Source organism: Thamnophis elegans, chromosome Z (assembly GCF_009769535.1).
Source record: "Thamnophis elegans isolate rThaEle1 chromosome Z, rThaEle1.pri, whole genome shotgun sequence".
Taxonomy (NCBI): Eukaryota; Metazoa; Chordata; class Lepidosauria; order Squamata; family Colubridae; genus Thamnophis; species Thamnophis elegans.
The window spans coordinates 131,607,375-131,751,553 of NC_045558.1; the positions used below are offsets into that span (position 1 = coordinate 131,607,375).

The following is a 144,179-nucleotide window of genomic DNA, read 5'->3' on the forward strand; positions in this document are numbered from 1 at the left end:
ACTTAAAACTGGCCACTTGCTCCACTTGGTCTCCATTGATAATCAAGGGCTGGATGTCAGATCTATTCCTTCTGTAGTCCACTATAAGCTCCTTGGTTTTATTGGTGTTAAGGACCAAATTATTGCCTGCACACCATGAAAGCAACCGGTCCACCACATCTCGATAGGCAGACTCATCCCACTACTGTATAATCTGCAGATTTAATAATAGTATTGCTTGCATGAGTGGGAATGCAGTCATGCACATAAAAACTATAGAGTAAGTAAGGTGACCAGATTTTCAGATTGGTAAAGAGGGATACGATTGACCGGGGGGGGGGGGGGGAACTTGATTAAAAATTTTATATTTTGTCAAAAGGTCATAAAAGGTAATTACATGACCCCAGGACACTGAAACCATCATAAATACGAATCTGTTTTCAGACATCAAAATTTTGATCATGTGACCATGAGGATGCTGCAACAGTCGCTTAGTGTGAAAAATGGTCATCAGTCACTTTTGTCAATGGTTTATTTCAATTTATTTTGAATAGAATCTTTTTTAAATAGTCTAAGACAATTTAAAAAAGAATCCACACAGAATAAATTAAAATAAAACATTTCAAACTATTCCACACAGAATTAATTGAAGTAAAACTATTTTTAAAAATTCTATGCACAATACATTTCAAAGTATTGTGCATAGAATTCTTAAAAATGTAAGTCACAGTCATATATCCACAAGATTCTGCAAATGGCTATAAATGTGGGTCAGTTATGGAGTGACTGCAGGGGAGACATGAGGCATCAGAACTTCGAACCAGATTGTACCTTTTGAGAGGGAGGGAGGAGTCTGTCATAACTTTTAACAGTCACTCAGTTACCAGGCATAAGTCGAGGTCTACCTAAGCAATCCTGCCTTCCAAATGCCAGGTAGCTCCATCAACAATCCTTTTCATCTTTTTGTAAGAAAAATATGATGGAAAAAGAAACAATAACTATTGTACATTTATTCCGAGGTGGCGCAGTGGTTAGGGTGCAGTACTGCAGGCCACTTCAGCTGACTGTTATCTGCAGTTCAGCGGTTCTAATCTCACCAGCTCAAGGTTGACTCAGCCTTCCATCCTTCCGAGGTGGGTGAAATGAGGACCCAGACTGTGGGGGCGATATGCTGACTCTGTAAACCGCTTAGAGAGGGCTGAAAGCCCTATGAAGTGGTATATAAGTCTAACTGCTATTGCTATTGCTATTCCAGGACATACACAAAGTCATAGGAATGGATCATGAATGAGAGCACATTTCCACCAATTAATCCAGAAAATAAAGCAGGAAGGATCCCACTATCCCACCACCTCCTCTTTCTCCCTCTCATTCTCTTTTGGGAGGGGGAAGGAGGAGAAAGGACAAAAAGGAGAAAGAGGGAGAAAGAGGAGGTGGTGGGATAGTGGGATCCTTGCTTCACCAAGCTCAGAAAGCAGGAAGGATCCCACTATCCCACCACCTCTTCTTTCTCCCTCTCATTCTCTTTTGGGGGGGAAGGAGGAGAAAGGACAAAAAGGAGAAAGAGACACAAATGGCTGCAGGAAGAGCGGTGCTCAAGAGAAGCTGGCAAAAAAAAAACCTTCTGATGGCTGAGCCGCTTGGCCCGGGACCGAGCCTCCTCCTCGCCGCGCTGCTGCCGCCGGAAAGCTGTCGCTCTCCCTGCAGAAAAACGTCACATGTTGGCACGCGCAGTAGGGGATGGAGACTTGCCCCTCGTCGGGCCTGTGAGCGAGCTGAGTGGAGAGAGGGAAACCACTGCCTTCTAAAGGCCACATTGGAAACGACACTTCAGAAAAATAAAAACTTTTTTTTTAATGGCGTCCTTTTTAAAATTGTTTTTCTTTCTTTTGGAAAATCGGGACTTTTTAAAAACTTGCCGGGAAATGGGACAAATTGTTATAAAGCGTGATTGTCACGCTGAAATCGGGACGTCTGGTCACCTTAAGAGTAAGGGACTCAACAGCCCTGTCGTGTACCAGAATAAGGACAGAGGAGGTATGTTACCTAATCTGACCCTCTGAGACCTACCAGACAGGAAATCAGTAATCCAAATGCAGATTTAATTAAGTATAGGCACTAGTCTATGTGGAAGGATTGTGCTAAATGCAGAATTAAAATCTACAAAAAGCATCCTCACCTTGCCAGCCCTCCCTCCCCTGTTGTTGTTCCAAATGTCAGAACAGGGTGAAAAGTGATGGCTATAGCATCCTCTGCAGATCTATTTGTTCCGTATGCAAACTGGTATTGATCAAATGTATACGGAAATCCAGAAGTGATGTGCAACAGACCAGATTCTTAAAGCACTTTATGATGATAGAAGTGAGTGGCACTAGTCTGTAATCATTAAGGGAAATTCTATGTCAGTGGAACAATGGTGGAAGCCTTCAAGGAAGGTGGAATGATGGAAAGCGATAAAGACTAATTGAAGATCCTGGTAAAGACTCCAGCCAACTGATCAGCACAGTCTCCAAGCACTAGGCCAGGGATACAGTCAGGACTGGCAGCCTTACTGGGGTCCACAGCCCTCAAAATGCTCATCTCCTACTGTTCCTCCCCAATGAGGTGGGGACTACAAGGGTATGGTAGCTGAATTTTATCTGTCTCTGATGTCTCTACATCAAGCAAATAAATGATTCAGCTCCTCTGCCAACGAAGCATCCCCATCAATAATAAGCAAATTCATCCCCCTCAAAGGAATAGCAAATTTGTCAATGAATCACATGTACAAAAATTTAAATTTAATTTGGGTTCCCCCCCCCAAAAAAAAAGGTAACATCTGAAACAGTTGAAACTTACAGTACCCATGTATGGCATTAAAAGCCAACTTGTCCTAGATGTCTCTGTCTCACTGAGTTATATCTTTCTTATACTTTATGCCACAAAACTTAAGTCACAATTTCTAAAATAGTCAAAGCAAAGTGATTTCTCACATCCATCCCTTTCTTGATTTTCTGCTCCAATGCTCATCTGATAATTTTTCATCTGACAATAGAAAATGCATTGAATAAAAGCATATTTCTTTTCCAAGTTGAAATTGTGTAGACTGAGGTGTAGACTGAGCTTATGTAGCATTAAGCCTAGGCCAAATTGAAAGAAACAAATTGAAATCTTCAAACCCACTTCTAACATTCCTGATACCTTTCCTGGTTTTCTCTATCTTTTTTTTTGTCCACGTCCTTTAGCTCCACCATTTTTTGCAACAAGTCTCCTTTAACAACAGTGCTGGAGAACAGGTTTCTTTTAGCCCCAACGGGGAATTAGAAACTGGATTTGATATTTTCAGTTGGGCCACATTTCCAAACAAGTCCTTTCTGAAAGTCCAAATTGGAAAGACCGACCCCCTGGCTCCCCCAGAAAAGCTATTCACCATTTCTGACAAGGAAGCTGTTTGGCCTCTCATATTTAACCAGGTATGCCTTTTCAAAGACCATAGTAGATTTGATTTGACACACACACACACACACACACACACACAGAGAGAGAGAGAGAGAGAGAGAGAGAGAGAGAGAGAGAGAGAGAGAGAGAGAGAGAGAGAAAGGGAGCTCAAGAAAGGCATACTCAGAGGGATACAGAGTTAAATATTTTCCAACATTGTTCCAAATTGCTCTTTAGAATACAATTATTAGGAATGATCAATTGATTCATGTAATATGTATGAAATGGGAAGCAATTGAAGATTCAGTCCTGAATTTACACCTGGAAAATGCAACAGCAATGTTTGGATTATAGGTATAGGATGAATGTATATGTATAATTGATGAAAAGAACAATCCACCCAAAATAATTTATTTCTGTGGAATTCTGATTTATTTACGGACAGGCATTACCTCTTTCCATCTGTAACAAGAAGTGTCCTCTCGGCCATAGCAAGATAAAAATAGAAGGAAAATTATCCTGTTGCTATGACTGTAAAATATGTCCAGAAGGGAAGATAGCTGACAAATTGGGTAAGCAAATGATTATATTAAATATATTAATGATATAATAAATACAAATTGGGGCTTATTTTTAATAAATAAATATTTTAATAAATATTATGGGATTGAAAATCTTGAGCTTCACATCATATTAATGTGAAGTAATGAACATTTGAATTATTTTCATACTTCATAATTTTGCATTGGTAATTTTTTGCATAGTTTTAACTTGCTTTTACTTCCTATTCTATCCATATGATTGATTGATCTAGAGGTGGGCTTTGGGGGGTTTGCATGGGTTCATGCAATCCTCTAGCTAGGATTCTGCCCAGTTCAGCGAACTCCCAAATGCCACCCCTGGCCATGGCCACCCTGCCCCTCCCTCCCAGGAGTCTCCACGTAGTCCATTCATCATGCCAGGTAAGTGCAGGGCCCACAGGGAGGCTCAGGCAGGGGGAAAAATGGGCCTTCCGGAGGTTCCAGAAGTCCAGAAATGTGCCTGTTTCCAGCCTCCAGGGGGCCTCTGGAGCCCAGGGGAAGCAGTTTTTGCCCTCCCCGGGCTCAAGAAAAGCCCCCAGAGCTTGGGGAGGGTAACACATACACACACACCCTGTGTGCTGCAGGAGGCTGACAAGGCTATGCCCACCATGGAAAACCTACCCAGCAATGGAGCAGTGAACCTGTTGCTGAAATTTTTGAAGCCCACCCTTGTATTGATTGATTGATTCTGAAGTGTATATGGCTTCTTATCATATATAATGCCCCAAGTGGCTTACCAGAGTCTTTAGAAACACAAATGATTATAATAATAATAATAAAAACCACCCTTGCCCCAAGTTAATAGACAAATTGGGCTCCTGAGTCAATCTCCATTCCAGCCTAATTCTTTAAGGGAACAATAAGAGTTTCAAAGCCTGCTGCAAGGATAAAAGGATAGAGAACATTCATAATCCAGATGGAAGAGGGTTAGAAAAGGTTGGATGCTATAGACCAGATACAACTCTAAACTCCCTGATGTCAACATTTAACACAAATGACCTGGAACATCCCTATATAGCAGACTTATCGAGAAAGACAGATACCATTGAGAAAATGTGATCGCCACTACTATTTGGTCCAGTGATATCTAGGGATTGAATGGTGATAACCAAAAACTTGAATTGCATAGAGTAAGCAACTTGGAGCCAGTCACAGAAAATCAGATGGTCAAGATCTTGTGTGATTTCTGTATACAAACCGACAAAATACTGGTGCATAATACACCAGACATCACACTGGTTGAGAAAAATAAGGTCACAATCATAGACATCGCAATACCAGGTGATAGCAGGGTCGCCGAGAAGGAACATGAAAAAAATTGCAAAATTTCAGGACTTAAAAATTGAAATTCAATTACTATGGCACAAACCAGCAGTGGTAATTCCAGTGGTAATTGGCACACTGGGTGCTATTCCAAAAGCACTGGAATTACATTTAAAACAGTTAAAAATTGACAAATCACCATCAATCAAATGCAAATGCATTTGCACCCAACTGCTTGGATCTGCACGCATATTATGAAAATACGTTACGACGTCCTAGGCCCCTGGGTGGGGCCCGACTAGTAACCAATGCCAAATCCGGCGAAACAACTGGCCGCTGTGATACAATTGTATAATAATAATAATAATAAAAACCACCCTTGCCTCCAGTTAATAGACAAATTGGGCTCCTGACTCAATCTCCATTCTAGGCTAATTCTTTAAGGGAACAATAAGGGTTTCAAAGCCTGCTGCAAAGATAAAACGGTAGGGAACATTCATAATCCAGATGGAAGAGGGTTGGAAAAGGCTGGATGCTATAGACCAGATAGAACTCTAAACTCCCTGATGTCAACATTTAACACAAATGATCTGGAACATCCCTATTTAGCAGACTTATTGAGAAAGACAGATACCATTGAGAAAATGTGATCTCCACTATTGTTTGGTCTAGTGACATCCAGGGATTGAATGGTGATAACCAAAAACTTGAATTGGCTAGAGTAAGCAACTTGGAGCGAGTATAGCTCATGTAGAAATAATAAAGCTAGGTGAAATAATTGCAGGTCCATAGCATTGCAGACCAGTTATGCTTTTTGAAATGGTCTTCGAGGGCAGCAACATATAAAAGGCATTCCAGTTATCAAACTGGGATCTTATTAAGTCTGTACTGTAAAATTGGAGCACACTGAAAATGAAATGAAGATTCTTCAAAACAATAATGCTTCTATGAATGGTTTCTTTTTCAGATTTAGATGACTGTTTCCCATGTCCAGAGGATCAATATCCAAACAAGGGTCAAAAAAACTGCCTTCAAAAAGCTATAACGTATTTAACTTTCCAAGAGCCATTGGGGATTTCTTTGGCAGTGATTGCAGTCTCCTTTTCTGTCATCTCAGCTGTGGTGCTTGGGATATTCATGAAGTATCAGGACACACCTATTGTTAAAGCCAATAATAGGAACCTCACTTATAGCCTTCTTGCTGCTCTCCTGCTCTCTTTCCTTTGCAGTTTGCTCTTCATTGGGCAACCTGACCAAGTGAAATGTCTCTTGAGACAAACCGCTTTTGGCATCATCTTCTCTGTAGCCCTTTCTTGTATATTGGGAAAAACAATCATAGTGGTCCTTGCTTTCATGGCTACCAAGCCGGGATCTAAAATGAAAAAATGGGTGGGAAATAGATTGGCTATCTCTATTGTCCTATCTTGCTCCCTGACACAATTCTGCATTTGTGTGGTGTGGCTCACAATTTCTGCTCCCTTCCCAGATTCTGACATGCATTCCCTGGCTAAAGAAATTGTTTTTCAATGTAACGAAGGCTCAACCACTATGTTTTATACAGTGCTTGCCTTTCTGGGGTTCTTGACTGCTGTCAGTTTCATTGTAGCCTTCCTAGCCAGGAATTTGCCTGACAGCTTTAATGAAGCCAAATTTATCACTTTCAGCATGTTGGTCTTTTGCAGTGTCTGGGTGTCATTTGTTCCCACCTATTTGAGTGCCAAGGGAAAATACATGGTGGCTGTTGAGATCTTCTCCATTTTGGCTTCAGCAGCTGGATTACTGGGGTGCATATTTTCCCCCAAATGCTATATCATTATTCTGAGACCTAATCTGAATAAGAAGGAGCAACTAATGAAAAAATGAAACTGATTTTAACACCATACTCTTTGAATGTAATGACATTGGATACTTTCAGCATATAGTCATCCCCTCCGTAATTTGAGGATCTGCCTTCTTCCTTCCATCACCATCAATAGGACATATAAAGCAATCGTTCTCTGAAGTTCATTTCAGAACCTAGAAATTTTTCCTTAATCTTTTCCTTGAAATGTTAGATAATGATAGCCCTAATCAGTATAGTAGGCAAAAGCTAATAAAGAAGAAGATATGGTTTTGATCAGCATAATATTTTTAAAAAGTCCAGATTCCAGAAAGAAATACAGAGAATGGCCACAAAGATGACTAGGGGACTGACGGCTAAAACAAGGCAATGAAGTCTCGCTCAGGCAGCCAGTTAACTCCATGGGTACGAATCTCTTTAGATCAAGTTTATTATCAGGCACTCTTAATAGCAAAACTTACAGTTCTGTGTTAAGATACTTCTGACTTCTTTAACCTGGTTCCATCACGTGGTGTAAAAAGACATTAATAGTCTCTAACCAATGCTGTGATGCAAGGCTGCTGTCTGGTAGAGAAAGAGAGTGACCAGTAATAAATCACTTTTCCTGGGCAGAGTACCCTGCTGCCCAATCAGGGAACACAGATGTGGTCACATGTTATGGAACTACATTTCCCACAAGGCAGTTCTGCCTACATTTCCCATGAGGTAGTTTCTTCAAGGAGACAGTTCTTAATTCCTACATTTATTCCTCAAAAATATTTTAGTGATACAATGTGCATTATGGTAAACATGAATGAGTTTAAATCCTGTATTCTATGAGCTTGGCAAAAACTACCCTTCTTGCAAAAAAAGAGAGTTTATTTTACATAACATTAAAGCATCTCTGGTACATGTGAAGCCAAAAGTTTATCATTTTTTGTATGTTTTGAGATGTCAATAATAATAAAAAAAACCTGAAGTATCACATGATGGATTTATTTTCCCCTTAAAGATATTCCAATATCTTTCAATATGATGAATAAAAATATATTGGTGGTAATAAGTGTGTTTGTGTGTATACGTACACTTGCATGCCTTGACCTCCCACTGATAGCCTTGAACGTGGTGGCCCACACCAGAGCCAACCCTATCCTTTCCCAGGTCGTGGTATGGGGTTTGAGGGTCTGGCCTATGGGCAGGGTCTCAGAGGAGTTCCGCCCCTTCAAGACCCGACAGTTGGAACTATCCATCCACAGCGGGTGCCTTCTTTGGGGGGGATAGGGTCATCATTCCCCCACCCCTCCGCCATCAGGTGCTTATCTGCCTCCATGGGGACCACCTGGGCATAGCCTGCATGAAGGCATTAGCTCGCAGCTATGTCTGGTGGCCCCACATGGATGATGAGATAGCGGCCTGGGTGGCCTGGTGTTTCTCGTGCCAGATGTCCCACCCTGCACTGTCCACGGTGCCACCCCGGGACTGGGAGGTTCCTAGGGGACCCTGGTCGAGACTCCACCTGGACTTTGCGGGTCCCTTTCACAGCCAGATGTTCCTGGTGGTCGTGGATGCATACGCCTGCTGGGTGGAACTCATTCTCATGTTGTCCACCACCATGGAAAGCACCTTGCGGGCTTTGCGGTGCCTCTTCACCACCGACTGTTTGACAATGTTCGACAATGGGCCTTGGTTTGCATCCACGGCTTTCCAGGAGTTCCTGGCCGTGCAAAGCATCACCACGTGCCCACTGCCCCTTACCATCCAGCTAGCAATGGCCAGGCGGAATGAGCTGTCCACTCGGACAAAGAGGCATTGGGCAGGATGCATCGGAGCGACTGGCCAGCAAGGGTGGCTGCTTACCTCCTGGGTCAGCACTCCACCCTTTGCCGTATCTCAAACAAGAGCCCTGCCGAGCCGAGCTGCCTATGGGCCGGTGCCTGCAAACTACCCTGGACAGACTGCATCTGCTCTACTCTGGGGAACAGCCTGGCAACCTGGGGACTCCTTCCCATGCTTTCAGGGATGGGGGCTAAATAATTAAAAGATAAGACCAATGAAACCCATTTTCTTTTGTAGGACAAGGGGTTTTCCCAAGAAAGGTACAAGAAAGAGAGCGAGGGAGTGAATGAAAGAAGGGGGAGAGGGAGAGGGGAGACAATATATATATATATATAAAAGAAGAACAGGGTAGAATTGTAATCACAAAGCAATGTGTAAGTATTACACATTGTGGTGTACTTAAAGCATGGCACTAAATATACAGTAAGAGATCATCATTGAATTAATGTCCTTAATTAGCTCCTATATTAACTCTTAATCCCAGTACATTGGTATTTGTAGAAATTGACCATGATATTTTGTTTTTCCAGATGCAGTTGATTATTTCCAATGTTCAGAAGATCATTATCCAAACAAGACTCAAAATCTCTGTATTCTAAAAACTACAACCTTCCTGTCTTACAATGAGCCACTGGGAATCACTTTGGCCACTATTAGTCTCTTATTTTCTTTCCTGACAACTTTGGTGTTGGGAATCTTCATTAAAGAGCAGGACACACCCATAGTCAAAGCCAACAATAGGAATCTCACCTACATTCTTTTGATCACTCTCCTTCTTTCCTTCCTCTGCAGTTTACTCTTCATTGGGAAACCTGGCCAAATGAAATCTCTATTGTGACAAATGGCTTTTGGCATCATCTTTTCCGTTGCCCTTTCTTGCATTTCGGGGGAAACAACCATTGTTGCTATTGCTTTCATGGCCACTAAGCCAGGCTCCAAAATGAGGAGATGGGTGGAGAACAGATTGGCCAAAAATATTATCCTATCTTGCTCCATAGCACAATTCACCATTTGTACAATATGGTTGGCAATTTCTCTTCCCTTCCCAGATTCAGACATTCACTCCATGGCTGAAGAAATTGTCCTAGAATGTAATGAAGGTTCAGCCAGCATGTTTTACCTTGTCCTTGGCTTTATGGGGTTCTTGGCTTCTACTAGCTTCATGGTGGCCTTTCTAGCCAGGAAGTTACCTGACAGTTTTAATGAAGCCAAATTTATCACCTTCAGCATGTTGTCTTTTGTACTGTCTGGATATCATTTGTACCAACCTATTTGAGTACAAAGGTGGTCGTGGAGATCGTCTCCATTTTGGCTTCATCAGCTGGATTACTAGGCTGCATCTTTTTGCCCAAATGGTATATTATTATTTTTAGGCCTCATTTGAATACGAAGGGACAGTTAATAATGAAATGATTCACAGTTTGCTTATTGGTGTGATGCATTAAGTATTCCCCTAATTCCAACAGTAAATGCGGGACTCATTTCATGCCAGAATTGTTGACTCACTGCCATAAATGTAATCATATAATCTCAATACTAATTCTTATTAAAGATCTCTTACAAATAGTGAAGATGCTATCAGGGCTCCAAGGAACACTCCAGATGAAATCAAAATTCCAAGGCCAGAAATTTCCTCAAAGTATAGATTTATTAGGCATGTCATATTGGCACAGCTGGTGAAAACCCGGCTTTGAAGCTCCTTGAGTTTTCCCCAACCAATTCAAAATCCAAAGTTTATCCCCCCCTCTACACCCAACCATCACATGCCCCAATTAGGCCACAGTTCCCAGACCTGAATGACTCCCATCCACACCCCATCAAATGCTGCTAAGAGTGTCCTTGGTTCCCAGGAAAAATAATGTTTCTTTGGTTACATGTTTTCCCAGCTAGCTCTATTCCCTGCTCCCTTATCCACAGCTCTATCCAGCCTAACTTTAGCAACCTGAAGATGTTTCAAGATGTCTCCAGGGTTGACAGAAAAAAACATTTATATTCAGAACCCTATAATCAGAAAGAGATTACAAAATTCTATCAAGTAACACTAATTCTCCTTTCATTGAGAACAATTAACAATTCCTGAATGCAGGAATACTGCTTTCAGTTTTGCTCGCCACATCTCAACATGGTGACCAAAAGATGTTGAGACTCTAGAAAGAGTTCAGAGAAGAGCAACAAAGTTGATTAGGGGACTGGAGGCTAAAACATGTGAAGAATGGTTGCAGGAACTGGATATGTCTAGTTTGATGAAGAGAAGGACTAGAGGAGACATGATAGCAGTGTTCCAATATCTCAGGGGTTGCCACAAAGAAGAGGGATTTAAACTATTCTCCAAAGCACCTGAAGGTGGACAAGAAACAATGGGTGGAAATTAATCAAGGAGAGAAGCAACTTAGAACTAAGGAGAAATTTCCTGACAGAACAATTAATAGGTGGAACAACTTGCCTCCAGGAGGTGCGAATGCTCCAACACTGGAAGTTTTAAAGAAGAAATTGGATAGCTACTTTACTAAAGTGGTGGAGAATTTCTGTCTAAGCAGGGAGTTGGATGAGAAAAACTCCAAGGTCCCTCCCAACACTATTATTCTATTAATTACTAGTAATGGGAACGAATATTGAAGTACAAGTATCTCAGATTTTGAAAATATAAGTTTCCCTGAAATTCCCCCAAAAAATGGAGGACATGATTTTGGAAATAAAATTTGACAATGTTTTCATTATTCTTCTACTGCATGAGTTGGAGAAAAGTTCTGATTGGTGAACTGTATATCAGGCTTAAATTTAATGTTAGTAAATCCACTGCAATTCCCAAAGATCTCAGTAGTTTATAGAGGTTGGCTAATTAAGCTTTTTGTTAGCACAAGATTATTTGCTAGACTGCTAAAAAGGAGAATGGTAATTATTATTGGAAAAGTATGTTGGAAACCAAGGAAATGGGAAAAAACTCATGTCCTTGCAGCTAAGTAGCAGAATGAATGAATGAATGAATATCCCTGAAGATTAAGAGAATAGGACTGAATGCCATGAGATCCACAAACATACAGTAGTTTATGTTTAACTGGGTTCAAATATTTTATCAATATACAGTATGCCAATCTGAATCATAACTTTATATTGGTTGTCTAAAAGTATACTTTTCTACTTTCCACTTGACACATATCTTCCTTTGTATGGAAATGATAATGGCAATAAGCAATCACATAATCCTTGCTGTGGCATTCTAAAATATCAATAATGGTAGACATGGTGATTGGCAAATTGGTAGTTCATGCTGGTTCTCTTAGCCATTTTACTTCAACGTTTCCAAGAAAAATCCATGATTTAATGGCCTTCTTAAAAACCACCAAATTATGAACAGTCCAATTTCAACAGCTATTGTATTAGAAAAGTAAATTTTTGTAAGTTCAGAACTGATAAAATAATTCTTGTTCTGCATCTGTCCTTTTGAATATTCTTTTTTAAAATAAAATTTTCATTTTCAAACAAACACAAACGCACAAAACATATAACATAAAAACCTCTTCAACTACATACAGTGTGTCGATTGGTTACAAGATCTTTCTGTGTCCTTTCCATAGTCATCACTTGAGCTTTATCAAAAATCACATATTGTCAATCAAACATCTTTGTATACATTATTATTATACTTCATTTGTATGATTATCACTATTGTTTCTCCATTTTAAACAAGGTATTCTAAATATGTATCCATTTATATTATAATGATTCATTATATCATCTTCAATATATCCAATAATAAAGATTTTTTATATCCTATTCTAAGTCATTCCATTATTTTAGCATTGATAACATTCTCTAATAATTTTCAATTCCATGTTTTTCCATTATTAGTATCATCAATCTAATTTACATGTATACAAATTGTTATAATTGTTAAACATCTATTAAGCAGAGCTATTATTACATCCTTTTTATACGAATCATATTAAATTTGAAGTAAATTTATATTATGGCATTTCATTACATCATTCAATGATATTACATCTTTATATTCTATTCTATATAGAATTATTTAGCTTTTATAAAAAGGTTTTTCAACATCATCTCCATCATCCCCACTTACAGTTTGTATAAAATTTCATATTATCAATCTAGTATATATAAATGATTTATTATCATTATTGATTATTTATTTGACTATAGCTATTCTTACTTTGTTTTATACATAGTACTCAAAATTTAACTAAATTTTATTTTGACATTTCACATTATCATCCTGTATCCTTCCAGAAATAGTGCAGTCCAATATCTCTTGCCATTAGTAGAATTCTAAGTGTTTTCTTGATAAGTCTTCTGTGGACTTATTGATAACTTGTTATTGCATATCTTATAAAAATTTGAAACCCTTTATCTGTTCCTTTCATCAGCTTGACTTTTGTTATCGCTGGTGCTTCTGTCGAAATTACTCTCATTGTTTCTGCCAAATTTTCTCCCTTTTCTTCATCTATATTTTGACATCTGAGATAGAGTTCCAGTTCATCGATCTCTCCTTTCCGTATTTTGCACTTATCATTTCCCTCCACTCTCGATTTGCTCTCAGTGTCAACAATTTTCTCATCACTTTCATATATCTCTGTGGTTTTTTGAACTCTGTCCTCAAATTTCATTGTTGTTTTATAGGTTTTCTCAACTCTTCCATCCATACTTTCTGTATATTGATCTATAATTTCAAGTCTCTTTTCAATTCTCTCTGTGATTATTAAGAATTTTTGAATTTCTAGCATAATTCTTTACAATGTTAGCCCCTTTTCTTCTTCATATTGGGCCATTTTTCCAGGTTATAGACACTAGCACTAAAGCATCCAAGGCTTTTACTAGGTTTCAAACAAATTCAGTAAAGTTTTTCAGGTCAAAGCTTTCTCTTTCCTTCAAAAAAACATCTGTATAGCCGCTGACCCTTTCAGTAAACAAAGCCAATAACTTTGTATTATCAGATGTTGCCAAACCTCTAGCCTCTAGATGGCAGTGTTACATTCTTTCCCTCTGTTTTTGCCTCTCTTTCTAAGCTCCTACTCTGGAACAAAAGAAAAAAAATGTTTAAAGATTACGAACCGTCCGAGCCTTACGAGGAAAGAGTTTTCCCTCCAGAGCATATGCTGTTTTAGTTAGAAGTATATACATTTTCATTATTGCACAGATATGATCCATTTTTAAGCCAAAGTTTGTAGAATTTATCTAAGGATCAGCTTATTTCTCCTATCATTATCCCAAGATTCCTTAACTTCTTTTCAAATTCTTGAAAAGTTCCAAGGAACAGAAGAAACCAAGGATTTAAGAAATGTTAATAGTATCTTTTAATTCTATTAATTCCTTTACTGGAATCAATGATCTGGCTATAATTACTTCATTCTTTAAAAAGGGATATAGCACTTATATACCGCTTCATAGGGCTTTCAGCCCTCTCTAAGCGGTTTACAGAGTCAGCATATCGCCCCCAACAACAATCCGGGTCCTCATTTCACCCACCTCGGAAGGATGGAAGGCTGAGTCAACCCTGAGCCGGTGAGATTTGAACAGCCGAACTGCAGAACTGCAGTCAGCTGAAGTAGCCTGCAGTGCTGCATTTAACCACTGCGCCACCTCGGCTCCTTTGTATGTATGCTCTATAGGATAGATATGTATGCTCTATAGGATAGTTTAAAAAGATATATTCCAATAAGATTACTGTTATTATTATTGTGCAGAACAAATTGGTGCCCATATTGTCAGGGTAATGATTTATGACCTGACCAGCTGCTACAATGATGTAATTCTGAGATTGAGTCAGCAACGTTTTTCGGCTGATATCACTTTAAGACCCGGAGATAAGAAGAGGCCCTGTTGGGCAATTTTTCTCTCCATATGTGTTACCATGCTGCAAATTGCTGATTGCTGTTTGTTTGAGGCCTGGCTAAAGAATGTAAGTATACATTCTTTATAGATAAACCACTATTTAAATACAAACTTCTGTTTACTGTGTTTACTCCTGGGTTGTTTCACAGAGTGTGCACTCTGTGTACACTCTGACATGTATGGAAACATATTTTCTTGAACAGGATCCCATTGTTCAAGGCCTTGATAATAAAGTTACTGCCACATATTGTACAATAGCTCTCAATTTATGATCACAATTGGGCCCAAAATTACTGTTACTAAAGAAAGCGGTTGTTAGGTGACTTAGATCAAATTTTCTGACCATTTTGACATGGTTGTTAAGTGAAACACTGCAGTTGTTGAATGAATCACATGATTGTTGAGAAAATCATCTGCTGACTTGGTTGTTGAAAGCTGGCTGGGTAGGAAGAAATAGTGATCACATGACCCCAGGGTGCTCATCCTGAATAAATATACAGCCATTTGCTAAATGCCCAAATTTTGATCATGTGACCATAGTGACGCTGAGACAGTCATAAGTGTGAACATTGGATGAATGATAATTTTTTTGTTATATTGCATGTGATGTGAGCAACCTTTTTGTTACTAAACATAAATCGTTTCCCTCAGGAAATCACACCATTGCTGGCATTCTTTCTCAGTCCCACATGGTATCTAATATTCTGGATTTGAGAAGTCATCCCCCTCTGAAAAAAGTATTGACTGTGTCATGTAAATATTGTTTAATCTGAACCATCTCACATATCAAAATTCATCAAAACTTTTCTTCTACAATGCTTCGGCTAAAGCTAATATTTAATGGGCAAGGGAAGTTCAAAGTTTAATAATAAATAACATGCCCTTACACAGTGCATTCATCCCAAAGGACTCTGAGCAGCTTACAGACTTATTCCAATTAAATCTGTTAACAAAAAAAATATAATGATAAATTACAAATATACCCTCAAAAACTCTGACAAGTTTCACTGAACATCCATTAATTTCCCCTATAATTACTTAGGGAGTCTTGGTTGTATAGTTTGTTCTCAATTCCTTGGGGATGTCCAAGTGATAAGCCCAAAAGAACAGGTCAAGATTGAAAGGTGTCATTAATTGTGGGACCAGAGAGCTAGAAGTGTAACAAGCTGCTCTTCGAGAAAGAATATACACGGAGGATAATCTAATTAGTGAGAGGGATCACTTATTCTTATGTTTCCTTGCTGCAGACAGAACTTGTTCATGTGTGATGACACAGGTTTTCTTGAAGAAGATGATATTTTCCTTTGCAACAATGGCAGTGCTATTGCCAGGGTTTATATGCCTTACTCCTCAGATTAATGCATATGCTGTGGGGAAATCTCCCCTTATGAAGCACAAGTATTTTTTGACAGGGGATTTCATAATGGCTGGGATACTATCTCAATTCTACATGATATCCGATCCAGTGCTTTTCAGAAGACATCCGTCTGAAGAACTGGTTGATGAGCTCATGTAAAGACTTTCTCTTAACTGTAGCATATCTCAGACCAGATATCCTTCTATAATAGGATGCTTGGGCTGAGGTAATTAGTATTATTGCTTGCAGAAGAAATTTATTTCACCTATTACCTGCAAGTTAGTTCTTTCTTCCAACATAAATTGTTACCATACTTACAGTATGAAAGATCTCAGTTCAGTGATTTATTAAAATTTTATATGAAACTTTTCTCATTTAATTACTTTGAATCAAATAATTACTTAATATGATGGAGTCACTTTATGTTGCCAATTAAATGGCATCATTTTGTGACTTAATGTTTGCTCTGAATATTAGGGAAAATGGTGATATTAGCACTTTGAACTTGATTTCTAAATAGCAAAAATATAACCTCTGTCTACCCTAACTAGGATAAAATAACACTATAAGTCTATTATGGGCAAAGAAAAAATATTTATATACAACATTTACGTTCAAGCATTTTTTTTTCATATACACACAAACCCCCTGAAGCAAATAGAAAGGGATGATGCTAGTATGTATGTATGTATGTATGTATGTATGTATGTATGTATGTATGTATGTGTGTGTGTGTGTATATATATATATATACATACACATACACACATATCATAATAAACTAATATATAAACCTAGAAGTATGTCTAAGAATTATATGTAGATAATAATATGATTATTAAAGTCCATTCAAGCAATTTATCTCTCAGTGGAAATTGTTCATAATGAATTGAAGAGCTGTAACAGTCAGTGTTCATTGACTAAAGAAATGTGCTTTTATGTTTTTCCCAAAGAGCATTTCCCCCTGCATCAAAAATCATTTATATAACACTCAGAAATATTTTTGCAGACTATTTGAAATATTATCCAAGTATTTAACTAGATTTCATACTGTTATATTAGAACATTGTACAGCTTCCAAGCCTTTAGGCATTTAGATGATTAATTTAAGTGCATGTGGAATGTTTAGTTGAAATATTTAAAAAGTATGCATAATGTCAATTCTTTGATAAATGAAATATGTTTTGGTATATATCTCTTATTGCAGATTTTTCCTACAGAACTATCAACATATTCTGGCATTGGCTTTAGCTGTGAAAGAGGTCAATGAAAACAATCACATTTTACCCAACGTAACTCTGGGTATACACCTCTCCAATAGTTATTTCATGGCGAGATGGACATACTTGGCTTCAATGGAGCTTCTCTCGACACGGGGCAGATTCATCCCCAATTATAAGTGTGATGCCAAGGATAGGGCAATATCTGTTATTGCAGGACCTAACTATCACATCTATTCCTACATGGCAAACATCTTGAATGTCTACAAGATGCCCCAGGTAAGATTTGCTATTGAACAAAGTGTAATAGGCTGTGAGAAGAGGCTTGAGAGCCAGGTGGAAGAGCCACAGTCTAGAGACAATAATCTAATCAAAAGCATCTGAGCCCAAACCAGAAAAGAAATTTGAGAAAGCAACTCAGAATGGACTCTTCATTGTTGTTTCAAATGTAAAGGGAGAGGGGGGGGAGTAATTCTTGTGGACTTGCAAGATCAGAAAACCAGAATCATGAATACTAAACATTATTTTAGGGTTACAGTAACAGAATCCCACAAGTTTGAAAACTGTTATCCCACTCTTGTTATATTTACAAAGTTAATGTTTACAAAGCAAAATAATAATAATGATGATGATATAGATTTTATATTACAGTTTATTATTTGAAAATAAATAATTGGCAATTCAAAGAGAAATGAAAACAAAAATATGGTGGCCAGATGAGATATTTTAGATACTGTACTTGATTAATTTCTCAGTCTTAATCCAAGCCCATTAATAATTGTTGGTTCTTTGACTGAGTTATAAGTACCCTTTGCTGAAGTGTATTTGCCAATGGTGTTCAGACAGTGCTCTAGCTGTTTTGGGATTGCACCCAATACATTTTATGAATAAATTTCCTTACCATGTTTTAGTAACCACATTAACAATTCGTGATTTTAAAAAAATCAATATATTATTATTTGGGAATAGTTACTTTGTTCTTTAAATTCATTTCCTGAATTAATGCATTTCTCATGTCTCTGGCTTTGTACTTATAGTACAACAAACAAATGAAAAAATATTCTGAACATCAGTTGTTTCAGAACATGATTAGATCTTGATTGTTACAGAAAACCATACATTAAGAACAGATTTTTTTTTAAAAAAAACAATGAATGTTTCAATTTCAAAAAACATGCTTCTTCTTCTTTTCCCTATGTTTAGCTGACATATGGGTCTTCTCCAACAATATATGACAAGATACAAACTGTTTTCTTTCATCGCTTTTTCCCAAATAGTGATCAACAGATTATGGGTATTCTCCAGTTGTTGCTGTATTTTAGATGGACGTGGATTGGGTTGATTACCCAACCTAGTGTGATTGGAGAGAGTTTCATACAAAATGCTGTTCCTTTGCTTTACCAGAATGGTGTCTGCTTTGACTTCATAGAAGAGTTGGTCAGGGAAACATTTTCTAATAATGTTTTAAATGTCCTTGCACGTTTTCGCAAAACACACCTGATTATCATGAAGAGCACTGTCAATGCTATTATCGTATATAGTGAAAATCAAAACACTATCTTTTTTAGAATGTTGCCCTATATTGAACAATTGGTAGAGACCCCCATTGAGAGCAAAGATAAAGTTTGGATAATGCCAGCCCAGATGGAGTTTACCTCACTTGCATTTCAAAGGATGATGGATATGAATGCCTTCAATGGTGTTATATCTTTCATAGTTTCTTCCAAGGAGATTCCTGGATTCAATAAATTCCTTCAGATGAGAAATCCAATTTCAGAAGCAGAAGACCATTTAATGAGAGAGTTCTGGGAGCAGGCTTTTCAATGTTCATTTCCTAAAGATACGTTGGATGAAGATAGAATATTGTGCACTGGAGAAGAGAAGTTGGAGAAGCTACCTAAGTCTGTCTTTGATACCACCATAAGTGGACAGAGTTACAGCATCTATAATGCAGTCTATGGTGTGGCACATGCTTTACAAGCCATGCTTACATCTAAGTCCAAATACAGGAGAAGGGCAGAAGTTGGGAGAGAAATATTGTTGGCTCAAAAACCATGGCAGGTAATAAAAGAATAAATGAATATTTCCCTTTGCTGTTCTGTCTAATGCAATAAGCTGTGCTACAAAGGTTATGGCCAATGAGAATGCTGAAGTGATGATTTTTAAGTCTCTTGCCACTCTATTTTTCTCTTGTTTTGAGAAACATTTGTAATTGTGAAGATATAACAATGCTACAAAAAATGGAAGAAAGAATTATGATGCAGTATCATCTCAGTATTTGGCAGAGATTCAATATATCTGAAGAAATATTGATGGGGGTTGAACAAACAATTATTCTATTAATGTGTCCAATCATATTAAATGAATAACCTTCAACTTAATACTACTGATTCTTCTTTCTTTCCGTTCCTTCCTTTTTTCCCATTAATTGTCTACCTCTGTTTTTGTTTAGCTCCATCACTATTTGAGAACTATCTCATTTAATAACACGGCAGGACAGAAAATTTCCTTCAATGAAAATGGGGATTTAGAGACTGGATTTGACATTATCAACTGGGTCACCTTCCCAAACAACAGTTTTGTTAAAGTCAAAGTTGGAAAGATCGACCCATCAGCTTCTGCAGATAAGCTGTTCACCATTTCTGCACAAGACATCATCTGGCCCGCCATGTTTCACCAGGTATAGCCTGCTCAGATTACAAATTGTTTGTTCTTCCCCATCCCTTCTTGCTTCCAGAATTATTGATTTGAATGGATCTAATCCTTCAAATTGTCAAGTTGAAAACTCAAAACATGAAGAAATAGAGGTAGTCCTTCAATTATAACCACAATTGAGGCCAAAAATTTACATTGCTAAGTGAGACACTGATTAGGTTTTGCTCAATTTTATGAATTTTCATGGTATAGTTGTTAAGTGAATCACTGCTATTTTAAAGTTAGTAACATACTTGTTAAATTATCTGGCTTCCTTTTGACTTTGCTTGTTAAGAAGTTCCAAAAGATGATCACATGATCCCAGGACATTGCAAGACACACACACACACACACACACACACACACACACACACATGTCCAAGTCCACGTGCACACATGCGCACACACACACACATGCCAGTTGCCAAGCATGTGGATACTTCAATAGTCATAAGTGTGAAAACCAATCATAAGTCACTTTTTTCAGTGCTTTTGCAACTTTAAAGTGTTGAAGTGAATGGTTGCATTTCATTACCTGAAATGATCAGAAAACCTAAAATATAAAGATAGAAATCTTTGTATAGTAAGGCTTAAAATAACTTCCTGATAACTTCTTGCCATATTTTTATGCTTTTAGTAGAAGTTAATCCAATACTTAGAATCTTTCTTTGTTGGCATTTCAAGGTTGCCTAATTATAATAGCTCTAGATCTCGACCATCTAGATTATCTAGATTTTGATATGCATTAAAGAAACAAAAGCTTCATATGACGGAATTCGTAACATTTTTATACGAATGGTGTAAAAAGTTAATGCCTATTGTGTGTTGGGAGATTTCCCTAAGAAGGATATTTGGAAAATCCATGTTTGTTCCCCAATAGTGACTCTGGATATTATTTGAATGTACACAACTTGAAGTGCCTTTTAATTTAAACAGGGGACTAACATGATATTAATGCTATTGAAAAAATATATGAAAAAAATAGGAAGAAAGCTGTCATCTCTTTGTGTGAGGACATATTCTAGTTGATGGTTATTATATGCTTTTGAATTGGATTCTCTCCTAGTAACTATATGAATAAATGATATTTTATTTTATTTTATTATTATTAAATTTACTGTGTATTACTGCCTATTCACCCCTGGGGACTCAAGGTGGCTTACAGAATATAAAAACCACATCTAAAAACAGTAAAACTAATAAAAAATAAATTAATGTAATACAATCAATGTAATAAAATCACCCCTTTCCCCAACCTCCTAACCCAGTGACAGCTGATTTCACAAGCCATTTAATGGGTTCCATCCTCCTCTGGGTTCCCCAGGTCCACTGCAGAACTAGGTCTTCAGTGCCTTCAGTAGAGAATACTCTACTGGAGTGGGGGCCATTCTAATCTCCAGGGATTGTCCAGGGATGTTCCAAAGATAAAGAGCCACCACAGAGAAGGCGCTTCTTCTGGGTCCCACCAGGTGTATCTCCCTCGGGGATGGGACCCACAGTATTCCCCGCCTCCCAGCTCTTATGGGTCGGGTAGATGTGACTGGCAAGAGACAGTCCCTCACATCACCTGGTACCAAGCCATGAAGGGCTTTAAAGGTGACAACCAGCACCTTGAATTGCACCCAGAAGAAAATCGGCAGGCAATGCAACAATGCAATGCAACACCTGCAGGAGAGGTGATACATGTGCACATCAGGGTCTGCACAAAACCATGTAGGCCGTTACATTTTACACCAGCTGGAGCATCCAGATGCTCTTCAAGGGAAGCCCCATGTAGAGTATGTTGCAATAGTCAAGACAGGAAGTGACTAAGGCATGAGTGACTGTGAGTAGGGATTGCTGGTCCAGAAAAGGGCATAACTGGCACCCAACTTACAGTGCCCAAAGGCCCTCCTGGCACTACCATCACCTGCTCTTCAAGCAGGAGTCATGAGTCCAGGAGAACCCTCAGATTATGCACAAGATCTGTTTGGGGTAGTGCCACCCCATCCAAGACCAAAAATGACAATTCTCCCTGAGACAACAAACCCCAAACCCAGAGACACACAATCTTGACAGGGTTTAGTTTCAAACCTGAAACAGGGATGACATAATAAGTCATCCCTGTTTCACAGATATTCAAGCAATTGTTTTGATCCCATCTGTTCACAAATCCATTATCTTCCTATTTGCCTTTTGCCTTATAATTCATGGTACTTTTTTCCCTAGCTTTCCCTTTGCTTGAATGGCATATCCTGATTTTCAAATTTTCCATTTGCTAATCGTATCTGGGAAGTTACATAGGCTACAGGTTGACCAAATAGCTCAATCTCTGTTTGATTCATGAGTAATTGGTTAGTTCTTTTTACATCTATTTTTTTTCTTTTCATTCTTGCTTCTCAGTGTCATTCATTGGACCTGGTAAGAATTAATTGAGTAGCTTATTAAAATTGTCACTGAATTGAAATTAATAAAATAACAGAGTTGGGAGATATCGTGGAGGTCTTCTAGTCCAACTCTCTCTCGGGCAGGAAACCCTGAGCAGAAGGTTGTCCAATCTCTTCTTTAAAAGCTTTCAACTACAACTTCTGGAGGAAAATCTTTCCATTGATTAATTGTTGTGGCCGATAGGAAAGTTCTAGATTGCTTCTCTCCTTTATCAGATTCCATTCATTGTTTCTTGTGCTGCCTTCAGGTGCTTTGGAAAATAGGTTGACTGCCTCTTCTTTGTGGCAACCTCTTAGATATTGGAACACTCCTCATCCTTTTTATATCTCCTGAAGCAAAGTATAGAAAAAAAGTTAAGGATTCCTTTATATAAAGGCCAATTCTCAGAATACAGTATAAAGGAATTGAGAGGAATTTGGAGGTCTTCTAGTCCAACCCCTGCCCATGCAGGAGACCCTATACCATTCCAAACAAATGGCTGTCTGATCTCTTCTAAAATTCCCACGGTGTTGGGGCACCCACAACTTCTGAAGGCAAGCTGTCAAAACACAAGGTCAAAAGCAAACAGCCTAATAATAGATCAGCAACTTGATGCCATCCACAACATATGGGCAGTAGAAGCCGTCAGATAGTAAAACTTGATTTTATAGTACACAGATTTTTCATTCATTATATGGCAATCACAGAAGTTCTGTACCCCAATAACTGCATCAGTCTTTTCTAGAATGAATCTGCTTAGTGCAGCTTTGGATCCTTGAATATTTTCTTGGCCCAACATCCAATATAGAATTGTTGAGACACACTTGAGTGCTTACCAGGAACTACCATCACCTTATTGAACCATCCACTTTTTAAAAAGAACACACAAATACAGAGAGACACACATGCAGAGAGTTGCCTGCTTGTACAGATGTACACAGCAGGTGCCACAGCTCCATGAAAAGTGATTTTTGGTGTTGTGAGTTGTACTGAAAATCACATTCACAGTTCATTATGTGCAGATCATTTAAACAGTATACCCAATCTTTACCACCAGTCTCCTAATTCTATATTAAACAGAATGAATAAATATTTACAAATCCAGATACACACAATGCACACAGAGACAGACATAGACACAGAGAGACACAGACACATAGAGAGACAGACAGACAGAGGCAGAAAGATGATGTATCAATTACCTTTCCATAAGAAAAAGTGGAGTGGAAAACGTATATTTACTTGCCATTTCAAAGTTAATTACTGATCCCCAATTTTCCTGTGAGAAAAAATAATTATCTCCCACTTTAGCTGTAGTCTTAGCATTGAAAGGTCTATGTCAACTTAAACATTCCCCAAGAAGATGGTTTGAAGGCAATCAATTTATAAAGGACAATACAGGAAGACATGATCTGAATACCGAGAACAGTAGGATGGATGGATGGATGGATGGATGGATGGATGGATGGATGGATGGATGGATGGGTAATACCCCAATAGATAAACAGGCAGACAGATAGACAGACAGATAGATAGATAGACAGACAGACAGGTGGATAGGTGGGTAAATGAATGGATGGATGGCTTGCCAAATTCAAATTTATCCTCCAAATGACAAGAAGAATGATAAAACTATGGCTCTTAGATTGCTTTTTTTCCCACCAATCCTTGATGTGCCAGTGACTGAATCCAAATCACATGGCTACAAAGGCTTCTGTTGGTCGCTGGTTGAATTTCCAACTTAAGTAGCCTTTCTGGATAAATTTGTTCTTGTGAAAAGTTGCTAAATTGAATGGTCATACCTGCAGGCTTGCCTGTGTTTAGATGTAAAATTCACCCTGAAAGAGAATTTTCTGATAGAAAATTGTGACTTTTAATATATCCTGCTTTCACTTCTTGATAGGTTCAACCTCTGTCTGTATGCAATGATCATTGCTATTCAGGGACCAGGAAGAGAAAAATAGAAGGGAAACCATTTTGCTGTTATGACTGTATTCCATGTGCAAAGGGGAAAATTTCAAACCAGATGGGTAAGATTTGCTTTTGGAAAAAAAAAAAAACATTCAGACTCATTAACTGTGATTCAAAATGCTAATATTTAACCTCCCAAGGGGACTATTTATGTCATGACTGAAGGAATGACATTGCTCCATAAATTTTAAAAATAAAAGGATATTTCAGAGAATCCAAAAATAAATGACCTATTCCAGTTGTTCCACATTATTGCTTCTGATCAATGCAGAACAAAACTATGAAAAGATAAGCCTAATGAAAACCCTTTTCTGTTGTAGGATGAGGGATTTCCCCAAGAAAGATCGAAGAGAGAGAGGGAATGAAGGGAGGGAGGGGGAGAGGGAGAGAGAGGAGAATGTGCATAAAAGAGGAACAGAGTAGAATTTTAATCACAAAACATTAATTAACTCTTCTATTTATTAACTATTTGCTCCCCTATATTACTATTTCCAGAAATAGATTTTAATGCTTTCTTGTTTCAGATGCAGTTGATTGTTTCCAATGTTCAGAAGATCGATATCCAAACAAGGCTCAAAATCTCTGTATTCTAAAAACTACAACCTTCCTGTCTTACAATGAGCCAATGGGAATCACTTTGGCAACTGTTAGTCTCGTCTTTTTTTTGCTGACAGTTTTGGTGTTGGGAATCTTCATTAAAAAGCAGGACACACCCATTGTCAAAGCCAACAACAGGAATCTCACTTATGTTCTTCTCGTTGCTCTCCTCCTTTCCTTTCTTTGCAGCTTGCTCTTCATTGGGAAACCTGACCAAATGAAATGTCTATTACGACAAACTGCTTTTGGCATCATCTTCTCCATGGCCCTTTCTTGCATTTTGGGGAAAACAACCATTGTTGTTATTGCTTTCATGGCCACTAAGCCAGGCTCCAAAATGAGGAAATGGTTGGGAAACAGGTTGGCCAAAGGTATTATCTTATTTTGCTCCATAGCACAATTCACCATTTGTTCAATGTGGTTGGCAATTTCTCCCCCATTCCCATATTTAGATATGCACTCCATGGCTGAAGAAATTGTCCTGGAATGTAATGAAGGTTCAGCCACCATGTTTTACCTTGTCCTTGGCTTTATGGGGTTCTTGGCTTCTACCAGCTTCACGGTGGCCTTTCTAGCCAGAAAGTTACCTGACAGTTTTAATGAAGCCAAATTTATCACTTTCAGCATGTTGGTCTTTTGTACTGTCTGGATATCATTTGTTCCAACCTATCTGAGTACAAAGGGAAAATATATGGTAGCTGTGGAGATCTTCTCGATTTTGGCTTCGGCAGCTGGGTTACTGGGCTGCATCTTTTTCCCCAAATGCTATGTTATTATTTTTAGACCTGATTTGAATACAAAGGGACAGTTAATAAAGAAATGATTCAAATTTTGTTCATTGGTGTGGTGCACTGTTTCCTTGATTCCAACAACAATGTGAGATTCATTACATGCCAGAATTGTTGATTCAGTACCATACAGTTACACATATAATTATCATCTTGACACAAATTTCTAACAAAAAACTCACACATATTGAAGAGAAAAATTCATATGAAGAAATCTATAACCAGGACTACAAAATTGTATCAAGTAACACTAACTCTGGTTCCCTTGGGAAGAATTGGGAAGAATGAGCCGAGGTGGCGCAGTGGTTAAATGCAGCACTGCAGGCTACTTCAGCTGACTGCAGTTCAGTAGTTCGGCTGTTCAAATCTCACCGGCTCAGGGTTGACTCAGCTTTCCATCCTTCCGAGGTTGGTAAAATGAGGACCCGGATTGTTGGGGGCAATATGCTGACTCTGTAAACCACTTAGAGAGGGCTGACAGCCCTATGAAGCAGTATATAAGTCTAACTGCTATTGCTAATTATCTAAGTGGAAACAAATACTGCATCTCAGATTTTTAAAATATTAAAATTTTCAGCAATTATAGCATTTATGGGGCTTGGCATTGGAAATAATATTAGAGAAATTTTTCATTATTCCTCTACTAAGTGGGTTGGAGAAAATTTCTCATCAATGAAAAATATTTCAGGCTCCAATCCAAATAATCCATTTCAGTTCCCGAAGATCTCAGTAATTTTGAAGGAACTTACTAATGGATGCTTCTCAGTGGTGAAATTCAACATTTTTTACTACCACTTAGATATGGTGAAATATTGAATGCAAAGGGTGAAATAAAATCTATGCAAGAACTGCAAGGTATAAAGATGAACTGGTTTTCATATGTGCAAATACATTCTAGATATGATAAAGGTCTTAAAATGGAAGATTTCCATGATAAAATGACCGAGTTAGATTAAATTTTGACAGGGACTGATGAAAAGGTAATCAAAGAACTATATGGATAGAGGTTAGAGATTTAGCTAGAAGAAGAACAAGTTAAAGAATCTATGATTGGTTGGAGAAAATTTTGGGGATATGGGATTGATTTAGAGAATTTGCAGAAATTGTGGTCTCAATATTATAAAATGACTATCTCAAAAGCATACAAAGAAAATTTGTATAAGGTTTTTTACAGGTGGCACAAGAATAGCAAGAATGTTCAAGAACAAATCAGAAAAGTGTTGGAAATGCCATCAGATACCGGGATCATATTACCATATGTGGTGGACTTGCACAGGTCGCGCCCTCCCCTCTCAAAAGGATTCCACTTGGCCACCACTTCCTCCTCTTCTTCTTCTTCTTCCTCCTCCTTCTCCCCGTCCAAGGCCCTCAGCAGCAGCAGCAGCAGCAGCCACCACCACCGCTGCCATCGCACGGCAGTCCTTGGGACCACGCCGCCACTTCTTCTTCTTCCCCGCCCTTCCCAGTTAGCTTGCTTGAAACTGCGAGGAGGCTGGAGGAGGGTCACGGGGGTGGAATTGGGGGAGGGCTGAGAGGTTGCCAGCCCCTTTCACAGGAAAGTTAACTTTTCTTGGTGAAATCCTGCCTCCCCCCCCCACGTGGGTGAATGGTTGGCTGTCCTCTTCACGGCCATCGCCGAGGCTGGGAGCCTCCCTTCCCCTCTGCTGTCTCCACTCAAGGTTGGGTTTGAACTTTGAAGTGAGATGATCGATTGTGTGAATGCTGCATGTTTGGTGTGCCTGGGAAATCACACCGCATCCCCGTAAAGGAGGCAGCAACACAATAGGCGGCAGGCAGGCAGGCAACCCTCCCAGCTTCATGCTAGATCAGCAGCTCATCCTCTGACCTCTTTGTTTGGCTGGTGAAGAAAGTGTGAGGCTCAAGAGCTAACATAAAAAAAAAAACAGGACCATATTTTCCTGGCAAGATTCTTGCAAAATTTATTTGCAAAATTTTAGAAAGGCTCCTTATGTGAAGATTTTAAAAACGTGAACTGGACCTCTATTAGGGAGGGGAGTAGAAGATCAGAGGTAACCATTTGGATCCCTTTTCAAAAGGGAATAAATATTATCAGCAGTTTGGTTAGTAAATTGTAGTTAACAGCATGTTGGCTTGAAAAGTGGTCTTTAGATTAGATATTGCAGCTTGCATAGAATAAAGTTAGCATACTTGAAGTGAAATAGGCTTTGGTTATGTTTAGGTTGCATTAGCTAAAATGTGCCAATACCATCCTTGTTGGTAAGAATTGTTGTCATGTTAGAAGAATGACTCAGGCTGACAGCCTAATCTACTCTGTGTTAAATAAATAAAATGGATGGATGGAAATGAAAGAATACAGAAAAGGTTGGTGAGGCATTTAATGGCCTATGGATGAGAATGGTAGCTGTTTAGTAAGAAAATCTGTTTGGAATGTGCATATACATTCATATGTGGCCATAGGAAAATAATTAATAGAAATAAAAAAGCATGATTGATTTTTACTGTTTTTGATGAAAGTTTCGGAAAGAGGAGGTGTGGGGCAGATCATGGGATTGCTGGTTTCTGAGCTTGGTGCAGCAAGGATCCCACTATCTTACTATTTTATTTTTCTTTATGTACACTGAGAGCATATTCACCAAAGACAAATTCCTTGTGTGTCCAATCACACTTGGCTAATAAACTATTCTATTCTATTTTACTCTACTCTATTCATTTCTATTTCAATTCTAACAAGGAGTTTAGCTTCTCTCTCTTGCAAATGTAAGCTACCACAAGGCATTATAATGCAAGCTAGCCTTAACTTTCAAACAGTTCATTTAGTGACCAAGTTACAATGGCATTGAAAAAAGTGTCTGATGACCATTATCACACTTAGCGACCATTTTCACACTTAGCGACCGTTGCAGCATCCTCATGGTCACGTGATCAAAATTTTGATGTTTGGCAACAGATTCGTATTTATGATGGTTTCAGTGTCCTGGGGTCATGCTTGACAAAATATATTTTTTTTTAATCAAGCCCCCCCCCCCCGGTCAATGGTGTCCCTCTTTACCAATCTGAAAATCTGGTCATCTTACCCTAGACCCTCTCTTTATTGGATTACACATACCCAATTCTTGCAACCATTCTTCATATGTTTAAGCCTCTAGTCTCCTAATCATCTTTGTTTTTCTTCCCTGCACTCTCAACATCTTTTTGCTACTGTGAAAAGAGACTTCTATTCTTTGGAAAGTTGCAGGTAATAAGATCTAGGAGTGGGGTTGCAGGCCTCACTGAACCAAAGTTTTAAGCTAACAAAATTGCAAAATGTACCAGACATATTTCTAATGTGCTGACTTGTGTGCTGCATTTTCTACAAAGTAGGTAATTGTATGGATATATTTAGAGCAGGAAATATGGAACTGAAAGTAATACATGGTGAGAGTTCCAAATGTACATGGGTGTTTACAGAAAGGGATGGTCAGAAAGTAGGAAAGAACAAGGAAGTGAAACTATGGAATGCATATGTCAGTTAAAAAGAAAGAAAGTATAAGAAATGTGTCTTGAGATAAGAATGGTGTCCTTTGCCCAATAGCAGTCCTCATAGGATCTGCTATCTTTATTGGAACCCATTGCAATGGTTTGATTATGTAAGTTTTGTTGTGGAATTGCATTGCTAAGTTGGCTATTCATGTTCCAAATTGCTCATGAAATAAACCTCTCAATCTTAAAGTAAGATTTATTGCTTGTGGTTTTTCTGTGTTCCTCTTTAGTGGGATATTTTGACGAAAATTTTAAAGAGCGAGATCCAAATTTAATTCAATTATTTTGATTAATTTGTTTAATTAATGATGAATGAAATTTTGATTTGAATTTATCTATTTTAATAAAAGAGGAACTCATGATGACATGATAGCAGCGTTCCAATATCTAAGGGACTGCCACAAAGAAGAGGTAATAAATCTATTCTGAAGGTGGAACAAGAAACAATGAATGTAAACTAATAATTTTTAAAAAAGTGACCCGACAAATGCGCGCTCGACTAAAGTGCGCTGACAAAACCGCAGTGACAAAACTGCAACGTCATCAACGTGCTGACAACAGTGCACCGACAACAGTGCGCCGACAGAAGCACGATTTAAGTTAAGGTAAGGGTTAGGGTCAGGGTTAGGGTTAGGGTTAGGGTTAGGGTTAGGGTTAGGTTTAGAGTTAGGTTTAGGGTTAGGGTTAGGGTTAGGTTTAAGTTTAGGGTTAGGTTTAGAGCACGCTTCTGTCGGCATGCTGTTGTTGGCACGCTTCAGCGTTCATTCATCGGCGTGGTTTAGAACTCACGGTTTTGTCACCGCGGTTTAGTCAGGCATGCTTTTGTCAGTCGACCTTTTGTCGGTGAACCAAAAAAACCAACCTAGAACCAAGGAGAAATTTCTGGACAGTTTGAACATTTAATCAGTTGAACAATTTTCCTCCAGAAATTGTAGGTGCTCCAAAAATGAAGGTTTTTAAGAAGAGAATGGACAACCATTTGTCTGAAAAGGTATACGGTATCCTGCTTGAAGATTGATGGAAACTAATAAAGGAGAGAGCAACCTAGAACTAAGGAGAAATTTCCTGGTGGTTAGAACAATTAATCAATGGAAGGACTTCCCTCCAGAAGTTGTAGATACTCCAACACTGAATGTTGTTAACAAGAAATTAGACAACCCCCTGCTCAGGGTTTCCTGCCTGAATAAGGAGTTGGACTAGAAGACCTCTAAGAACCCTTCCAACTTTGTTATTCTGTTAATCTGTTTTATCACATGGAAAACCAACTATTAGATATTGTAGGTTTTTAAAAACTTTTCCAATGTGTTTCCTTTTACCTGCCACTATTAATTTTCCTTAACTCCAGGTTACAAGTCCCTGTAAAATTATGATATACAATTATGTATGTTATAATTGTGGCATCAACGCAAGCATGTATGGAGCTATATAATAATGATCAATTACCCATTGTTATTTTCAGTCTCTAAAGAGTTACAGAAAACATTAAAGAGAAATGTATTTCAACAGCAACAAAATATAATATTCTTTATTTTCCAGGGGTATCACAGGAGGACAAAGAACTTTCCTGCTGATGTTTAAACAACTCACAACTGACTTAAAAGCAACCTCATGGCATACACACACACACACACACACACACACACACACACACACAAATACAGTACATACATACTTTACATACATATCAGGTTGTCATATTTCAAATGCCTAATTCTAATAGATTTGAACAGGTGGCTTAAAGACACATTAGTCTGCAAGATGATATTATTCTTTGCCTTTTTATCAAAATTGTTCTTGAATGCACAATGTGATAATCCTCTTGGTAAATGTTCTGTAGGAAACCCGCCTCTTATTAAGCACAAACAATATCGTTCAGAAGATTTGGTCATTGCTGGCATTTCTTCTCAAGTTTACATGATGTCTGAAAAAGTGACCTTCACCACAAATCCCTCAAATGAACTGGTTGATGATTTCATGTAATTCATTGTTTTAAGTAATGCAAATACAGAAATAGTTAAAATTTGTGGAATGATTGAATTGGCTGTAAGATATTTGTGAGATGCTGTATTATTATTTCTCTATGCTGCATTATTATTTTTCTCTCTTTCTGCATAATAAGACTGTTATTACTGTAATTATTATATTGTTTCGAGAATGCAATTTGTTTTCCAATATGGTTTTTTTAAATATAGTTTCTAATACCCTTCTTGATACCATTATATTAGAAATTGTAGTACATTTCTTTATCATGTGGCTGGCTAGGTGAAGTACAAAAGAAATAAATGTATGCATTGACATCTCATTGGCTTCATAACATTGACCATCTCTAGAAGGTGTGGGCAGGACTGCAGTTAGTCTTACATGCAGATATTGTATTAAATGCCACTCAGAAATTTCTATTGCCTTAAAGTGATATTTCCTTTTCCAAATGTCAATGAGAAACAAGTTTTTGGAAAGAAGAACAATGTAAAGAAAGAGGAGGTAGAATTAATGGAGTAGAATATTAGGGTAGAAGATAAACTTAAATCAGGATCTCTACATTAAGGTAAAATTCTGTAATTATTATTATGATTATTCCATTTTGCAATTAGGCATCATCACATCTCCAATGGGTAGTAGATGTAGAGTATTTTAGCCCAAAATTCTAAGGTGTTTTTTTTTTTTTTCAAAAGGCACCTGGACTTTCCTTACTTGTGCTTGAAGACGTTTTGCTTCTCATCGAAGAAACGTCTTCAGAAGTGAAATGTCTCCAAGTAAAAACAAAGAAAGTTCAGTTGCCTTTTGGAAAAAACCAACAACTTTGGGATAGCCATGGCTTGGATGACTGAGAATCGCTATAGACATTTTATACCTATTATTACACAACTTTGCTCTGTGTTTTCAGCCTAATTGTCTTAGATAGATAGTCAAAGAAATGCTTTCTTCAAATGCTAATTTACCCATTTGTTTCAGTGATCATGGGCTGAATAATCTAATATTGTGTGATACTGTTAGAAAACATAAATTGAAGCCAATTCCAAATTTGGAAATATATGTTCTCACACTCATTTCAGATTCCATATGCAAAACTACCAGCATATCTTGGCTTTGGAATTTGCAGTCAAAGAAATCAATGAGAATTCCAGGATATTACCAAATATCACTCTCGGCATCCATATCTCCAATAGCTATGTCCTCGCAAGGTGGATCTATCTGGCTACCTTGGAGCTTCTCTCTACAAAGGGACGGTTCACCCCAAACTACAAGTGTGATGTCAAGGACAATGTAATATCTGTCATCGCAGGACATAATGCTTACATTGGTCAGTTCATGTCAAATATTCTGAGCATTTACAAGATCCTACAGGTGAGAGCTATCCCGGAAAGAAAAAGAGTCAAGTCCAACAATACGTTTATGTGATTGGACAATATTCTAACTACATTTCACCTAGGGAGACAGGAATGATTAAAAATGCTAGAAATCAGAATTCTCATAATCTTATGGATAATTATTTCATTTAACCAAATGTCTAAATATAGTATAAAGCAGTAGTCCGTATTCAACTTTGCAGTTCATATAATTCTAAAGCTTTGAAATACACTGTCAAGCTTTGAAGCATGCTTCTGCTGTTGCAACCATTATCAACTCTCAGTTTGCCAATCAACTAAGGGGGAAGGGAGGGGGAATTGAAATGGAGGCTCCTCCAGACATCAGGAGATCAACCCGTGGGAACCAAGGACACTTCAATAGGTGGCTAAGATCCTCAGAAGTATTTTCTCATAATAATTTAACTGCTTTGAATGGGACAATGTGTTCTGCACCAAAATGGGGAAGGAGAATTCTATACTTTTATTATACTGGATTATACAGGAAATAGCCAGAGCTGGTTTTTGCCCCAATCTGTGCCAAAATGTTGAACTCAATAAAGCTTTACCTAAAGAGATTGGATCGTCTGTATTGTGCTTGCTCCGTTGGGTTCATTAGTTGGAACCTTGACAGGCACCCTGTTAAAAGATAAACTAACAATTTCCATAGAAATCATATTGGAATATGCAAACTCTCCTGTTCTTTGGAGAACAATATTAATAGTTTTATTAGAACCTATCCTTAAAGATAGATACTGTAGAAGTATTTTGATGTAGAAATATTGTATTACACTCCAGTTCCTACATTTTTCTTAGCTCATATATGGTTCTGCTGCAGAGATGGATGACAACATACCAGCTGCTTTGATCTATCAGTTATTTCCCAATGAAGACTTTCAAATTATGGGGATCATCCAATTGTTGCTTCACTTCCAGTGGAAATGGATTGGGCTTATTGTCTCAAATCCTGAAAAGGGAAAGAGCTTTATACAGAATAAGCTTGATATTTTTTCTAAGAAAGGCATCTGCTTTGACTTTGTGGAAGAAATGCCAAAAGAATCTGTTGCCACTGATCTTGAGGTTCAATTTCATGGCTATGTTACGCTGTGCAAGGTTATCATGAGAAGTACTGCCAATGTGGTGATCATATATTGTGAAAATGAGGACATACCTGTTTTTAGAATGTTTCCCTATATTTCAGCATATGAGGGCATGCCAATGGAGAGAAAAGATAAAGTTTGGGTAATGCCAGCACAGATGGAATTCACATCAATCCCCTTTCAAAGAGATACAGGTCTGGACTTCATCCATGGTGCACTATCATTGGCAGTTTCCTCAAAGGAAATATTAGGATTTAAGAAATTTATTCAGATGAGAAAACCTTTTTCTGAAGAAGACAGTTTGACAAGACTGTTTTGGGAAAATGCATTTGAATGTTCTTTCCCAAATATTATGTTGGATGAGGATAGAGGCAATGAATGCACTGGCGAGGAGGCATTGGAGACCCTTCCTGGATCTGTTTTTGAAACAAGTATGACTGGGCAAAGTTATAGCATTTACAATGCTGTCTATGCTGTGGCCCATGCTCTGCATGCCATGCTTTCCTCCAAACCTAAACCCAGAGAAAGAGGAAAAGCTTGGGAACTCCGGACTCTAAATCAAGAGTCGTGGCAGGTAAAATGAAATGAATGTAAATATTCCTTTATTGAAATGACAATTATATAAGTGTGTTCAATTAGTATTTTGGAGTTGTATAGTTCATAAGATCAATGTGAGAACTTCAAAATGAAATGGATTTTTGCCTTTATTGTTTAGAGTAATTTGCATATACCTAAACTTGGTATGCAACAATGATGATAAGGATGTCAGTGTTTCAAGTATCATGTAGAATTAAATCAGAGTCCAAGGCAAAACGATCCTTAAAGTTCCAATTTAATAAAGCAGACATCTTAGCACATCTGTGTTAATCCCAATTCTGGAAATTACATCAGAATCCCACCCCGCTAAAAGTTCATGATCTTGTCCCCACACCCACAATCCATCACATGGTCCAATCTTCTTCTTCCAGGCTGGCACCCACGCCTAGCTGCTTCCGGCCAGGTGCAAAGGTGCAGAGACAAAAGATGACCTTGGTCTTCCAGAAAAGAATGACAACAACACATTCCACAATCCTACTCCTTTCTATTCCCCCTCCCATCAACTATACTAATGAAACAGCATAATGAAATAAGAGAAAGTGTGGCAGGCCAAAATTCTAAAAGGAATATAATTGCAGTCCTGACAAAGGAAGCAATATAAATAACAATAGCAATAAGCACTTAGACTTATATACCACTTCACAGTGCTTTTACAGCAGGTTACAAAGTCAGCATATTGCCCCCAACAATCTGGGTCCTCATTTTATCCACCTGGGAAAGGTGGAAGGGTGAGTCAACCTTGAGCCTGGTGAGATTTGAACTGCCAAATTGCAGGCAGTCAACGGTCAGCAGAAGTAGCCTGCAGTACTGTACTCAACCACTGTGCCACCACAGCTGATGTTAATTCAAGAGGAAAATGACTTTAGAGGAAGCCAAGGTGGATGGCAGAGGGCAATGAGGAGTATGAGATGTGTAAGAAAAAAACAGTATCCACAGGTAGATAACAACAAGGCAGAAATGACATTTTTAGTACACCACTGTTCCAGAGCAGTAGAATTTAACAAGAATCTCATGAAAGATTAAGTTAACATGTCAATTCAGCTGACATTGATGTTAATATTGCTTCCTGCATGCATGGGAATGCTAAAAGAACTCTTAAAATAATGTAGGGGGGCATAGAGATAGCTTCAGAAGGACTTTTCAGAGAAACTAAATGCTAATATTGTCCTGAGAAAGAAGGGACTGCTTGAAACAGACTCCAAATAATCCTACCTTAGAAGGAAACTCTAGCAGGATTTCAATTTTTTTTAACACCCTGTAGTAGTAATGGTGAACCTATGGCATGTGAGACATCACCCCAGCTCAGCTCCATCACGCATGGCCTGCAATGTGGCAATATAAATTTTCTAAATAAATAATATGGCTTATGAAAGATCCTTCCTTCATATTTGCATACACACGCTTTATTTCCAATCTCTAAAAAATCTTATCAATTATTTCCATATAGTTCCCTTGGTATCTGAAAGCTGTTTCATTTAACAACAGTGCTGGAGAAATGGTTTCCTTTGATGAAAGAGGAGAACTAGCAACTGGATTTGATGTTATCAACTGGGTCACCTTCCCCAACCAATCGTTTCATCAAATCAAAATTGGAAGCATAGCTCTAATGGCTCCCCGAAACAAACTTCTCACTGTTTCTGCAGAGAAAATAATCTGGCCAACCATGTTTAACCAGGTAGTTGTGGCACCAACATCAAACCATGGACTAATTTATTTTTACTTATAGTTTTAAAGTTCAGACAAGTCCTTCAGAAATTATTATTTTTTACCAGAGTGACTCATGAACATAATTGCCATAAAGTTAAATGATCCATATAAAAAGTGACCTAAACTGAATTTCTCAAGGTCAATAAGACAATTCTTATTCCATGACAACATTATGCAACCTTCCTCCTCCTCCTCTCCTTCTTCTCCTTCCCCTTTCTCTTCCTCTTTCTCTTCTTCCTAGCATATTCCCGCAAGTGCAGGGTCCACTTTTCAGATCACTTTACCCCATCAGTTGTGTCTCCAAGGCCAAGGCCCACAGCTTACATAGCTTTATTGATGGTATCTTGCCATCTCTGTTTTGGACACCCGTGAGGTTGCTGGTCATTGATTTCTTGGTAGGTAGTCTTGGCCACGATGGAAGGTGCTGTTCTCAGGACATGTCAATACCAGCAGAACTGGCCTTCTCTCATCTTCTCTATAACTGATGCCACATCAAAATGTTATCAAATTGTGTCATTTGTGATGTGGTCAGGAAGGGAGATGTCCAATATTCAATGGAGCATTCACATTTTCATGGCATGGAGATAGCTTTTGGTCCATGTTGTTGCTGCCCAGCATTCAGTGCCATACAGTGCAATGGGGCAGATAGTTGTCTTGTGAACCTCAGATTTAAGGCAGGTTGGCATTCATCTGGCACACCAATGCATCCTTGCTTGTATCTCACCATTGACGTCACCATTGCCTTGGAAGTGGGATCCCAGATATTGTGTGTGTGTGTGTGTGTGTGTGTGTGTGTGTTTGTCTGTCTCTCTGTGTCTGTGTTTGTCTGTCTAATGTATATGTATATGCATATGCATACTATACTAGACTAAACTGTACAATACTGTACTGTACTGTCTATGTACACATTTAATTACTGTATAAAAACTATACACCTAAAAAGAAAGTGCCTAACCTGTACTAACTCTAACCCTAACTTGTAGTGGTTGTTCCTACAAGGGACATGATCCTTATCAGCTTTAAAATCATAACACAGCAGTGAATTCTCACCACGCATCCTTGCTCATATCTCACCATTGATGTAGCAATGGAAGTGGGATCACAGATATTATGTATATAATACATAATATGCATATACACATATACATATACACATATACGTATACGTATACGTATACGTATACATACAGTATACAGTATACAATATACAATATACATACACAAACACACACACACAGACACACACACACAGACACACACAAACATATATATATTTTCCTAGATTTTCACGGGTGTAGGTATACTGGTCTTATTTTATTCGGGTCTTTTCTTATGTAAGATTGAGATTGCCTTGGCAACATTTCAGCAACGTCTCACTCGCCATCTTGAGGCTGGTGTTTTGGGCTTAAAGCATGAACTGAGCTGCCATCCCACTACAAACCTTAGTGGAGTGTGTGTGGAGTGCTGGCCCTGTTTCAGCAAGCGGATTGATTGGATGGATGTGTGGCTGTATCATGACTGGTAGCACTCACCAACCTTTGGACTGGCTTTCTGAGATCTCAGAAATCTGGTCACGGCTGCAGTTTGATGGCTGGCTCCCCAAACTCTTGGAAGGCTTTGAGGGAGTTTGGGGAGCCAGCCATCAACTGCAGCCACGGCCAGATTTCAGAGATCTCGGAAAGCCAGTCCAAAGGTTGGTGAGTGCTACCAATTATGATACAGTCACACATCCAATCAATCCACTTGCTGAAACTGGGCCAGCAGTCCACACACACCCCACCAAGGTTTGTAGAGGGATGGCAGCTCAGATCACGCTTTAAGCTCAAAACACCAGCCTGGGGATGCTGAAATGTTGGCAAGACAATCTAATCTTAATGGGAAAAGACCTGAATACAACAAAACCAGCATAGATAGATAGATAGATAGATAGATAGATAGATAGATAGATAGATAGATAGATAGATAGATAGATACATATGCATATACATAGATACATAGATACATAGATACATAGATACATAGATACATAGATACATAGATACATAGATACATAGATACATAGATACATAGATACATAGATACATAGATACATAGATACATAGATACATAGATACATAGATACATAGATACATAGATACATAGATACATAGATACATAGATATATGCATATGTATACTATACTATACTATACTATACTATACTATTCTATACTATACTATACTACACTACACTACACTACACTACACTACACTACACTACACTACACTACACTATCTATGTACACATTTATTTACTGTATAAAAACTATACACCTAAAAAGAAAGTGCCTAGCTTGTACTAACTCTGACCCTAACATGTACTGGGACAGGATTTTTATCAGCTTTAAAATTACAGTTATACTTAATTTAATGTGGCAGGGCTTTATTTCCCCAAAATTCCTAAATATATCGAAAAAGTCATGACATAGTCAGTTTTCAATTTTCATCATGTTATATTATAGTCCTAATTGTTAGGATTAATACCTTGACTTCACACCTACAAAGATATATTACCTTTCTAATTTATGCTTACTAATATATCAATTTCTGTAGAATGTCCTTACATTCAAACTTTGAAAATGTAAGCAAGTCAAAATTAGAAGAATCAGGCACAGTATGAAAAAGTCCAGCAAGATTTATGGCTGAGCTTTCTTAGATTGAGTTGCTAGGGTCTGAAAGGGTTTCCTCATCATCACCACAAAGGACTGGGGGGGGGGGATTTCAATCCCCTGATCATTTGGGAAAGCCTGGGGTATTCCACTCACCTCCACAATACCGATAGAAAATAGATGATATAAAGTGAGGGATCCTTGGTGCACTCTGTTGTTGTCCACTGGCTGCCTGTGGAACTGGCAGCAGAGTCAGACTGTGAGGGGGTTGGGGAGGAGCATGGGCCAGTCCTGGAATCTGGGGAAGGCTCGGACAAGGGCTTTGCATCGGAGACAGAGAGGGGGCCAGGGCTATCTTGGAGTTATATGCTACCTCTGGATTCTCCAGAGGCAGACATCAGTGAAGCAGAGGAAGAGGGGAGCCTGTTTCCAGTGCATGCATTCGCAGAGCTGCCAGAAGTCAAGAACAGTTAAGACAAAACAGACGACTTGAGACTTGGAGGTGATTGGCCCTTCCCATAGGACATAAAGGAGGAGCAAAGGCAAGTGAGCCTTTGCAGGAATCAACTTTGTTCGTTCTGGTCAGTTTAACTTCTGAAGCTTTTTTTTTTACTCTTTTTTTTCTATTTCTTTTTTATTGTTTTCAAGTTCAAAAGTTTTATTTCTTTTAAGACAAACATTTCATCATTCCTCAATCAGTAAGACATCGAAGTACAATTTTTTGTATGTCAAAATAATTCTAGTTTACCACAAAATTCTTGTCTAGCCTAATATATACCCCTCCCTCCCGCCACGCTCCCCCCAACCCCCCTCCTCCCCCCCCCGACTTGCCAGAACCCATACACGGTATGGATTTCTAACAAACACAGTCTAAAATCTATTGAGAAAAAAACAAATAAAGAAATTAATAACATTCTACATTGACCTTAGCTTCTTCTTGCTGAACTAACTTTAAACAATTTAAATAATTTCTGATCTTAAGCATAGGCTAACTGGAATTTCTTGGTCCCGTATTTATTCTGTATATAGTCAATCCATTTTTTCCAGTCTCGTTTATATCTCTCATTTGAGTGATCTTTAAGATATGCCGATATTTTAGCCATCTCGGCTAAGTTTGTCACTTTCAATGTCCATTCTTGAGTTGTAGGCAAGTCTTTCTTCTTCCAGTATTGCGCCACCAACAGTCTTGCTGCCGTTATTAGGTGCAGAATCAAGTTAGTCTCTACCACTGTAAAGTCAGTACATATACCTAGTAAGAATAACTGAGGAGTAAACTTTATCCTTCTTTTAAAGATATTTTGCATAATCCACCATATTTTTATCCAAAATGCCTTAACCTTTTGGCAGGTCCACCATATATGAAAATATGTAGCATTGAGAGAGCCACATCTCCAACATTTAGGCTGTAAGTTCGGATATATAGAAGCCAGCTTTTTAGGATCAAATTCCATCTATAGAACATCTTATAAAAAATTTCTCTCAGGTTTTGAGCTTGTGTAAATTTCACATTTCTTACCCAGATTCTTCCCATGTATCCAGCATTATTGGTTCTTCAATGTTTTGAGCCCACTTTATCATACAATCTTTAACTAATTCTGTTTCCAAATCCATCTGTATTAATACATTATCTATCCTCTTTATATGCATTAAGCTTTGTTCTCTTATTTGTTTAAACAGATTATCCTCAACTTGAATAAAACCAATTTTTTGATCTATTTTCCACCTAGCCTGTAATTGCCCATACTGGAATCATGTTTGAACTACCTTCTCCTCTTTTAATACCTCTAAAGATTTTAATTGTAGTACCCCCCTTTCCGAGATAAGAAGCTGTCTGTAGGTAATTCTATCCTGTTTTTGTGCTATATTCATATTTTCAATTGCGTGTCTAGGAATTGCCCACATGGGTATCTTGTCATTTAATTTATATTGGTATTTTTTCAGACCCGCAGTAAAGCATTTCTTAAAATATGACTTTTAAAATTGTTATCCAATTTTTTGTTGAATAATAGGTAAGCATGCCAACCATATACCAGATCGTGTCCCTCAATATTCAATATTCTATCATTAGTTAAATGAGTCCAATCACTAATTACAGATAGTGCCACTGCATCATAATATAGTTTTAAGTTAGGTAGTTTCAAGCCTCCTCTCTCACGTACATCTTGCATTATTTTCATCTTTACCCTCGGCTTCTTTCCTGCCCATACAAATTTGTTGATACCCTTCTGCCACTCTAAAAGATTCACATCTTTTTTAAGTATAGGTAACATTTGGAAAAGAAATAAAATATTTGGTAAGATGTTCATTTTCACTGCCGCTATCCTACCCAACAAAGATAAGTGCAATTTCTCCCATTTTTTCATCTCTGTCTGTATACTATGCCAAAGTGGTTCATAATTATGCTTATATAGTTTCCCATTTGAAGTTAAGATGTTAACTCCAAGATATTTGACTTTTTTAACTACCTCACATCCTAGCATCACTCCTAGTTCTTCCTTTTGTTTGGTATTCATATTTATAGCTAATATTTTTGTTTTTCCTAAATTTATTTTAAAACCAGACACTTGACCATATTGATTAATCGTATTCATTAAGACCATACTGGATTCCTGCAGTTGTTCCAATATTATGATCAAATCATCCGCAAAAGCGCGCACTCTGTATTCTTGCTGCCTAATCTTGATCCCTTTTAGACCATCCAAGCCCTGTATTTTATTCAACAATACTTCCAAAGTTATAATAAACAATAATGGGGACAAAGGACAGCCCTGTCTTGTACCTTTTCCAATTTGAAAAGAGTCTGTTAAACTTCCATTGACTATGATTTGTGCTGTTTGCTGTTGGTATATTGCTTTAATTGACTGTAGAAAATTATCTCCTATCTGCATTTTTTGCAATATCTTCAACAGAAATTGCCAGTTAACTCGATCAAAGGCCTTCTCAGCATCCAAGAATATAAACGCAGCAGGGATCTGGTTGTTCTTTCCCAAATATTCTAATGCATTAATAATTGATCTGACATTACTTTTCATCTGTCTCTCCTGTATAAAACCTGTTTGGTCAGTGTGTATCAATTGTTGAATAACCAGCATTAACCTATTTGCTAGTATTTTAGTAAAGATTTTATAATCTACATTAAGTAATGAAATAGGTCTATAATTTTTGGGTTGGGTAGTATCTTGATCTTCTTTGGGTATCAAAGATATAAACGCTGTCTTCCAAGATGGAGGCACTTTACCTTCCATTTGGATCATATTAAATAATTCTCTAAGAGGTTCTACCATTTCTAACTGTAAATTTTTATAGTAAACCGCTGTCAAACCGTCTGTACCTGCTGCTTTCCCTAACTTTAATTGCTTAATTACCTGCAAGATTTTCCCCGAGGTTATTGGTTGATTCAATTTTTGCCTGTGCTCTTCTCTAACTGAAGGTATTTTCTCTTTATCTAAATATTTGTCTATATCTAGACCATTAATTTTATCCCCTTTATACAATTCTGTAAAAAATTCCCGAAATGCATTTTGAATCTCTTCCTGTTGAAACATCTCCTTCCCTCTGTAAATCAGTTTAGATATATTTTGAGTTTTCCTTTTTTTCCTAATCTGATAAGCTAACCATCTGCCCGGTTTGTTTGCATTACAAAAAGTATTGTGTTTTGCATATAATAAATTAGTGACTACCTGGTCAGAGATCAACATGTCAGATTGAGATTTTAATATGGTAATAGCTTCCTTAACCTTTGTATCACCTGGGTTCATTGTTAACTCCAACTCTTTTCTCTTAATTTCCTCTTCTAATTCTGTTCGTTTTAACCCTTGTTTATATCTATGTGTTTTATTTATGTTCATCAGCACTCCTCTCATATATGCTTTGCTTGCATCCCATACGAATTCCATAGATGTACCCTTATTCATATTCAAAACAAAATATTCAGATAACAATTTTTTACAATCATTAATATACTTTACATATCTAAATAAGTTTTCATTCAATCTCCAAGACCTTCTTGCCTGCACTACCCTTCCCAACTCCATCCAAACTGGGCTATGGTCCGAAAGGACCCTAGCCGCAATCTTTGTCTTCTTGACCCTAGAAAGCAAATCATTAGTGATTAGTATAAAATCAATCCTTGAAAGGGATTGATGCCTATCAGAGAAGAAAGTGAAATCATGTTCCTCTGCATTTCTTTCTCGCCAAATATCTCTCAATTCAAAGTCCTCCATGATGTCAAAAAAAGGTTTGGGTAAGTTTGCTCGCATCTTAGTATTTGGGCGAGAAGTCTTCTTATCTCTCTTAGTGTCTATCACACCATTCCAATCACCCAATAGGATACAGGAACTATAGTCCCACTGTACTAATTTAGCATGAAGATTTCTATAGAATCGATCTTGCTGTTGATTAGGGGCATAAATTCCCAAAAGTAATATCTTTTTCCCTTCTAGGATTAGGTCTAAAGCGATATATCTTCCGAAGGGATCTGCTTCAATTAATTCAGCTTTCATGTCTTTTCTTAAGTATACAACTATACCATTCTTCTTTTCCATAGCAGAAGCTACAAAATGTTGACCAAGTTTTGAGTTGATCAAATATTTTTGATCAGTTGATTTAATATGAGTTTCTTGCAAACAAATTACGTCATTCTTAAACTGTTTGAGATAGTGAAATATTTTCTTTCTCTTCTGTGGGGAATTCAATCCATTGACATTCCATGTTAAAATCTTAGTTGTCATCTTTGGTTGGCTGAAGCATTTTTAGAGCTTCCTGCATGGCCTGTTTAACCTTAGGCAAGGCTCCTCCCACTGCTTCCAGACTTGTTATTGTAGCTCCTTGATCAATGGCCGGTGATTGTTGATGTTGTTGCTTTTTAGCTTGTTTCTCCATTCATCTAGTAATCATGCGGCTAGGTCTTTGTTCCATAACACCTTGCGCTTCTAGAAGAGAGAGATGCTCCATCTTTTCTGGTGGTTGTGTAGTTTGCTGTCTGTCCTGTCCTTCTTGTGGTCTTTTTCCTGGTCCAGATGATGCAGGATATCCAGCCTTCAAAATATTATGGTAAAAATCTTGGGCTTTCCATACAGAGTTGAGGCGATATCTTTGCCTATCAAATGTAAGTATAATGCCAAATGGTGCGTCCCATCTATACTGTATCTGGCTATTTCTGAGTTCTTCGACTAAAAAAGCATAGTCTCTCCTGGCTCTTAACATTTGAGGTGGTATCTCTTTCAAAACAATCAGGTCTTGACCACCAATTTGAAGCTTAGTGTTATAAGACTTTTGTAGTACCATATTTCTAAGCTCTCTTGTAGTGAAGTATATAACGATGTCTCGAAGAAGCTGCTTCTGCTTTGCCACCCAAGAGTTAACGCAATAAACTTTGTGGATCTGCCAATCGAGGTTGGTCCCTGGTCTTCCCACCAGGCGGTCAAAGGCTTCTGATAGAATCTGTTTCAGGTTCTCCTGTTTCTCCTCACGCAGCCCCCTTACTCTTAATGCGAACTCCATTTGTCTATACTGTATCATAATAATTTCTTTTTCGGCATTTTCCACTTTTTGTTCCACCGCCTCTGTTTTCAATGTCAAGTTGGTATTAGCCTCATTAAGATCCTCTAGACTATCTTCAATTCCAGAAACACGTTCTGTCAATACAGTTACAAGTCTCAGCATTTCATCTTTAATTTTAACAACCCTGGCATCGATTTTCTCATACAACTCCTGTTTAAGTCCTTTTATTTCACCTTTAATTTCCTCTTTTATTTCTTTTATTTCCTCTTTTCCCTCCTGTTTTATCTCCTGTTTTATCTCCTCTTTAAGATCTCTAAGTTTATCTTCCATTTTAATTGTCTGTGCATTAAGAGCCACACTTAATTCACTCAAGAAGACTTCTTTCATTAACAAATCCCCAGCAGGGGGCATAGGGAGCAGAGGCTGCAACCTTGTACCAGGCACTGGGGATGTGCCCCTGGGAATAGAGGGCAACAGTTTCAAATTAGGATTTGGTTTTGAGGCCATTCCAAAATTTATCTTCCAGCAATTAATAAAACTCTGCTGCCTGACTAGGCAGCTATAAGTAAAGACGCTGAATTTCTCCCTTTACTTTGAAATTTGAGGCTTGGCAAAACTTTCAGAAAGTAAGCATTGTAACAAGACAGTTCAGCAGATTCATCACCATTTAAATTCCAGATAAGCAAGATTAATGAGAGAATGGAAGTCTTGTAAAAATGAAACTAATTAGAAGGCTTCTGCTGGCCAATTGTAAAACAGGTGATAAGGACGCTCCTTTGAAATTTTAGAGTTCTGTAGCATTTAACAAAAAGTTTAAGAAGACAATCATTATTACTGGAGAATCCAGCCGGCTTGGCGCCATTTTAAAAGCCTCTAAGTAAATAGATTTTCAGAGGGGAAAAAAAGAAGTTAAAATCTTGATAAACAATTAATGTCCACGTAAACGGATTCAGCTCGTGATAAGATCAAATCAATCAAAGCTGAGTGGGGGAGACCTACTTTGTACTGCACAAGGCAGTTTGAAGTTCCCAGCACGGACACCGTTCTGCTTTGGGCTGGCCCCCCTCTCTCTGCAGGCACAAAAGCTGCAAAAATCGAAGGGCATTTGCCAGCAAAACTATTCTTCTTCCCTTCTTGCCTGAAGGATAAGAAAACATGTTAAGACGTCAGATGGATGATCATCTAAACAGATACGTGACCAGGAATTCGGAGGCAGCTAATTTTAAGCTGCTACCATCAGCAGGCTCCTCCCAGGAAGTCCTCTTTTTTTGACTCTTTGCTCCATGTGACCTTGCAAGCTAATTGCCAATTATGTCTTTGGCAGCGTTTCAAGGAAGAGAATGGTGGTTGGTTATCAGTTTTATCTCGAAAGACTTTGGCGGACTACTGTTCGACTCTTTACAAACTAGTTGGGACTCATTACGGGCTGTGAATGAACATAATCCACAGCCTTTGAAATAAAAAAGAGGGGTTTTGGGACTAAGCATGTGCTTTTTACTGTATCAGGAAGCCTAGGTCAGAAAACACTTTGAACTTGCTTGTTTTGTTGCAGATATTTCATTACCAAAACTAGGTAACCTCATCATTACCCATACTAGGTAACATCATCATCACCAGCACTGATAATGTTTCCTAGTTTGGGTAATAAAACATCTGCATGAAAACATGCAAGCTCAGAGAGCAGCAAGGACCCCTCATGTCAACCCCAAGCTACAAATATTATCCTTTATTAAATGATGTAAAATGCTACATGACCCAAGCTGAATAAATGCATCAACAGTAGCAATGATAGCTTAACAGAGTTTTCTTAATGTTATCCAGCCTTTGTAAAATATTGTCCTGGTTGACCTGGGGCAGAGCTGCCCTGGAAACTGCAAAGGACCAGCCCAAAGTGTCTCTGCCAAGTCCAGGTCAACCAGACACTAATCTACAATCTAGCAGTAGCCATCCAAGCCAGAATGTGGTCAGCTGTAGATCCTGGATGCCAGCCTGGAGCCAGCCTTTTCTGGCCCATCACAGGTTCCCCTTGAAATGAGTGATGTTGAGCAGACAAAGTTAAGTTGTCAACATCAGTCATTGACTACCCAGCCATGCCCACCTGACCCTTTGAGGCAACCATAATGCTGACCCAGACCTCAATGAAATTGAGTTTGATACCCCTGACCTAGGACAGGGCTCCAAAGGTGCTTATAAGTACAGTTTTGTTCATATAACACTTGGCCTCATTCTGCATATCCATCCTACTTCCAAGGCAAGAGTGTTATTGTTTGCAAGACTGTGTAAATCAGAAGTAGGAGAGCTGAACCAATGGGTTGTCCCTCCATCATGAGAACTCCTGGATGAAATAACCTGAGAAGCGGCACGAAAAATGTTTCATATTAAACAATATGTGAAGGATCATAGATGGTTTAGAAGTCATTAAGATATGCCAGGCAAGTCTGACACCCAGTTCATGATGCACAAATCTATTTGTCAAGGGTGGCAGTGAAGAAGCTGCCCAAGAGAAGTTATAATTGCGGTTTTGGAGACTGAATGGTTGGAAGTAATTTTTTTCTAAGGGAGGTACCTGTTCAATTGCAAGGAGCAAGTGAGCTTTGATGAGGTTTGATCATATACAAGTTCCTAAAAGACAAAGACTTTGAATGCTAAGAAATAATAATAATGCTAAGTGAAAGGTTTTCACTTCTTTTTTTTTTTATTAACAGATGTTCCCCCTTTCGGTTTGCAATGACAATTGCTTTCCAGGTTATAGCAAGATAAAAGTAGAAGGGAAGCCATTTTGCTGTTATGATTGCCTTCGTTGTCCCAAAGGGAAGATTGCAAACCAAACAGGTAAGAAATATCCATTATACGGATTTGTGTTTGTACTTAAGCCATATTGGCAAACCACTTCAAAGGTTTTGTATACATATATATTGGGATGGGGTGGCTCATTGGCTAAGATGCTGAGCTTTTCGATCAGTTCAGAGGTTCAAATCCCTAGAGTTACTTAATGGAGAGAGCTCCTGTTAGTTGTCCCCAGCTTCTGTCAACCTAGCAGTTCGAAAGCATGTAAAAAATGCAAGTAGAAAAATAGGGATAATTCCTATGAATTACCTTTCATAGGAAGGTAACAGTGCTCCATGTGCTTTTGGTGCTTAGTCATGCTGGCCACATGACCACAGAGATGTCTTTGGACAGCGCTGGCTCTTCAACTTTGAAACGGAGATGAGCACCATCCCTACAGCCAGAAATGACTATATGTGTCAGGCATGCCTCCTTCAGAAACCAAGAAAGAAACCACTTAACTCCATTTGTAGAATTAAGAGTAGTTTTGCTGGTTATGAAAAGATAGCAGCGAAGTAAAGCAAGGTCTGAGGCAGAAATGTGCAAAATCATGCATATCAAACATTTGCCCAACCCACTCCCCCCAATTCCCCAACCCAGTGTCCAACCTGCAACTCCCTAAGGTGTCATGTGGAGTGCATCTTCAAACAGCCTCATCAAATTGGTATGTGAGACGGTTTGTCTTGACCAAGTCCAAACATCAGTCACCAGCATGCACAGAAGATGGTGAGAACAAGACTCCTCCAGTACAATATTATTCCCTTCTCCAATACCATGCCCCCTGTTCCTATGGCAGCCGATAGTAAACAAGTGTAGCAAAGCAGTCATAAGCAAGTAGCCAAAGCAGAGACTGACATCCCGCCCTCCTTCAGAAAGAAATAAAATCCCTGCAGGAAAAGGCAAAGGAAAAATATTACAAATAACAATATAGCATATACATCTATTATAAAATCAAGGCTTATCAGGATAACTGGTGTAGAACTTCCTCAAAAGTCTGGGAGCTCCAACATGAGATTTGTCAACCCATTCAGCCTGGGAAGAGGGAAAATGTTTCCAGGAGACCAAATACTGAATGCAACCCCTATGTTTTCTGGAGTACAAGATTTCTTTAACTTCAAAATGTTGCTCTCCCTCAATAAGAAGAGGGACTGGAGGTGAAGGTTGAGGCAGAGGAAAGGAAGAAGTATTCTTTGGATTCAACAGGTTCACATGAAACACAGGATAAATTCTGCTAAGGTTTTTCGCAACTCCAATCTTACAGGATTTATGATTTTTACACTAGGGAATGGACCTACATACTTCGGCCCCAACTTCTTTGACTTTTGGGTGGTTTGCAGAAACTTGGTGGACAAAAACACTTGATCCCCAACTTTTTATTCTTTCAGCTTAGCCCTCTTATCAGCCTGTTTTTTGTGAGCCTGGTGGGCTGCCTCCAAGGCTTTGCAAGTCATGGGTCAAAACTGTCGAAGTTGATCACTCCACTCAGATAAGGACAAAATTTGCGGTTTCTCCTGAGGTAATTCAGGAATCCGTACAAAATCCTGGCCAAACATAACTTTAAAAGGGGTCATATCGGTACTGCTGTGAATAGAGTTATTGTATGCCACTTCAGCGTGTGGTAACAGTTCAGCCCAATTATCCTGTTGATAATTGATGAAACACCAGAGGTACTGTTCCAAAACAGAGTTAGTTCATCGCAAGACCCATTAGTCTGAGGATGATGGGTGGAGATTAGTTCCTGGGCAGAGCCAATCAACTCCTTCCAAAAGAGGGAGGTGAACTGGGCCCCCCTACCCAAAATTAAGCACTCAGGTACTCCATGTAACAAATATACATGTGAAATAAACAATTTTGCCAATGACTTAGCTGATGGGATTTTGGAACAAGTCACAAAATGAACTTGTTTGGAAAAAGAGTTGGTGATAACCCAAATCATGGTATTTCCTAGATTCTCTGGCAACTCGACAATGAAGTCCATTGATATCTCCTTCCATGGTTCCCCAGGCATGCAGCACTCTGGAGAAGACCTTGGGGCTTCCCTAGTGGTCTTTTTGCAGCCGCACAGACAGGACAATTGGCTATGTAGGACTCAATGTATTTTTTTCAATGAAGGCCACCAAAATTGCCTCTTAATCAAATGCAAAGTCTTTACAAATCCAAAATGGCCTGCCATTCTCAAATCGTGGGACCGTTGAAGAACAACTGGTTTCAGCTCAGTAGGAACATACAATTTAGCTCCCACCCAAGCTAGTCCATCTTTCATGGTGCATTCATTTGAATGTTTTTTGAACCAGTCATCGAACTCAAGGCTCTCCTAACAACTGTGCCACCATGGCTCATTTATAATATTAATATTGATCATATAAATTTCATGTCATGTATTCAGGAGCCCTTGGACCATACTTTAAGACCCACTGATTTAGCTCATACATTTTTTTATATACATATACAACAGTGTTTTGTTTTTCAGATGCAGATGAGTGTCTTCACTGTTCCGAAGATCAATTTCCAAGCCAGGCTCAAAATCTTTGCATTCAAAGAGAAATAATATTCTTGTCTTACAGTGAGCCAGTGGGAATCACCTTGGTCACTGTGAATCTCTCCTTTTCATTTATCACAGCTTTGATCCTGGGAATCTTCATTAAGCAACGAGACACCCCTATTGTCAAAGCTAACAACAGGAATCTTGCCTACATTCTTCTTATTGGTCTCTTGCTCTCTTTCCTTTGCACATTGCTCTTCATTGGGCAACCTGACCAAGTGAAATGTCTCTTGCGACAAGCTACTTTTGGCATCCTCTTGTCTGTAGCTCTTTCTTGCATATTGGGGAAAACGATTGTAGTGATTCTTGCTTTCATGGCCACCAAGCCAGGTTCAAAAATGAGGAAATGGCTAGGGAAATGGCTAGCCAACACTATTGTTTTGTCTTGCTCTGCGGTGCAAATTACCATTTGTAGTGTGTGGATGGCAATTTCTCCCCCGTTCCCAGATTCAGACATGCATTCCATGACTGAAGAAATTGTCCTAGAATGTAATGAAGGTTCAGCCATCATGTTTTACCTTGTCCTTGGCTTCATGGGGTTCTTGGCGTCTACCAGCTTCACGGTGGCATTTCTAGCCAGGAAGTTACCTGACAGTTTTAATGAAGCCAAATTTATCACCTTCAGCATGTTGGTCTTTTGTAGTGTCTGGATATCATTTGTTCCAACCTATCTGAGTACAAAGGGAAAGTACATGGTCGCTGTGGAGATCTTCTCCATTTTGGCTTCAGCAGCTGGATTGCTGAGCTGCATTTTTTTCCCCAAATGCTATGTCATTCTACTGAGACCAGATTTGAACAAAAAGGAACAATTAATAAAAAGAAACAAGTGAATTGTGTCTCTAAATTATACATTCTTGTAAACCTGCTGCTAGAACATTGAATGCTCACTAAACAACCAGTTGTGAGGGCTCATGTTGTGTGTATTCAGAGAGAGGGGGAAAGGGAGGGAGGAGGAGATAGGGGAAGGGAAGGAGAGGGGGAGAAAGAGAGAAGTGTTAACTGATTTCTCCACTCAATTGCAAATATTCTCTTTTGTTCTATTTATGGTAGATATTGGAAGCAAACAATTCAACATCTGTCATATTTCTCCCAAGATATATATGGTGATTTTCAGTCATCTGGGTCATGGTTGTCCCAAGATACTTTTTCAAAGGCAACTGGCCCAATTTCTTAGAAAATGGCATCTACTGTCATGTTTCAGACCTTTCAACAAAAGAAACAGATATTTCTCTGAAAATCTCCATGATACAGTATGTGACTGATCATTAGATAGGCCACAACAGTTATCCATGCTGGCTGCATGGCTGGGCACCAGCCATTCTTGCCCTGTTTGTGGACCTCACAGTTGTTGAAGATGTCCCTCTGTTTATTTTGTATTGTGCACTATGTTCTCCTTGCTTTTGTCATCCCTCCCCGCCCCACTTACTTTTTTATGGTGGGGGTTTGCTAGCAGCTCTGTTGGAGGAATGGGGAGGGCTATTTAGTCACTGAGCCTTAACCAGTTGTGATGAAGGACTGTGCATTTCTTGAAGCTGATCAATGTGGTGATTTCAGTCATGTGCTGATAATGGAAGTCCCCTACCTGTTGCAACATCATCTGATCCTGAAAACTACTGCCAGGATCTGTGACCTCTCAGTTCTGGGTCATCTGAAAGGCCCAGACCTCTGGGTCTCTGGAGGTCCTAACTGTGGCTAGATGGGTGGATAACAGTAGAGTGGCAGGCTCTCATTGTCTGCTGAGGCCATTTTCCCTTCTCTTTTGTTAGACTTGGAGGAGGAGGAGAGGACATCACAAGTATTAATTAATTTGGCATGGAGATATGACCAGCTGGTATCTAACTGTGCAATCTGAGACCCTGTGGTGGGGATAGAGGTGTGACGATTTTCATCTCAGTGTAATGGAATATATGGATTATATTGGAGCACAAGGGAAAGAGGTTCTGCTTAGGAAAGAATCAAAAAAGAGATAGGGAATCCTCCAAGGATTTAAAAGCTGGAAGAAAAAACTTACAGTAGGAAGGACAGGCCCTAATTTATTAAATATCTAAAAGTAGCGGCATAAATTTTGTACCTTCAGACTTGCAGGATTCTTTTAATGTAAGGAAAAGGTAAAGGTTCCCCTTGCGCATATGTGTTAGTCGTTCCTGACTCTAGGGGGTGGCGCTCATCTCTGTTTTAATGCCAAAGAGTCTGTCCGAAGACGTCTCCATGATTATGTGAGTGGTATGATTAAATGCCAAAGGTGTACAGAACACTGTTACCTTCCCACCAAAGGTGGTTCCTATTTTTCTACTCGCATTTTTACATGCTTTCAAACTGCTAGGTTGGCAGAAGCCAGGACAGGTAACAGGAGCTCACTCTGTTCCACGGTGCTAGGGATTCGAACCACTGAACTGCCAACCTTTCTGATCTACACACTCAGAAAGTCCCTAGTTTTTTAATGTAGCCTTACAATAAAATAGAATTTGCTCATTTAATCATATTACATGTATGGTTTACATGAGAGGGCTGACACCTTAAATTTCTAATAGGTTTTAGTGGTGTTCCCTAAATGTGGGGCCTTGCATATCCCTCAGAATCTAGGAATCAGTTGAAATTCTTGCTATTCTGCCATCCTCCCAGCAGCGTTGCAACATTCCTGGCTATGCACCTCTCTGGGTTGGCAGTGAAGTTTCCCAAATTTATGATCTTGGAGGACTTCAATTTGCCTTCTCTAATAGTCAACTTAGGCGTTCATGGCCACTATGATCAATATAGACCTATCCCTGGTTATTCAGAGACTGATACTACACAGTAGTAACAAATAGAATCTGGTGTTCCTATCAGAGCTGCTAAACTATGGAAGTGCTTGGTATCTCCCTTGTCATGGTCAGATCCTGTTCAGATTGCTTTAGGATTGTTCAGCATCAATTACACTGCAGGGAGGCTGGTCCCGTTACATTGGTCCAGCCCCAATCCAACTGATTATCCTAGATGGGCTTCAGAGGATTGAGATTTGAGAGATTTGAGAAGTTTATTTATATGCCGCCCTTTTCCCTGGGGGGACTCAGGGCAGCTTGCAACTCAAAAGGGGGGGGACAAACATTTAACACGTAGGACAGTACGTCATTAAAAAACACAACATTCATACCATTCGGGTGGGTTACAGTCTTTAGCCCCAGGCCTGATGGGATAGCCAGATTTTGAGGGCTGTGCGGAAGGTCTGGAGGGTGGTGAGGGTACGAATCTCCACGGGGAGCTGCCACCGAGAAGGCTCTCCTCCGCGTGGTTGCCAGTCGACATTGACCGGCAGATGGGACTCGGAGGAGGCCTAATCTATGGGATCTAATAGGTCGAGTGGAGGTGATTGGCAGTAGGTGGTCTCTCAAGTACCCAGATCCACTACCATGAAGGGCTTTATGGGTGATAAGTAGCACCTTGAAGCGTACCTGGAGATCGACAGGTAGCCAGTGCAGCTCGCGGAGGATAGGTGTTATATGGGTGAAGCGAGGTGCACCCACAATCGCTCGCGCGGCTGCATTCTGGACTAGCTGAAGTCGCTGAATACTCTTCAAGGGCAGCCCCATGTAGAGCACATTGCAGTACTCCAGTCTAGAGGTCACAAGGGCACGAGTGACTGTTGTGAGAGCCTCCCGGTTCAGGTAGGGGCGCAACTGGTGCACCAGGCGAACCTGGGCAAATGCCCCCCTGGTCACAGCTGACAAATGGTGTTCAAAAGTCAGCCTTGGGTCCAGGAGGACTCCCAAGTTGCAGACCCTGTCTGAGGGGCGTAGTGTTTGACCCCCCCAGCCTGAGAGATGGAATACTTGCCGAATTAGTGGGAGGGAAACACAACAGCCACTCGGTCTTATCTGGGTTGAGCACGAGTTTGTTAGCCCCCATCCAGTCTCTAACAGCTTCAAGGCCCTGGTTCATCACGTCCACCGCTTCATTGAGTTGGCATGGGGCGGAAAGATACAACTGAGTATCGTCTGCATACTGGTGGTATTTTATCCCATGCCGCCGAATGACCTCGCCCGGCGGTTTCATGTAGATGTTGAAAAGTAGGGGGGACAAGACTGAACCCTGCGGCACCCCATATGTTAGGGGCCTAGGGGTCGATCTCTGCCCTCCAACTAATACCGACTGCGACCTGTCCGAGAGGTAAGAGGAGAACCACCGCAAAACAGTGCTTCCCACCCCCACCTCCTGCAGTCGTCCCAGAAGGATACCATGGTCGATGGTATCGAAAGACACTGAGAGGTCAAGGAGAACCAGGATGGAGGCGTAGCCTCCGTCCCTGGCTCTCCAGAGGTCATCGGTCAATGTGACCAAAGCGGTTTCTGTGCTGTAGCCAGGCCTGAAGCCGGACTGGAATGGGTCAAGATAACTAGCTTCCTCCAAGGACCGTTGGAGCTGAAAGGCCACCACCTTCTCAACAACCTTCCCCACAAAGGGGAGGTTGGAGACTGGATGATAATTGTTAAGAACGGCTGGATCCAAAGATGGTTTCTTCAGGAGGGGTCTCACCACCGCCGCTTTAAGTGCGGGGGGAAAGACTCCCTCCTGAAAGGAGGCGGTAACAACCGCCTGGATCCAGCCCCGTGTCACCTCCCTGCTGTTAGCAACCAGCCAGGAGGGGCACGGGTCCAGTACACATGTGGAGGCACTCACAGCTCTCATGGCCTTGTCCACGTCCTCAGGGGCAACATCCTGAAACTCAACACAGCGATGGTCTACCAGATTATCCCCTTGTGCCTCAGCTGGATCTGCGGAATCTGAGTCCAAGTCCGACCGAAACCGAGCAACTTTGTCCGCTAGAAACTGGACTTAATCCTCAGCCCTACCCTGCAGGGGATCCCCCGTATCCCTCCTATTTAGGAGGGAACAGGTTATCCTGAACAGGGTGGCTGGGCGCGACTCAGCGGAGGCAATCAAGGTGGCAATATAAGTTCTTTTCGCCGTCCTGATTGCCCTGATGTATTCCTTGATGCAAGATGTTAGAAGTGCTCAGTTCGATTCAGATTTATTGGATCTCCATAAGTGCTCTAGGTGTCTCTTCCAGCGCTTCCTCTCCCAGAGTTCCTCAGTGAACCAAGGGGGCCTCCTGGATCCACTGCCTTGGAGCGGCCGTAGTGGCGCAATCCGGTTAAGAGACTCCGTCGCTGCCGAGTTCCAGACAGCAACCAGAGTCTCCCCCAGATTGTGGGCGAGGGTATCAGGAATAACCCCAAGCTCCGTCTGGAATCTCAAGGGGTCCATAAGTCACCTGGGGCGGAAACAGCTGGTCGGTTCCTCCTCCCTACAGTTGGGGTTTGGTCTCCGAAAGTCAAGCCTCAGTAGGCAGTGGTCTGACCACGACAGGGGTATGATCTCACTACCCCTCAGACCAAGATCACAAGTCCACTGCTCCGAGAGAAATACGAGGTCGAGCATGTTACCCGCTGAGTGTGTTGGGCCCCGAATTACTTGGGTCAATCCCATGGCTGTCATGGAAGCCATGAACTCCTGCGCCCCATCAGAGTGTTCACCGAGCGAAGGCAAATTGAAATCCCCCAGAACCATAAGCCTGGGGAACTCAATTGCCAGCTCGGCTATTGACTCCAGGAGCGAGGGGAGGGCTGCTGCAACGCAGTTGGGAGGCAGGTACGTTAGCAGCACACCCACTTGACCCTTGAGGTCCAACTTCACCAGCAGGGACTCACACCCGACAAGCTCCGGAGCAGGGATCCTACGAGGTGCTAGAGACTCTCGGATAACAATGGCCACACCTCCACCCCTTCTCTGGGCCCTCGGCTGATGAAGCACCTGAAAACCCTCTGGGCACATCTCTACGAGGGGGACTCCTCCCTCCGGGCCCAGCCAGGTTTCAGTAATACATGCCAGGTCTGCCCTCTCGTCTAAAATTAAGTCCCGGACGAGGGGAGCCTTGTGAACAACAGACCTGGCATTTAGCGACACAGCCTGAGACCAGGGTCCTGGTTACTCACGCCATCTCGCCTTGGAGTAGGACTCATAGGGCCAGAAGGAGGGATCTCTGTAATGTAGTGAGCCCTCCTTCCCCGGTAATGGCTAGCCCTAAAGTCCCCGCCATATCTGCCCCTCCCTGTTACGACCGTAATGCTCCGGCCCACTCCCGTGTCCGCAATTCCCCCATCCACCCCAATGGCCTCCGCGTGCCTCGGCAGGTCCTCCGAATCAAACACACTCATTCGTTCACCCAAGCAGTCCCCACGTAATGATTAAAAACACAAAAAATATAGCAACAATAGGTAATAAAAAGTGGGATCATTCACTCAATCACATGCATATCACATACATATCCCATACAAGAGAAGGAAGGAAAGAAATACAAGAAAAAAGAGAGGAAAAAGAAAGAAAGATTGCACAGCTGTTAAAAGTGCAAGTTCAGGTCGGCGTTTGAGATGGTTGAAACAACTGAAGTCCAGCTAATGATGGCCAAAACAGCTAGAGTAGCTGAGATAGCAAGTCCAGCCTCCCTGGGGTTGTGGTTAGATAAAATTTGATGTTTAAAGGCCCAGCTGAAAAAGGGCCAGATGACCAATGGGGGAGATAGATAGAGGATCCACAATGTTATTAACAGGCAATAGGATAAACTCTCCAAGTCCGCCAAGGGAAAATGTCCAGACAAACAGGGCTCTGATAAGGCGAGAGTAATGTTAATTTAAGGGCTGAGCCACAAGGGAAGGGGGGAGGAGGGTGCCCGGAGGGGCTATGGTGGCAGCAGTTGCAATCAGTCATCCAAATCCAAGTCACCCAGTCTTTACGGGCGCCCAAATTGTCTCCACCTCCTCCGGAATGATGGCAATGGTCTGTTGCATGGTCAATTTGAAGCTTTGGCTATTGCTTGAAATAAATTGTTAGCTGTGTTCTTGGATCAGATCATGCCTACGTGTCCTCCAAGACTCTCAACTCCTGCTCAAAGTGCAGATGTAATCATGGTTAGGTGCGGCTTTACACTTCCAGTGGGCCACTCATGCTCTTGGCCGAATGAGAAGGAAAACACCGGACAAATATTTCCTTGGGATGAGGGCCCTGAACAAGGCTCGGAGAACCTCTTTTATTAGGTACAAACAAAGAGAAGGTGTATATGATTACATCAAAAGGCACATGATTAACTAAGTCCAATAATAATGTTCCTTAATATATATATTTTATTATGTTTTCATTCTATACAATCACATATTTACTGTGCTTAATCAGGGCATATAACATTGAGTAATAAACACGGCCCTCACTTATATAGAAAATGCCCTCTACAATACAAACCCAATATACCACCTTGGTCCACCATACACCCTCTTTCAACCCCCTCCAACTTTCATTCTTCCTTCTCACACACCCCTCTACGCCTACTTCCCCTCCCCTTCTTTCTAACCCTAACCCTATCACTCCCTCTAATCCATTCCCTCCCTCCCTTCTCCTCCTCCTCTCTCTCACCCTCTCCACCCTCCTTCTTCTTTCACTCGACTCTTTCCTTCGGTATATTTCTATTACCTTCCAGTATATTCGGTTTGTTCTATTTTCGCACTAACATTGAAAAGCCACAGTATACAAATGCAATCATGGAATTTAACACATATTGTATTTCCCCCCTCCCCCCTCCCCCTAAATCCCCACCTCCCTTCCCTCCCCCCGACTTCCCAAAGACCATACGTGGTATAACTTTTGGACAATCACAGTCTAAAATATCTCTACATTGAACTCAGCTTCTTCCTGTTACCCAAATTTTAAACAATTTAAATTGTTACTGATACTAAGCATAAGCTATCTGGAGTTTCTTAGTCCCATATTTACTTTTTATGTAATCAATCCATTTTTTCCAGTCTCGTTTATATCTCTCGTTTGAATGTTCTTTGAGATATGCTGAAATTTTGGCCATTTCGGCTAAGTTCATAACTTTCAAAGTCCATTCTTGAATTGTAGGTAAATCTTTCTTCTTCCAATACTGCGCCACCAAGAGTCTTGCTGCCGTTATTAAGTACAGAACCAAATTAGTCTCTGCTGCTGTAAAGTCAATACATATACCCAGTAAAAACAACTGGGGGGTGAATTTTATCCTTCTTTTGAAAATGTTTTGCAGGATCCACCATATTTTTATCCAAAATGCCTTGACATTACGACATGTCCACCATATATGAAAATATGTAGCATCACAAGAACCACATCTCCAACATTTAGGTTGAACATTTGGATACATAGAGGCAAGCTTTTTAGGATCTAGGTGCCATCTATAAAACATCTTATAAAAATTTTCTCTCAAGTTTTGTGCTTGTGTAAATTTCACATTTCTTACCCAGATTCTTTCCCATGTTTCAAGCATTATTGGTTCCTCGATATTCTGAGCCCATTTTATCATACAATCCTTAATCAGTTCCGTTTCAGAATCCATCTGTATTAGTACATTATATATCCTCTTTATGTGCATTGAGCTTTGATCTCTTATTTGTTTAAACAAATTATCCTCAACTTTTACAAAGCCAATTTTTGATCTGTTTTCCACCTAGCCTGTAGTTGACCATACTGAAACCACGTTTGAACTACCTTCTATAGTTTATAGTTTATAGTTTATTAGAATTTGTAGGCCGCCCTTTTCCCTGAGGGGACTCAGGGCGGCTCACATAAAACTGGGAAGGGGGGAACACAAACATCAAGATAGAAGACATGTAATAAAATGGTAGGCAACATACATTCATCATTCGGGAGGGGTAACTATCCTTATCCCCAGGCCTGACGGGCGAGCCAGTTCTTCAAGGCTATGCGGAAGGCTTGGACGGTGGAGAGGGTACGAATCTCCACGGGGAGCTCGTTCCAAAGGGCCGGGGCTACTGCTGAGAAGGCCCTCCTCCTTGTGGTTGCCAGCCGACACTGGCTGGCCGATGGAATACGGAGGAGGCCTAGTCTATGGGATCTTATTGGTCGCAGGGAGGTAATTGGCAGAAGGCGGTCTCTCAAGTATCCAGATCCACTGCCATGTAGGGCTTTATGGGTGATTAATAGCACCTTGAAGCGCATCCGGAGATCGACAGGCAGCCAGCGCAGCTCGCGGAGGATGGGTGTTATGCGGGTGAATCGGGGTGCACCCGCAATCACTCGCGCGGCTGCGTTCTGAACTAGCTGAAGCCGCCGGATGCTCTTCAAGGGCAGCCCCATGTAGAGCACATTGCAGTATTCCAGCCTAGAGATCACAAGGGCCCGAGTGACTGTTGTGAGAGCCTCCCGATTCAGGTAGGGGCGCAACTGGCGCACCAGGCGAACCTGGGCGAATGCCCCCCTGGTCACAGCCGTTAGGTGGTGGTCAAATGACAGCTGTGGATCCAGGAGGACTCCCAAGTTGCGAACCCTCTCTGAGGGGTGCAAAATTTGACCCCCCAGCCTGAGTGTTGGAATATTAGTCAAATCTTTGGGAGGAAAACACAACAGCCACTCGGTCTTTTCTGGGTTGAGCACAAGCTTGTTAACCCTCATCCAGTCCATAACGGCCTCAAGACCCCGGCTCATCACATCTGCCGCTTCATTGAGTTGGCACGGGGCGGACAGATACAATTGAGTATCGTCCACATATTGATGGTATCTAATCCCGTGCCTGCGGATGATCTCTCCCAGCGGTTTCATGTAGATGTTGAATAGCAGGGGGGATAAGACCGAACCCTGAGGCACCCCATAATTTAGGGGCCTAGGGGACGATCTCTGCCCCCCCACTAACACCGACTGCGACCTGTCCGAGAGGTAGGAGGAGAACCACCGTAGCACGGTGCCTCCCACTCCCACCCCCCGCAGTCGTCGCAGAAGGATACCATGGTCGATGGTATCGAAAGCCGCTGAGAGGTCAAGGAGGACCAGGATGGAGGAATGTCCTTCATCTCTGGCTCTCCAGAGATCATCAATCAATGCGACCAAAGCGGTTTCTGTGCTGTAACCGGGTCTGAAGCCTGACTGGAAGGGGTCTAGGTAGTTTGCTTCCTCCAAGGACCGTTGGAGCTGAAAGGCCACCACCTTCTCAACAACCTTCCCCAAAAAGGGAAGGTTGGAGACAGGACGATAGCTATTAAGAACAGCTGGATCCAAAGATGGTTTCTTCAGGAGGGGTCTCACCACCGCCGCTTTCAGTGCGGCGGGGAAGTTCCCCTCCCGAAGGGAGGCGGTCACGACCGCCTGGATCCAGCCTCGTGTCACCTCACTGCAGTTCGTAACCAGCCATGAGGGACACGGATCCAGAACACAGGTGGAGGTACTTACAGCTCTCATGGCCTTGTCCACATCCCCGGGGGTAACGTCCTGAAACTCAACCCAGAGCTGTTCTACTTGGTCCCCCTGTGCCTCGGCTGGAACTGCGGGGGTGGAGTCCAAGTCCGACCGAAACCGAGCAATTTTGTCCGCTAAGAATTGGGCATACTCTTCAGCCCTGCCCTGCAAGGGTTCCCCCGCCTCCCTTTTGTTCAATAGGGAGCGGGTTATCCTAAACAGGGCGGCTGGACGGGACTCAGCGGATGCAACCAGGGTAACTATGTGCGATCTTTTTGCTGCCCTAAGTGCTCTGGTGTATTCCCTGGTGCAGGTGGTTACCATTGCTCGGTTCGATTCGGACTTATCGGACCTCCAACGGTGCTCTAGGCATCTCCTCCGGCGCTTCATCTCCCGGAGTTCCTCGGTAAACCAAGGGGGTCTCCGGGATCCGCTGCCTCGGAGGAGCCGCAGTGGCGCAATCCGGTCGAGGGCCTCCGACGCTGCCGAGTGCCACGCAGCAGCCAGAGTCTCCACCGGACTGTGGGCGAGAGTGTCAGGAATAACCCTAAGCTCTGTCTGGAACCTTGACGGCTCCATAAGGCGCCTGGGGCGGAACCACCTGGTCGGTTCCTCCTCCCTACAGTGGGGGTTTGGCCTCCGGAAGTCGAGCCTCAGTAGGCAGTGGTCTGACCACGACAGGGGTATGATGTCGCTCCCCCTCAGACCAAGATCACAAATCCACTGCTCCGAGAGAAATACAAGGTCAAGCATGTGTCCCGCTGAGTGGGTTGGGCCTCGAATTACTTGGGTCAAGCCCATGGCTGTCATGGAGACCATGAACTCCTGCGCCCCATCAGAGTTTTCACCGAGCGACGGCAAATTGAAGTCCCCCAGGACCATCAACCTAGGGAACTCAATTGCCAGCTCGGCTACCGACTCGAGGAGCGAGGGGAGGGCTGCTGCAACGCTGTTGGGAGGCAGGTACGTTAGCAGCAGACCCACTTGACCCTTGAGGTCCAACTTTAACAGCAAAGACTCACACCCGACAATCTCCGGAGCAGGGACCCTACGAGGGACTAACGACTCCCGGATAACGGCGGCCACACCCCCACCCCTTCCCTGGGCTCTCGGCTGATGCAGCACCTGAAATCCTTCTGGGCACAGCTCTACAAGGGGGACTCCTCCCTCTGGGCCCAGCCAGGTTTCAGTAATACATGCCAGGTCTGCCCTCTCGTCTAAAATTAAGTCCCGGACGAGAGGAGCTTTATGAACAACAGACCTGGCATTTAGCGACAACAGCCTGAGACCAGGGTCCTGACTACTTCCGCCATCTGGTCTTGGAGTGGGACTCCTAGGGCCGGAAGGAGGGATCTCTGCAATGTAGCGAACCCTCCTTCCCCGGTAATGGCCTGCCCTAAAGTCCCCGCCGTATCTGCCCCTCCATGTTACGACCGCAATACCCCGACCCTCTCCCGTGTCTCTGGTCCCCTCAGCCACCCCCATAGCCCCCGCAACTCCCGGCAGGTCCTCCGAATCATACATACTCAAACACTCCCCCAAACAGTCCCCACGTGAAAGTTAAAAAAAACACAAAATTTACAACAATATGGTCATAAAAGTGGGACATTCATTCATCTCATGCGTACCTCATATATAACCCATACAAAGGGAGAAGAAAAAGATGAAAGAAAAGAGAGAAATTATAAATTGCGCAAAGTTAATTAATAAAGTCTAGTGGGAGTCCAATAGAAAGCTGTAAATGGTCCAGAAAAGTATATGTCCAAAAAGAAATACTAACAATGTCCACTGGAGGGCGTCTAAGTTCTTAACACACTGCCTCCCTGATGTAATAGTGCTGGGTAATGGTAAAGGTTTCAAATAAATACCCGTAATGGCCACTAGAGGGAGTTCAGTTTCCCGGCCAACACAGCACTCTTGAGGCAGTGCTAATTGTAATGGAGGCAGCTGATGGTAATGGCTGCCACCGGGAGTCCGTAAGTTGGTTCTTCCAGTTTTTCTCCTAAGCCAAGCCGATAGATGGTCAGAACTTTTAAGGTCCTGCAGGCACAGCGATGAAATCGTGGCAAAACGCCCTTTTAAAATGCAGGGGGGGATAGGAGTGAAGCTGTAACGGAGACAGGGAATCAATTCCTCTGCCTCCCGGTCCCAGTCCCAGTCCAGTCTAGACATCTCTCCTGGGCCTCCCACCTCCTCTTCGGGGCATAGGCCAGCCCCACGATGTTGGTCAATCAGTGAGGGGGTTCGGCACTTCTCCAAACGGCAGGGCCAAAGCCTCCGCCTCTCGCACAGAGCTGTCGCCGCCGCTTCCCAGCTGTTTAAAAAGTCCGATGTAAAAAGCCACGCCAGGGAGGATCTCGTCGTTCCGGAGCTGTTCCTGGAGCCGCTTAAGGGCGGCCCCCTCCCTAAACGACCACCTCCCTGGGAAGGCTGAAGGCTGGTGCCCAAAAGGAACCCCTCCGTTACCATATTAGGGGTCCTGGTCGCCACGGTTAATATCTTCTTGGTTGCAAGCATTCGGAGCGGTGGAATTCGGCAGCCATTCTATTTCCCACGCATGCGCAGTAGTTCACCCAAATGTGTGTTCTCTTCTTTAAGTACCTCTAAAGATTTTAGTTGCATCACCCCTCTTTCTGAGATAAGAAGTTGTCTATAGGTGGTTCTATCGTGTTTTTGTTCTACATTCATATTTTCAATTGCATGTCTAGGAATTGCCCACATGGGCACTTTATCATTTAATTTATGTTGATATTTTTTCCAAACCCGCAATAAAGCATTTCTTAAGATATGATTTTTAAATTTCTTATCCATTTTTTTGTTAAATAACAGGTAAGCATGCCAACCATATAACAAGTCATATCCCTCGATATTCAAAATTCTGTCATTAGTTAGATGAATCCAGTCACTAATTGCAGATAATGCCACTGCGTCGTAGTATAATTTTAAGTTAGGTAATTTCAATCCTCCTCTTTCACGTGCATCTTGCATTATTTTCATCTTTACCCTCGGCTTCTTTCCTGCCCACACAAATTTGTTAATACCCTTCTGCCATTCTGAAAGATTCGCATCTCTTTTAAGTATTGGTAACATTTGAAAAAGAAATAAAAATTTTGGTAAAATGTTCATTTTTACTGCCGCTATTCTACCCCAATAATAATGTTACAGTGTGGCAAAAAGCTCAGCTCTAGGCGGGGAAAAAAGTGGGGAGAGAGATGTGAGGAATACACGCATGGCTCACATTCCTGTGTCCATTTGAGGTGCTTGCCAAATGATATAATTGCAGATGCCAGCGCAGCCTGTGCTGGACATCTTCGCACACAGGCTGGTACAGTTCTGCACGCTAATTAAAAGGAATGTTTACATATTGCTAAAAGGAATGTTATACATATCCTGGTACGATGTTTTCTCCATCCTTGTGTGTGTGTGTGTGTTTCAGGCAGCCGAAACTGCCCTGCACACACACCCGGTGATGGATTCCAACAGTTAGGAGGGCTTCTGCACAACTTCCCACTATATGCCAGTTGTGCCCATTCCTAAATGGGAGACTCAGCTCATGGTCGCTGATGCTGTAGTCATTTTCCGATTAGGTTATTGTAATGTGCTTTACATGTGCCCTTGAAAAGTATCCAGAAAGCTGAGCTGATGCAAAACATAGTGATATGGGCAGTTATAGAACAATACAAATTGCACTTTAAAAAAATAAAATGGTGCGCAACAGTGGTGGGATTCAAATAATTTAACAACCGGTTCTCTGTCCTAATGATCAGGTGGGTAGGCAGGGCTTAGGGGTCATGTGGCCATGTGGGCGTGGCCAACTCAACATTACTCAGGTCGATGGGCACTTTGCCTTAGCTGTTACAATGTAATAAGAGTTAACCGGAGAGGCAGTTTCTGTAAGCAGGGCAATAAAGATTAGGCTAGAAACAACACCAGAATGTTTCCTTCCTGCCTTCCTTACAGGATAAGCCCTGTAAAGTGGAAAAAAACCAAAGGAAGATTTCTTCCAACAACAGGTTCTCTGAACCTCTTAGAAAGTTGAGAACCGGTTCTCCCGGATAGGTGCGAACTGGCTGAATCCCACCACTGGTGCGCAAGTTGATTAGTCCAATCAGAGGAGGTTTATATCAGTCACCAAGCCAGGAAATTATCACCCATATCATGTCACTATAAAGACATGAGGATATGGACCAGAGGTGGATTTCACATAGGTTTACCACTGGTTCGCCCCGTGTGCACACACTTGCTTCATGAGCATGCATGCCTTCTGCACCTATGCTTTGCTCATGCGTGCAGCTTGCACACATGCGCACGACCTAGAAAATGTGGCTAAATATGATGGCATAGAGCTGGAGTGGATGGGAGGTCCACTCGCAGGTCACCTGAACCAGTCCGAACTGGCTGAATTCCACCTCTGATATGGACCAAAAACATTGGAAATGAGAAAAAAAAAAAGCAAGTGGCATTTTTACTTTGCAGAAAATATAATGTTAAAAATATAGTTCTGGTAGATTTTAGCACTTCCTTTTCTGAAATTGATTCACATTGTAAATGTAATGTGTCTCCAATGAGGGTTTTTTTTTTGTTTATTTACTTGGCATCATACCTGATGCCCATCCCAAAAGGACTCTCTGTGCTGCTTGCAGACCTATTCCCGTTAGGAAGGTTAAAAACAAATGTCATGAAACAATTAAATTACAAATAAAGCAACCTTCAAAGACTCCAACAAGATTCACTGAACATCCATTGATTTCCCCTATAATTACCTAGGGAGTCTTAGTTATGTAGCTTCGTCTCAAATCCTTGGGGATGTTCAAAAACAACCCCAAAGAACAGGTCAGGAGTGAAAGATGTTATTAATGGTGGGGCCAGAGAGCCAGAACAATCTGCTCTTTGAGAAAGAACATATATGGAAGCTATTCTAATGCATGAGAGAGGTTATTATTTTTTTGTCAGGTTTCATTGCTGCAGGCAGAACTGGTTCATATATGGTGACACAGGTATTCTTGAAGAAGATGGCATTTTTCATTGCGGTCATAGCAATATTACTGCCAGGGGTTACATGCCTTACTCCTCAGATTAATGCATGTGCTGTGGGGAAATCTCCCTTTATCAAGCACAAGTATTTTTTGTCAGGGGATTTCATAATGGCTGGGATACTATCTCAATTCTACATGATATCCGATCCAGTGCTTTTCAGAAGACATCCGTCTGAAGAACTGGTTGATGAGCTCATGTAAAGACTTTCTCTTAACTGTAGTATATCTCAGACCAGATATCCTTCTATAATAGGATGCTTGGACTGAGTTAATTAGTATTATTACTTGCAACATAAATTATTTCTTTTTTTCCCTGCCAATTAGTTCCTTCATTCGACTATAGATTTCTATACTAATAAATGCATACACAGATACAAATTTCTTATGACAAATCTCACCTGTTTTTTTTTTTTTTAATTAAGATTCCATATTGAGCTTTTTCTCATATGAGCCATGGTGGTGCAGAAGTTAGAGTGCAGCACTGCCGGCTACTTCTGCTGATTGCCAGCTGCCTGCAATTTAGCAGTTGAAATTTCACCAGGCTCAAGGTTCCATCCTTCCAAGGTCACTAAAATGAAGACCCAGATTGTTGGAGGCAATAAACTGACTCCACAAACCGTTTAGAAAGGGCTCTAAAGCTCTGTAAAGCAGTGTATAAGTCTAAGTGCTATTGTGATTTATTTACTCACCATGGAATGAATCATGCATGCTTTTTTGTTGAATGACTGTTTTGTTTGTTGCCAATTTAATGTCATCATTTCACAATGGTTGTGCTGAATATTAGGAAACAATGGGGCTATGTAGTTCTTTGCATTTGATTTCTAAACAGGTGCTTCAGCAAGCATGCAGCCTGTCTACCTTAATGAAACAGTTACTTATTTTTCTAAGTAAGGGATCCCTCTGAAGGTCTATTATGTTCAAAGAAAAAGATTTATACACAATCTTTGCCCTCAAGTATGTTTCAGAACAGATTCTTCATACATATACAAACTCCCTAAAGGGGGAAAAACCCACAACCTAGGGAGGTGGAAAAGCTAAAGATACAGAACTAGAAGTGTGTCTTACAGGTAGATGACAATATGATTATTAACAGAAAAACGGACTTGGAAGGGACCTTGGAGGTCTTCTAGTCCAACCCTCTGTTCAGCCCAAAAAAACCTTTACCATTTCAGACAATTGTTTGTCCAAACTCTTCTTGAAAACCTCCAGTGATGGAGCACCCACAACTTCTGAAGGGAAGCCATTCCACTAATTAATTGTTCTCACTGTCAGGAAATTTCTCCTTAGTTCTAGGTTGCTTCTCTCCTTGATTAGTTTCCATCCATTACTTCTTGTCCTGCCCTCAAGTGCTTTGGAGAATAGCTTGACTCCCTCTTCTCTGTGGCAGCCTCTTAGATATTGGAACACAGCTACCATGTCTCCCCTAGTCCTTCTTTTCATTAAACTAAATATAACCCATTCCTACAACTATTCTTCATATGTTTTAGCCCCAAGTCCCCTAACCATCTTCCCTGTACTCTTTCTAGTCTCTGTATCTTGTGTGTGTGTTTGTGTGTGATATTAATAATTAGTAATGTTCCTTTGAGCAATTCATCTATTTCCTACTGAAAATTGTTTATAATCATTGAAAGAATCATAACAGTCACCATCTTCCACTGAAAAATTATACTTTTATGTTTTTCCCAAGTACATTTTCCCTCGGAATTATTGTTGCTCTGAATTATTTTTTGAATAATATTTCAATTATTATATAAATATTGCATTTGATTTCATATTCTTCTATTAGAATGTTATACATTTGGTGGTCATGCAATTTACAAATTATTCATACAATTCAGTGCCTCTGTAGCAATGGAAGCAGTTTCTGAGTGCTATGGCATTTACATGATTTCCTTAAGCGTACTATTCAATCAGGTTTTCTGTGTAGTGTTTAGTTGAATTACAAATAAAGTATATGTAATTTCATGTTCTTTAGGAAATGAAATATGATTTAGATGTGTATCTCTCATTGCAGATTTTTCCTACAGAACTATCAACATATCCTGGCCTTGGTTTTTGCTGTAAAGGAGATCAATGAAAACGATCACATTTTACCCAATGTGACTCTGGGTATGCACATCTCTAACAGTTACTTCATGGCGAGATGGACCTACTTGGCTTCAATGGAGCTTCTCTCAACACGGAGCAGATTCATTCCCAACTATAAGTGTGATACCAAGGATTGGGCATTATCTGTTATTGCGGGACCTACCTCTCATATTTGCCCCTTCATAGCCAACGTTTTGAATGTCTACAAGATGCCCCAGGTGAGATTTCTTCTTGAATAAATCTAATGGGCTGTGAGAGCAATCTTGAGAGAGGAGGAAGAGATGCAACCTAGACAATGGTGTAATGAAATAAATTTGAGTCCAAACCAGAAGATTTGAGAAAGCATTTCAGAATTGACACCTTCCTCATTCTCTGGAATACAAAGGCAATAGAGACAGGGTGAACACTTCTAGGCTGGCAAAATTGATGCCAACCTTTTTATAGAGAGTCCAGACCAGGAAACCCCAATCATGAATAGTAATGTTAACTTTTAATGTAAGGTTATAGTTGCTTTCCCAGACCCTCCTCTCCACCCCCTCCACCCATTTACAAACCTAAGTTTATAAAGCAACAAGAAATCATCAAGCAATTCTTTTATATTACATTTTGTGATTTGGAAATAAAAGGGTAATCCAAATAGAGATGAACAAAATATGTCATGGCCATATGGTATGGTTATTTTTAGGTACTATATTTGATTTACTCCTTAATTGTCACTTAGGTGTAATGGACTATATGGATGACATTGGGGCACAAGGGAAAGAGGTTCTGCCTAAGAAACAAAAGACAATTAATTAATTAATTAATACCAATTAAACCAATTAATATACCATAATTTCTTGACCTATTTATAAATAAACAGGATAAAAAATGCTATTACATTTTCATCGTAATATTATGGAATCATGGACCTAATCAAAGTCCATTTATTATGTTATTATTTGGGAATAGTATCTTGAGTTTTATATTGCAAATTAACCTTCCTTCCTCCCTCCCTCCCTCTCCTTTCCTTCCTGTCTGTCTGCCTGCCTTCTTCCTCCCTCCCTCTCTCATCCATCTATCCATCCATCCTTCTCTCTTTTTCTCCCCCCTCCCTCCCTCTCCTTTCATTCCTGCCTGCCTGTGTTCTCCCTCTCGCAGTTAAAAAAAAAGAGCATAGCTGAAAGACAAACAGCTAGTTAACGTACTACATTGTGTATTAGATATTCTTGCTAATGATTGTTGGTATTTAGTAAATCTTATCATAATATTATGATTTTTTCTTCTTCTCCTTCTCCTTCTTCTTGTTCCCCCCTCCTCCTCCTCCTCCTTTTGCCTGAAATTAGTGACTTAAGTCTCTGTAATGTGTAAGACACTATTTTTGCCTCTGCCAAATATTGAAAATGGGGGAAATGATCCAAAGATTTAGCATCTGAATATGTTATGTCACACAATGTTTGTCACTGTGAAATTTCATATTTTATGTTCCCAGTTGAAAATGCTGAGGGAAAATATTTGATTCACAGTATGCTATCTTGGGATTCAGATAACATAATCTGGAAAGTAAGAGGCCATTATATTAGCAGAATGTGAAATAATTGAAATGAAAAGGAGGAAATTCATTCACTGTGCAGATTCAGTGTGGTGCCCTTTCCATGTTAGCAATCGATACCCCTAGTTGCATGCATATTGGTATATATCCAGATTAGAATCAGCGTTGGGTTGCTACTGGTTCACACCGGTTCAGGTGAACTGGTAATGGACATTGGGACTGGATCGCCGAACTGGTAGGGACAGCAGGCTGGCCACACCTCTGAACTGGTTCCCCGATCGCCGCTGTCATTGCTGGCTTGGTTTTTAATCATTTTTTATGTTCTGCGCATGCGCAGAGCAATTTACACTCAACTATACATGCACATACAGTGAACTAGAAGCAATGGCAGCAACAACCCACCCCTGATCAGGATGCATAAAGATTATGAAGTGAGAACTAAAAAAACATACAGGAGAAGGGGCTGTGTATATATTGAATACAAAGCAATGTTCTTGCATCATTTATCTTATCCCATCTCACCACAATGTCATTTTTTGCTGTTTCCTATGAGGACAAACTAGGAAAACACTGGGATGTGTTTCCTTCTTTAATCAGAACCAAATAGCTTTAACCCTTAACATTTGTGATCAATTTTTAGTAAAATATTTCCTAAATTAAAACATTTCTGAGGTCTCCAGTTTTTGTATGTCTCTTACAGTGATTGGATTCAAAAGAATTTACTACTGGTTCTGTGGGCGTGGCTTGTTGGGCATGGCATTGCTTAGTGGACATGGCTTGATGGATGTGGCAGAGGAAGGATAAAATATGGTTGAGATTTAGTGGAAATTCTCCATTTCCTCCCAATTAGCTAGGACTCGGGAGGCAGAGAATAGATGTGGGTGGGGCCAGTCAGTGGTGGTATTTACTGGTTCTCTGATCTACTCAAAATTTCCACTACCAGTTCTCCAGAACTGGTCAGAATCTGCTGAATACCACCTCTGGTCTCCTAGAATTGCAGGCCTTGAATGAAAATTCTGCACATCATTTTTTGAAATATGATTAGATCTTGGTAGTGGTAATGAAAGAGTATGAATTAATAACAGATTTTTCAAAGATAATGAATATTCAGTTGGAAAACCATATTCCTTTTTTTAATATTTAGCTAATATATGGATCTTCTCCAGTGATAAAAGATGAGATAAAAACTGCCCTTTTGCATCGTTTTTTCCCAGATGGTGACCAACAGATTATGGGTATTCTCCAATTGCTGTTGTACTTAAGGTGGACGTGGGTTGGACTGATTGTCCAACGTAATGAAAATGGAGAGAGATTCATGCAAAATGCTATTACTTTGTTTCCCCAGAAAGGTATCTGCTTTGACTTCATGGAACCGATGGCCAAAGAAATATTTTCTAATAATATTGGTGATGTATTTAAAGATTTTAGTAAAATGTACATTACGATCATGAATAGTACAGCCAATGTTATTATCCTATATTGTGAAAACCAGGTCACTGTGATTTTTAGAATGCTGCCCTATTTTCCAGCATTTGAAGAGATGCCTGTCAAGAGAAAAGACAAAGTTTGGATAATGCCAGGCCAGATGGAGTTCACATCCCTTCCCTTTCAAAGAGTGTGTGGTGTAGACTTTTTCCATGGTGTGATATCTTTTGCAATTTCTTCCAAGGAGATCTCTGGATTCAATAAATTCCTTCAGACAAGAAACCCAACATCAGAAATGGAAGACCATTTAATGAAAGTGTTTTGGGAGCAGGTTTTTGATTGCTCTTTTCCTAAAGATAAGTTAGATGAAGACACTGGAATGTTGTGCACCGGAGAAGAGAAGTTGGACAATCTTCCTAAGTCTGTGTTTGACACCACCATGACCGGACAGAGTTACAGCATCTACAATGCAGTCTATGCTGTGGCACATGCTCTACAAGCCATGATTTTCCCCAAGTCCAAATACAGAACAAGGGCAAAAGTTGAGCGATCCAAATTTTTTATTCAAAAATGGCAGGTAATAAGAGAGTGAATGAACATTTCCCATTGCTCTTTTATCTGAGGGCAGTGAGCTGTTCTAGTGTGGGGATGGCAAATGAGAATACTGGAGTGATTATTTTAGGTCTCCTGTCACTCCACTTTTCTCATCCTTTCAGCACTTGAAGGAATCTGTGTAATTGGGAATAGAAAACAATGCTACAATAATTCTAAGGAGGAGGAAAACATTAAGAAGACGGAGCTATATCTTCTTTCCTCCCTCCCTCTCTCTCTCTCTCTTCCTCCTTTTGTTCATTCATTCTTTCACTCTTTATTTCTTGATTTCTCAAAAGAGAAGATATTATTGGCAGTTTTTTGTACATTATTGTATTTACTTTTACATTTCGAGACGGCCTACTGCCACATACCTCCCAGAGGCCAGTAAGATTCCACAGATTGGGCCTCCTTCAGATGCTGTCAGCCAGACAGTGTTGGCTGGCGGGCCCTTGGAGGAGAGCCTTCTCTGTGGCTGCTCTGACTCTCTGGAACCAGCTACCCCCGGAGATCCAGACCATACCCACTCTCATGGCCTTCAGGAAAGCTGTAAAAACCTGGCTGTTCCGGCAGGCCTGGGGCTGTTGACCTCATTGTTGAGATTCAGCCCCGATTAGAATGAATGTATGTGGTGTTGTGATTTTAAACTGTTTTTTTCTCTCTTTTTTTTGTAAGCCGCCCAGAGTCCTTTGGGATTGGGCAGCATATAAATTTTGATAATTAAATTAAATTAAATTAAATTTTAGTATTTTAACCTTCCTTCCTTCCATCCATCCTCCATCCATCTCTCCTTTCTTCCTTTTGTTCATTAATTCTTGATTTCTTGGAAGAGAAGATATTATTGGCAGTTTTCAGTATACTATTATATTTACTTTTACAAATTTTAGTATTTTAACCTCCCTCAGTCCCTATCTCCCTCCTTCCTTTTGTTCATTCTTTCTTGATTTCTTGGCAGTTTTCAGTGTATTATTATAAATATTTACTTTTACAATTTTTAATGTTTTAACTGTCCTCCCTCCCTCCCTTTCTTCCCACTCTATTAATTGTCAACCTTCGCTTCTGTTTAGCTCCATCACTATTTGAGAACTATCTCATTTAATAACACTGCAGGACAGAAAATCTTCCTTAATGAAAATGGTGACCTAGAGACTGGATTTGACATTTTCAATTGGGTCACCTTCCCAAATGAGACCTTTATTAAAGTCAAAGTTGGAAAGATTGACCCAACAGCTTCTCCAGACAAGCTGATCACCCTTTCTGCACAGGACATCACCTGGCCCACTATGTTTAACCAGGTATTCCTTGCTCAGATTTCGAATGGTGCACATTCCTTAACTCCCCCTCTTGCTTTCAGAATTATAGATTTGAATAGATCTGTCTTCAGATGTCAGCTTGAAAACTGTAGAGGTGTTTTCAGAAACTTGAGATGTAACATTGAAGACTTTCAAAGGCTATAGAGACTTAAATATCTATGTAGCAATAGAACTTAGATTTATATATAACTTCATAGTGCTTTACAGCTCTCTCGAAACAGTTTACAAAGTCAGCCTATTGCCCCCAACAATCTGGGTCCTCATTTTACCGACCTCGGAAGGATGGAAGGCTGAGTCAACCTTGAGCCTGGTGAAATTTGATCTGCCAGCTGCCGGTGACCAGCAGAAGTAGCCTGCAGTACTGCACTATAACCACTGTGCCACTGTGGCTCATATATACCAAGAATTAAAATAATTTATTTATATCTAATGATATTAGCAATACTTAATACAACACCTAAAGTCTTTTCTTGATGGCATTTCAAAATTGCCTAATTTAAAAAAAAAACAAATTTGAAAGTACATTAAAGTAATTAAAACTACATATAACATAGTACACAAAGTTTGAACATAGTGCAGTAATTTTAATCTTACTGCATTAGGAGATTTCTCCTGCTGTGTTAAAAGATTTCCATAATAATGAGATGGTATGTTTGGAAAATCCATGGTTTATTTCCCAATAGCTCTTTGATTTTATTGAAGCTGGATTTGCGGTATATATATTAAATTTGAAGTTACTTTTAATTTTAAATTGGAACTAATTTTTTTATAAAAATTGTTTACTTTTGCTTAAACATTTTGTGAAAAATGTAGTAGGAAGCAAGATGGCATCTCTTTTCTTGAGGATGTTTTTGAGGCCTTTGAACTCTGGTGCTAGAGAAGACTCCTGCGAGTCCCTTAGATTGCAAGGTGATCCAACCTGTCAGTCCTAGAGGAGATCAACCCTGACTGCTCTTTAGAAGGCCAGTTCCTGAAGATGAAACTCAAATACTTTGGCCACCTAATGAAAAGGAAGGACTCACTAGAGAAGAGCCTAATGCTGGGAAAGATTGAGGGCAAAAGAAGAAGGGTACAACAGAGAATGAGGTGGCTGGATGGAGTCACTGAAACAATCTGTGTGAGCTTAAAGAGACTCCAGAGGATGATAGAGGACAGGATGTCCTGGAGAAACATTGTCTATGGGCTGGTGATGAGTTGGACACAACTTCACAACACCAACAAAACTCTGATCCAGAGAGAACACCTAACCATTACTTTCTCAAACATTAAAAAAAAGGAATTGAAACCAAGGGTTAAAGATCATTCCTCTCTATTTCCATATAATTTATGGATGGCCAACAATTTCTTCTGGATTTTGACTTTCACCTAGCAAAATGATATTAATTTCATGTCCAATTCTTCTTTTCCTAACCTTGGTTTTTATAGCTGCCGTATTTTCTACAAAATTTCCATTGATTTAAGATAATAAAATAATTAATATAATTGATTTAATATAATTGAGCCACGGTGGCGCAGTGGTTAGAGTGCACTACTGCAGGCTACTTCTGCTGAGTACTGACTGACTGCAAATTGGCAGTTCAAATCTCACCAAGCTCAAGGTTGACTCAGCCTTCCATCCTTCCGAGGACCCAAATTGTTGTGGGCAATATGCAGACTCTGTAAATCACCTAGAGAGAGATGTAAAAGCACTGTGAAGCAGTATATAAGTAATATTGCTATAATTGCTCTAAAACAGCAGGTGTTTTCAGGCCATCTACCTCCTATGTTTGTTATTTAAAAGTACAATCCACTTTGAAATAGAATTTTTATGGAAAAAAAAACCTTATTATTTTCAATAAATCCTGCTTTATACATCTTGATAGGTTCCACCTCTTTCTGTATGCAATGACAATTGCTATTCAGGGTCCAGGAAGATGAAAATAGAAGGGAAGCCATTTTGCTGTTATGATTGCTTTCGATGTGCAAAAGGGAAAATTTCAAACCAGATGGGTAAGAGTTGTCTTGTGCAGGACTATTCAGTCTCCTTAACTGTGATTCAAAATTCTATTCTTTTAAAACTTTCTACAACTGACTTCTAATGTGGTGGCTGAACCAATGATATTGCTCATGAATGAAGACAAAGACATGTGTCCCAGGATAATGTTGCAGGATCCAATCTGAGTCAGTCACTTAGTCTTCCAAGCTTTCAGACTCATGCTAGAGCCCATCCTTAGGGAGATTCTCTCTCTCTCTCCAGATTAAAAATGGTGTGGAGGATATTACCATGCTGTTCAGGGATGGAGTTGGGAAGCTTAAGGGTTTTACTAGCCATTTAGCCAGATTGCACATGGGTATTGTGGCCTGCCAGTGGCCAGAGGAGCTGGTGGCAGACTCAGGCAATGAGGAGGTTGGGGAAGAACATGGGCCAGTCCTGGAGTCCTGGAGTCCTGGGAAGGATCTGATGAATGCTCTCCATTGGAGGCAGATATGGGGTCAGGGCTGCCCAAATGTTATCAGCTGCCTTCAGAGTCAGAGATCAGTGGGGCAGAAGAACAGCTGGAGCCTGTTCCCAATGTGCACATGTGCAGAGCTGCCAGGAGAAGGGAATAGCTAAGTAACAAGGGCCGACTCGGGAGTAAAGGCACAGGTGGACGGTGAATGGCCCCTTCCATAGGGAATAAAGAGAAGAGAAAGGAGAGTGGAGTTTGCAGGAGACAATCAGTTTGCTTAATTGGTTTGTGACTCTCAGAGACTCCTTTCCAAGTACTTTCTTAAACAGTGTTGTGTTTTGAAGATATCAGCCTGGCAGTTCTTGAAGCCAGATAAGGTATGTGATTGTAAATTCACCCTTAAAAGACTGTTTGCTGGGACTTTGCTGGATATGAATGAGAGGAATTCATAGTACCTTAATCAAAAAGGGTTTGTTGGGATAAAGAGTCTGCTTCGTGGTTTGGGGAAGCCTAAGTCAGAACAGTGGGAACTGCAACTCCTTTGGAGCTGCAATAGGTCTGAGAAGGACCCCTACTTTGTGTATCTTGGGGAGTCCATAAAACCTCACTGGGGCAGCATCTGTTCCTCTCATTTCCCACCCTTTCTTTTTTGTTATACTGTTGCTTTGTTTAAGTTGGCTGAAATATTGTATGACTGTCATACTCATCTCAGATGTATTTACTGCTCTATATGCTGAGAAATCATTGAGCCGGGCTGGATGGATTCCAGCCTGAGTCCCAAAGCTTGGAAAGCTAAACCTCTAGTCACAGTGACCAATTGGATCCTGCAATGATATTGCCAGATAAATGTTAAATATATTAAATTTACTACATTTTTTCCTTTCTAGGTTGAGGTATTTTCCCTCTCCTCTGCCCTCCCTCCCTCTCTCTCTGATATACGTGTGTGTGAAAAAGAGGACTAGGATAGAATTGGGATCTAGTTGTTAATTTTAAGAGCTAATTATGTAATAGTATAGCATATAATATACATCTTCCTCCTCCACCTAAATCAGAACATTTTTTTGCTGTTTAGTTGAGTTCTGAATGATAAAATATTCTATTATTAGATTTTTTTTAATAAGGAGAGACCTCACCAGAAAGTGCTCTCTCTCTCTCTCTCCCTCCTTCTCTCTCCCCCTCTCTCTCCTGATAGATAGAAGACAAATGATATATAGATGATATATAGATAGATGGATTGATAGATGATAGATAGATTGATTGATTTGGCATACTTATAGAATGGCACTAAATATAAAAAAGCATTATCGGTGGTGTGGTGGCACAGTGGTTAGAGTGCAGAACTGCAAGCTACTTCTGCTGATCACCAGCTGCCAGCAGTTTGGCAGTTTGAATCTCTCCAGGCTCAAGGTTGACTCAGCCTTCCATACTTCCAAGATAGGTGAAATGAGGACCCAGATTGTTGGGGGCAATAAGCTGACTCTGTAAACCACTTAGAGAGGGCTGGAAAGCACTATGAAGCAGTATATAAGTTTAAGGGCTATTGCTATTACTAAATGAGAAATAAATGAATTCATTAACTCTCAGTTCAACTATCTATTTCTAAAAAACTGACCATGATGCTTTTATTTACCAGATGCAGTTGATTGCTTCCAATGTTCAGAAGACCAATATCCAAACAAGGCTCAAAATCTCTGCATTCTAAAAAGAGCATCTTTCTTGTCTTACAATGAGCCACTGGGAGTCACCTTAGCCACCATTAGTCTTTTCTTTTCCTTTATCACAGCTTTGGTGTTGGGCATCTTCATTAAACACCAGGAAACTCCCATTGTCAAAGCCAACAACCGGAACCTCACCTACATTCTTCTCATTGGTCTCCTGCTCTCTTTCATTTGCAGTTTGTTCTTTATTGGGCAACCTGATCAAGTGAAATGTCTAATGCAGCAAACTTCTTTTGGCATCATCTTCGCTGTAGCTCTTTCTTGCATATTGGGCAAAACAACAATTGTTATCCTTGCTTTCATGGCCACCAAGCCAAGCTCCAAAATGAGGAAATGGGTGGGGAAAAGACTGGCCAACACTATTGTCTTATCTTGCTCCCTAGCACAATTCACTATTTGTGTAATATGGTTGGCAAGTTCTCCCCCGTTCCCAGATTCTGACGTGCATTCCATAGTGGAAGAAATTGTCCTCAAATGTAATGAAGGTTCAACCACAATGTTTTATATTGTTCTTAGTTTTCTGGGGTTCTTGACTTCTGTCAGCTTCACAGTAGCCTTCCTAGCTAGGAAGTTGCCTGACAGCTTTAATGAAGCTAAATTTATCACCTTTAGCATGTTGGTCTTTTGTAGTGTCTGGATATCATTTGTTCCAACCTATTTGAGTACCAAGGGGAAATACATGGTGGCTGTGGAGATCTTTTCCATTTTGGCTTCTGCAGCTGGATTACTGGGCTGCATCTTTTCCCCCAAGTGCTATATCATTATTTTGAGGCCTGATTTAAATACAAAGAAACAATTAGTAAAAAAATGATAATGAACATGGATTTCAGTTTGCTCATTGATTCAGCTGAACACAACCTTCCCTCTATTGAAGCACAAAATGCAAAACTCATTAGATAATGGTATTTCTTGACTCTGGAATCAGAATATCATTAAAAATCTATACTTGGTGCATGAAATAAGAATACTTTATTAGGTTACAGAATAAAATTCAAAAGTAAATAGGAAGACGATGGGGAAAAGAGGGAAAAGAAAAATGATGAGATCCTGGAGAAAAGAAAAGAAAAGCATTGATTTCCAACTCCCTCTGTTGTAGTAAAATAAAGCATTAACATCAAACCACAACTTTTTGCTTTTCCATAATAATATAAGTAGTCATTTCTATAAACACATATTAATCTAATTGGTAAAACCTAAAATCAAATTTCATTCTGTTTCTACCTCAAGCAAAAAGGTCAGAAACAGTCTCCATGCAGCAACAAAAGTTCTTTTCATTAATCAAAATGGTCAATTTAGCTATTTCTTCCAACTCCATCAGATTCTGTAGCCATTCGTCCATGCTGGGAATTGAAATGTCTTTCCATTTTTTGCGTACAATTGTCTTACTGCTGTCAACATATATAAGACCAAACGCACTCAATGTTTAGTCCTCAGTGGTATTCTACATGGAGGGAAGTATGCAATGGAGTACCCCAAGGCTCTGTTTTAGACCCAGTATACTTCAACATCTTCATCAATGATCTGGATGAGGGGATAAATGGGGAACTCATCAAATTTGCAGATGACACCAAGATGGCAGGAATAGCCAACACTACAGAAGATAGGCTAAAGATACAGAAGGATCTTGACAAACTTGAACATTGGGCACTTTATAATAAAATGAAATTCAATGGTTAAAAGAATGAGGTTCTACATTTAGGCGAGAAAAACAAAATGCACAGGTACACTCAATATCAGTAACTGTGAGAGGGGTCTTGGAGTCCTAGTGGACAACCATTTAAATATGAGCCAGCAGTGTGAAGCAGCTGCCAAAAAAGCCAACACAGTTCTAGGCTACATAAACAGAGGGATAGAATCAAGATCACGTGAAGTGTTAATATCACTTTATAATGGCTTGGTAAGACCACACTTGGAATATGGCATTCAGTTTTGGTCGCCACGATATAGAAAAGATGTGGAGACTCTAGAAAGAGTGCAGAGAAGAGAAACAAAGATGATTAGGGGACTGGAGACTAAAACATATGAAGAATGGTTGCAGGAACTGGGTATGTCTAGTTTAGTCGAAAGAAGGACTAGGGGAGACATGATAGCAGTGTTCCAATATCTCAGGGTCTACCACAAAGAAGAGGGAGTCAAGTTATTCTCCAAAGCACCTGAGGGTAGAACAAGAAGCAATGGGTGGAAACTAATCAAGGAGAGAAGCAACTTAGAACTGAGGAAAAATTTCCTGACAGTTAGAAAAATTAATCAGTGGACTTGCTTGCCTCCAGAAATTGTGAATGCCCCAACACTGGAAGTCTGTAAGAATGTTGCAGCAGATTGAGGTTTGTAATCTACTTACGAAAGATCAGGACTTGAGACCACGAAGGAAGAGAAACAGGTTTATTGGATGCATCGAGTTCAGCGTGTTCACACACCAACATCTGAACTGGCCTGGCTACGCCCAGGGCAGTGATTTTATACCTTTAATCAAACTTCGTCAATCAGAGGGCGTTTAAAGAGGCGTATTCATACAAAACGTAAAAACCCCTGTTCAGAACAGGGAAGTACATCTTGGAAAAATACAAAAGCAGATATTCATACCAACAGTTTTCTGCAACTTCTCTGTTGTATCTCTCCCCCCACGTCTGGCTTCCTGTGCCCCTCCTTTACAGAGTCTTGCCACACTGTTCAGCCCTATTTGTAATATGAGGAAGTTAAAAGTCAACTTTGGGACTCCAGGGCACTGGAGTAAAAGCCAAACTAAAATGAATCTATAAGGTCCATTCTATTAAGACCACCTAACCTGGCCAGCCACTGGTGGGTTTACCTGTGCAACCCATGCTGTATCATTCCCCCCTATTGAAACTTCACCCAATCCTAAGATTACTGTGTAGTTTCATAAATGGCAGGTTCCTCTCCATTAAGCATGAGCCCAACATATTTGCTCGAGCGTCCTTCTGAGCATCCCACCAGGGCCAGGACCTTTGCAGTGGCCCATTTCTCCATCAAGAGGGGTGAAACCCTGGCAATTTCAGGAACCAGGAGTTAGAAGTGGAGGTTAAATCAAAACCTTTCCATTCCTACCCTGGGAAATGAGTGAGTTGCCTCATTTCTGTGGTGAGCTGCTTAATGACACGTTCAGTCTCATCAATGTGAAGGCAGCAATTAAACAAGTTGAACTTCCCACAGACCCTCCTTCCCTTGCGTGGAGGTAATCAAGAGCCAATCGATTTTGGTACACTGCAGTACAGAGTTTGCCAGTGGCACTGGAGAGGATATTCAAAGATTTATCAATCCTCTCTCCAGCCACGTCCAATACTGCCTGCAAATGCATGATCCAGTTGATCATGTAGATTGGGGTGCGGTAACCCCAAGACCCATCCTCTGCCCTAGTGGCCCTCCCATAGGTGCATACGATTCTCTCTGAGCTCCACATGTCAGATTTCTCGTATTCAGCCAGTTCCTTACAAGGAAAGTTAGAGAAGGCTGTGTCCACCTTCCTCTTCTGACGGATGGGGCCTACTGAGTCATACACCAGGACCCCTAGCACCTGTCGTGATTGGATGGGCAACAGAAAGAACCCAAAGTTTTATCCATCCAAGAACACAGGGAGGACTTCGTAGGCCAATGTGCCACGAATCCAATACATGTTCTCCGGGGCTTCCCAAGTGCTAGATGGGGTTTTGTGGCTTTTTTCCCATTTTGTCCTTCTGTGGATCCTGCAGGCATTGAGTGCATTCCAATGGAGAGGGGGTAATGGCCTCCCTTGTGGCCCTGGGTCCCCTTGGGGCTCCCTTCTCCTTCCCTTGTGGGCCGCCCCTCCCACCCTCCTGAGGGGTGCATGTGGGACGGGGGTTCCTACCCTGTTGTAGGAGTGGCTCCAGAACCACCGTTCCCTTTCCCTGTGTATTTAGGGTGGCTATAGCTGTTCTGCTGAGGTTCTTATCAAGTGTCCCCGCATGGCATTGATATGTTTCCAAGTAGTTGGATTGGGTTATCCAGACCTCCAGGCAACTGGCTTTAGCACTATGGTTACGTGTTACACCTATCTGCCAGTACTTACTCAGGTCTTGTGCATCCATGCTTGACTGATTTTCATCCTCTGACCACCATTGTAGAAACCACCGATTCCCTACATCCCCAATAAGCTGACAAGTTATCTCCACTATTATGGGAATCTGGTCATAAGTTATGTCATATTCCATTTTCAGACTGAAATCAAGGGGGCCCACTTCACCTGAGCCCTTGTCCTTTCTGGAAAGGGGTCTGGGAAGGGTCTCTGAATGAGCTTTTTTGCGATGGCACCTAATGGTCAAAGTGTATCATTTGTTTGGTGCCCAAGTTGTGACATTGGGGTCCATGCAACACTGCCAATAGTTCCCTGTCTCCTCTGAACAGGGGGATAGCCCCTCCTCCGGATGGCAATTTAATAACCAGCGTTCATTATACACAAAATGCAGTCCCTGTTCACCCTGATAAAAGCAGTTTTTGCAAAGGGGGAAAGGCCCTGAACCCATTTCTTCTAGCATTGGCTCAGAAGTTACCTGTGCAGGGGAGTCATTTATAGAGGTGAGGGGCCTAGCTTCCATTTGTTGGGGAGTACCCTCATTATCCTCATTCCCCCCTATAGGAAAGGATGGAGCGGGGGTCCTCGTAATCATTCGGAACTTCCCACACCACCAATGGGCCTCACCCTTTGCTCTGGCCAAGATTGCCTGATAGAGATAAAGAGAGTCAATGAAAATAGAAATGAATAGGAGAAAAAACACGATCAGAACTGCCGGCATCAGGCCTCTCCTAATGCACGCAGCTTGGCGTAGGCGCTAGTCAGTCTTCATGGTTGTGCCTGGGCATTGGACGGGGCGGAGTGTCCATGGTAGACGCGATACGTTGCCTGTGCGATGGGTGTCGACGGCACCTGGAGCGACACCTGCAGAGGGCGCTGGTTCTTCACCACCTGTTCGTAGAGCGACAGCTTCCCGTGTGTCCGCAGAAGAGGTGGCGTTCCTCCTGGTGTTTCCAAAACGTGAGGTATAGAGGCTTGGCAGGGTCACTGGAGGCCTTCCAGTAAGTTTTCGCAGCCAATTTAAAACGGGTCCAGTGAATCCAAGGCCTAATTTCAGCTACCTTAACAACAAGGGGAGAAAAAACAACAACAGTATACGGCCCACACCATTTGGGGCCCAATAGTTCCTTCTACCAGTCCTTCACCCAGACTTCTTGTCCTGGGTGGAAGTTGTGGACTGGAGTTACAATTTCATGAGAACGACAAGACAAAACATATTTTTGCAATTTGTGGATTATGGCATTCAGGGCTTGCAACTGTTTGAGCTTCACCATGTCTGTAACTTGGGGTTGGGCAACACCTGTGGGCCACGCAAATTAGGAACCCTTCCATACAACAATTCAAATGGCGAGACACCCAACTCCTCGGTGAGAGTGCACCTCTTTGCCAGCAACGCCATGCTGTGGGCATCATCTGGCCATTTGAGATGGGTTTCCTGACAAATGTTGGCCAACTTATCCTCTATGGTGTGATCTGCCCTCTTTACCCTCCCACCTGAACTGGGCCTTGACGGAGGGTATTAGCAGCACATACCTGACATTGAGAGCAAACAGCAGCTGCCAGGCTAGACCTCCCTGAGCCAAGGCTTTTTTCAAAGCCGTTTTTCCTAAGTGCAAATGCTTATGCAGGGAGGAGACAGCATCCTATGCCAACTGCTGGGAAACAAACACCTTTTTTGTCCGGCAGAACCCACCACCCATCTAGTAGTTCCACCCCTATTGCTTCAGCTTGCTGGGTTCCTCAGTGACTATACGATGGGGGTTGTTCTTCCTGGGCCGGGGTCCACAGAGTAAGGCATGTGGCCTGTTAAAGAAGGGGGATCCAAGGCTGCTGCTCTGGCAACTTGATCAGCTTTGTTGTTTCCTCTTTCAGTTGTTGAAACCCCTTTCTGATGACCCATACATGCAAAATGGCAACTTGTTTGGGGGCCCACACACTGTCCAACAAACGCATAATTTGGGCCATATTTGATGTCCTTTTCTCCAGCTGTGATGAGGCCTCTTTCCTGTGAAGAGCTCTTTCCTAAAACTCCATGGACTTGGACGGTTAGGAAGGCCTATTTGGACTCTGTGTAAATGTTGACTCGTAGATCTCATGCCAATTCCAAAGCTTTGTGAGGGCATGTAGTTCTGCCAAGTGGGCACTGGTTTCTGGTGGTAGGGGTATGGCTTCCCACACATCATCAAGGGTGACTACAGCATAAGCTGCTTTTCGCACGCCCTCATGTAGAAAGCTGGTTCCATCTGTACAAAGAGTTGCATCTTTGTGTGATGTGGGTTTATCCTTCAAATCTGGGTGACTGGCATAGGTTTTCTTCAATGGTTTGCAAACAATCATGAATAATTTCAGAGTCTGGTTCAGGCCACAAGGTTGCTGGATTCAAAGCATAGATTGGACAAACTTGATGAGGGGGTTATGTGTAATAAGCCCCTGATACTTCAACATTCGTGGATTGGTAAGCCACAAATGACCTTTCTGGTCTAGGACAACTCGAAGAGCATGGGGGGTGTAGATATTTAATTGCTGTCCAAAAGTGAGCTTATTGGCTTCCTGGGTAAGTAGGGCAGTTCGTGTCACAGCCTTGAGACAGGCTGGCCACCCTTTGGCCACCGGATCCAGCTGTTTGGACAAATATGCAACCGGACGATACCATGTTCCCAACTTTTGGGTCAGTATCCCAATGGCCATATTCTGCTTAGTGTCCACAAACAACTGAAAAGGCTGTCAAGTCAGAAAACTAGGAGCCTGAGTCACAGCATGCTTCAATTCCAAAAAGCTGTTCTGTTCCTCTTCCTCCCAACTCAAGGGTTCCTTTTCCATTCCCCTTGGTAGCTTCATAGAGTGGCTTTGCTAACAATGTGAAATTGAGAATCCAAATGCGACAAAATTCTGCTGCCCCCAAAAAGCTCCTTAATTCCTTCCTATTTCGTGGGGCTGGCAATTGGCAAATGGCTTCCTTCCTCTCATGGCCCAAAGTTCTTTGTCCCTGCTGGATGTTGTAGCCCAAATACCTAACTTCCAGTTGGACTAATTGGGCTTTGGTCCGAGAGGCCTCGTAGGCTTTCTCCTGTAGGAGGAGCAGTAGGGCTGCTGCATTGGCATGACAGGTTTCCTCCGTCTGGCCTGTGACCAACAAGTCAGCTACATCTTGCAAAACCACATCAGGTGGGGCAATGTCTAAAAGTTTCAAATCCATGGCTAATGCAGCTCCAAATAAGGTGGGGGAGTTTTTTTCAAAGCCTTGATGCAAACGTGTCCAAGCATATTGCTGCTTTCTGCCTGTGACTGGGCATTTGAAGGCAAACAAGAAAGCATCTTTTGAATCAATGACTGAAAACCATTTTCCTCTGCATGCCATTGAAGGCCCTCCTGTAAGATTCAGGTCTCCTGGGGCAGCTTGGTAGGGGGGGGGATCCTAGGGCGGTCATCTTCCCTTTCCTCAGGGGGTGGAGCCCAGTCCCAGTTGAGGCACTCCCTTCCCCAGTGGCCATGTTCGTAACAGATGGCACATCGGTTCCGTCCCAAGGGTGGGGGCCTGTTCCCCTCCCTAATTGCTGCCGCGAGCACTTCTGCTTTTTTCTGCATCTTTTGATTTTTTTTTCTTCTTTTCCTCCAACAAGTCTCTATTGACGAGAGTTTTTCTAGCTACTTCCATAAGCTCATTGAGGGGCTTCCCCAGTGCCCCTTCCAGCTTCTACAGCTTGTGTCGGATGACTGAGAAATAAAGGCCATAGCTAGCATCCGAGCATTTTCAGGAAGGTTAGTGGTTACCATAAATAAAAACCTCAGGGCTTTCGGCAGAGTTAGACATTTTAGTGGCTGGCTTCCCTTCCAGCCAGACAGCCCTTACAATTAACTATTGATGATTACGTAGCAGAATCAACTGGTGGGGGTCATAGGGGCTCCATCTCGGGTCCCTTGAAGGGAAGCGTTGCTCAGTAAAGTCAGCCAGATTGGTGTGAGCAGGAACATCAGGTTTTAGAATGTTAGACACTGCAATTCTAATCTTCTCCCTCTCTTCAGACTGCTCAATCTCCTCTTCCTTCTTCTCCCAAAATTCTCAGAGGGTCCCCATCCTCTGTCCCTCTGACAGGACTTTCTTCTGACATCATAGAGGTCACACCGTCCAGCCCTCACTCTATCCACTCCACAGATGCTCGGCTTGTTGATGCCCTCAAGTCTCTTGAGCTACTAGGTGTAGCCCCCCTTTGGCATGGTCGTGGTGAGGGTCGTGGTGATCCTCTTCCTGTTCTGGCAAGTCTTCTGGGGCACTAGCTAGGATTGGTGGTCTCTGCTTGGGACATTTGGGGTTTGCAACCCGAACAGCCATAAGAATACACTGTTGGTCTTTTGCATTTGTTTTTTAGCCAAGCTGTCTCCTCAACAAATTGTACTACACGTCAATATACGGATCCTGTTTGAACAGGATCAAACACTAACCTATGGATATTCAAAGCTATGTTGGGATCAAAAATTGCCTTTGTTGGGCCTCCCAAAACCAAAAGTGGGCCATTCAGATTCACAAAACTTTTTAAGCTCATGCCTGCTTCACTCAATGCCATAGTCCTGAGTCACATATCCTTCTTTAAAATGATTTAACATACATTGTAAGGGGTCAAGGGAACACTGCTGCCCCCCCCAACTCCTCCCAGGGTACCAGACAACAAGGATTTAGCAATCACCCCACACAGGCTTCTGACCCAGGATACCGGATGGACACAGCTATCGTAGGGAAATGCAGTAGCCCCCCCTCAATCACACACACACATACACTAGACAAATCCTCCCCAAAACCTTTCACCTAGTGAGGGAGATCAGGCCTCACCTCCGGCTCAACAAGGAGTCCGGGTCTAAATAGGGTTCCCACAGTACTTGCCTCATGTACTTGGCTTCCCTCCTGCGATGCTGGCCAGCCTTTTAGATGCCTGGTCTCTGGTCCTTCTCTGGTGGTTCTTGGAATCGCCAAACGCTGCTGCCAGAGCCCTCTGTCGCTGGGAAGTCCCTCGGATCAAACGGGTCCGTTGGCGCCAGGGAGGTTCCCCCTGACAAGATGAGCTCTGACACCGGGGTGGACGCTCCAGAGGGTCCCAAAGACCCCTCAACTCCTGGCTGGCTCGCCAAAAATGTTGCAGCAGATTGAGGTTTGTAATCTACTTACGAAAGATCAGGACTTGAGACCACGAAGGAAGAGAAACAGGTTTATTGGATGCATCGAGTTCAGCGTGTTCACACACCAACATCTGAACTGGCCTGGCTACGCCCAGGGCAGTGATTTTATACCTTTAATCAAACTTCGTCAATCAGAGGGCGTTTAAAGAGGCGTATTCATACAAAACGTAAAAACCCCTGTTCAGAACAGGGAAGTACATCTTGGAAAAATACAAAAGCAGATATTCATACCAACAGTTTTCTGCAACTTCTCTGTTGTATCTCTCCCCCCACGTCTGGCTTCCTGTGCCCCTCCTTTACAGAGTCTTGCCACACTGTTCAGCCCTATTTGTAATATGAGGAAGTTAAAAGTCAACTTTGGGACTCCAGGGCACTGGAGTAAAAGCCAAACTAAAATGAATCTATAAGGTCCATTCTATTAAGACCACCTAACCTGGCCAGCCACTGGTGGGTTTACCTGTGCAACCCATGCTGTATCAAGAAGATGTTGGATAGCAATTTGTCTGAAATGGTATAGGGTTTCCTGCCTAGGCAGGGGGTTGGACTAGAAGACCTCCAAGGTCCCTTCCAACTCTGCTATTGTATTATAAGATCAAAGTTGTAATTTTTTTCTCCAACTCTTTTTCCACAAAAAAAAGTTTCTGGTTTCATCTTTATCTTTGTTTTAAGAATTTTCTGTATTAAAATATGAATTTTACTCCAAAATATCTTTGCTTTATCACCAATCCACCATTAATAGTAAAAAGTCGATATTTTTTTACTTTTACACTTCCAACATTCATCTGAAATACCTTTATCAGTACCTAGATAACTTATCTAGTGTTAAATACCAGCAATAAATCATATGGAAATTTTCTTTGAAGTCATAGTTTAATGTAAAATTTAAACCTTTCATCCACATATTTTCCCATTGTTCAAGCATCACATTATCTCCAAAATTCCTTGCCCACTGAGTCATACAATGTTTTACATGTTTACTTTCCAAGTTCAGTTTCAATAATATTTCATAAATCTCAGCAATAATATGTTCATGACTACCATACAGTAAGATTTACAATTCATTTTAATGAAATTAAACCCATAACTCTTTTTTATCTAATTTAAATATTTCTTTTTCCCTGTTTTTTTTAAAAAAATTATAAGTATTTCAAATCAGTGTGTGAACATTGTGACTTAATTTCTATGCTTTAAAAAAAAGAGAAGGAAAAGGAAATCAAAGCAACTGATCTTAAAAAACCATCCAACCATCATCTCTTGCCCGCTTCAATACTTTAATTGCTATGTTTTTTTTTAGTTGCTTCACAAATCCCTCTCTTAAATCTTTATCTCTATCTACATCTGCTTCTTGGATGTTCAATCTATGATTTAAATCTCTCTTTCAGTTGTTGAATGTAAACCAATGGCAGACATGACCTTCTGATTCAAGTTCTTCTCTTAATTCACATACAAGAAAGGCGTTTTTTCTTTGCATATATAGTATTTTATTTTTACATCTCTGTAACCCATATCAGGGTTCTGTTACTTTGCTTTGATATTGCTTTTAAAACCGGCTGTGTAAAACGCTGAGTTTTGGGAAGTCTTTATTCTCAGGCTAACAGATCCCTCTCCTCCCTCCCCCCATAGAGGCAGCTTCCTCATTCATTTTGCTTCTGGTCTTGTAAAATAGATAACTCCCATACAAGAAAGGCAGTTTTTCTTTGCAAATATAGTATTTTATTTTTATATCTCCATGAAGCAGAGCAACAATGCCATTGGCTGCTGCTGTCAAACTCCGGCTCTACAAATATGGACCAATGAGAAGTTCCTCTGGTGAAAAATTACTACGTCACAATTATTCATGCTGAAAGGGATTGTGGGTCTGGTGTGTTTGTTGTTACAGCGCCCCCGTGTGAAAGGCCACAAGTGTCACAATGGGCGGGTGTGTGTTTTTGAATCCGTACTACCGGGAGAGGAAGGTTATGGGTCACGGAGGTTTGTCTCACCGTGACATTAAAGTACTTTCTTTAAAAAGGAGTTCCGGGAGGACTGGAGGATATGACGTTATAGACCTCCAAGGTAAGGGGGTGGGTGGGTGGGGGTGGGAGGGGTGATGAGGACGGGAAGGTTAGGGTTAGGGTTAGGGTGGGGGTGGCGATGGCGATGTCATAAAAGGGAAGGGGTTACACTGTGAACAAAACACATCACAAAAGGGGTGGAACCACAACATAAATACATCACAAAAGGGTCGTGGCTAAAACATAAACAAAACAAATGGGTGGGGCTAAAAAGTAATGGAAAATGATATGTACTATATACTACGTGAATTGAAAGATAATATTTTACCATACGTCCAACAGTCTCACTTCACCACCATTTCTTTTCTTAAAAAAACCTTCCTGGGGGGACAACCATAGAGAAAACTTCATAGAAAATCTTGTTTTATATTTATTCCAAACTCCTACTATGGTACCTCTAGCAAAGTGATTATGAAAATCATCATTAACTTTAACTTTATCACACCATAAATAACCGTGCCATCCAAACCTTAATTCATATCCCTCTAATTCAGGTAATGTTTTATTCTGGAGGTTCACCCATTCTTTTAGATAGGCTAGTCAGCATGCATCAAAATACATTTTCAAGTCTGGTAAACCAAACCCCCCTCTTTCCTTAGCATCTTGCAATAACTTATATTTAATTATTGTTTTCTTTTTCCCTGGACATATAAACTTAGAAATATCCCTCTGCCATTGTTTAAAAGGAGCTGAGGTGGTGCAGTGGTTAGAGTGCAGTACTGCAGGCTACTTCAGGTGACTGCTAGCTGCTGTTCAGCAGTTCAAATCTCACTGGCTAAAGGTTGACTCAGCCTTCCACCCTTCCAAGGTGGGCAAAATGAGGACCCGGATTGTTGTCTTGGCTCCAGCACAGCATCTCCCCTTTTGCCTCAGTGCTGATCAGCTGTTGAGAGCTCAGTTTGTAGGTCCAGAGGAGAAGGCATGTTCCCGTTTCCGCCTGCCAGGTGATGGCAAGCATTTAATACTAGTAGTAATATTTATAATATAAAATCCGAACCATAATAATATGATTATTCAAAGCCAAAGTATTAGGATTTTTGCTGAGTGGCCTACATAATACACCAATAGGAAATGAGAGGGGAGGGGAGGAAGGAAGGAAGGAGGGAGCTGGGAATGAGATGGAGGTGTGTGTGTTTGTATGTGTGTGTAGGGTGGGGGTATTAGAGAGGGAGGAGAGGGTGTGCATGCACACACGCCTATTTGGGAGGTGGAGGGGAGATTTTAGGAACTTTGGAGTCAATCCAGTATAAGAGAAAGGGAGAGATGGAGCAGAGTGTGTGCATGCAGGAAGGAAGGAAAGGAAGGAGGGAGGGAGGAAAGGAAGGGAGGAAGGAAGAAAGGGAGGAAGGGAGGAAGGGAGGAAGGAAGGAAGGGAGGAAGGGAGGAAGGGAGGAAGGGAGGAAGGGAGGAAGGAAGGAAGGAAGGAAGGAAGGAAGGAAGGAAGGATGGATGGATGGATGGATGGATGGATGGATGGATGGATGGATGGATGGATCTGGGTCAATATGAAAAAATTGTATGGGTAGTCTTATCTAGAAATATGGTCATCCTCATTCCATCTATCCTGGAAAGGATTTTAGATAGAAAGTATTTTGCCATGTCCAATTATGTTTTAGAAGAAATGAAGGAGAGATTGGAGCATCTTTGAGAAAAAGTGAAGAGATCTGTCATTGCATGCATCCTTACCTGCATTAAGTGATGCAAAAGATACCATCTGACTAGGTGGCTCAGTGGCTAAGACACTGAGCTTGTCAGTCAGAAAGGTCGGCAGTTCAAATCCCTAGCACAGGTCTCCTGTGTGAGCAGGGGGTTCGATTAGATGACCTCCAAGGTCCCTTCCAACTCTGTTACTATTTACTGTTTACCATCTAACTGACAAATGACATCATTCAGATCTTTAATTAACAAAAGGCTTTGAAAGGAAATGTGATAACATTTTTGGTTTTAAGCCGGGGCAATAGACACAAGCAGCATATTGGAAGTGGTGGTAGTAGTGGAAGAGTAATGATAGCAATAGCAATAGCAGTTAGACTTATATACCACTTCATAGGGCTTTCAGCCCTCTCTAAGCGGTTTACAGAGTCAGCATATTGCCCCCAACAACAATGCGGGTCCTCCCCAAGAGCCGAGGTGGCGCAGTGGTTAAATTCAGCACTGCAGTTCAGCAGTTTGGCTGTTCAAATCCCACCAGGCTCAGGGTTGACTCAGCCTTCCATCCTTCCGAGGTGGGTAAAATGAGGACCCAGATTGTTGTTGGGGGCAATATGCTGACTCTGTAAACCGCTTAGAGAGGGCTGAAAGCCCTATGAAGCGGTATATAAGCCTAACTATTGCTATTGCTGTTGCTATTGCTCATTTTACCCACCTCAGAAGGATGGAAGGCTGAGTCAACCCTGATCCTGGTTTGACATTTCTATTCATGTCTGGGTCATTAGTTGTAATGAAGCTTGAAAGTTTTTCTTTCTGTATTAGGATTTGTCTTCATTTTGCATATTTTACTGTTCTCAGTAACAAATACCTCCTGTTAATCTGTAATTGTTCTGGGGCCAAGCTAAATGCCACTTGGAATAGGAAATTAATTGAAATACCCTTTTATCCTATCCTGCCCCAACCTATCCTGTTATAATACTATTATTATCAAACTTTTCTCTGAATTCTCAGTGGATTTCCAGATGCTACTGGCAAGAACATCAAGACTAAATGACACAAAGAATCTTCCATATATCTTGAAGAGCTGCTACAGCAGAAAGCCAGAAAGCTCTATTTTCCTGATACTTTATGTTCTGTACTCTAGGAGGGAAGCTGCTCAGGGACATTTAAATTACAGATAGGAAGAGATGAGGAGGAAATATCCTGGCATGCTGGCTAAGATTCCACTATTGGTACTCTTGCAGTCTCAGATAATGTACAGCCTTGCTCTGGGTCGATGTCTGGTCAGTGAACCTCTTCCCATTCCCAGATATTTAAAGGCTGGAGAGTTGAACCTGGGTGTCATAACCTTCCAAATCTATATGCTTGCTGAACCACTCTCCTTTGAAATCCCTCCCTCACACGAAAACCCTGGATTCCCTATGTAAGACATTTTAATTTGTTACATTCATTAAATGAATTACTCTTGCTGTAAATATCCTGACTATATGTTCTTCAATATTAGTCAAAGCATTTCATGGGCCACTTTTATTAATACCATATTATTATGCTACAATGCTAGAAAATGTAGGCTCTAAAATTTCTGCTCGCATCATCTGCAAAAGCTAAGCCACCTAAGGAAAACTTGCCTGGTCTTTGATTTTTCATTCCTCAAGGTTCCTAGTCCTTTAAATTTCCCTTAACTTTCTGATATTCTTTTGCCATCAGTCAATCACAGTCTATATTCTCAGATGTGGGCTTTGTGAGAAAACGGGCTTTACTTTCCAAATGAAATCACATGTAAGTGACATGAACTATATGCTTCATAGTTGACATGTAAGATCTGGACAATTTTCCTATCTCCAAGTGCTCATTTTGAGATGACAAGTAAAAATAGGTCTTTCCTGCCACTTGATGTCAGGCTGAGGAAAAAGTGTCACAATAGTTCCCTTCCAGCTTTAAAATGCCAGCGCGATTGCCATTGGAAAGCAATGCAAGCTTCATTCTGACAGAGAATAGTGAATTAATATCATCATTTTACAGGTACTTGACACAAAACTATCAGCATATTCTGGCCTTGGAATTTGCTTTGGAGGAAATCAATGAAAACCCTCACCTCCTACCCAACATCACCTTGGGCCTCCATGTTTACAACAGCAACTACATCGGAACCTGGACCTATCGTGGTTCACTGGAGCTTCTTTCAACAAAGGGAAAATTCATCCCCAATTACAAATGTGATGGCCAGAACACTGAAGTAGCTGTCATTGGAGGACCTTATACAAAGATCGCTCTGGATATGGCAAATATTCTGTGCAACTACAAGATTCAACAGGTGTAATATGCTCACGTTTTCTCCCCCATCATTAGATTAGATGACCTACCTATCTACCTACCTTCCTTCCTTTCCTTCCTTCCTTCCTCCCTCCCTCCCCTCCTTCCTTCCCAACAGCACATTAGGAACATTGAGTTTATAATCTCAATCAATTACTAATTTGTGGGGTAGCTAAAGAATTCATTTCAAAGAGAAAAAACATGAGGGTTGAGGTTTCACAAGGATTCTGATTAAAAAAACAACAACTACAAAGCTTGAAATAATTAATACTTGACGAATTAAAACAGAAGTCTTTTTTGACCAGCTTGCATGTTTTTATATTGGTCAGTTTCTATTTTTGTTTTTCATACAATATTACAAAAATGTACATGATAAGTCAAAATGTTCAGGGAATCCAATGACTAGGCAAAGCATTACACATTATAAACTGTCTTTACACAATGCACCAATTCTGTCACTAAAATTTGCATCCTTACAACAGTATCACATTGCAATTATTTTTCTTTCTAAGCTTATCTATGGTTCTGCACCTATCAATAATCATGGAGATGTTTTCCAATGGATGTTTCCTAACAATATGCTTCAATACAGGGGGATTCAATTATTACTATATTTTGGGTGGACATGGGTGGGAATGATTTCTCTAAACTATAATGATGGAGATTGGTTTATACCTACAATGGTTTCAATGTTTGCCCAGAGAGGAATCTGCTTTGACTTTATTAAAAGTTACCCCAAGAAGACAATCAGTGACCAGATGGCTGAAATGGTAGAGGATGGAAATGAAATATATGACGCTGTCATGGCAAGCATGGCATCTGCTGTGGTTGTACAAGCTGAATTTATGCTAAGTATGAGGTTGTTGTTCTCTTATCAAGTTACATCAAAAACTGACAAAGTCTGGATTATGATAGCCCAGATGGATTTCACTTCCACGTCTATTCAAAGGAATTGGCCTCTACACTTCATTCATGGTGCTATATCCTTTGTGGTTCACTTCGGGGACTTGGTAGGATTTCAGGATTTTGTTAGGAAAAGAAAGTTGGCCACCAATCAAGAAGATGGCTTTCTCAAGGATTTTTGGGAAGATGCCTTCCAATGTGCATTTCCCAACTCCAGGGAAGAGAAGAATTTTGATGCCATATGCACTGGGGAGGAGAAGATTGAGACTCTCCCTTCTTCGATTTTTGATATGAACATGAATAGCCACAGTTACACTGTCTACAATGCCGTCTATGCTGTGGTACATGCCTTGGATGCTCTATATTCATTCAAAAGGAAACACAAATTTTTGCCAGGTAAAAGTCAACCGAATGTTCTCCATCAAGAATCATGGCAGGTAACATTTTTAGTTTATGTATGTATTTTATAAATTGTCTTTCCCTCCCCAATATGTGTGAAATGTTTCTTCTTCAATCTTTAGTCTTCTTCTAGAGTGCCAGGAGTTTGGTCTTCTTGTACACTATGTTAGATGTTTCTAGTGCTGCATTTTTCTGGATGGAGATATCCAATGTAGTTCCTGGATTTAATCAGAGCTACCCTTCCATCTTAGGCATTACAGCCCCAAGTGCTCCCATTACACATGAAACAAATTTGGCCTTGTCTTCCACTTGTTCTCCAGTTCCAACTTCAGTCCATACTTCTCCAGCTTCTCATTTGTGCCCTTCATTGTATACTGTTCTTGCCTTTATCTTACAGACCAGAAATATGTGTTGAACTGTCTCTGGGACCTCTCTGCATAGCCTGCTTCTTAGATCCTGTCACATTTTTACACAGCTTCAATGTGTCTGCTACTTAGTGTCTGTTCTTGTAGTACTATGATCAATGCCTCATGCTGTCTTTTGGTCCAGCCACTGGTAGGACTTCCCAATGTCTGCTACCTCAGTTATCTGATGTATATCCCATGCAGGGTCTTGTCTTGCCGTGACAGTTCCTGTAATTATTTTCCTATCATGTTCACTCTTACCTCAGGAATTCTATCAGCAGCTCATCTTCAGGTACCATCTTACTGATGTACTATTGGATGCCCTGGGGTTTATCCAGGACAATGCATCCTATTGATCTTAAATAATACTTAAATTATATTACGGATATTATGACAACAAGCAATAATTAATCAAGAAAATATTATAGGCGTCTTTCTTCCAAAAGTCCTTTAAATATTTGTCTAATCAATTTTATGACATCTTGATTTATTTTTCTCATTGAGCTGCATCATTTTCTGAGGACTGTTTCATTTAACAATAATGCTGGGGAGCCTGTTTCCTTTGATGAAAGTGGCCAATTGGTGTCAGGATTTGACATAGTCAACTGGATCCCCTTGCCGAATCAGTCCCTCCTTAGAGTCAAAGTTGGAAGCTTAGATGTACATGTTTCTGAAGCAATGAAGTTCACCATTCAGGAGAAAGCCATTGTCTGGCCCACCAGTTTTAATCAGGTAGGCTGGATGAATTTATTGTGTGATTCAAAAACAACAATAATAAAAGCAAAGATTTGAAGATCACATTCTATCGGAGAAGAGCCCAAAGTGTTAAGCTCTTTATTTTTCCTTCATGAAGTCATAGATTGTTCATCAAACCGCAAATATTTATTACATGAAATTAATTCCCTTCAAAGACAACATGAAAAGCAAAGATTCCAAGATTCCAAGATCACATTCTAGCAAAAATCCCCCAATTCTTCAGATCTTTAGCTTCCCTTCATGAAGGGAAACTCACCAAACTCTAAAAGTTTATATTAATTTAATAAATAGTCCTTTAACTAATATTACACTAATGACAACAGGAACAACAATGGAAAGTCTCATAAACCTTTGGAGGTCTGTCCTGACCCCTTTGAAGGACACTATTTTTTACTTTGCCAAAGTAATGTAAAGGTAAAGGTTACCCTCAAACATATATGCTAGTCATTCCCGATTCTAGGGGTTGGTGCTCATCTCCATTTTAAAGCCAAAGAGCCAGCATGTCCAAAGATGTCTCAATAATTATGTGCCCAGTATAACTGAATGCAGAATGTGCATGGAATGCTGTTACTTTCCCACCAAATTCCCTATTTTTCTACTTGCATTTTTAAATGCTTTCTAACTGCTAGGTTGGCAGAAGCTGGGACAAGTAACAGGAGCTGATTCCATTATTTGGCATTAGGGATTTGAACCGCAGAACTACTTTTAGTATTTTGCAGTATTTTTTTAAACATATTTTTATTTTCAAAACAACATACAAATCCTCCTTCTTTACATACTGTAGAAAATGTATCAGTTTGTTATAAAAGGCTTTTGTGCATCTCTTCCACTGTCATCAAATATAATTCATATTAATTCTAATATCTTAACTCGGATATTTATTATATTGCCATCATCATACCACCACTTTTATTTGACTCTGATTATTTTAACGTCATTCATCATAAAATATACAAAGATTTAATACATAATCACATACTGGCATTTCATTTAGCAAAACATTCTTATGTCTTCTGCCATTTGTGGATCCAGTCCTCCAAACATCCTCTTAATGAAATCTGTATGGACTCCTCTTAGCAACTCCTTGCTTGTAACATCTGTCATGTAGTCTTGACAACCTCTTTCTGTTTCCTTGTTCAGCTTGTCTTTAATTATCAGCAGTGTTATCAAGTATTTTGCAAATAGTATTTCATAGTCCATAAATTCTTTAATGTTTTCTTCTTCTATGTCCTTCCTTTGAAATAAAATTTCTCTCCATTTAATTCCTCTTTTAATATTCCATTCTTTTTTTTCAGAAAAAAACCAATTGCCATGAATACCAACAGGTTTAATTTCTTTATATTCATCTTCCATTTCAGCTTTTTGAATTTCAATCTTGTTATTTTGTATTTGAAAAACATCCCCATATTTTATTGTTAAATGCTCAAAATATTCCAATTTTCTCTCATTTTCTCTCTTTTCTGTCTTTAATAATTTTTGCAGTTCTGAAAATATTTCTTGGAAATTCAAAAGCTCTGCCGACACCATATTCCTACACAGTTAATTTTTTTCTTAGAAGGTCAGCAAGATTAAAACATACATTCACAAGCTCTCTGCAAGCGAAAACAAACTTCAAAGGGACAGCTGTAAAATCTTACCAGATTGTAAACCAAACAGCCGAGCAGTAAAAGCTTGTAATGTCAAAGTCAAAACAATCAATCTGTAGCTTGCAGAAAGTCACAAAGAAATGTTAAAAGAAGAAAGCTTAATCCATCCATTTGAAAAAGTTTTGCTTAGATTCAATCCATGTAAATAGCATTTAAAAAGTAAGATAACCATTGTCCAGAACCATTAGAAAGATCAAATTTGCCATTAAATTCATCTATTCTTTGATTTAAGTTGGTTTTTAGGTTTCATAGGCAGTCAGTTTTTTAAAAAACAATAAAAATTTCTCACCAGCTGGAAACACTTTCTCTTTTCACATTGGTCTGTTCTGAGGCTGCCCTGACTTTGTCAATCTTGACAAAGACAGGAATTTTTATTACCAGCTTGAAGACTTTTCCTTGCTTTCCTCAGAGATTTTGCAATATCCCTGAGATCAACAAGACATAATCTTCCTATTCACCATCTCTTCGAGATGATTTTGGTCTGTTGGGACACCCCAGTAATAAAAGTGTCGAATGTGACCTAAGAGCTTTGAGATCGCACGTCGTCTCGTAACGGCTTCGGCCCCGCCTTCTCCGAACTGCTGATATTTTTGATTGACAAGCTGGCTTAGCCACTGAGCCACCACATCGCCACTTGCCAAAGTAAAATATGCCGAAAAAATTAAGTGTCTTTCTTTTGTTTGCTCTATGTGTTTTTTTTATATAATACCAACTTTTCTATAGATTTTTGGAATAATAAAATATTTCTACTCTTTGAGACAAATATGCATAATAAAAATAAATATGTATGTATCTTAATCACATCTTTAAAAAGTTATTTCTATAATGGTTCCCATCTTTTGACCTTCTAGAGGTTTTTTTTATGTTTACCTTAGCTTCTTTGGGTATATTAGTATTTTCATTCATGTTTTACATGTATCAATGACAAAAAAGTTCTTTAGTTAAACAATAATGTTGGAGAAACGTTTTGCTGGACTCTAAAGCAGGACACACAAGAATTAATTAATCTCTCGTATGGCCCCCCAGACTCTCAAAACCTGAATTCCAAATTCTCCTTTTCTCCTTGTCCTTTCAGGTTCAGCCCCGTTCAGTGTGCAATGAACATTGTCTTCCAGGTCAAAGAAAAGCCATGAAGGAAGGCAAATTGTTCTGTTGTTATGACTGCCTTCCATGTGCAGAAGGAAAGATTTCAGCACAAGAGGGTAAAATATATATCAATAGAATGTATTGATCGAATAAGAACTAACGTTTTGACTGGTTGATTTCTGCCTCTATCATTCAAGATGTTTTACGTCACCTGCCTTTTCACTTAAAAATTAGAATGCTTACACTTCAAAATATGATACATCTGATTCAGAGATCAGGCGGTGCAGAAGAGAATGTGTAATCTTTTTTGCTTATCCATTCTAATACAGAAACTCTCACAAGTATAATCTTGCTTTCAATTGTAGCAATATTAACAATGTAGTATCTTCTTTTTCAGATGCAGATGACTGTGTCCCATGTCCAGGAGAACAATATGCAAATGTCCATCAAAATGCATGCATTGTCAAAGAGATCACCTTCCTGTCTTATCAAGAACCTTTAGGAATTACCTCTTTGGTGTTTGCATTCTCCTTTGCTTTCATGACAGTACTTGTGCTAGCTATCTTCATTAAGCACAATGACACACCGATTGTCAAAGCCAACAACCAGAACCTCTCCTATTTCCTCCTCATCTCTCTTTTCTTCTCCTTCCTTTCTGCTTTCCTTTTCATTGGTCGGCCCATCATATTGACATGTCCCCTTCGACAAGTTGCTTTTAGTTTCATATTTTCAGTAGCAATTTCTTGTGTGCTGGCCAAAACTATCATTGTAGTTCTTGCTTTCATGGCCACCAAGCCAGGATCTGGAATAAGGAAATGGATAGGGAACAGATTGTCTGCTTCTATTGTCTTTTCTTGCTCCTTCCTTCAAGCTTCTCTTTGTGTCATTTGGCTGTCAACCTCTGCCCCATTTCCAGATTTTGACCTGTATTCCCTGCATAAAGAAATTATACTGGAATGTAACAAAGGGTCAACTTACATGTTTTATTGTGTCTTGGGCTTCATGAACATTCTTGCCCTAGTCAGTTTCTTGGTGGCCTACCTTGCTAGGAATTTGCCTGACACTTTTAATGAAGCCAAGTTCATCACCTTCAGCATGCTGATTTTCTGCAGTGTGTGGTTGTCTTTTTTCCCAGCCTATCTGAGCACTAAGGGCAAACATATGGTAGCTGTGGAAATCTTCTCCATTTTTGGCTCTAGCGCAGGATTACTGGCTTGCATTTTTTACCCAAATGTTATATTATTATATTACGCCCTGAACTAAATAAAAGAGAACAGCTAGTAAGGCAGAAGTAATATCACCAAGTTGTTTACTGAGCATCACTGACTATTCCATGTATATTATCCTTTTATCATATTTTATTGATATCTAAAATTATTGTACTCTATTCCAATTCCATTTTAAATCATATTTTATTTTAATTTCATTTTAAATTGTATTTTATAAAATTCCATTTTGAAATGCTTTTGTCAAATTTTAGTAATATTTTTTTTCTGGAAATTTTCATTTTGATATTGCCCATGGGCTAATCAATAAAAACTCAATGTCAATGCCAATTACAATTCCATGTGATAAGCAAAATGTTTACCTTTGAAAATAAGGTTTATTTAAATGTCTCAGTATTTTGGAAGCTTTTGCAATTTACATATATCCCTTGATTTAAATGAAATCATATTATATTTTAAAATGCTAAAGCAAGTGTTTGTGCTCTTTGTTCTTTTTTAAAAAAACTTTTAATTTCCATTATATATAGAGGAGGGCATACTTGTTCAAGGATGTTTTTTGCCAGAAAGACAGAAATTAATTCCAAACATTTTGTCAGGCCTGCAGTCATATTGCTTTCTGGATCTTTGGCCTGCCACACTCTCTTTCAGTTTACTATGCTGTTTCATTAGTGGGGAATTGGGAGTGGGAATAGTAAGGAGTAGAACGTGTTGTAAAAATAAAATTCCTTTCTAGAAGCCAAGGTCATCTTTTGTATCTACACCTCTGCACCTGACCGGAACTCGATGGCTGGAACTGCCAGCACTGCAGTGGAAGATTGGACCATGTGATGGACTTGTGGGTTTGCAGCAAGATTATGAACTTTCAACTGGGTGGGGAGACTCAGGAAGCTCAGATTCGGCTTTCCACAGATGTGCCAACATGTCTCTCTTAATAAATTGGAACTTAGAACAATACTTGCCTTGAACTCTGATTTATTTTTGGATGTTATTTGGAACCTTCACACATTAATTTTAATCTCCATATTCTGTTCTTTTCATCACTTATCACATCACAGCGTGTGGCAAGCCGAGTTATTACCTACTCAACCGAACCATCCGAATCAGTAGGAACCCACCTCAGAACCATATCCTTCAGATTTGTAGTCTAGCCAACTTCTAGAAGTCTCCAAGGAATGCAGAGAAGAAGTTGATACAATAGATGGCCTCCTATTTGGTATTGGTATTTGGTATTTATTAATATTTGTATGCCGCCCTTTTCCCTGGGGGGACTCAGGGCGGCTCACAATTCAGAAGGAGGGGGGGGACAAACCAAGTTACATATAGGACATTACTTCATTAAAAAACACAACATTCATACTATTCGGGTATGGTGAGGTCTTTAGCTCCAGGCTGTCGGGACAGCCAGGTTTTAAGGACTATGCGGAAGGTCTGGAGGGTAGTGAGGGTACGAATCTCCATGGGGAGTTCGTTCCATAGGGTCGGAGCTGCCACAGAGAAGGCTCTCCTCCACGTGGTTGCCAGTCGACATTGACTGGCTGATGGAACTCGGAGGAGGCCTAATCTGTGGGATCTAATTGGTCGAGTGGAGGTAATTGGCAGTAGGCAGTCACTCAAGTACCCAGATCCAATATCATGAAGGGCTTTGTAGGTGACAACTAGCACCTTGAAGTGTACCCGGAGATCAACAAGCCAGTGCAGCTCGCGGAGGATAGGTGTTACATGGGTGAAACGAGGTGCACCCACAATTGCTCGCACGGCCGCGTTCTGGACTAGCTGAAGTCACCGAATACTCTTCAAGGGCAGCCCCATGTAGAGCACGTTGCAGTACTCCAGCCTAGAGGTCACAAGGGCACGAGTGACTGTTGTGAGAGCCTCCCGGTTCAGGTAGGGACGCAACTGGTGCACCAGGTGAACCTGGGCAAATGCCCCCCTGGTCACAGCTGACAAATGGTGTTCAAAAGTCAGCTGTAGGTCCAGGAGGACTCCCAAGTTGCGGAATCTGTCTGAGGTGCGTAGTATTTGACCCCCCAGCCTGAGAGGTGGAACACTTGGCCAATTAGTGGGAGGGAAGCATAGCAGCCACTCGGTCTTATCCGGGTTGAGCACAAGCTTATTAACCCCCATCCAGTCTCTGACAGCCTCAAGGCCCTGGCTCATCATGTCCATCGTTTCATTGAGTTGGCATGAGGCGGACAGATACAACTGAGTATCATCCGCATACTGGTGGTATTTTATCCCGTGCTGCCGAATGATCTCGCCCAGCGGTTTCATGTAGATATTAAAAAGTAGGGGGGACAGGACCAAACCCTGCGGCACCCCATATGTAAGGGGCCTAGGGGTTGATCTCTGCCCTCCGACTAACATCGACTGCGACCTGTCCAAGAGGTAAGAGGAGAACCACCGTAAAACGGTGCCTCCCACCCGCACCTCCCGCAGTCATCGCTGAAGGATACCATGGTCGATGGTATCGAAAGCCGCTGAGAGGTCAAGGAGTACCAGGATGGAGGCGTGGCCTCCATCCCTGGCTCTCCAGAGATCATCGGTCAATGTGACCAAAGCGGTTTCAGTGCTGTAGCCAGGCCTGAAGCCAGACTGGAATGGATCAAGATAACTAGCTTCCTCCAAGGACCGCTGGAGCTGAAAGGCCACCACCTTCTCAACAACCTTCCCCACAAAGGGGAGGTTGGAGACTGGAAGATAGTTGTTTAAAACGGCTGGATCCAGAGATGGTTTCTTCAGGAGGGGTCTCACCACCGCCGCTTTAAGTGCGGGGGAAAAGACCCCCTCCCGAAGGGAGGCGGTAACAACCGCCTGGATCCAGCCCCACGTCACCTCCCTGCTATTAACCACCAGCCAGGAGGGGCATGGGTCCAGTACACATGTGGAGGCACTTACAGCTCTCATGGCCTTGTCCACGTCATCAGGGGTAACAGCTTGAAAATCAATCCAGTGATGGTCTACCAGATTTTCCCTTGGTGCCTCGGCTGGTTCTGCAGAAATGGAGTCCAAGTCCGTCCGAAACCGAGCAAGTTTGTCCGCGAGAAACTGGACGTAATCCTCAGCCCTGCCCTGCAAGGGATCACCCGTATTCCTCCTATTTAGGAGGGAACGGGTTATCCTGAACAGGGCGGCTGGGCGCGACTCGGCGGAAGCCATCAGAGTGGCAATGTAAGTTCTTTTCGACGTCCTGATTGCCCGGATGTATTCTCTGATGCAAGATGTTAAAAGTGCTCCATTTGATTTGGATTTATTGGATCTCCATTGGTGCTCTAGGCGTCTCTTCCAGCGCTTCCTCTCCCGGAGTTCCTCAGTAAACCAAGGAGCCTTCCTGGATCCACTGCCTCGGAGCAGCCATAGAGGCGCAATCCAGTTAAGAGACTCTGTCGCTGCAGAGTTCCAAGCAGCAACCAGAGTCTCCGCCGGACTGCGGGCGAGAGTATCAGGAATAACCCCAAGCTCCGTCTGGAACCTCAGAGGGTCCATAAGTTGTCTGGGGCAGAACCGCCTGGTCGGTTCCTCCTCCGTACAGTGGGGGTGTGGTCTCTGAAAGTCAAGCCTCAGTAGGTAGTGGTCTGAGCATGACAGGGGTACGATCTCACTACCCCTCAGACCAAGATCACAAGTCCACTGCTCCGAGAGAAATATGAGGTCGAGCATATGACCCGCCAAGTGGGTTGGGCCCCGAATTACTTGGGTCAAGCCCATGGCTGTCATGGAAGCCATGAACTCCTGCACTCCATCAGAGTGTTCCCCGAGCGAAAGCAAATTGAAATCCCCCAGAACCATAAGCCTGGGGAACTCAATTGCCAGCTCGGCTACCAACTCGAGGAGCGAGGGGAGGGCTGCTGCAACGCTGTTGGGAGGCAGGTACGTTAACAGCAGACCCACTTGACCCTTGAGGTCCAACTTCACCAGCAGGAACTCACACCCGACAAGCTCTGGAGCAGGGATCCTACAAGGTGCTAGAGACTCTCGGATAACAATGGCCACACCCCCACCCCTTCGCTGAGTTCTCGGCTGATGGAGCACTTGAAAACCCTCTGGGCACATCTCTACGAGGGGGACTCCTCCCTCCGGGCCTAGCCAGGTTTTAGTAATACATGCCAGGTCTGCCCTCTCGTCTAAAATTAAGTCCCGGACGAGAGTAGCCTTATGAACTACAGACCTGGCATTTAGCGACAACAGCCTGAGACCAGGGTCCTGATTACTCGTGCCATCTGGCCTTGGAGTGGGACTCATAGGGCCAGAAGGAGGGATCTCTGTAATGTAGCGAGCCCTCCTTCCCCGGTAATGGCCAGTCCTAAAGTCCCCGCCATATCTGCCCCTCCCTGTTACGACCGTGATGCTCCAGCCCACTCCCCTGTCCACAGTCCCCCCGACCACCCCAATGACCCCCGCGTTCCTCGACAGGTCCTCCGAATCAAACATACTCATTCACTCACCCAGGCAGTCCCCACGTAGTAATTAAAAACACAAAAAATACAACAATAATGGGTAATAAAATGTGGGATCATTCGCTCAATCACATACATATCCCATGCATATCCCATACAAAAAGAAAGAAAAAAAAGGAGAGAGAAAGAAAAAGAAAGAAAGAAAGAAATAGATTACGCAGCTGTTAAAAGTGCAAGTTCAGGTAGTTGCAATGGCTCTCAGCGTTCGAGATGGTTGAAATAACTGAGTCCAGCTATGGTCCAAACAAGGCGTACAGGGGAGTGTCTCATGTCCCCCTCTTCTGTAGGTCTGAAAAGGTCCAAAATGTCCAGAGCAATATAGGGGAGCAAAGGGCCTTCTTGCACAGGCGCTCTCCAAAATAATACCCCAGGGGCAATGGCGGGTGGTAATGATGGTAATAGTCAAAGCCAGATGGGGCCGTACCAGCGAATCCAGGAATCCTGAGGTCGTGGTCAAAAGAGGCCAGATGTTAAGGTGCCAAAATAGGGGAGAGCAAAATGCCAGGCAGAAGACACAGGAGGAGACCTCACAGCAGCGGGGACAGGCAGAGAAGAAATCATGCCTGAAGAGCCACCCGACCAAGCAAGAATGGAGGAGGAAGGAGGCACTATTGGGAAGGAAGTGGGGCCAAACAGGGAGGAGAACCATCCGGAGGGGCCGCTGCGGCATCAGGCAAAGCCAGCCGCCCAATTTGCCCAGTCCCAGGAATATTCCAATTCGATCACTCTCTCTCCGGGGTGATGGTAGCCAAACGAAGCCCCCAGGAAGCTCAGCAAGTAGGATGGAATCGCTGAAACTGCCGAAAAACGCCACCGCTGCAGCCAGCGTGGCGCCGCCCCCCCCCCCCCACCGCCGAGCGACACAGGCAGCACACAAACCTTCGGAGATTGTACAGTCCGGGGCCACCCAAAAGCGGCGACTCCCGCAAAGGTCTGAGCTCCTCGGGTCCCCTGAATTCCGGACATCCCCAGGGACCCTTTTCCAGAGGTACGAGGTTGATTTTTAAAAGCTTTTCAGCATTTTTTTTGCCTGATTAATTCGGAGCGAAACGCCTGGCAGCCATCAAAAATCTCGCACATGCGCAGAATCTGCATATATACTTGAGAAAATATTAATACTGCAGGTGAACAGGAGACATCTATAGTCAATTATGCATTTTAGACCCTATAGATCCATTCAATTCCCGAGGAACTTGGGAAACATTTTATACTGCTGTAATAAATTCAGTCTGGCCTCATGGTGTGGCAAACTGAATTTGGTATCTGGTGGTACCTGGCCCAATATTAGTAACTGTGAGAGGTATCTTGGAAAAGTTGGGTGTTGAGATGGGCATATATCCAAAGAAATGAACTTCACCATCCAGGAGACCATTGTTTGGCCCACCAGTTTCAATCAGGTAGGCTGGATGCATTGATTATGTGACTATCCTTTCAAGGATGACAATAAAAGTAAAGATTCCAAGGCCATATTGTATGAAAGGGTCCCCAAACTCTTCAGGTCTTTGGTTTCCCTTTGTGAAGAAGGGAAATTAGATTGTGCTAGATTGTACATCAAACTTCAAAAATATATTCATTTAATAAATAGTATTAACTAATTTTAGAGTACTGACTGTGTCTTGGGCTTTATGAATATTCTTGGCCAAATCAGTTTCATGGTCGCCTATCTAGCTAGGAACTTGTCTGATACCTTTAATGAAGCCAAGTTCATCACCTTCAGCATGCTGATCTTCTGCAGGGTGTGCTTGTCTTTTTCCCCAGCCTATGTGAGCACCAAGGGAAACACATGGTAGCTATGGAAATCTTCTCCATCTTTGGCTCCAGGGTGGGGTTACTGGCTTGCTGTTTTTTAACCAAATGTTATATTATTATTTTACGGCCTGAACTAAATAAAAGAGAAAAGCAAGTGAGGAGGAAATGAAATGTCCAAGTTGTTTACTGTTCATTGTTGACAATTCCATGTAATAAGCAAGATGTTTACCTTTGAAAATAAGGTTTATGAAAATATCTCTGTCTTGAGGAAGTTTTCACAATTTAGACATATTCCAAGTTTTAAGTGAAGGCATCTTATATTTTAAACTACTAATGCAAGTATTTGTGCTCTTTGTAAAAAGGTAAAATATTTTTCTAATTTTCTTTATATCAAATAGATAACATACTTGTTCATGGATGTTTTGCCCTGAAAAACCAAAAATAATCACAAAGATAAATTTTAAAATTTAATATGCCTATTCTCTTTGTGTGTGGGGGGGGGGGGTCATTTATCATATCACAGACATGTCTGATGAAGATTTTGTCAACTATATACCACGACTCTCTAGATGAAGATTAACCATGTTCTTTAGTGTTGAAAGAATCTTGGATGTCGGGAGGAAACCGTACCTCAGAGAGGTGGGTATGAGTCCCTTTTTGTGAAGTGGGGCCTGCGAGCTCAGGTGGGCCTTTTTGTCATGTACCTGTTTCCCTGCTGCGTTTCATTGGCCCTGCCTGATCTGCTGGAGGTGTTAGCCGGGCTGGCGATTGATTTCCCCAGGCTTATGGTCCTGGGGCATTTCCATCTGCCTTCCATTGGCGAGACATCCAATTCAGTTCTGGAGTTCATGGCTTCCATTATGGCTATGGACCTAACTCAGTTAATTCAAGACCCCAGTCATAACAAGGGACACATGCTCAACATGATTTTTGTCTCTGGACAGTGGATGCATGATTTAGTTTTAAGGAATATTGTTATTCCATCCTTGTCATAGGCTGATAATTTCCTCCTCAGGCTTGACTTACATACTTCTACCACCCACCCACCCCTGCAGGGAGGCGGAACAGATTAAATGGTTCCACCCCAGGCACCTGATGGACCCTAAAAGGTTCCTGATGGAGCTTGGGACATTTCCTAAATCCCTTGCTCACAGCTCTACTGAGATCCTAGTGGAAGCCTAGGATAGGATGGCCACTGGGGCCTTGGACTGTGTTGTGCCTTTGCGGCCTCAACTTTGTGGCCGAGTAGCTCCTTGACTCGATCCCGGGTAGTTCCTTGGTTTACTGAGGAGCTCCGGGAGATGAAGCATCGGAGAAGACACTTAGAGAGTAATTGGAGGGCCAGCCAGTCCGATCTGACCAAACACTAGTAAGAACTCATATTAAGTCCCACCAAGTAGCGATAAAAGTGCCAAAATGGGGAAAAAATTCTGCTCTTATCGTGTCTGCAGATAACTGCCCAGCTGCCCTGTTTTGGGTGACCCGTTCCTTACTTAATCAAAGAACTGGGGAAGACCCCTTGCAGGGCAGGGCTGGGGAGTAAGCCCAGTATCTGCAGGACAATTGAAGGTTATCAGATTTCCTATTTAATCTTTTTTAACTTTTGTCATATGTGTTTTTATGTTGTATGCCACCCTTAGTACTTTGGAGAAGGGCGGCATATAAGTCCAATAAAACCAAAACCAAAACCAAAACCAAACCAAACAGGCTCTAGTAGTTATTAAATTTTTCAAGCCCTTCTAAGATGTGGGGACGGAGACACACATTCAATGAAGAAGGAAAGAAAGAATGAAGGAGAGAGAGAGTGAGAGAGTGAGTAAGTGAGTGAGAGAGAGAGAATCTGGATCAATATGAAGAAAAGTATGAGGAGTCTAATATATCGAAAAATGGGCATCCTTATTCTACTTCTCCTGGAAAGGATTGTGGGTAGAAAGCATTATGACATGTGGACATATCCAATTTTGTTTTAGAAGAAATGGAGGAGAGATTGAAACATTTTGGTGAAAAAGTGCAGATATTGCTCACTGCATGTGCCATTGTTTGAATTCACTGATGCAAAGGATACCATCTAAATGACAAATGACATCTTTGCATCTTTAACTGAGAAAAGGCTTTGAAAGGAAGTGTGATTACATTTTTGGTTCAAAGCAGGGACAGTAGACACTAGCAGCATAGGGGTAGTAGTGGTGATTGTGGAAGAGCAAAGTAGTGGCAGATCTAAAGAAGGAATCTGGGAGTTGGGTTGAAAAAGATTTGGAGGGGTGATCTTGGTTTGACATTCTACCCACTTCCGGTCCATTCGTTGAAATGAATCGAGAGTTTTTCTTTCTGTATTATGATTTGTCTTCATTTTGCAAATTTTAATGTTCTCAGTAACAAATACCTCCTGTTAATCTGTAAATGTTTTGGGGCCAAGTTAAATGCCATTCTTAATAGGAAATTAATTGCCATACCCTTTTATGCTATCCTGCCCCAACCTATCTTGTTATAATACTATTATTATCAAACTCTTCTCTGAATTCTCAGTGGAATTCCAGATGCTACTGGCAAGAACATCAAGACTAAATGACACAAAAAATCTTCCCTATATCTTGGAAGCTGTTAAAGCAGAAAGGCAGAAAGCTCTATTTTCCTGATACTTTATGTTCTCTACTCTAGGAGGGAGTCTGCTCAGGGACATTTAAATTACAGGTAAAAAGAGATGAAGAGGAAATCTCCTGGCATGATGGCTAAGATTCCACTATTGGTTCTCTTGCAGTCTCAGATAATGTACAGTTTTGTTCTGGGTCGATGTCTGGTTAGTGAACCTCTTTCAATTCCAAGATATTTAAAGGCAGGAGAGATGAACCTGGGTGTCATAACCTTCCAAATCAATATGCTTGCTGAACCACTCTCCCTTCAAATCCCACCCTCACTTGAAAACCCAGGATACCCGATGTAAGACATTTTAATTTGTTACCTTCATTAAATGAACTGGTCTTGCTATGAATATCCTGACTCTCTAGATTCTCTGGTTCTTCAATATTAGTCATTGCATTTCATGGGCCACTTTTTAATACAATATTTTTATTGCACAATGCTGGTAAAAGTGGGCTCTAAAAATTTCTGCTCGCATCATCTGCAAAAGCTAAGCCACCTAAGGAAAACTTTAGGAAAAAATGTCACAATAGTTCCCTTCCAGCTTTACAATGCCAGCGCGATTGCCAATGGAAAGCAATGCATGCTTCATTCTGACAGAGAATAGTGAGTTAATATCATCATCTTACAGGTACTTGACACAAAACTATCAGCATATTCTGGCCTTGGAATTTGCTTTGGAGGAAATCAATGAAAACCCTCACCTCCTACCCAACATCACCTTGGGCTTCCATGTTTACAACAGGTATTTTAGGTATTTTAGGTATTTATTGGGATTTATATGCCGCCCTTTTCCCTGAGGGGACTCAGGGCGGCTTACAACCACAGGGGAGGGGAAGTGCAAGGTCAAAACAAAACAATATGTGAACAACAGAAAAATAATAAAACCCAACTTTCATTCAGCAATCAAACAAACACTCGGGCGGGTAATTAGGAGCCTATCCCCAGGCCTGCTGGGAGAGCCAGATCTTGAGGGCTGCGCGGAAGGTCTGGATAGTGGTGAGGGTGCGGATCTCCATGGGGAGCTCGTTCCATAGGGTCGGGGCAGCAACAGAAAAGGCTCTCCTCCGTGTGGTCGCCAGTCGGCATTGACTGGCAGATGGAATTCGGAGGAGGCCCAGTCTGTGCGATCTAATTGGTCGATTTAGGGAGGTAATCGGCAGAAGGCGGTCTCTCAAGTACCCAGATCCACTACCATGGAGTGCTTTAAAGATGGTCATCAGTATCCTGAAGCGCACCCGGAGACCAACAGGTAGCCAGTGCAGCTCGCGGAGGACAGGTGTAACGTGGGCGAACCGCGGTGCGCCCACTATCACTCGCGCGGCTGCATTTTGGACTAGCTGTAGTCGCCGGATGCACTTCAGGGGCAACCCCATGTAGAGCCCGTTGCAGTATTCCAGTCTAGAGATCACAAGGGCTCGAGCGACTGTTGTGAGAGCCCCCCGATCTAAATAGGGCCGCAACTGACGGACCAGGCGAACCTGGGCAAATGCCCCCCTGGTCACAGCCGACAGCTGGTGATCAAGAGTCAGCTGTGAACAGCAACTTCATTGGAACCTGGACCTATCGTGGTGCACTGGAGCTTCTTTCAACACAGGGCAAGTTCATCCCCAATTACAAGTGTGATGGCCAGAACAATGAAGTAGCTGTCATTGGAGGACCTTATACAAAGATTGCTCCGGATATAGCAAATATTCTGTGCAACTACAAGATTCAACAGGTGTAATATGCTCTCGTTTTCTCCCCAATCATACAAATTAGATGACCTACCTATCTATATATCTACTTCCTTCCTTCCTTTCTCTCTCCCTCCCTCCTTCCCTCCCTTCCTTCCTTCCTTCCTTCCTTCCTTCCTTCTCTCCTTCCTTCCCAACAGCACATTTATAATCTCAACCAGTTACTAATTTGTGGGATAGCTAAAGAATTCATTTCAAAGAGAAAATACATGAGGGTTGAGGTTTCACAAGGATTGTAATTAAATAAAACAACTAAGAACCTTGAAATAATTAACACTTGACAAATTAAAACAGAAATCTTTTTTGACCAGCTTGCATGTTTTTATTTTGGTCAGCTTCTATTTTTGTTTTTCATACAAAATTACAAAAATGTACATGATATGTCAAAATGTTCAGTGAATCCAATGACTAGGCAGAGCATTACACACTGTAAACTATAAACTGTCTTTACACAATGCATCAATTCTGTCACTAAATTTTGCATGCTTCCTATAGTAACACAATGCAATTATTTTACTTTCTGCAGTTCATCTATGGTTCTGCACCAGGGCTGGGTTCCTACCGGTTCGCACCGGATCGCACGATCCGGTTCGTCGGTGAACCCGGAAGTAAGGAACTTCCGGGAACGCCGGTACCGGTCCTGGGCCCTGTTGCGCGCTCCCCCGCCCGTCTGGACTAAGCGCAGCCTGCCGTTCACTGTTTGGCTGGAGTCCAGCCAATCAGTGAGCGGGCTGGCTTCGTTTAAAAGTGTGGCGCCAACGGCTAACATTCCTCTTTTGAAAAGAATCTTTCTCTCAAAGAGTCTTTTCCAAAGGGTTTGTTAACTTTGTTTGTTGCCGAGACGCCTCGTTTCGCGCTTCACGCCTTCCCTTCGCCTTCCAGGAGCTTGCTGCTTTCCCCACAGGTAAGCAACCAAGCCCTGGCGGCAAGACTCGTGATGCTAGCGGCGGGACTTCGGGTGGGCGGTGGCGACGGCAGCGGTGGTAGCGGCGGTAGGAAGCTGGGGGGGGGGTAGGGGTGGCAGCGGTAGCGGCCTAGGTTTCGCCAGGGAAGGCCTCCAGGCCTTCCCTCGTGAAAGCCGCGGCGTCGCGTAGGCCACGTGGCTGCCTCCGGGTGGTGGGGGCGGCGGCCTTGCTTGCGAAAGCCACGGCCTCGAGTAGGCCACGTGGCCGCTTTCGGGTGGGGGGGCCGCCGGTAGCCGCCTAGCTTTCGTGAGGGAAGTCCTCCAGGCCTTACCTCGTGAAAGCCGCAGCGTCGCGTAGGCCGCGTGGCCGCCTCCGGGTGGCGGCGGCGGCGGCGGCCTCGCTTGCGAAAGCTGCGGCCTCGAGTAGGCCACGTGGCCGCTTTCGGGTGGGGGGGCCGCCGGTAGCCGCCTAGCTTTCGTGAGGGAAGTCCTCCAGGCCTTCCCTCGTGAAAGCCGCAGCGTCGCGTAGGCCGCGTGGCCGCCTCCGGGTGGCGGCGGCGGCGGCGGCCTCGCTTGCGAAAGCTGCGGCCTCGAGTAGGCCACGTGGCCGCTTTCGGGTGGGGGGGCGCCGGTAGCCGCCTAGCTTTCGCGAGGGAAGTCCTCCAGGCCTTCCCTCGTGAAAGCCGCAGCGTCGCGTAGGCCGCGTGGCCGCCTCCGGGTGGCGGCGGCGGCGGCGGCCTCGCTTGCGAAAGCCACGGCCTCGAGTAGGCCACGTGGCCGCTTTCGGGTGGGGGGGCCGCCGGTAGCCGCCTAGCTTTCGTGAGGGAAGTCCTCCAGGCCTTCCCTCGTGAAAGCCGCAGCGTCGCGTAGGCCGCGTGGCCGCCTCCGGGTGGCGGCGGCGGCGGCGGCCTCGCTTGCGAAAGCTGCGGCCTCGAGTAGGCCACGTGGCCGCTTTCGGGTGGGGGGGCGCCGGTAGCCGCCTAGCTTTCGCGAGGGAAGTCCTCCAGGCCTTCCCTCGTGAAAGCCGCGGCGTCGCGTACTACGCGTGGCTGTCTTCTGGTCGTTGGGGGGGGGGGGGGCGGCCTCACTTTCGAAAGCCGCGGCCTCGCGTAGGCCGCGTGGCTGCCTCCGTGCGGTGCGGGCGGCGCCGGCGCCGCTGCGGCCTCGCTTGCGAAAGGGAAGTCCTCCAGGCCTTCCCCTGCAAAAGCCGCGGCCTCGCGTACTACGCATGGCCGCCTCCGCGTGGTGCGGCCGGCGCCGGCGCCGCCGCGGCCTCGCTTGCGAAAGGGAAGTCCTCCAGGCCTTCCCCTGCAAAAGCCGCGGCCTCGCGTACTACGCGTGGCCGCCTCCGCGTGGTGCGGCCGGCGCCGGCGCCGCCGCGGCCTCGCTTGCGAAAGGGAAGTCCTCCAGGCCTTCCCCTGCAAAAGCCGCGGCCTCGCGTACTACGCGTGGCCGCCTCCGCGTGGTGCGGGCGGCGCCGGCGCCGCCGCGGCCTCGCTTGCGAAAGGGAAGTCCTCCAGGCCTTCCCCTGCAAAAGCCGCGGCCTCGCGTACTACGCGTGGCCGTGGCTGCGACCGTCTAGTTTTCGCTAGGGAAGCAAGCCCCCCACCCCCCCTCTACCCTCGCCTGGCTTGCTAAGCATGCCAGGCAACCTAAGTGACTTTACCTAGCCTTGTCCCTCCAGTCAGGTTTCTTACCTGTTCCTGCTGCCTGCCATCGCGACGAGGATCCATCCATCGCATCGGAGTGCTGCTGATTCTGCCTGCTGCTGGTAAGTGGCCCGGTTTTATTTAATTATTATTTTAATGTATTTTAAAATATTTTATTTAATGCATAGAATTTTTTATAATAGTTTTACATATAAGTATTGAGTGTAGAATACTTTAAAATGGTTTACTTTAATTTATTTTGGATATAATATTTTTTTAAATCGTCTTAGACGATTTAAAAAAAGATTCTATCCAAAATAAATTAAAATAAACCTTTTTAAAGTATTCTTCACTCAATACTTTGAAATGTATTGTGCATTGAATTTTTTATAATAGTTTTATTGTAACTTATTGTGTGTGGAATATTAGTAATGGTTTCATTTATGTTATTGTGTGTTGGCATAGTTTGAAATGAAATATGAATTATTGCTTGTGCTTTGAAATAATCCTAATGCATGAAACTAATTATGATTGAATAGTTTATTGAAACCTTGGGATCTAACATCAAAATTTTGATCGCGTGGCCATGAGAATGCTGCAACGGTCGCTAAGTGTGAAAATGGTCGCTAAGTGTGAAACATGGTCATCAGTCACTGTTTTCAATGCCATTGTAACTTTGGTCACTATACCACCTTTCTGGCCACAGTTCTTAAGTGAATAACTTCAGCTGACAAGTTACTAACATAAGTAAGTGAATCTGGTTTCCCCATTTGACTTTGTCAAAAGGTCACAAAAGGCAATTACAGGACCCCAGGACACTGAAACCAGCATAAATATGAATCTGTTGCCAAGCATCAAAATTTTGATCGCGTGGCCATGAGAATGCTGCAATGGTCGCTAAGTGTGAAAATGGTCGCTAAGTGTGAAACATGGTCGCTAAGTGTATGTATCCTAGAAAATCAGATTTAGTGTGTTTCACCCTCATTGTTTAGGTAATTCTGAGGTGGTTGATGGTTCTGTGAATGCCTGTCCTTTAAAATTGCCTGCAATGCCTTGATGGTTTTTATTCCAGTGGCTTTGTCTTTCCTGTCCTTAGGCTTAGGGAAAAAAAACCTGGTTTCATTCGCAGTCTTGGGGGGGGGGGGGGTGTTCTTATTTTTTTGTGTTTTCCATCATAGTTTGTGTGTGTGTGTGTGTGTGTAATGTCCCACAGTTATCTACGCATTAATAATGATCTAGTAATATTTCCTTATACATTTTAGGGACCTTTCTTTACATAATTGGTCTTTTCTTTCATACTTTTGGCTTTCTAATTCCTGTTTCCGTTAGTTGGCAATAGCTAAAACCAATCCCACGTGAAAAAGTATTCAAAGCCTTCTTGATTTTAATTGTCAATTTATTTATTCCTGCACATTGTAATATTTATTCATTTACATATCTCTGTTTTTCCACTGTTGTGCAAACACATCCCACGTAATCTACCTTTACGATTGCTCTTCTAACCACTAACTTCTGAATAGCTTCTTGGACCGACCTAAGTACTAATTCATAATTTCATATGCATTCATATATTCCTGTCTTTTGGAACTGAGAACTAAATTTCAGAAAAAGGAAATCTGTATTGCTCTGGGAATATGACATTCATTCTTGAACTATCTTCTTGGATGAAAGACTATATCTTTCCTGTTTGTTTATATCTTTCCTGTTTCTCATCCTTCCTGAAAAGACTGTACATTGTTGGTTGAAAGCAGAGGTCCCTTCTTGTTACCTACAGAGTCCTCAACTTACAACCACAATTGAGTCCAATATTGTTTTATTTCTTTGGCAGCAGTTACATCTACTTAGCACAATGAAGAAGAGGCAACAGAGTTTGACCGCTTTCTTCTGCAAAAAGCCAAGAGTTGATGAATCAGCTGATCCAAAGCAGTCACCAGCACCGCCAGCTGCACCAGCACCGCCAGCACCACCAGCTGCACCAGCACCACCAGCTGCACCAGCACCACTAGCTGCACCAGCACCACTAGCTGCACCAGCTGCACCAGCCGCACCAGCTGCACCAGCACCACCAGCACCACTAGCTGCACCAGCTGCACCAGCACCACTAGCTGCACCAGCACCGCCAGCCGCACCAGCACCACCAGCTGCACCAGCTCCACCAGCTGCACCAGCACCACTAGCTGCACCAGCCGCACCAGCTGCACCAGCACCACCAGCCGCACCAGCTGCACCAGCACCACCAGCCGCACCAGCACCGCCAGCACAACCACTACCACCAGTTGAGGTCGGAGAAAGCAGCCATTCCATCGACTCCACTGCAGTTTTACAACTTCCTGACTGCTGGAATTTGCAGCAATACACAAACTTCAAGGAGAGGTTTGATGGACTGGAAGTATCCAACAAGAAGCTGGGTTGTGCATACTGTGCAAAACCCATGTTCGCGTTGGAGAAAGGTATTCATGTTTCCAAAGAGTGGAAACATTTCCAGGTGTCAACATCAGGGAAAAGCAAGGATGTACAACAAGCATCGCTGAGAAAAAAATTAAGGGAACATTTTCAGTCAAAGGCACACCTTATTTGCGTGGAGACCAGTAAGCAACAGGAGCAGGAAGCTTTCACCAAATCCCTGGATAAGTCAACTGAGAAACATTTATCCAGTACCTGCACAATATTTTCCACCGTTTACGATCTGGCGCAGAGATGTAATCCATTCTCAGACATCGAAGCGCAAGTGAATTTGCTGAATACGCTTGGAGTGGATGTTGGAGTTGGCTTGCATTCACGAAGAACTGCAGTAAAAATTATGGACTTCATTGCGAAACAGATCAAGACCACCGTGTTTTCAACGATTATTGCAAATAATCGAAAGGTGTGCCTAATAATTGATGAAGCCTCAACACTTTCAATGACAGCAGTGCTGATAGTTTTTGTTAGAGTTGAGGATCCAGAATGCCCAGCAACCATCTTCGTTGAGCTTCTGGAATTAGAGAGACAAGATGCGGAGACCATATATTCCGCAGCAATGGAAAGCTTGCACAAAGTTGGATTCACCACCGAATATCTACGGAAGAACTTAATCGCTTTCTGCTCCGATGGCGCCAACGTTATGCTTGGAAGAAAATCTGGAGTCAGCGCCAGAATAACTCAAGAATTCCCAAGCATCATCATCTGGCACTGCTTGAACCACCGCCTGCAACTTGTGCTGGATGATGCAATAAGAGAAGTGAAGCAGGTCAACCACTTCAAGATCTTCCTGGATAAAGTGCACACCATCTTCCACAAATCCTGCAAGAGCCAGAGGGACCTATTCGACATTTCTGAGCAATTGGGCATCGAAATAGTGAAGATTGGCAGAGTTTTGGGACCAAGATGGGCTGCCTGTAGTTTAAGGGCAACCATGGCTGTGTGGCGTGCTTATCCAGCGCTATATCAGTTTTTTCAAGGCAACGAAAGGTTCCCAGGCATGGCTTCCCGCTTTCAAAATTTAAATTTCTTGCAGGATTTGGCCCTGATGATTGACATCCTACGTCAGATTGCTGCCCTGTCAAATTCCCTACAGGAGAGAGCAACAAACATCATCGTGGCCGAAAAGCTAGTGTTGCGAGCAATCGATGGTGTTGAAGTGCTACTACAGAGAAAGGGCGAATATGAGAATGAACTTGAGAAATTGTTAGAAACACAAGCCTACCAAAACATGAATTTAGCTCCAAATCAACGGTTTGTTGCCCTTCCCCGTGAAAAACTTTTGGAAAGCATCATCACCAACTTAAAGAAAAGGCTGATGGATTGCGACCATCTAAGAACAGGTAGCCTATTGCCAGCAGCACAAAAGTTACACTTTATCACCTATTTGGAGCCAGATAGCTGGGACATGAAAGATGTAGTCGTTCCATGGGCTGATGGAGAGGAAGCATTGGTTGAATTTCGCCGCGTTTTTAATTATGAAATTGATTTGAACGACTACAGGGATTTTTTGGAAAATGTGCTGAAAAATCCAAAGAACTACAAAATTCCTGACACTGTCAGAAGAGCTAGAGACATTGTCAGGACAATTGCTGTGAGTTCAGCAGAGGCGGAAAGGGGGTTCTCAAAAATGAACCTCATATGTTCACACCAAAGAACAAGCCTAAGCATTCCAAACATCAGTAACCAGATGGTGATAAGTGTTGTTGGCATACCTGTTGAGAGATGGGATCCAATTCCTACTGTGAAAGTTTGGCTCAGAGCGCACCACCACACGGCTGATGATCCACGCGTAAAGAAGAAGAAAGCTGCAACAGAGGAATCGGGAAGCCTAAGAACAATATGGAGATATCAACAACCAGAAAAGCAGTAAGACAAGTAAGTACTTGAGTGTATCTCTTTCATTGTGTTATTCTTATGTAAGGTGTAAGTGCCAGCAATTAAGGCGTTTCTTTCCGTGTCTGTCCTTTGTGCAGGTATTTGGAGCCAAGCAAAGCCAATCAGCCTAGATGTAAAACGGTGGTGTGCAGAAGACCGGCAAGCCAGAGATGCTTCCCCTGTAAGTACCTGTCTTTATTGCTGGGTGTGGTGTGCTCTGTGTTGTCTTCCTCCTTGAGATAGTGAAGTGCATGCAATTAAGGCGTTTCTTTCCGTGTCTGTCCTTTGTGCAGGTATTTGGAGCCAAGCAAAGCCAATCAGCCTAGATGTAAAACGGTGGTGTGCAGAAGACCGGCAAGCCAGAGATGCTTCCCCTGTAAGTACCTGTCTTTATTGCTGGGTGTGGTGTGCTCTGTGTTGTCTTCCTCCTTGAGATAGTGAAGTGCCAGCAATTAAGGCGTTTCTTTCCGTGTCTGTCCTTTGTGCAGGTATTTGGAGCCAAGCAAAGCCAATCAGCCTAGATGTAAAACGGTGGTGTGCAGAAGACCGGCAAGCCAGAGATGCTTCCCCTGTAAGTACCTGTCTTTATTGCTGGGTGTGGTGTGCTCTGTGTTGTCTTCCTCCTTGAGATAGTGAAGTGCATGCAATTAAGGCGTTTCTTTCCGTGTCTGTCCTTTGTGCAGGTATTTGGAGCCAAGCAAAGCCAATCAGCCTAGATGTAAAACGGTGGTGTGCAGAAGACCGGCAAGCCAGAGATGCTTCCCCTGTAAGTACCTGTCTTTATTGCTGGGTGTGGTGTGCTCTGTGTTGTCTTCCTCCTTGAGATAGTGAAGTGCATGCAATTAAGGCGTTTCTTTCCGTGTCTGTCCTTTGTGCAGGTATTTGGAGCCAAGCAAAGCCAATCAGCCTAGATGTAAAACGGTGGTGTGCAGAAGACCGGCAAGCCAGAGATGCTTCCCCTGTAAGTACCTGTCTTTATTGCTGGGTGTGGTGTGCTCTGTGTTGTCTTCCTCCTTGAGATAGTGAAGTGCCAGCAATTAAGGCGTTTCTTTCCGTGTCTGTCCTTTGTGCAGGTATTTGGAGCCAAGCAAAGCCAATCAGCCTAGATGTAAAACGGTGGTGTGCAGAAGACCGGCAAGCCAGAGATGCTTCCCCTGTAAGTACCTGTCTTTATTGCTGGGTGTGGTGTGCTCTGTGTTGTCTTCCTCCTTGAGATAGTGAAGTGCCAGCAATTAAGGCGTTTCTTTCCGTGTCTGTCCTTTGTGCAGGTATTTGGAGCCAAGCAAAGCCAATCAGCCTAGATGTAAAACGGTGGTGTGCAGAAGACCGGCAAGCCAGAGATGCTTCCCCTGTAAGTACCTGTCTTTATTGCTGGGTGTGGTGTGCTCTGTGTTGTCTTCCTCCTTGAGATAGTGAAGTGCCAGCAATTAAGGCGTTTCTTTCCGTGTCTGTCCTTTGTGCAGGTATTTGGAGCCAAGCAAAGCCAATCAGCCTAGATGTAAAACGGTGGTGTGCAGAAGACAGGCAAGCCAGAGATGCTTCCCCTGTAAGTACCTGTCTTTATTGCTGGGTGTGGTGTGCTCTGTGTTGTCTTCCTCCTTGAGATAGTGAAGTGCATGCAATTAAGGCGTTTCTTTCCGTGTCTGTCCTTTGTGCAGGTATTTGGAGCAAGATGGTGAGGTGGTGGTGCAGAAGACGCAAAAAAGGAGAGTAATTTTCCTTTTCTATTATTTTGTGTGCTGGTTTCATCCCAATGCAGTGCATGCAATTAAGGCGTTTCTTTCTGTGTCTGTCCTTTGTGCAGGTTTTTGGAGGAAGATGGTGAGGTGGTGGTGCAGAAGATGCAAAAAAGGAGAGTAATTTTCCTTTTCTATTATTTTGTGTGCTGGTTTCATCCCAATGCAGTCCATGCAATTAAAGTCTTGCTTTCTGTGTCTCTTCTTTGTGCAGCCCATTCATTGGAGTCCGTGATTCTGAAGACTGGCAAGAACAGGCATCTTCCATCTGTAAGTAGCTCTTTTATTGTTTTTGTACTTATTTTAATCATATTGTAGTTGGGGGAAAGAATTCAGTGACATCGTCTTGGACACTCCCATCCGGTCACATGGGCGGCAAGCCACTCCCATCCGGTCACATGGGCGGCAAGCCACTCCCATCCGGTCACATGGGCGGCAAGCCACTCCCATCCGGTCACATGGGCGGCAAGCCACTCCCATCCGGTCACATGGGCGGCAAGCCACTCCCATCCGGTCACATGGGTGGCAATCACTCCCATCCGGTCACATGGGCGGCAAGCCACTCCCATCCGGTCACATGGGCGGCAAGCCACTCCCATCCGGTCACATGGGTGGCAAGCCACTCCCATCCGGTCACATGGGCGGCAAGCCACTCCCCAAAGGAGGCCACGCCCACGGAGGTGGTTCGAACAATTTTTGAAACCCACCCCTGTTCTGCACCCATTGATAATCATGGAGATATTTTCCAATTGATGTTCCCTAACAATATGTTTCAATACAGGGGGATTCTTCAATTATTGCTATATTTTGGGTGGACATGGGTTGGGATAATTTCTGTAAACTATGATGATGGAGATTGGTTTATACCGACTGTAGTAAAAATGTTTGCCCAGAGAGGAATCTGCTTTGACTTTATTAAAAGTTACCCAAAGAAAACATATAGTGACCAGATGGCTGAAATGGTAGAGGATGGAAATGAACTATATGATGCTGTCATGGCAAGCAAGGCATCTGCTGTGGTGGTACAAGCTGAATTTATGACGGGTATGAGATTGTTGTTCTCTTATCAAGTTCCATCAATAGATGACAAAGTCTGGATTATGATAGCCCAGATGGATTTCACCTCCACGTCTATTCAAAGAAACTGGCCTCTACACTTCATTCATGGTGCTATATCCTTTGTGGTTCACTTCAGGGACTTGGTAAGATTTCAGAATTTTGTTAGGGAAAGAAAGTTGGCCACCAATCAAGAAGATGGCTTTCTCAAGTATTTTTGGGAAGATGCCTTCCAATGTGCGTTCCCGAACTCCAGGGGAGAGAAGAATTTTGATGACATATGCACTGGGGAGGAGAAGATAGAGACTCTCCCTTCTTCGATTTTTGACACGAACATGAATAGCCACAGTTACACTGTATACAATGCCGTTTATGCTGTAGTACATGCCTTGGAGGCTCTATATTCATTCAAAAGGAAACACAAAGTTTTGCCAGGTACAAGTCAACCAAATCTTCTCCATCAAGAATCATGGCAGGTAAGATTTTTAGTTTATGTATGTTTTTTATAAATTGTCTTCCCTCCCCATTATGTGTGAAATGTTTCTTCTTCAATTTTGAGTCTTCTTCCAGAGTGCCAGGAGTTTGATCTGCTTGCACAGTATGTTAGATATTTCTAGTGCTGCATTTTTCTGGATGTCACCTTAGGTTTCATAGCCCCAAGTGCTCCCATTACACCTGGAACCACTTTGGCCTCTTCTTTCCACATGTTCTCCAGTTCCAAGTTCAGTTCATACTTCTCAGGCTTCTCATTTTTCCTGATGTTGTTGTCATTCTACAGCATTGCATATACCACCACCTTTGTCTTTCTTTCATTAAGTGTTATGATTATTTATGGCTGATTGACTGGTTTCAGCCTATCTATCTGGATCTGGAAGTCCAACAAAATCTTCGCTTTCTTATACTCCACACATCATCTGTGGGATCTCCCATCTGAAATTAGGAGATCTAGTTGTTACTCTGTGCAGATGTTCCTGTTCACAATGTCATTTGTTAGGTTGTGCCCTTCATTGTATACTGTTCTTGCCTTCATCTTACAGACCAGAAATATGTGTTGAACTGTTACTGGGACCTCTCTGCATAGCCTGCTTCTTAGATCCTGTCACGTTTTTAGACAGCTTAAATGTGTCTGGTACTTTGTGTCTGTTCTTGTGGTACTATGATTAAGGCCTCATGCCATCTTTTGGTCCAGCCACTAGTAGGACTTCCCAATGTCTGCCACCTCAGCTATCTGATGTACATCCTATGCAGGATCATGTCTTGCCATGACAGTTCCTGTAATTATTTTCCTATAATGTCCGCTCTTACCTCAAGAATTCTGTCAGCAGCTCATCTTCAGGTACCATCTTACTGATGTACTATTGGATGCCCTGGGGCTTATCCAGGACAATGGATTCAATTGATCTTAAATAATACTAAAATTATATTATGGATATTATGGCAATAAGTAATAATAAATCAAGAAAATATTATAGGCCTCTTTCTTCCAAAAAGAAGAAAGACAAAATATTTGTCTAATCAATTTTATATCATCTTGATTACTTTTTCTCATTGAGCTGCATCATTTTCTGAGGACTGTTTCATTTAACAATAATGCTGGGGAACCTGTTTCCTTTGATGAAAGTGGCCAATTGGTGTCAGGATTTGACATAGTCAACTGGATCCCCTTGCCGAATCAGTCCCTCCTTAGAGTCAAAGTTGGAAGCTTAGATGTACATGTTTCTGAAGCAATGAAGTTAACCATTCAGGAGAAAGCCATTGTCTGGCCCACCAGTTTTAATCAGGTAGGCTGGAGGAATTTATTGTGTGATTCAAAAATAACAATTATAAAAGCAAAGATTTGAAGATCACATTCTATCAGAGAAGAGCCCAAAATGTTAAGCTCTTTATTTTCCCTTCATGAAGTCATAGATTGTTCATCAAACCCCAAATATTTATTGCATGAAATGAATTCCCTTCAAAGGCAACATGAAAAGCAAAGATTCCAAGCTTCCAAGATCACATTTTAGCAGAAATCCCCCAATTCTTCAGCTCTTTAGCTTCCCTTCATGAAAGGTCAGATTGTTCATCAAACTCCAAAAGTTTATATTAATTTAATAAATAGTCCTTTAACTAATATTACACTAATGACAACAGCAACAACAATGGAAAGTCTCATAAACCTTTGGAGGTCCATCCTGACCCCTTTGAAGGACACTATTTTTTAATTTGCCAAAGTAACGTAAATGTAAGGGTTACCCTCACAGATATATGCTAGTCATTCCTGATTCTAGGGGTTGGTGCTCATATCCCTTTCAAAGCCAAAGAGCCAGCATGTCCAAAGATGTCTCAATGGTTATGTGCCCAGTATAACTAAATGCAGAATGTGCATGGAATGCTGTTACCTTCCCACCAAAGTCCCTATTTTTCTACTTGCATTTTTACATTCTTTCTAACTGCTAGGTTGTCAGAAGATCGGACAAGTAACAGGAGCTGACTCCATTATTTGGCACTAGGGATTTGAACCATCGAACTGCCGACATTTTTTGTTGACAAGCTGGCTTAGCCACTGCATCACCACTTGCCAAAGTAAAATATGCCCCAAAAATAAACGGTCTGACTTTTGTTTGCTCTATGTGTTTTTTATATAATTACCATCTTTCCTATAGATTTGTGGAATAATAAAATATTTCTACTCTTTGAGACAAATATGCATAATAAAAAAAATGAATGAATAAATGAATGAATAAATAAATAAATAAATCTTATTCACACCTTTCAAAAAGGTTCTTCTACAATGGTTCCCATCTTTTGATCTTCTAGAGTTTTTTACGTTTACCTTGGCTTCTTTAGGTATATTACTATTTTCATTCATGTCTTATATGTAACAATGACTAAAAACTCTTTAGTTTAACAATAATGTTGGAGAAACATTTTGCTGGACTCTAAGCAGGAGACACAAGAATTAATTAATCTCTCATATAGCCCCCAAACTGTCAAAACCTGAATTCAACATTCTCCTTTTCTCCCTTGTCCTTTTAGGTTCAGCCCCATTCAGTGTGCAATGAACATTGTCTTCCAGGTCAAAGAAAAGCCATGAAGGAAGGCAAACTGTTCTGTTGTTATGACTGCCTTCCATGTGCAGAAGGAAAGATTTCAGCACAAGAGGGTAAAATATATATCAATAGAATGTATTGATCGAATAAGAACTAACGTTTTGACTGGTTGATTTCTGCCTCTATCATTCAAGATGTTTTGCCTCACCTCTCACTTGAAAATTAGAATTTTTACACTTCAAAATATGATGCAGCCGAAGTTCTGATTCACAGATCAGGTGGTGCAGAAGAGAATGTGTAACCTTTTTTGCTTATCCATTCGAATACAGAAGCTCTCACAAGTATAATCTTGCTTTCAATTGTAGTAATATTAACAATGTGGTATCTTCTTTTTCAGATGCAGATAACTGTGTCTCATGTCCAGGAGAACAATATGCAAATGTCCATCAAAATGCATGCATTATCAAAGAGATCACCTTCCTGTCTTATCAAGAACCTTTAGGAATAATCTCTTTGGTATTTGCATTCTCCTTTGCTTTCATGACAGTACTTGTGCTTGCTATCTTCATTAAGCACAATGACACACTGATTGTCAAAGCCAACAACCAGAACCTCTCCTATTTCCTCCTCATCTCTCTTCTCTTCTCCTTCCTTTCTGCTTTCCTTTTCATTGGTCGGCCCATCATATTGACATGTCTCCTTCGACAAGTTGCTTTTAGTTTCATATTTTCAGTAGCAATTTCTTGTGTGCTGGCCAAAACTATCATTGTAGTTCTTGCTTTCATGGCCACCAAGCCAGGATCTGGAATAAGTTGTTACCTTTTAATTTCTAGTCCCTTCATCACTTCCTCTTTACATACATTCCTGGCTAAAACTTCTAAGGTTAATATAAACAGCAGCAGGGATAGGGGACAACCTTGTCTTGTACCTTTCTGGATTGCTATACTTTGCGTTAATTCACCATTAATTATTACTTTGGCTTTTTGATTTGTGTATATTGCTCTAATCATGTTTGCAAATTTATCCCCAAATTCCATATTGACACATTAATTTTAATCTTCCTATTCTGTTATTTTCATCTCTTATCACATCACAGACATAACTGGCAGATTTTCAGAGAAAGATTAACCATATCAGGGGTGGGTTGCTGCCGGCATTACTGCCAGTTTGGCATGCAAAAAGTTTGTACAAATTCTCGCTTCGCTCACATGCATGCCAAACAAATGCTCTGTGCACTTGCACCTAAAAAGGTCTGCACATACGCACATTAGAAAAGGGGAAAATACATTTTTGCAATGAAGATTGTTCTGTGCATGAGGAGAACAGAAAATCAAGATGACCCCAACAACGATAGAACCAATTTGAGGGCGTGGCAAGGCGAGTTATTACCTACTCAACCAAAACAGTCCGAATCGGTAGGAACCCACCTCTGAACCGTATCCTTCACTTTTTGTAGTCTAGCCAAATTCTAAAACACTCCAAGGAATGCAGAGAAGAAGTTGATATAAAAGATAACCTCCTATTTATTGTATTCATTGAGAAAATATTAATACCGCATGTGAAAAGGAGACATCTATAGTCGATTATGCATTATAGACCTTATAGATCCATTTAATTCCCAAGGGATTTGGGAAAACTTTTATACTGCTGTAATAAATTCAGTCTGGCCTCATGGTATGGCAAACTGAATTTGGTATCTGGTGGTATCTGGCTCAATATTAGTAACCATAAGAGGTATTTTGGAAAAGTTGGGTGTTTAGATGAGCATATATCCAAAAAATGAAGTTCAGCATTCAGGAGGCAATTGGTTTTCAGTTTTCATATTGTACTGTTCTCAGTAACAAATACCTCCTACAATCTACAATTGTTTTGGGGCCACGTTAAATGCCATTCTTAATAGGAAATTAAATTCCATACCCTATTATCCTATCCTGCCCCAACCTATCCTCTTATAATACTATTATTATCAAACTTTTCTCTGAATTCTCAGTGGATTTCCAGATGCTACTGGCAAGATCATCAAGACTAAATGACACAAAGAATCTTCCCTATATCTTGGAAGCTGTTAAAACAGAAAGCTCTATTGTCCTGATACTTTATGTTCTGTAATCTAGGAGTGAGTCTGCTCAGGGACATTTAAATTACAGATAGCAAGAGATGAGGAGGAAATCTCCTGGCATGATGGCTAAGATTCCACTATTGGTTCTCTTGCAGTCTCAGATAATGTACAGCTTTGCTCTTGGTCGATGTCTGGTCAGTGAACCTCTTCCCATTCCCAGATATGTAAAGGCAGGACAGTTGAACCTGGGTGTCATAACCTTCTAAATCAATATGCTTGCTGAACCGCTCTCCTTTGAAATACCACCTTCACATGAAAACCCCGGATTCCCTATGTAAGCCATTTTAATTTGTTACATTCATTAAATAAACTGCTCTTGCTGTGAATATCCTGACTCTGTAGATTCTCTGGTTCTTCAATATTAGTCATTGCATTTCATGGGCCATTTTGTAATGCAATATTTTTATGCTAGAATGCTGGAAAATGTAGGCTCTAAAAATTTCTGCTCGCATCATCTGCAAAAGCTAAGCCACCTAAGGAAAACTTGCCTGGTCTTTGATTTTTCATTCCTCATTGTTCCTAGTCCTTTAAATTTCCCTTAACTTTTGATATTCTTTTGCCATCAGTCAATCTTTAGAGTCCCCTGTAAAGTTATATATGAAATAATTTATTATTTTCTAAAGTTTCCAAAATCACAGTGTGATTCTCAGATGTGGGCTTTGTGAGAAAAAGGGCTTTACTTTCCAAATGAAATCACGTCTATGTGGCATGAACTGTATGCTTCATAGTTGACATGTAAGATCTGGACAACTTTCCTATCTCCAAGTGCTCATTTTGAGATGACAAGTAAAAATAGGTCTTTCTTGCCACTTGATGTCAGGCTATGGAAAAAGTGTCACAATAGTTCCCTTCCAGCTTTAAAATCCCCTAGTGATTGCCATTGGAAAGCAATGCATGCTTCATTCTGACAGAGAATAGTGAGTTAATATCATCTTTTTACAGTTACTTGACAAAAAAATATCAGCATATTCTGGCCTTGGAATTTGCTTTGAAGGAAATCAATGAAAACCCTCACCTCCTACCCAACATCACCTTGGGCCTCCATGTTTACAACAGCAACTTCATCGGAACCTGGACATATCGTGGTGCACTGGAGCTTCTTTCCTTCCTTGTTTCCTTTTTCCTTACTTCCTTTCTCTCTCCCTCGCTCCATCCCTTCCTTTCTTCCATCCTTCCTTCTTTCCTTCCTTCCTTCCCTCCTTCCTTCCCCACAGCACATTAGGAACGTTGAGTTTATAATCTCAACCAATTACTAATTTGTGGCATAGCTAAAGAATTCATTTCAAGTAGAAGAAACATGAGGGTTGAGGTTTCACAAGGATTCTGATCAAAGAAAACAACTAAGAACCTTGAAATAATTAACACTTGACAAATTAAAACAGAAATCTTTTTTGACCGGTTTGCATGTTTTTATTTTTGTCAGCTTCTATTTTTGTTTTTCATACAAAATTACAAAAATGTACATGATATGTCAAAATGTTCAGTGAATCCAATGACTAGGCAAAGCTTTAGACACTGTAAACTATAAACTGTCTTTACACAATGCATCAATTCTGTCATTAAATTTTGCATCCTTACAACAGTATCACATTGCAATTATATTTCTTTCTAAGATCATCTATGGTTCGGCAACTATCAATAATCATGGAGATGTTTTCCAATGGATGTTTCCTAACAATATGCTTCAATACAGGGGGATTCTTCAATTATTGCTATATTTTGGGTGGACATGGGTGGGGATGATTTCTCTAAACTATAATGATGGAGATTGGTTTATACCTACAATGGTTTCAATGTTTGCCCAGAGAGGAATCTGCTTTGACTTTATTAAAAGTTACCCCAAGAAGACAATCAGTGACCAGATGGCTGAAATATTAGAGGATGGAAATGAACTATATGACACAATCATGGGAAGCATGGCGTCTGCTGTGGTTGTACAAGCTGAATTTATGCTTACTATGAGATTATTGTTCTCTTATCAAGTTTCATCAAAAACTGACAAAGTCTGGATTATGATAGCCCAGATGGATTTCACTTCCACTTCAATTCAAAGGAACTGGCCACTACACTTCATTTATGGTGCTATATCCTTTGTGGTTCACTTAGGGGACTTGGTAGGATTTCAGGATTTTGTTATGGAAAGTAATCTGGCCACCAATCAAGAAGATGACTTTCTCAAACATTTTTGGGAAGATGCCTTCCAATGTGTGTTCCCCAACTCCAGGGGAGAGAAGAATTTTGATGACATATGCACTGGGGAGGAGAAGATTGAAACTCTCCCTTCTTCGATTTTTGACACGAACATGAATAGCCACAGTTACACCCTCTACAATGCTGTCTATGCTGTGGTACATGCCTTGGATGCTCTACATTCATTCAAAAGGAAACATAAAGTTTTGCCAGGTACAAGCCAACCAAATTTTCTCCATCAAGAACCATGGCAGGTAACATTTTCAGTTTATGTATATATTTTATAAATTGTCTTTCCCTCCCCATTATGTGTGAAATGTTTCTTCTTAAATCTTGAGGCTTCTTCCAGAGTGCCATGAGTTTGGTCTGCTTGCACACTATGTTAGATGTTTCTAGTGATTCATTTTTCTGGATGGAGATGTCTGATGTAGTTCCTGGATTTAATCAGAGCTACTCTTCCATCTTAGGCATCATAGACCCAAGTGCTCCATTACACCTGGAACCACTTTGGCCTTTTCTTTCCAAGTGTTCTCCAGTTCCACCTTCAGTCCATATTTCTCCAGCTTCTCATTTTTCCTGATGTTGTTATCATTCTACAGAATTGCATATACCACCACCTTTGTCTTTCTTTCATTAAGTGTTATGATTATTTATGGCTGATTGACTGGTTTCAGCCTATCTATCTGGATCTGGAAGTCCAACAAAATCTTAGCTTTCTTATACTCCACACATCATCTGTGGGATCTCCCATCTGAAATTAGCAGATCCAGTTGTTACTCTGTGCAGATGTTCTTGTTCACAATAGCAATAGCAGTAGACTTATATACCGCTTCATAGGGCTTTCAGCCCTCTCTAAGTGGTTTACAGAGAGTCAGCATATTGCCCCCAACAATCTGGGTCCTCACAATGTCAGTTGTTTGTTTGTGACATCCATTGTGTACTGTTCTTGCCTTCATCTTACAGACCAGAAATATGTATTGAACTGTCTCTGGGACCTCTCTGCATAGCCTGCTTCTTAGATCCTGTCATGTTTTTAGACAGCTTCAATGTTTCTTGTGTTTACTGTCTGTTCTTGTAGTACTATGATCAACGCCTCGTGCTGTTTTTTGGTCCAGCAACTGCAAGGACTTCCTAAAGTCTGCCCTCTCAGCTATCTGATGTACATCCCATGCAGGGTCTTTTCTTGCCGTGACAGTTCCTGTAATTATTTTCCTCTCATGTCCACTCTTACCTCAGAAATTCTGTCAGCAACTCATCTTCAGGTACCATATTACTGATGTGTTATTGGATGCCCTGGGGATTATCCAGGACAATGGATCCTATTGATCTTAAATAATACTTAAATTATATTTTAGATATTATGACAACAAGCAATAATTAATCAAGAAAATATTACAGGCCTCTTTCTTCCAAAAGTCCTTTTATAACATCTTGATTTCTTTTTCTCATTGAGCTGCATCATTTTCTGAGGACTGTTTCATTTAACAATAATGCCGGGGAGCCTGTTTCCTTTGATGAAAGTGGCCAATTGGTGTCAGGATTTGACATAATCAACTGGATCCCCTTGCCGAATCAGTCTCTCCTTAGAGTCAAAGTTGGAAGCTTAGATGTACATGTTTCTGAAGCAATGAAGTTCACCATTCAGGAGAAAGCCATTGTCTGGCCCACCAGTTTTAATCAGTTAGGCTGGAAGAATTTATTGTGTGATTCAAAAACAACAATAATAAAATCAAAGATTCGAAGATCACATTCTATCGGCGAATAGCCAAAGTGTTAAGCTCTCTATTTTCCCTTCATGAAGTCATAGATTGTTCATCAAACCCCAAATATTTATTACATGAAATTAATTCCCTTCAAAGACAATATGAAAAGCAAAGATTCTAAGCTTCCAAGATCACATTCTAGCAGAAATCCCCCAATTCTTCAGATCTTTAACTTTCCTTCGTGAAGGGTCAGATTGTTCACCAAACTCCAAAAGTTTATATTAATTTAATAAATAGTCCTTTAACTAATATTACAGTAGTGACAACAGCAACAACAATGGAAAGTCTCATAAACCTTTGGAGGCCTGTCCTGACATCTTTGTACTTTGCCAAAGTAACATAAAGGTAAAGGTTACCCTCACACATATATGCTAGTCATTTCTGATTCTAGGGGGTGATGCTCATCTCCATTTCAAAGCCAAAGGGACAGACTGTTCAGAGATGTCTCAATGATTATGTGCCCAGTATAACTAAATACAGAATGTGCATGGAATGCTGTTACCTTCCCACCAAAGTCCCTATTTTTCTACTTGCATTTTTACATGTTTTCTAACTGCTAGGTTGGGAGAAGATCGGACAAGTAACAGACTCCATTATTTGGCACTAGGGATTTGAACCATCGAACTGCCGACATTTTTGATTGACAAGCTGGCTTAGCCACTGAGCCACCACATCACCACTTGCCAAAGTAAAATATGTCCCCAAAATAAACCGTCTTACTTTTGTTTGCTCTATGTGTTTTTTTATATAATTACCATCTTTCCTATAGATTTGTGGAATAATAAAATATTGCTACTCTTTGAGATAAATATGCATAATAAAAATAAATATGTGTATATCTTATTCACACCTTTCAAAAAGTTACTTCTATAATGGTTCCCATCTTTTGACCTTCTAGAGTTTTTTATGTTTACCTTGGTTCTTTTTGGTGGTTGATTTCCCCAGGCTTATGATCCTTGGGGATTTCAATCTGCCTTCCATTGGCAAGACTTCCGAGTCAGCTCAGGAGTTCATGGCTTCCATGACAGCTATGGACCTAACTCGGTTAATTCAACACCCCACCCATAATGGGGGACACATGCTCGACCTGATTTTTGTCTCTGGGCAGTGGTTGAATGATCTAGATTTAGGGAATATTCTCTATCCAACTCTTGTCACGGTCGGATCATTTCCTCCTCAGGCTTGAATTCCATACTGCTACTCCTCACCACACGGAAGTGGAACCGACTAGATGGTTCCACCCCAGGCACCTGATGGACCCTGAAATGTTTCTGATGCAGCTTGGGACTTTTCCTGAATCCCTTGCTCACAGCTTTACTGAAGCCCTAGTGGAAGCCTGGGATAGGGCAACCACTGGGGCTTTGGATCAGGTTGTGCCTTTGCGGCCTCTGACCCTGTGTCAATCGTGGGTAGCTGTCTTGTTTACCAAGGAGCTCCGTGAGATGAAATGCTGGAAAAACCAATAGGGAGTGGTTGGAGGGCCAGCCGGTCTGAATCTGATTGAACACTAGTAAGAATTCAAATTAAATCTTACTTAGTGGCAACAAGAGCGGCAAAACAGCAACATTTTTCCGCTCTTATCGTGTCTGCCGATAACTGCCCAGCCGCCCTGTTTAGGGTGACCTGCTTCTTACTTAACCAAGGAACTGGGAAAGACCCCTTGCAGGATAGGGCTGAAGAATTTGTTCAATATTGTTCAGTATCTGCAGGATAAAATAACTCGGATCCGGACAGGCTTGGACTCTGACTGAGTAGATTCGGGTGAGTCCACAGGGATGAATCTTGTGGAGACTATCTGGGATGAGTTTGACCCTGTGACCCCCGAGGGCATGGACAGGATTATGGGGAGACTCAGTGCTGCCACGTGTGCTGGACCCGTGTCCCTCTTGGTTAGTCTCGGCTTCCCGGGAGGTGACATGAGGCTGGCTCCAGGCGATTACCAACGCTTCGTTGAATGAGGGGTTCTTTCCCACCGCCTTGAAGGAAGGGGTGGTGAGGTGCCTCCTTAAGAAGCCTTCCCTGGATCCAGCTTCTTTAGCCAACTATTGTCTGGTCTCCAACCTTGACTTTGTAGCGAAGGTTGTTGAGAGTGCGGTAGCCCTTCAGTTTCCCCAGTACCTGGATGAAGCAGTCTACTCCATTTCAGTTGGGTTTCAGTCCTGTATACAGCACGGAGACGGCATTGGTCACGTTGGTCGATGATCTCTGGCAGGCCTGGGATAGGGGCTGCTCCTCTGTCCTGGTCCTATTAGACCTCTTGGTGGCTTTCGATACCATTGATCATGGTATCCTACTGTGATGGCTCGGGGTGGTGGTGGAGTGGGGATCACCGTTTTATGGTGGTTCTCCTCCTACCTTTTGGATCGGTCGCAGTTTGTGTTGACTGGACGGGAGGGATCAACCCTGAGGCGCATCATTTGTGTGGTGCCCCAGGGGTTGGTTCTCTCACCCCTCCTGTTCAACATATATATGCAACCACTGGGTGAGATCATCCGTGGTTTTGGGGTACGGTATCATCAATATGCTGATGATACTCAACTTTTCATCTCTACCCCAAACCACCCAAATGATGCCCTTGACGTAATGTCCCGATGCCTGGAGGTTGTGCGGATCTGGATGGGGAGGAACAGGCTCAAGCTCAATCCCTCCAAGAATGAGTGGCTGTGGTTTCCGTCATCCTGATTTGTGTATCTTGTTCCATCTTTGATGATAGGGGGAGAAATTTTAGCCCCCTCAGAGAGGGCCCGCAATCTGGGAGTCCTCATGGATACACAGCTTAGTTTAGAAGAACACCTGATGGACGTGACCAGGTGGAGCTTTTACCAGGTTCGCCTGGTACGCCAGTTGTGCCCCTTCCTGGATTGGGATGCTCTGTGCACAGTCACTCATGCCCTCGTCCTTTCTCGCCTGGACTACTGTAATGTTCTCTACATGGGGCTGCCCTTGAAGAGCACCCGGAGACTCCAGCTGGTCCAGAATGTGGCTGTGCAGGTTATCATGGGGGGCACGTAGGTGCACTCCTTTTAGGCGGCCTGCATTGGTTAACGGTTGTCTTCCAGGTGCGATTCAAGGTACTAATTATAACCTTTACGTGCTCCATGACTTTGGCCCAGGATAACTGTGAGACCACCTACTCCCACCGGTAGCCTCCCACCGTCCAGTGCGATTCCACAGAGTTGGCCTCCTCAAAGTGCCGTCGGCCAGACAGTATCAGCTAGCGATCTCCAGGGGAAGAGCCTTCTCTGTGGGAGTGCCTTCCCTCTGGAATGAGCTGCCCCCGGAGCTTTGTATAACCCTGACCTCCGCTCCTTCCGACGTACCCTAAAAAGTTGGCTTTTCCAGCAAGACGGCATGGCCTGAATAGAATAAAATATAGGATTGATTTGGTTGTTAATTTTAATTTAACTTTTAAATTTTTATTCTAAATATCAATTGGGGTTTTATGGATACTTTATTTAATGCTCTTTTTAATTTTTTAATATGAGTTTTCTTTTATGTTATACGCCACCCTGAGTCTTTGGGAGAAGGGAGGCATATAAATCCAATAAACCTAAACCTAAACCTTTAGGTATATTACTAATTTCATTCATGTTTTATATGTATCAATGACTAAAAAGCTCTTTAGTTAAACAATAATGTTGGAGAAACATTTTGCTGGACTCTAAAGCAGGAGACACAAGAATTAATTAATCTCTTGTATATCCCCTAGACCGTCAAAACCTGAATTCAACATTCTCCTTTTCTCCCTTGTCCTTTCAGGTTCAGCCCCGTTCAGTGTGCAATGAACATTGTCTTTCAGGTCAAAGAAAAGCCATGAAGGAAGGCAAACTATTCTGTTGCTATGACTGCCTTCCATGTGCAGAAGGAAAGATTTCAGAATAAGAGGGTAAAATATGTATCAATAGAATGTATTGATCGAATAAGAACTAATGTTTTGACTGGTTGAGTTCTGCCTCTATCATTCAAGATGTTTTACCTCACCTTTAAGCACAATGAGACACCGATTGTCAAAGCCAACAACCAGAAGCTCTCCTATTTCCTACTATTCTCTCTTCTCTTCTCCTTCCTTTCTGCTTTCCTTTTCATTGGTCGGCCTACCATATTGACATGTCTCCTTCGACAAGTTGCTTTTACCTTCATATTTTCAGTAGCAATTTCTTGTGTGCTGGCCAAAACTATCATTGTAGTTCTTGCTTTCATGGCCACCAAGCCAGGATCTGGAATAAGGAAATGGGTAGGGAACAGATTTTCTGCTTCTATTGTCTTTTCTTGCTCCTTCCTTCAAGCTTCTCTTTGTGTCATTTGGCTGTCAACCTCTGCCCCATTTCCAGATTTTGACCTGTATTCCCTGCATAAAGAAATTATACTGGAATGTAATGAAGGGTCAACTTACATGTTTTATTGTGTCTTGGGCTTCATGAACATTCTTGCCCTAGTCAGTTTCTTGGTGGCCTACCTAGCTAGGAACTTGCCTGACACCTTTAATGAAGCCAAGTTCATCACCTTCAGCATGCTGATCTTCTGCTGTGTGTGGTTGTCTTTTTTCCCAGCCTATCTGAGCACCAAGGTCAAACATATGGTAGCTGTGGAAATCTTCTCCATTTTTGGCTCTAGTGCAGGATTACTGGCTTGCATTTTTTTACCCAAATGTTATATTATTATACTACGGCCTGAACTAAATAAAAGAGAACAGCTAGTAAGGCAGAAATAATACCTCCAAGTTGTTTACTGAGCATCACTGAAAATTCCATGTATTTTATCCTTTTATCATATTTTATCTATTTCTTAAATTATTGTATTCTTTTCCAATTTCATTTTAAACTGTATTTCATTCCAATTCAATTTTAAATCATATTTTATAAAAATTTCATTTTTAATTGCATTTTATAAAATTCCATTTTAAAATGCTTTTATCAAATTTTAGTAATAGTTTTTTTCTGCACTTTGCACTTTGATATTGTCCATGGGCTAATCAATAAAGAATGTCAAAGTCAATTACTATTCGATGTGATAAGCAAGATGTTTACCTTTGAAAATGAGGTTTGTTTAAATATCTCAGTCTTATGAAAACTTTTGCAATCTAGATATATCCCTAGGCTTAAATGAAATCATATTATATTTTAAAAACCTAAAGCAAGTCTTCGTGCTCTTTGTTTTTTATAAAACAAATAACTTCTAATTTCTAAGATTTGGAAGATTGGACCATGTGATGGACTTGTGGGTGTGAACTTTCAACTGGGTGGGGAGACTCAGGAATCTCAGGTTCGGCTTTCCACAGATGTGCCAACATGTCTCTCTTAATAAATTGGAACTTAGAGCAATACTTTGCCTTGGACTCTGATTTAATTTTGGATGTTATTTGGAACCTTGACACATTAATTTTAATCTCCCTATTCTGTTCTTTTCATCACTTATCACATCACGGACATATCGGGCAGATTTTCAGAAAAACATTAACCATATAAGGGGTGGATTGCTATCGGCATTACTGCTGGTTGGGCATGCAAAAAGTTTGTACAAATTCTCGCTTCACTCACATGCCAAACAAATGCTCGTTGTGCATGCGCACTTGCACCTGAAAAGGTCTGCACATACGGACATTAGAAAAGGGGAAAATACATTTTTGCAACGAAGATTGTTCTGTGCATGAGGAGAAAAGAAAATCAAGATGACCCCAACAACGATAGAACCATTCCGAGGGCGTGGCAAGCTGAGTTATTACCTACTCAACCGAACCAGTCCAAATTGGTAGGAACCCACCTCTGAACCATATCCTTCAGTTTTTGTAGTCTAGCCAATGTCTAGAACACTCCAAGGTACGCAGAGAAGTTGATATAATAGATAACCTCCTATTTATTGTATTCATCAAGAAAATATTAATACTGCAGGAGGCATATGTAGTCAATTATGCATTATACACCTTATAGATCAATTCAATTCCCACGGGACTTGGGAAACATTTTATACTGCTGTAATAAATTCAGTCTGGCCCCATGGTATGGCAAAGTGAATTTGGTATCTGGTGGTACCTGGCTCAATATTAGCCACCGTGAAAGGTATTTTGGAAAAGCTGGGTGTTTAGATGGGCATATATCCAAAGAAATGAACTTCAGCATTCAGGAGGCCATTTGTTTTCTTTTTGCATATTTTATTGTTCTCAGTTACAAATACCTCCTCTTTATCTGTAATTGTTTTGACTTTATTAAAAGTTACCCCAAGAAGACATACAGTGACCATTTAGCTGAAATGGTAGAGGATGGAAATGAACTATATGACACTGTCATGGCAAGCACGGTGTCTGCTGTGGTTGTACAAGCTGAATTTATGCTGACTATGACATTATTGTTCCCTTATCAATTTTCATCAAAAAATGAGAAAGTCTGGATTATGATAGCCCAGATGGATTTCACTTCCACTTCTATGCAAAGGAACTGGCCACTGCACTTTATTCATGGTGCTATATCCATTGTGGTTCACTTAGGAGACTTGGTAGGATTTCAGAAATTTGTTAGGGAAAGAAATCTGGCCACCAATCAAGAAGATGGCTTTCTCAAGGATTTTTGGGAAGATGCATTTCAATGTGTGTTCCCCAACTCCATTGGAGAGAAGAATTTTGATGACATATGCACTGGGGAAGAGAAGATAGAGACTGTTCCTTCATTAATTTTTGACATCCACATAAATAGCCACAGTTACACCCTCAACAATGCTGTCTATACTGTGGCACATGCCTTGCATTCTCTATATTCATTCAAAAGAAAACACAAAGTTTTGCCAGATAAAAGTCAACTGAATCCAAATCCTTCAAGCATCATGGCAGGTATCATTTTTAGCATATAAATGTATGTACCTATATATCCAATGCCTGTATAATGTAAATTCTATTCTCACCTGTATCGGTCATATGTTTCTTCTCATCTCCTTACCAGAAATTTAGGAGTTTCTGGGGTTGTGCAACATCTCAGCTATTTCTGGCACTTCACTCTTTGGGGTAGAGAACTGTGATGTAATTTTTGGGATTTTTTTTGGAGCCACTTTCCCAACTTACAACGCAAACTATGATTTTGGCCTTTTGTTTCCACATATTCTCCAGTTCTTTTTTCATGCCCAGCTTCTCCTAGTCTTTCTTTCTTATGTAACTTGCCATTGCTACATCTATTACCACATCTATCTTCTGTTTCTTGTCTACTACCATGATATCTATTTCATTGGCTACTGCCAGCCCATCTGTCTGAATCAGAATGTCTCAAAAAATCTTAGCTTTCTCATCCTCCATGAGCTTCTGTGGGATCTTCCATCTGAACTAGCCAATATTCTATGCAGATGTTCTTGTTCACAATGCCAGCTACTTGGTTCTGTCATTCAGTGCATGCTGTTCCTGACTATATTTTACACTCCTAGTATTGTGGATTGGACCATCTCAAAGATTTGTCTGCATAGTCTGTATCTTGGATCCTGTTTAGGATGGCAAATCCCTGCTTCTATGGTTCTTGTGCTGCTATAATCTGACATTTCTATCTACTAATGGGATTTCCCAATGTTTGACACCTGAGATATCTGTTAAGAGCAGATATCTTGGAGAGTCTTCTATTGCCATGCTCTGATTGATTTTCTTGTCATGTCTGCTGCTGCTTCAGGCATTCCTTCAGCATTCTCTCAGCAGCTCATCTTTAGATGACATCTTATTACTCCCAGATGCTCTGCATCATGTCCAGGACAGTAAATTAACTATTATTAAATGAATACTCTGATAGAAAGCAATAATTAATCAGGAGTGTATTTGGGGGAGGGGTGTCCCCTTTTTCCAAAAGTCTCCTTAGTTCCTTGTCTAATCATTTATATAAAACCTTTCTCACTTTTGTCATTGAGTTGCATCATGTTCTGAGGACCGTCTCATTTAACAATAATGCTGGGGAGCCTGTTTCCTTTGATGAAAGTGGCCAATTGGTATCAGGATTTGATCTAATCAACTGGATCACCTTCGCAAACCAGTCCCTCCTTAGAGTCAAAGTTGGAAGTTTAGATGTACATACTTTACAAGAAATGAAATTCACCATCCAGGAGAAGGACCTTGTTTGGCCTGCCAGTTTTAATCAGGTAGGCTGGATGGTTCCACCACAAAACCGCGGTAGACTAAAGCGCGTGTGACTAAAGCGCGGTGACAAAACCGCACCGTCAAAACTGCGCTACAACAGCGTGCCGACAGAAGCGCGCTGTAACATAACCCTAAAAATAACCCTAAACCTAACGCTAAACCTAACGCTAAACCTACCCTAAACCTACCCTAAACCTAACCCTAAACCTAACCCTAAACCGAGCCCTAAACCTAACCCTAAACCTTACCTTAAGTTAAATCGCGCTTCTGTCGGTGCGCTGTTGTCGGCGCGCTGTTGTCGGTGCGCTTTTGACATCGCCGTTTTAGCGCCGCGGTGTTGTCGGCATGCTTTTGACGTTCACGGTTATGTCGTGCCACGGGCTGGATCCACTTTTTGTGTGACAATCCCTAAAAAGACAACATTAAAAGCAAGACCATGTTCCAGGGGTGAAATTCGGCAGGTTCTGGCAGGTTCTGGACAACTGGTAGTGTAAATTTTGAGTAGTTCTGGGAACCAGCAAACACCACCTCTGGCTGCCCCAAGGATTGGAGTGGGAATGGAGATTTTGCAATATCCTCCCCGCAGGAGTGGGGAGTAAATTGGGATTTTGCAGTATCCTTCCCCCGCCATACCCACTAAGTCACACCTACAGAACCAGTATTGAAAAAAATGAATTTCACCACTACTACATTCTAAAGCAGAAGTCCCCAAATTCTTCAGCTATATGACTTCCCTTCATGAAGTGTTAGATTCAGTGGTGGGTTTCTGCCAGTTCGCACCAGCTCGGGAGAACTGGATGTTGAAATTTACCTATCCGGTGAGAGGAGGTTGGACCTGGAAGTGACTTCTGGAATGCCTGCCCTGGCCCTGTCGCTCATTCGCTCAACCCTGCCCATCCGAAAGCAGCTCCATCACTCACTACCCCCACCTGTCTTCACTATCCTAGCCCAATTCAGTGTCAAGTACCATACCTGGGAGTGGAGGTGGTGAACAGAGAAGCATTGAGAATTCCAGCGGCACAATCCACCAGACAGCAGTGGCAAGCTCAGGAGTTTTCTCCTGGATTCCCTCTGTCCTGCCTTTTCAGATCTCCCAAAGTTCTTTCCCCAACATGTGATAGCTTTGTCCTGGATTCCCCTTTGTCCTGTGTCCTCTGATTTCCAAAAGTTCTTTCCCCAGAGTGTGACAGCTTTCTACTAGATTCCCCAATGTCCTGCCTTTTCAGATCTCCCAAAATTCTTTCCTCAACGTGTGGTAGCTTTTTCCTGGATTCCCCTCTGCCTTGCCACCTTCAATCTCCCAAAGTTCTTTCCCCAGAGTGTGATAACTTTTTACTGGACTCCCCTCTGTCTTGCCTTCTCCAATCTCCCTAATTTCGGCCCACAATTCTCCAGTTGTCTATTTTTGGAAGGTTTTCCCCTCACTTCACCTTCATAGGAGTCATAAAAATTTTTGACACATGGCTTGGGGTGTGGGGTGGTCATGTGAGTGACTGTGCATGAGTGATGTCATGTTGTCCATACCAACCTGGTCACATGACTGCCAAGCCATGCCCACAAAATAGGCCACACCTACAGAATAGGTTCTTAAAAAAAATGAAACCCACAACTGGTTAGATTGCTCATCAAACTCCAGAAGTTTATTGTATAAATGTAATGAATAGTACTTTAACTAGTAATACAACAATGAGAAGCCTCAAAAGCTTTTGGAGGTATGTACTGACCACTTCGAAGGACACTGTTCCATAGTTTGCCAAAGAAAAGTATGTCAAAAAAGTAAACCAAGTTTTCCTCTTTTTTGGCTATATGGTTTTTTAAAATAATTCCCACCTTCCTTAAAGATTTGTGGAATAATTAAGTACTGCGGCATATATGCAATATGTTGCTTGTGTACTGGTTTCCATCTGTTGACATTCAAGAGGTTGAATGTCCTTGGCTTGAGATTTCCTTGGCTTGTTTTCACTATATTACTATTTCCATGCATGTTTTCTATTTATCTGGAAAATAGTTAATGATTGGGTTCTTTTTCCATGTATGTGTTAGTGATTCCCAACTCTAGGGGACGATGCTCATCTCTGTTTCAAAGCCGAAGAGCCAGCAATGTCCGAAGACATCACCAGGTCATGTGGCCGGCATGACTAAACATCAAAGGTGCACGGAACGCTGTTACCTTCCCACCAAAGGTGGTTCCTATTTACATGCTTTCAAATTGCTAGGTTGGCAGAAGCTGCGACAAGTAACGGGAGCTCACTCCAACAACCAGAACCTCTCCTATTTCCTCCCCACGTCTCTTCTCTTCTTCTTCCTTTCTGCTTTCCTTTTCACTGGTCAGCCTACCGTATTGACATGTCTCCTTCGACAAGTTGCTTTTACCTTCATATTTTCAGTAGCAATTTCTTGTGTGCTGGTCAAAACTATCATTGTAGTTCTTGCTTTCATGGCCACCAAGTCAGGATCTGGAATAAGGAAATGGGTAGGAAACAAATTGTCTGCTTCTATTGTCTTTTCTTGCTCCTTCCTTCAAGCTTCTCTTTGTGCCATTTGGCTGTCTACCTCTGCCCCATTTCCAAATTTTGACCTGTATTCCCTGCATTAAGAAATTATAATGGAATGTAATGAAAGGTTGACTTATATGTTTTATTGTGTCTTGGGCTTCATGAATATTCTTGCCCTAGTCACTTTCTTTCTTTCTTTTTTTTTGGTTAGCATGCTATCTTAATTTTATTATACTTGATTTATGATTTATTGTAATTACATTTTACATTCTTTATTTCCCAAGAACTAGTATAAGCTTTTATATTGGCTTCCCACTAAGATTCTTGTAATATGGATGCCTATGCTATTTTTTTTTAAGATTAATCTTTTATTACATTTTCATTTTCCTTTATACAATCACTTAAATACTGTGCAGTTTAAAAAAAAGAAGCAATAAACAACTCATAACACTTCTATCCTACATACACCCTTCCTTCTACCCCTCCAACTTTCATTTCTCCCTTCCAACAATCCCCTCTTCTACTTCCCCTCCCCCTCAGCCATTCCTTTCTCCCCTTCCCACCATCTCACCCTCCTTACATTCCCTTCTCGCTCCCTCTTAATTCCCCCCTCTTCTTTCCCTCTACACCTCGCTTTGGTGTATTTCTAGTATTCATTGGTCTATTTGTTTTGTACTAAAACAAAAGAAAAATAAAAGGAGAAGAAAGAAGAAAAGGAAAAAAAAAGAAAAAAAAAGCCCTAGTCACTTTCTTGATGGCGTACCTAGCGAGGAATTTGCCTGACACTTTTAATGAAGCCAAGTTCATCACCTTCAGCATGAAAATATGAAAATCTGCCAGATATGTCTGTGATGTGATAAGTGATGAAAAGAACAAAATAGGGAGATTAAATGAATGTGTCAAGATTCCAAATAACATCCAAAATTAAATCAGAGTCCAAGGCAAAGTATTTCTGTAAGTTCCAATTTATTAAGAGAGACATATTGGCACATCTGTGGAAAGCCAAAACTGAGCATCCTGAGTCTCCCCAACCAATTGAAAGTTCATGACCTTGCCACACACCCGCAAGTCCATCACATGGTCCAATCTTCCATTGCAATGCTGGCAGTTCCCGCCATCGAGGTCCAGTCAGGTGCAGAGGTGTAGAGACAAAAGGTGACCTTGGCTTCTAGAAAGGAATTTTATTTTTACAACAACACATTCTACTCCTTACTATTCCCCCTCCCAATTCCCCACTAATGAAAAAGCATAGTAAACTGAAAGAGAGTGTGGCAGGCCAAAGATCCAGAAAGCAATATGACTGTAGGCCTGAAATAATGTTTGGAATTAATTTTTGTCTTTCAGGCAAAAAACATCCCTGAACAAGTATGCCCTCCTCTCAATATGTAGGAAGTTAGAAGTTATTTTTTAAAAAAAACAAAGAACAGAAACACTTGCTTTAATATTTTAAAATATAATAAAAATTAATTTAAGCCTAGGGATATATCTAGATTGCAAAAGCTTCCATAAGACTGAGATATTTAAACAAACTTATGTTCAAAGGTAAACATCTTGTTTATCACATGGAATTGTAATTAACATTGACACTGAGTCTTTATTGATTAGCCCATGGGCAATACCAAAGTGCAAAATTCCAGAAATGAATTATTACTAAAATTTGATAAAAGCATTTTAAAATGGAATTTTATAAAATAAAATTTCAAATCAAATTCACATAAAATATGATTTAAAATGGAATTGGAATAAAATACAGTCCAAAATGAAATTGGAACACAGTGCAATAATTTAATATATAGATTAAATATGATAAAAGGATAAAATACATGGAATTGTCAGTGATGCTCAGTAAACAACTTGGTGATATTACTTCTGCCTTACTAGCTGTTCTTTTTTATTTAGTTCAGGGCGTATTATAATAATATAACATTTGGGTAAAAAAATACACGCCAGTAACCCTGCGCTAGAGCCAAAAATGGAGAAGATTTCCACAGCTACCATATGTTTGCCCTTGGTGCTCAGATAGGCTGGGAAAAAAGACAACCACACACTGCAGAAAATCAGCATGCTGAAGGTGATGAACTTGGCTTCATTAAAGGTGTCAGGCAAGTTCCTAGCTAGGTAGGCCACCAAGAAACTGACTAGGGCAAGAATGTTCATGAAGCCCAAGACACAATAAAACATGTAAGTTGACCCTTCATTACATTCCAGTATAATTTCTTTATGCAAGGAATACAGGTCAAAATTTGGAAATGGGGCAGAGGTTGACAGCCAAATGACACAAAGAGAAGCTTGAAGGAAGGAGCAAGAAAAGACAATAGAAGCAGACAATCTGTTCCCTACCCATTTCCTTATTCCAGATCCTGGCTTGGTGGCCATGAAAGCAAGAACTACAATGATAGTTTTGGCCAGCACACAAGAAATTGCTACTGAAAATATGAAGGTAAAAGCAACTTGTCGAAGGAGACATGTCAATATGGTAGGCCGACCAATGAAAAGGAAAGCAGAAAGGAAGGAGAAGAGAAGAGAGAATAGTAGGAAATAGGAGAGTTTCTGGTTGTTGGCTTTGACAATCGGTGTCTCATTGTGCTTAATGAAGATAGCTAGCACAAGTACTGTCATGAAAGCAAAGGAGAATGCAAATACCAAAGAGGTAATTCCTAGAGGTTCTTGATAAGACAGGAAGGTGATCTCTTTGACAATGCATGCATTTTGATGGACGTTTGCATATTGTTCTCCTGGACATCGGACACAGTCATCTGCATCTGAAAAAGAAGATACCACATTGTTAATATTGCTACAGTTGAAAGCAAGATTATACTTGTGGGAATGGATAAGCAAAAAAGATTCCACATTCTCTTCTGCACTGCCTGATCTCTGAACCAAATGTATCATATTTTGAAGTGTAAAAATTCTAATTTTTAAGTGAAATGAGAGGTGAGGTAAAACATCTCAGAGGCAGAACTCAACCAGTCAAAACATTAGTTCTTATTCGATCAATACATTCTATTGATACATATTTTACCCTCTTGTTCTGAAATCTTTCCTTCTGCACATGGAAGGCAGTCATAGCAACAGAATAGTTTGCCTTCCTTCATGGCTTTTCTTTGACCTGAAAGACAATGTTCATTGCACACTGAACGGGGCTGAACCTGAAAGGACAAGGGAGAAAAGGAGAATGTTCAATTCAGGTTTTGACAGTCTGGGGTTATACGAGAGATTAATTAATTCTTGTGTCTCCTGCTTTAGGAGGAGCAAAATGTTTCTCAACATTATTGTTAAACTAAAAACCTTTTTAGTCATTGTTACATATAAGACATGAATGAAAATAGTAATATACCTAAAGAAGCCAAGGTAAACATAAAAAAACTCTAGAAGGTCAAAAGATGGGAACCATTGTAGAAGTAACTTTTTGAAAGGTGTGAATAAGATATATATTTATTTTTATTATGCATATTTGTCTCAAAGAGTAGAAATATTTTATTATTCCACAAATCTATAGGAAAGATGGTAATTATATAAAAAACACAAAAGAAAGACGGTTTATTTTTTGGTCATATTTTACTTTGACAAGTAGTGATGCGGTGGCTCAGTGGCAAAGCCAGCTTGTCAATCAAAAATGTTGGCAGTTCGGTGGTTCAAATCCCTAGTGCCAAATAATGGAGTCAGCTCTTACTATTTGTCCGATCTTCTGCCAATATAGCAGTTGGAAAGCACATGAAAATGCAAGTAGAAAAATAGGGACTTTGGTGGGAAGGTAACAGCCTTCCATGCACATTCTGCATTTAGTTATACTGGGCACATAACCATTGAGACATCTCTGAACAGTCTGTCCCTTTGGCTTTGAAATGGAGATGAGCACCGACCCCCTAGAATCTGGAATGATTAGCATATATGTGTGAGGCAGTGAGTACGGTGAGGATTATGGTTGGTGAGACAAGAGCAGGGCAGCAGCGAGAAGCAACGTCCCCACTGCTGTGTCCAACAGGCATCTCGCGTATATGTCCGCCATTAATGTGAGACACCTATTGGACAGAGCGGCGAGAATGTACCTGCCGCTGCCATGCTCTGCTGCCTCCCACCGTCTCCTCTGACCCCGCCGCTGTGTCTGACAGGCCAGGCACCTCACGTTTATGGCGGACATAAATGTGAGACGCCTGTCAGTCAAACCGGCGAGTATGTCCCTGCCGCTGCTGCACTCCTCCGCCTCACTCTCTGCCTCCTCCGACCCCACCACTGTGTCCAACAGGCCAGGCATCTCACATTTATGATGTACATAAAGAGAGTTTGTTTGAGTGAAGTGAAGAAAGAAACACACACACACAGAGACATACAAATTACTCACAATAAAAAATTTACAAATTAAGTTATAATAATTTTGAATTCCCCCCCTCCCTCCGCCGACCCACATACCTTTTACAGCTGTGTCACAGTCACAGAGGATTTCAACTCTCCTCTTGTCTGCCCGCCATGATAAAAATGTAAAAAATGTAAAAATAAAAAGGCAACTTCGGCAAGATTTGCTGTTGCCAGATCAGGAGGTTGAGAACCACGTGCCTCCTTTGCATAAGGAATTTTTTGCCTTTTAACCCTTGCTTAACTCTGAGCAAGGGTTAAAAGGTGAAAAATTCCTTATGCAAAGGAGGCCCATAGTTCTCTCGCCTCCCCCTGCAGTCAGCACTAAGCAGAGACATCCACTGTGGCTCTGTTAGCAACTACCTTAACATTTTTCCTTTTATTTTTTCTTTTCTTTTCCTCATGACACTGGTGAGGCCCCATCTCCCCTGCCTCCCCTGACTACACATCCCCGGTGTGAGGATAACCTTTACCTTTACATTACTTTGGCAAAGTAAAAAATAGTGTCCTTCAAAGATGTCAGGACAGACCTCCAAAGGTTTATGAGACTTTCCATTGTTGTTGCTGTTGTCATTACTGTAATATTAGTTAAAGGACTATTTATTAAATTAATATAAACTTTTGGAATTTGGTGAACAATCTGACCCTTCATGAAGGGAAGCTAAAGAGCTGAAGAATTGGGGGATTTCTACTAGAATGTGATATTGGAAGCTTGGAAACTTTGCTTTTCATGTTGTCTTTGAAGGGAATTAATTTCATGTAATAAATATTTGGGGGTTTGATGAACAATCTATGACTTCATGAAGGGAAAATAAAGAGTTTAACACTTTGGGTTCTTCTCCGATAGAATGTGATCTTCGAATCTTTGCTTTTATAATTGTTGTTTTTGAATCACACAATAAATTCTTCCAGCCTACCTGATTAAAACTGGTGGGCCAGACAATTGCTTTCTCCTGAATGGTGAACTTCATTGCTTCAGAAATATGTACATCTAAGCTTCCAACTTTGACTCTAAGAAGGGATTGATTCGGCAAGGGGATCCAGTTGATTATGTCAAATCCTGACACCAATTGGCCACTTTCATCAAAGGAAACAGGCTCCCCAGCATTATTGTTAAATGAAACAGTCCTCAGAAAATGATGCAGCTCAATGAGAAAAGGAAATCAAGATGTCATAAAATTGATTAGACAAATATTTAAAGGACTTTTGGAAGAAAGAGGCCTATAATATTTTCCTGATTAATTATTGCTTGTTGTCATTATATCCATAATATAATTTAAGTATCATTTAAGATCAATAAAATCCATTGTCCTGGATAAACCCCAGGGCATCCAATAGTACATCAGTAAGATGGTACCTGAAGATGAGCTGCTGACAGAATTCCTGAGGTAAGAGCGGACATGATAGGAAAATAATTACAGGAACTGTCACGGCAAGACAAGACCCTGCATGGGATGTACATCAGATAGCTGAGAGGGCAGACTTTAGGAAGTCCTTCCAGTTGCTGGACCAAAAGACAGCATGAGGCATTGATGTACTACAAGAACAGACACTAAGTACCAGACACATTGAATCTGTCTAAAAACGTGACAGGATCTAAGAAGCAGGCTATGCAGAGAGGTCCCAGAGACAGTTAAACACATATTTCTGGTCTGTCAGATGAAGGCAAGAACAGTACACAATGAAGGGCACGATCAACCAAAAGACATTGTGAACAGGAACATCTGCACAGAGTAACGACTAGATCTCCTAATTCCAGAGGGGAGATCCAACAGATGTTGTGTGGAGTATAAGAAAGCTAAGATTTTATTGGACTTCCAGATCCAGATAGATGAGCCGAAACCAGTCAATCAACCATAAATAATCATAGCACTTAAGGACAAAAAGACAAAGGTGGTGGTATATGCAATGCTGTAGAATGACAGCAACATCAGGAAAAATGAGAAGCTGGAGAAGTATGGACTGAAGTTGGAACTGGAGAACACATGGAAAGAAAAGGCCAAAGTGGTTCCAGGTGTAATGGGAGCACTTGGGGCTAGAATGCCTAAGATGGAAGAGTAGCTCTGATTAAATCCAGGAACTACATCAGATATCTCCATCCAGAAAAATGCAGCACTAGGAACCTCTAGCATAGTGTGCAAGCAGACCAAACTCCTGGCACTCTGGAAGAGGACTCAAGATTCAGTAAGAAACATTTCACACATAATGGGGAGGGAAAAACAATTTATAAAATACATATATAAACTGAAAATCTTACCTGCCATGATTCTTGATGTAGAAGATTCGGTTGACTTGTACC

At 41.4% G+C, this 144,179-nt stretch overlaps 6 protein-coding genes and 1 pseudogene across 6 annotated transcripts in view; 6 read left to right on the top strand and 1 right to left on the bottom strand.

The window, feature by feature from the left end:
* LOC116521821 (vomeronasal type-2 receptor 26-like) overlaps nt 1–7,103 on the top strand; it is an 8,848-nt gene extending 1,745 nt beyond the window's left edge. Inside the window, exons 2-4 of the mRNA XM_032236470.1 lie at nt 3,204–3,431; nt 3,842–3,968; nt 6,208–7,103. Coding sequence (XP_032092361.1) covers nt 3,204–3,431; nt 3,842–3,968; nt 6,208–7,103 — 1,251 coding nt within the window. The remainder of the gene's footprint in view (nt 1–3,203; nt 3,432–3,841; nt 3,969–6,207) is intronic.
* Nucleotides 7,104–16,132: 9,029 nt separating this feature from the next.
* On the top strand, nt 16,133–25,813 carry LOC116522630 (vomeronasal type-2 receptor 26-like). The gene is made up of 6 exons (XM_032237628.1): nt 16,133–16,257; nt 17,424–17,601; nt 18,526–19,383; nt 19,775–20,002; nt 24,326–24,452; nt 24,918–25,813. The coding sequence occupies exons 1-6, from the start codon at nt 16,133–16,135 to the stop codon at nt 25,811–25,813; spliced, it is 2,412 nt and encodes an 803-aa protein (XP_032093519.1).
* Nucleotides 25,814–31,037: 5,224 nt separating this feature from the next.
* Nucleotides 31,038–50,374, top strand: LOC116521822 (vomeronasal type-2 receptor 26-like). Its single transcript, XM_032236472.1, has 6 exons — nt 31,038–31,255; nt 32,447–32,624; nt 33,440–34,297; nt 35,768–35,995; nt 46,882–47,008; nt 49,473–50,374. The coding sequence occupies exons 1-6, from the start codon at nt 31,038–31,040 to the stop codon at nt 50,372–50,374; spliced, it is 2,511 nt and encodes an 836-aa protein (XP_032092363.1).
* A 14,400-nt stretch (nt 50,375–64,774) lies between these two features.
* On the top strand, nt 64,775–76,731 carry LOC116521823 (vomeronasal type-2 receptor 26-like). The gene is made up of 6 exons (XM_032236473.1): nt 64,775–65,022; nt 66,954–67,131; nt 69,589–70,446; nt 71,528–71,755; nt 73,636–73,762; nt 75,836–76,731. Exons 1-6 carry the CDS (start codon nt 64,775–64,777, stop codon nt 76,729–76,731), a joined length of 2,535 nt encoding a protein of 844 aa, XP_032092364.1.
* A 15,103-nt stretch (nt 76,732–91,834) lies between these two features.
* On the top strand, nt 91,835–120,909 carry LOC116521824 (annotated as a pseudogene).
* A 9,995-nt stretch (nt 120,910–130,904) lies between these two features.
* LOC116521825 (vomeronasal type-2 receptor 26-like) lies at nt 130,905–131,648 on the top strand. The gene has a single exon (XM_032236474.1). The coding sequence runs from the start codon at nt 130,905–130,907 to the stop codon at nt 131,646–131,648; it is 744 nt and encodes a 247-aa protein (XP_032092365.1).
* Nucleotides 131,649–139,390: 7,742 nt separating this feature from the next.
* LOC116521826 (vomeronasal type-2 receptor 26-like) overlaps nt 139,391–144,179 on the bottom strand; it is a 5,407-nt gene continuing 618 nt past the window's right edge. The window contains exons 1-3 of the mRNA XM_032236475.1: nt 144,138–144,179; nt 140,550–140,676; nt 139,391–140,289 (exon numbers count right to left, since the gene is read on the bottom strand). The exon at nt 144,138–144,179 is cut by the window's right edge and continues 618 nt beyond it. Of these exons, the coding sequence (XP_032092366.1) occupies nt 139,391–140,289; nt 140,550–140,676; nt 144,138–144,179 (1,068 nt within the window). The remainder of the gene's footprint in view (nt 140,290–140,549; nt 140,677–144,137) is intronic.

Coding starts and splice junctions, on each gene's coding strand:
- LOC116521825 (XM_032236474.1), top strand. CDS start 130,905: ATGTTTTACCTCACCTTTAAGCACAATGAGACACCGATTGTCAAAGCC.
- LOC116522630 (XM_032237628.1), top strand. CDS start 16,133: ATGAAGCACAAGTATTTTTTGACAGGGGATTTCATAATGGCTGGGATA. Junction 17,602..18,525: donor ATGTCTACAAGATGCCCCAG/GTAAGATTTGCT, acceptor CCCTATGTTTAG/CTGACATATGGGTCTTCTCC. Junction 20,003..24,325: donor GGCCCGCCATGTTTCACCAG/GTATAGCCTGCT, acceptor ACTTCTTGATAG/GTTCAACCTCTGTCTGTATG.
- LOC116521823 (XM_032236473.1), top strand. CDS start 64,775: ATGGTGACACAGGTATTCTTGAAGAAGATGGCATTTTTCATTGCGGTC. Junction 67,132..69,588: donor ATGTCTACAAGATGCCCCAG/GTGAGATTTCTT, acceptor TTTAATATTTAG/CTAATATATGGATCTTCTCC. Junction 71,756..73,635: donor GGCCCACTATGTTTAACCAG/GTATTCCTTGCT, acceptor ACATCTTGATAG/GTTCCACCTCTTTCTGTATG.
- LOC116521822 (XM_032236472.1), top strand. CDS start 31,038: ATGATATTATTCTTTGCCTTTTTATCAAAATTGTTCTTGAATGCACAA. Junction 31,256..32,446: donor GAACTGGTTGATGATTTCAT/GTAATTCATTGT, acceptor TATCTCCAATAG/CTATGTCCTCGCAAGGTGGA. Junction 32,625..33,439: donor GCATTTACAAGATCCTACAG/GTGAGAGCTATC, acceptor CATTTTTCTTAG/CTCATATATGGTTCTGCTGC.